The sequence below is a fragment of the Garra rufa genome, chromosome 22 (genome assembly GCF_049309525.1).
Source record: "Garra rufa chromosome 22, GarRuf1.0, whole genome shotgun sequence".
Taxonomy (NCBI): Eukaryota; Metazoa; Chordata; class Actinopteri; order Cypriniformes; family Cyprinidae; genus Garra; species Garra rufa.
This window is the reverse complement of record NC_133382.1, coordinates 907713-1048862: the sequence shown is the minus strand read 5'-3', so window position 1 is coordinate 1048862 and position 141150 is coordinate 907713. Positions and strand designations below refer to the sequence as shown.

At 33.8% G+C, this 141150-nt stretch overlaps 7 protein-coding genes across 9 annotated transcripts in view; 2 read left to right on the top strand and 5 right to left on the bottom strand.

Annotated features, from left to right (window-relative positions):
- Positions 1–53219: 53219 nt before the first annotated feature.
- Positions 53220–66295, bottom strand: LOC141297865 (inactive all-trans-retinol 13,14-reductase-like). Its single transcript, XM_073828329.1, has 11 exons — positions 66043–66295; positions 64799–64981; positions 63078–63319; positions 61832–62027; positions 60902–61099; positions 59507–59626; positions 59279–59417; positions 57574–57683; positions 56524–56690; positions 53724–53883; positions 53220–53634 (listed from the first exon to the last, which is right to left on the bottom strand). The coding sequence occupies exons 1-11, from the start codon at positions 66200–66202 to the stop codon at positions 53459–53461; spliced, it is 1851 nt and encodes a 616-aa protein (XP_073684430.1). The 5' UTR covers positions 66203–66295; the 3' UTR covers positions 53220–53458.
- A 6885-nt stretch (positions 66296–73180) lies between these two features.
- On the bottom strand, positions 73181–75192 carry gngt2b (guanine nucleotide binding protein (G protein), gamma transducing activity polypeptide 2b). The gene is made up of 3 exons (XM_073828808.1): positions 75070–75192; positions 74233–74321; positions 73181–73517 (listed from the first exon to the last, which is right to left on the bottom strand). The coding sequence occupies exons 2-3, from the start codon at positions 74314–74316 to the stop codon at positions 73392–73394; spliced, it is 210 nt and encodes a 69-aa protein (XP_073684909.1). The 5' UTR covers positions 74317–74321; positions 75070–75192; the 3' UTR covers positions 73181–73391.
- An 8036-nt stretch (positions 75193–83228) lies between these two features.
- tmem101 (transmembrane protein 101) lies at positions 83229–90357 on the top strand. Its single transcript, XM_073828666.1, has 4 exons — positions 83229–83381; positions 83611–83791; positions 85702–85848; positions 88172–90357. Exons 1-4 carry the CDS (start codon positions 83251–83253, stop codon positions 88478–88480), a joined length of 768 nt encoding a protein of 255 aa, XP_073684767.1. The 5' UTR covers positions 83229–83250; the 3' UTR covers positions 88481–90357.
- Positions 90358–93090: 2733 nt separating this feature from the next.
- LOC141297266 (uncharacterized) lies at positions 93091–96408 on the bottom strand. Its single transcript, XM_073827656.1, has 2 exons — positions 96075–96408; positions 93091–94015 (listed from the first exon to the last, which is right to left on the bottom strand). The coding sequence occupies exons 1-2, from the start codon at positions 96345–96347 to the stop codon at positions 93230–93232; spliced, it is 1059 nt and encodes a 352-aa protein (XP_073683757.1). The 5' UTR covers positions 96348–96408; the 3' UTR covers positions 93091–93229.
- Positions 96409–98850: 2442 nt separating this feature from the next.
- lsm12b (LSM12 homolog b) lies at positions 98851–109823 on the bottom strand. The gene is made up of 5 exons (XM_073828642.1): positions 109697–109823; positions 106896–107029; positions 104386–104495; positions 103929–104055; positions 98851–99538 (listed from the first exon to the last, which is right to left on the bottom strand). Exons 1-5 carry the CDS (start codon positions 109815–109817, stop codon positions 99446–99448), a joined length of 585 nt encoding a protein of 194 aa, XP_073684743.1. The 5' UTR covers positions 109818–109823; the 3' UTR covers positions 98851–99445.
- A 2231-nt stretch (positions 109824–112054) lies between these two features.
- Positions 112055–118402, top strand: g6pc3 (glucose-6-phosphatase catalytic subunit 3). The gene is made up of 6 exons (XM_073828370.1): positions 112055–112438; positions 113785–113891; positions 113991–114081; positions 114164–114282; positions 115337–115478; positions 116503–118402. The coding sequence occupies exons 1-6, from the start codon at positions 112221–112223 to the stop codon at positions 116843–116845; spliced, it is 1020 nt and encodes a 339-aa protein (XP_073684471.1). The 5' UTR covers positions 112055–112220; the 3' UTR covers positions 116846–118402.
- A 42-nt stretch (positions 118403–118444) lies between these two features.
- The window catches only part of LOC141298236 (protein TANC2-like), a 77713-nt gene continuing 55007 nt past the window's right edge, over positions 118445–141150 (bottom strand). For 2 of the 3 annotated variants that reach the window (XM_073828745.1, XM_073828747.1), the window contains 14 exons: positions 133430–133538; positions 133205–133327; positions 132889–133125; positions 130137–130586; positions 129965–130058; positions 128203–128336; positions 127153–127276; positions 126890–127065; positions 125880–126012; positions 123736–123768; positions 123332–123423; positions 123082–123228; positions 122784–122884; positions 118445–122703 (listed from right to left, as the gene is read on the bottom strand). In XM_073828745.1, the coding sequence (XP_073684846.1) occupies positions 120627–122703; positions 122784–122884; positions 123082–123228; positions 123332–123423; positions 123736–123768; positions 125880–126012; positions 126890–127065; positions 127153–127276; positions 128203–128336; positions 129965–130058; positions 130137–130586; positions 132889–133125; positions 133205–133327; positions 133430–133538 (4030 nt within the window). In that variant the 3' untranslated portion in view covers positions 118445–120626. The remainder of the gene's footprint in view (positions 122704–122783; positions 122885–123081; positions 123229–123331; positions 123424–123735; positions 123769–125879; positions 126013–126889; positions 127066–127152; positions 127277–128202; positions 128337–129964; positions 130059–130136; positions 130587–132888; positions 133126–133204; positions 133328–133429; positions 133539–141150) is intronic. The other variant, XM_073828746.1, reaches the window with a different exon arrangement.

The following is a 141150-nucleotide window of genomic DNA, read 5'->3' as shown; positions in this document are numbered from 1 at the left end:
TTCTGATCCAAATAACTTGGATTTTAGACACTGAATGAGCATTTAAGTTGAACTCCACAAGATTTGAGATTGAAAATGCATGGCCTGTGCTACATTTAAACATAAAATAGAGTTGAAACGTGGACTCTGAAACCAGACGTCTTCGCTGGTGATGCTGTGTCTGACTAATGCTTTCCTGAAACGTGTCCAGCTTTTGTTTGCAAAATGTTCAACCCCACTCTAAAGCATTCCAGAAGCTCTGCGAGTTATTCTAACATACTGCATACTTATGAAAAAAAAAAAAAAACTTGAATGAATTTGAAAATGAATTGAGTGTTTTGTTGGCATTTAGTGTTTTGCTAGAGTAAAATGTTTTTTACAAGCTTGTTAAAAAAGTACAGTTTGGCATACTTATAAAAAGAGTGCTTAGGACAGAAATAATACACTATAAATGAATATACTTAAATTGTTTTCAAACACTAAAATGCATGTTGTTTACAATTACATGTAAATGTATTATAGTTTAAATTTATATTAAATGCAGTTAGTTGACCTTAAATAGTGTTTTTGACCCACTTAAGCAGGAATTACTGAAAAATATGATGACATTGTAAATAAAACAAAGATTATTGGAATGCATTTTAGAAGAAAATACTTCAATATTTAATATTTATTTATATGTGCTACTTGCCAGTTTTTTGTAATTGTTTGTGAAATTTACTAACTTTTAAAAAATATATTAAATACATCTTGTCTGCTGAGTGTACTGACACGCATTTATGGTACACTAAAACACACTTTAATATCATTTATTGAAACTTGTATGTTTCATAATGGTAAAGTGCATTTAAAATATGTGACCCTGGAGCAAAACCAGTCTTTTTATGGCTCAAAATGAAAAAATGTTTTTTCTTTTATGCCAAAAATCATTAGGATATTAAGTAAACATCATGTTCTATGAAGATATTTTGTAAATTTCCTGCTGTAAATATAGCAAAACTTACTTTTTGATTAGTAATATGCATTGCTAAAAACTTCATTTGGACAACTTTAATGGTGATTTTCTCAATATTTGAATGTTTTGCACCCTCAAATTCCAGATTTTTTTTTTTTAAATAGTTGTATCTCGGCCAAATATTGTCCTATCCTAACAAACCATCCATCAATGGAGAAAAAATACCCTTATGACTGGTAAAGAACTTTTAACATCTGAAGAACCTTTCTGTTTCACAAAAGGTTCTTTGTGGCGAAAGAAGGTTCTTCAGATTATAAAAAAGTAAGAAAGAGATGTTTTTTTTAAAAGAACCTTTGACTGAATGGTTCTTTCTGGAACCAAAAATGTTTTTTCTATGGCATCGCTGTGAAGAGCCTTTTAAAGCTCCTTTATTTTTAAGAGTGTACTTCTACAAAGGATGACAATTCATGATTTAAAGTGTTCTTTTAAGAAAAACCTTTATTTTGACATTATAAAGTGCACTTTTTAAAGGTGTGTACTCTCTCTAAGTGACCTTTTATTTCATTGGTATTATGTTACCTGCAAGTAGGCCTACACATTTAAAAAATATACTTCTAAGAATTGAAGTACAGAGAAGTTCACTTTCAGAACAAAAATTGCTAGATAATTTACTCAACCCTATGTCATTCAAAATGTTCAGGTCTTTCTTTCTTCAGTCGTACAGAAATTATGTTTTTTGAGGAAAACATTTCAGGATTGCTCTCCATATAGTGGACTTCTATGGTGCCCCAAGTTTGAACTTCCAAAATGCAGTTTAAATGCAGCTTCAAAGGGTCTTATCTAGCGAAATGATTGGTTGTTTTCTAAAAAAATTACAATTTATATACTTTTTAACCTCAAATGCTTGTCTTGTCTAGCTCTGTGTGAACTCTCTGTATTCCTGTTCAAGACAGTTAGGGTATGTCAACAAACTCCCATCTCATTTTTCCTTCAAGTTCAAAATCACCCTACAGAAGTACCGACCAAGCGTTTACAAACTGAACATGCAAAGAAGATCAAACACCCTTCATAAAATAAAGGAAAAACAGTGATGTAGGACAATTTTGAAGTTGGAGGAGAAAGTGAGATGGGAGTTTGTTGACGTACCCTAACTGTCTTGAACCGGAATACGCATCGCAGAGCTAGACAAGACGAGCATGTGAGGTTAAAAAGTGTATAAATTGAAAATTTGTTTTAGCAAATAACCAATCTTTTGGCTAGATAAGATCCTTCTTCCTCAACTGGGGTCGTTTAGAGTCCTTTGAAGCTGCACTTAAACTGCATTTTGGAAGTTCAAACATGTGGACACCATAGAAGTCCACTATATGGAGAGAAATCCAGAAATATAATTTCTTTACGACTGAAGAAAGAAAGACATGAACAACTTGAGAATGGGAATACAGTTTTGTTTTGGAGGTGAACTAATCCTTAAAACACACTTCTTTTTCACAAGAGCAATTGTAGTGCAAAATATCTCAGTTAAAACCACGAAAGCCTCAAATCATAATCAGTATTTCTGCTTTCACATTCTGTTTTCTTTTCAACTGTTCATTGATGTCAACAAGGCCGTTTACCCTGATCCACCCACTCTCTCTTTTCCCCCTCCTGTTCTCCACCCCTTCACTCCCCAAGAAGCAATCTGTATCCTCAGGCCGTCTAAAGGTTACGCGGCCGGGAATCTGGGAGATCAGATTCCGGTCGTCATTTCTTGCTTCAGGCTTCGAAGCTTCAGCTTAAAACGGCTAAATAGCTTGAACAGTCTTAGTCCTGATAGTCAACGATTTTTCAGGCCAATCTGGAATTGCATTCACACTCTGAAGACGTGGACTGATAAAGAGAAGTTAATCTTAGACAAACACCTGAGGGCAAACTCTACATATCTCCTTCAACAAGTGTCTTCATGCTGCCACCTTCAGTTCAGTATTCCTTGTGATATGCAATAAAATATGCATTGAATCAAAAAGACATTACGGTGATTACAGGGTGGAAGGCCTTCCGATTGCATGGCAATCTTGCACTGTGGAAGGCTGGAATCATTGTGATATGTAGTCATTTTGTAATCACACGGCTTTCACTGGCTCTGTCTTTAGACAGACTGTATAGTAAGCCCAACACAGCCCTTCATTTCAGCTCTCAGGCACGTATTTTACTGTCTCGGAGTTAGCGGTGGATGCCACTAGACAAAAGCATCTCTTGTTATTCTTTCTGCATTTGAGAATCTTCTCCGGTTCCAAAACTGGAAGGAAGCTGACACAGTTAATGAAAGACTGTGTGAAATTAACTCATTACCAGGTCACTGCACGCTTTTCTCAAACCACGTCACCAACAGAGGAACTGTGGAAAAAAAGTGCGGAGGAGGAGAAAACAGACCTCATGGATGGTGTCACATGGCCCTCCTCTGACCCACCCAAACTCAGACCACCAAAGCACAGATCGTAAAGAGCTTTTCTCATTTTGTTCAAACGTTTAGCACTGTACCGTGAATGCATACAAATCTACATTGTGAAGTATGAAGTAAAACAGAGAATCAAATATTACATTTATAATACATTTTGTCACAAGAAAATATTCTTTTTTGTCAGAATTGCAGTTATAAAGTCAGAATTATGCGATATAAAGTTGCAGTTGCATGTTATAAAGACAAACTCGCAATCGTAAGAAAAAAGTCAATTGCAGTTTACATCTCGCAATTTCGTGAAAGCTCCAAATTCTGACTGTTTTTCTTACAATTCTGACTTCTTTTCTCAGGATTGGAAGATAAATTTGCAACTGCAAGTTATATATACCTACCCTAACTGTCTTGAACCGGAATACACAGTTCACGCAGAGCTAGACAAGTTGAGCATTTGAGGTTAAGAAGTATATAAATTGAATTTTTTTTTTTTTTGAAAATAACCAATTGTTTCACTAGATAAGACACTTATTCCTCAGCTGGGATCGTTTAGAGTCCTTTGAAGCTGCATTTAAACTGCATTTCAAGTTCAAATTCGCAGACACTATTGAAGTTCACTATGTGAGAAATCCTGAAAAATAATTTCTTTACTGAAGAAAGAATTCTTTTTTTGTCAGAATTGGAGTTATAAAGTCAGAATTATGTGATATTAAGTTGCAGTTGCATGTTATAAAAACAAACTCACAATTGTAAGAAAAAAGTCAATTGCAAGTTTATCTCGCAATTCCGTGAGAACTCCCAATTCTGACTTTTTTTCTTGCAATTAAGTATTGGAAGATAACCTTGCAACTGCAATTCTTACAATTGCAAAAAAAGTCTGAATTTTTAGATAAAAAGTTACTATTAGAGACTGGGGCTAGATGTCTAAAGGCCTTTGTGTTAATTATCACTGTCATATATTCATGCAAGTGAAGTGTTGTGAAATACATGACTTATTTTTTAAAAAATGTTAGGACAGATACATTTAGGAGACTAAAGATCATTTATGCAAGTGAGGATAGCAAAATAAAGTCATCTGTCAGTGTTGGGGGTAACGCAAGTTATGTAATAATATTACTTTTTCCAAGTAACTAGTAAAGTAATGCACTACTTTTTAATTGACAAGAAAATATCTGAGTTACTTTTCCCCTCATTTATTGATTAAAAGCTCTCCTGTCCCCATGTTGAGAGAAATTGTGAGTAAGATGTTCCTTTAGTTCTAGAATAAATGTGAACATGCATTAATTCATCTCACTCACTAAAAAACAGATACAGTGTTCTTCAAAATGAATAAAAACAGTGAAATTCAAGCAAACCTGCAATAATTAAATATGTCAAATAAAACAAATATCCTTTATGTATTTAATCCAATTTTATTAATCTTCGATGATCCAATTCATCCATACTAATAAGCAAAAATTACTCAAGATAATCTAACATTTGTTTTCCTTCTTTTTTATTGCTAAAGAGTTGAATTTTTCTTCTGCGGTCTACTGTACAGACGTCAATTAATTTTTCTCGAAGCCTGAGGCTTTTGGTGTGAAAAGGCTTTTACATTTGACAAAAATACAACTTTTTATATTAAAAACAAACAAGCAAGCCCTGCCCAGATTTAAAAAGTAACGCGAAAGTAACGAAGCGCATTACTTTCAATAAAAAGTAACTAAGTAACATAAATAGTTACTTTTTTAGGGAGTAACTCAATATTGTAACACATTACATTTAAAAGTAACTTTTTTTGGCAATAAAAAATAAAAAAGATAATTGCAACTTTTTATCTCAAAATTCAGATTTTTTTTTCTTTTCAGATTTTTGATTCAAATGCACAATTCTATTGTTTTCTCTGAATTGTGACATATAAACTTGCAATGGAAAATTGTCCGTCATTTTTTCCCTCAGAATTGTATTTTATAACTTGCAGTTGCAAGTTTATCTTCCAATACAGAGAAGAGTCATCAGAATTGCAAGAAAAAAGGTCGGAATTGGTTGTTTACATCTCCTTTTTCATGGAATTGCGAGATGTAAACTTGCAAAAAAAATTGACATTTTTCTTACGATTGTGAGTTTATCTTATATAACATGCAACTGCAACTTTATATCACACAATTCAGACTTTATAACTCCAATTCTGTCAAAACACAGAATATTTTCTTACAATTGCAAGAGTTAATGGCAAAAAAAGACTTAATTGTGAGATGTAAACACAACTGAGAGAAAAAAGTTAGAGTAACAATTCTCATTATTAACAAGCATGCATATTACTAGTATATCAGCTGTTTATTAGTGCTTATAAAGCACATATTAATGCCTTATTCTGTATAAGCATATTCTAGATCTCTTAATCCTACTCCATACCTAATCTTAACAACCTCCTTTAGTATTAATAAGCAGCAAATTATGAATGTGTTAATGAGAAAGTTGTAGTTAATAGTTAGAGTTGGACCTTAAGTTCAAATTGTGAGACAAAAAGTCACAATTAGTTTTGTTTTCCTTCATTTTTATTCAGCGGCTGAAACAGGTCCAGCACACCTGCCTGGACGTTTCTAGTGAGTCTGAAGACCTGTCTGAGTTTCCTAGTCAGAAATTGGACATGAACAGCCTCTCAAGTACTATTTACAACTGGAAAACTCAGAGATAATTTTGATACCCGAGCTTCCAAGCCATAAACTTTAAACATGGCAGAGGACAGAAGCATAGCTATAGTCCTGATAAGTGCTATAGTCTACATTGCTTTCTCTTGCCATTACAGTCCTGTATTTTCTGTATTTAAATAACCATTTAATGCATATTTTATGTATTGAGATAAACTCCTATAACCTTCTGCCATGCAGATTCTGGAAGATGAATTCATCAAACAGTCCTGTGCTGGTCCCTCAAGAGCCATTCTCGACCTATCTGTCTATAAAGCCTTTGAACAGTCTTCATGTATTTCACAACACTTCAGCCTGAGATTCATATTAAGTGGTGGTCATGTTTTAGGACTCACTATCTGAAACCTTGAACTTTTAGAGACTCCTGGCAGTTTGCAGTGGCACTGGTTACTGATGGTTTTCACAGTTTTTTGCACTTAATATCTTTTCTTCTCAACCTGTTTTTTGTCATTCTGCTGGCCCAGTGAGCACTGACTATGATTATGCACTCATTTTGCAATTTAGTCAGTGTGTTAAACTTCATTTCTGGCCCATTTTACCTGTAAAAGAAAACCTGCTTAATAATAATTATAAACAGTTGAATACAAGGCAGTTTTCACTTGTAGGCCTGGTTCACCCTCTGGTTGTGACTCCAAACAACTGCTTATAAATCTATAAATCACCAAATATTGTAATCAATCTTTTTGTCAACTTGTTTTCTTTCATTTAGGACTGGTTTTGTGTTTCTACTTGCATCTGATTAATGGTAGGCCTCATTTATCTGAAAGTAGGCACCTCGTTTTTGAGTGAAAAAAAAATTATGAATAATTTTCACAATATGAGATAAAACATTATTAAAATGTGCACTGTTTCTCACACTAGTGTGATGTAATGTTTAATCAGGAAGTTTGCTTTTAAAAGCTTTTATTTTGTTTAAAATTGCAAAAAGTCACACTTGTGGTGTTCCTGGGTCAAAAATGACCGGACTCCAAACAATTGCTTATAAATCTGTCATAATGCTTTATTTTCACCAAATATTGGATTCAATCTTTTTGTCAACTTGTTTTCTTTCATTTAGGACTGGTTTTGTGTTTCTATTTGCATCTGATTAACTGTAAGCCTCATTTATCTGCAAGTAGGCACCTCGTTTTTGAGTGAAAAAGCATTTTTTTTATAACAAATGTTCACAATGTGAGATAAAACATTATTAAAATTAAATAGAAAAAAAAAGAAAAAAGAAAAGTAAGTACTTATAACTTGTGTAAACAAAGTCCGAAAGTTTGAGTCCAATGCGATAATGTTAACTATTATTTTCAGGAAAAAGAAATATTTTCTGGTTCAATTTGGCTTGAACACAACCAGAGGGTTAAGTATAAAGTATATAGCACTTTTGTACATCACAAATCTATATTTTGTCTTGTTTTAAGGATAAATCTAGCTAAATCTTGAAAGATTTATATTTAAAACTAAAATGAAGTAAGTGAAATAAGCAATTCAACATCTGAAAACAAACAAACCGTTTTCAAAAGTCAAAATGTTTTTGAAAGAAGCTTCTTCTGCTCATCAAGGCTGCATTTATTTGATCAAAATGCAGTAAAAATGTGAAATATTATTACTATTTAAAATACTTGTTTTCTATGTGAATATCTGTCAAACTGTAATTTATTTCTGTGATCAAAGCTGTATTTTCAGCATCATTACTTCAGTCTTCAGTGTCACATGATCCTTCAGAAATCACATTAATATGCTGATTTGGTTCTCAAAAAACATTTCTGATTATTAGCAATGCTACAAATATTTTTGTGGAAACTGTGATACATTGTTTCAAGATTCTTTGATGAATCAAATTTGAAATAGAAAACGTTTGCAACATTCTAAATGTCTTAACTGTCACTTTTCATCGTTTGAATGCATCAGTGATGAATAGAAGCATTAATTATTACACTGACCCCAAAGTTTTGAGCATTAGTGTATATGACACAGTTTCTCTCTCAGAGTCCATCTTATTCTCATTAACGGCTGAGTTTAGTCTCTGTAGACACACCTACTTAAGTCTTCTCCTCCTCCAAGTTCAATCCCTCCTTCGTCCCTAGTCAGAGAGAGAAAGTGACAAAACAAGAAAGAAACAGAATGGAAAATATGACCGAGTTCTACCCAGACTACAGACAATGTGCAAACGGCAGCTGGAACTCATGACAGACCTACTAAAGAGAAAAGAGTCTTTGGAAATAAAAACACCTCAAACAGACTCAAAGTGAATGCTGAAAAGCATTAAATTTGGTGATTATTAGATGTATTAGTTGTGCTAACACAAGCTTTGAAAACACTTGTACACTACATCAGGCTGAACACAGGACAGATGTGTTTTTTCAGGGCTATTCTTCAGTCTCATCCAGACGCAAGTTCCAGTCGCTTTGGCAAACATTTTCAACATCGGAAACCTCTGCCCAGAGAAACATCTGAAAAAGAGCTTTTCCATTTCTGCTCTAATACATTGTTCAACATTCCCTGGCTTTGCCGTCTTGTTTTGTTCTGTGTCTTGTTTGTCGTTCTGTTAGCATTAATTCATTTCAGTAGCAAACACACGGTTTTCTTTTGTTTTGTGGGTTTTTTGAGCGTGTTCATTGTAACTCAACTAGTAAAGCGGAGCACTTGCAATGCCAAAATCATGGGTTTAATTCTTCAAAAACACAAACTGATCAAACTGTTTAAATGCAATGTAAGTTGCTTTGAATAAAGACATTTAGCAATGGATAAATGAAAGTGCTTTCAGAGGAGAAGCAATCTGAAGGCACTACACTTTCTTTTGTAAACTAGGCCACGTGTCTAAACATCTGCTGTGATTTAGAGGCATAAGATAAATGGATATTTCATGTACTTTAAAGGTTTGAGAAAGCAAGTCCCGGTTATACGGCAAAAAATGCTTTTCTTTCTGATTTTTTGTCTTGTTTGCAACCAAAATATCTAAAAATTCTTAAATCAAGAACGATTTTCTAGATGGGTAAAAATCATCTTGTTTTCAGAAAAAAAACAAGTCAAAATTAAACGTGTTTTTGCTTGAAACAGGCAAAATAATCTGCCAATGGGGTAAGAAAAATATTCTTGTTTTCTGTTTGAAATAATTTTTTATAATAATTATTTTGCTTGTTCTAAGCAAAAACTCACTTAATTGTGACTTGTTTTTTTTACTTGTCTAGAAAATCCTTCTTGATTTAATTTTTTTACAAATATTTTTGGCATACTTTTTGTACATAAAACAAAAAATAAATTAATTAGAAAATAAATGGAAAAAAAAAAGAAAACAAGTGGATTGAATAGAAAAAATATACAAAATGTTAAGAGGGTCTTTTTGTTAATAAATAAAAAACAAAACTTGAAAATGATGGAACAAATGTTTTGTTATTAATCTCAGTAATAAATACAACAATATTATGTATTGTTATTTTATTTAAATTGAATTCAGTCCACAACGCAACAGGAAAAACGTTTAAATATTAAATATTAAAAATTAATTAAATATTGAATATTAACACATAATTAAAGTGTGTTGAAGACATACTGTGTATACAATGTTATTAATACAGAATAACTATTGTCAATTATTTTATTATACTATTAAAGTGCATTGGAGACATGTTGAGCTGTTATAACATTAATATATATAATAATAAAAATTATAGTTTTTTATAAATTATATGAACTACAGATTTTTTTCCACCACTGTAAAAAAAAAGTTTTGTCAACATAAAATGTTAAGTTGTACTACATGAAAACAGATATTTGAGTTGAGTAAACTTATTTTTTTCCTTTTCTTTTTTACAACGTAAAGACTATTTTGTTGGATGTGTTTGATTAAAGTATGTTAATTTCAGTGGCAGTTCAACTCTTTTTCTCATTTTCCATGGAAATATTTAAACTACATTTTATGCATTTATGCATTTTGAGACAATAGAGCAAGATGGGTTCGATTCCCAGAGAATGCATGAACTGATTAAAGTTATGCAGTACTATGAATGTAGGTTGCTTTATATAATTCATCATAAGTCCCACACTTCCAGATAAACGTAAATGTCATCACAATCTGGCAGTGGCATTCCTGAAATCTGCCAGTGGCCAGGCAAGGAGAATCCCTTTTTTTGGTATTTCTGAGTTAGGAGGACTTGAGAGAGCTGAGTGAGTCTGTGGGGAAATGAGCTCAACTCTGAGTCTGGAAAGCTCATCATTCCCTGACGCCACCGCACAAGCACTCATAAATACTCTGCATGCACTTAGAGAAATGGAAGAGGGGAAAAAAGCAGTCACAGAGATGAAGGAGAGACAAGAAAAGGCCAATCAGAAGGTATGACAAAGGATTAAGCCGAGAGAGAAAGAGCGATCGGCGGGAGATTCTGAAAACAATCTGAATCTGAAACAATTCTCATTTAGAAATTGCCACTACATTTTTACCAAGAAAGTATAAAAGTGAGTAAGTTAGTAGAACAGCAAAAAGTACAAGTTGTACACCTTTGGAAAAAAATGTGTTAGAGTGTAGTTAGTATTTGCACAGAATAAAGCGAGTTGCTTGGCACAGATGCGGTCTGCGTCTCATGAAGCATCTGGAAAATCTTGAACAGGAAGAGAAGCAGAATGTGTGTGAGTCAGACAGACTGCAGCCCATCACCCACTAATCTCACACTCAGTAAGAAACTGAGTTACACGCAGCTCTGAACGCTGGAATCCAAACACTTTTCTGACGTGTTCAACAGATCTCACGCACTGATCTCATGTGCTTTAAGTCTAGATTCGCTCTACATTAAAGCATTTCTGTGATGCAGTCGAATTAGTCTCTCTAAAGAGTTGAGACACTGCTACTGTAGCTTTAAGACTTAAATGACCTCTGAAATGATTGGCTAATCGTTGTCATTCAGGGCGGACAGAATTGCTGAATGGGAATTGAGTTGTGATGAGAATATGGTTATGATTTCGAAATGACCCAGTTTTTGCAACTTACTTCTCAGTGTATAAAAAAATGAGCTTTGTGAATTCTGAATATAGGGGTGTGACGAGACACTTATCTCACGAGACGAGACGAGATTTTGGGTTCACGAGAACGAGACGAGACGAGACTTTTTAACTTTTTCAAATAAATCGTCAATGATGAAGTATATAGGGAAAATAGTATTTTATTCAACAAAAAACACAAAATGCAGAAAAAATGTAGGTGCATTTTGATATGAACTTGTACTTTATGAAACTAAACTTATATTTTAATGAATTATATGCAGCAATAAATATGTAAACTAATGCTGCATGATTCCGGGTAAACGGAAAAACAATTTGCGGACAGAATTGCTGAATGGGAATTGAGTTGTGATGAGAATATGGTTATGATTTCGAAATGACCCAGTTTTTGCAACTTACTTCTCATAAACAGTCTCAGTGTATAAAAAAATGAGCTTTGTGAATCTGAAAGGTGGACACATTTGAAATAAAGTGCATTATTCCCACAGGGATTTTTACAACGTCTTAAGAGTTAAAAGCTTTTTAACTTTTTCAAATAAATCGTCAATGATGAAATATATAGGTAAAATAGTATTTTATTCAACAAAAAACACAAAATGCAAAAAAAAATGTAGGTGCATTTTGATATGAACTTGTACTTTATGAAACTAAACTTATATTTTAATGAATTATATGCAGCATTAAATATGTAAACTAATGCTGCATGATTCCGGGTAAACGGAAAAACAATTTGCTTTTATAAACTGGAGATCACAATTCTGAAGAAAAAAAGGATTAGAAATCTAAACAAATACAAATAATGTTCATTGCTCAAGTCTGAATAAAATAAAAAAAATGAAGGAGCCAGTGTCTCAATTAATAAAGACTTGTTTCACTATTGGAAAATCTTGAATGTTTAATTCAATAACAAACACTTTTTTTTTTTTAAACGTGTAGTTGTCGCCAGCTCCTGACGAAGAGAATAAACGTTGCTCTACAGACGTGTTAGAAGACACTTTCCTTTTGATCGCTACTGTAGACAATAAGTGTTTATATCCAAACTATAAGCTTTTATCCCAGTACTTATGTTATTTAAACGTCTGTAACAAAGAAACATTGATGATTATGTGGTTAAAAAGACTGTTGCTTTCTGAAACAGCAGCAGTAAGAATGCAGATTTGAATGTCTTCAATAACTTCCACATCGTAGGCGTCAGTGGAGCGTGAAACAGTTGTAATAGACATCGCTGAATCGTTGTCATTTATGAATAAGATCGCATGGGTGTTTGAATAGAGATCATGATATTTTAACTATTAGTCATGCAGCTCTAATGTAAACATTGCAAAATGTTTTGCCATGATATCTTCACGTTCTCACGAGACCAATTTCGTCACACCCCTAGTTAAAAAGTATATAAATTGTTGATTTTTTAGATAATAACCAATCGTTTCGCTAGATAAGACCATTCTTCCTCAGATGGGATCGTTTAGAGCCCTTTAAATCTGCATTTAAACTGCAAATTCGCGGGCACCATAGAAGTCCACTATATGGAGAGAAATCCTGAAACGTTTTCTTCAAAGAACAATTTCTTCACGACTGAAGAAAAGAAAGACATTAACCTCTTAGATGATATCTTAGATGACATTATATATGTAGATTTTTTGATCTGCAAGTGAATTACTCCATTTCAATGTGTACTTAAGTTAATTTTATTATACAACATAATTTGTTGACTTTAATCGTCTGGAGGAATCGTGACTCCTTCACCTGGGTGACCTGTAACAGGTGTCTCAAGCAGGAGCTGAAGACTCTTAAGGGATGATTTGATTTGGCAGCTGTTTTGTGTAACTTTGTAAGTAATACCTTACAAGAGAGAAATTCCCTGAACACAGCCAAGCGCTGTTTCTGTGTTGATGCGCTGGGAAAGACGAGCCAGCACCTCTCCGTTCCTCAAACACACGACCTGCCAGAGAGCTGCACTAAAAGTAATCTACGCTTCCTCCTCTCTGTCCCCGTTCCCAGTCCCTGTCTGTGTTCATGACTGATCTCTTCTGTTCCCTTCAGCACATCAGGTACATCCATCTGTCCCTCTGGCTGCTGCCGCCGCACCGCACCGAACAACCGGCCAATCAAAACACACGCACGGCCGATGTGTCCCGCCCACTTTGATTCATACAGCCTGACCTGTTCTGACAATATGAAGAAGAACAACATCACTTAATCCATGGGAGTTGATCCAGGAAACTCTACTAGACTTTATGAGAGGAAATTATGTCAGATATATTAAACATTTTTCAAATGCAAAGGTTTTTATTTTTTGTGATACTCCACGTGAAAAAATCTAACAATATTTTAGTAGGTTAAATGATATAATAATTAAATGATTAAATGTTAAATTATTTTTTTGTGTGTCTCTGGATCGATCAGATTCAAAATGCATTAAAATGCAAATTTATTTTATGTATAATTGCATAATTTAAAATGCATTTTTTAAAATTAATAAAATAACAAAAGGGTGGTGGACCTGTGGGATTGTAATACATTTTTAATAATATTATTAAATTTGACATGTATGTAATAAATGTAATATTATCACATTTTACAATTTTATATTTCTCCGCAGCAGTGACAAAAACATTTACCTGCAAAATCAAAGTTAGTGTGCTATTAATAACATGCATTAAGCTATTTTGCCAAGTGATCGTAATTTGTAGCAATACACTCTTAAAAATAAAAGTTTCAAAAGGGTGTTTTTGCAGTGATGCCATAAAAGAACCATTTTTGTGATTTTTTTTGTGATTTTGAAGAACATTTAAAAAAAAAAAATCAAAGGAACCTTTTTCGACTATAAAGAACTTTTTCTGCATTTAAAAGGTTCCATGGATGTTCAAGTTTCTTCATTGATGCCAATAAACAACCTTTATGTTTAAGAGTGTAGCCAAAAATACATTGTATGGGTTAAAATGATACATTTTTCTTTCTTTTGATATTAAGATCATGTTCCATGAAAATATTTGATCAATTTCCTACCGTAAATATATTGAAACTTAATTTTTGATTAGTAATATGCATTGCTATGAACTTCATTTGGACAACTTTAAAGGCGATTTTCTCAATATTGTGATTTTTTGCACCCTCAGATTGCAGATTTTCAAATAGTTGTATCTCAGCTTATTTATTCAGCTTGCAGATGATGTATAAATCTCAATTTCAGAAAATTGACCCTTACTTGTGGTCCAGGGTCACATATATATATATACACTGCTGCTCAAACGTTTTGGGATCAGTAAGCTTTTTACCGATTTTTAAAGACGTTTCTTCTGCTCATCAAGGCTGCATTTATTTGATCAAAAATACAGAAAAAAATGTAATATTGTCAAATATTATTTCAATTAAAAATAACAGTTTCCTATGCGAATATATTTTAAAATGTAATTTATTCCTGTGATACAAAGCTGAACTTTCAGCATCATTACTCCAGTGTTCTTCAGTGTTACATGATCCTTCAAAAATCATTCTAATATACTGATTTATTACCAATGTTGGACAACTTTTAAAGTTGATTTATTTTTTTGTACCCTCAGATTTCAGCTTTTCAAATAGCTGTAGTTTCAAATATTGTCCGATCCAAACAAACCATGCATCAATGGAAAGCTTATTTATTTATACACATGTGTTTTAATATGTTTTTGAAATGTATGTTTCCCGTTTTTATAAAAGTCATCTTTTAAGAGTAATAATAAGCCATGAAGCAAACCATCCAGCTACAAGGAGAATAAAGAGCTTACAAATTTTGATTTGAAGAAATACGTATCTGAATATGAACTGAGAAATGTGTTTGAAAATGAAAGTACTTAAGTGATCGTAACAGCTTTAATAAGGGTAAAATATTTATAGTAAGTTTGAAAGCATATACAGTTGTATTATATTTATCTAAAAATGTATCTATTTTACTAGTACTAGTGTAAAAAAATGATTATCTGGAGTATATTTGACAAGAAAATACTATTTCAGTCTATACTTTAAAATTTGTTCAATTGTTTCTTGTTCAATTAGTATTTACTGACTACCGAATAGCACAAAAAAGTTGCTCTGTTAAAAACAATAAGCTTAATAAATGATCCCTCACTACACTTATAAATTCAGAATTGCGTGATATAAACTCACAAGTCTGACTTTTTTTTCTTCTAATTCGGACTTTTTTTTTCTCAGAACTGTGCGATATAAATGCACAATTGCAATATATAAATTCAGAATCGCATGATATAAACTCACAATTCTGACTTTTTTTCTCAGAACTGTAAGATTCACTCTTAAAAATGCCATAGAAGAACCTTTTTTTGTCTAAATGGTTCCATAAAGAACCTTTAACATCTGAAGAACCTTTCCGTTTCACAAAAGGTTCTTTGTGGCGAAAGAAGGTTCTTCAGATTATAAAAAGGTAAGAAAGAGATGGTTCTTTAACAAACCTATGGCATCGCTGTGAAGAACCTTTTAAAGCACCTTTATTTTTAAGAGTGTAGATTTGTGCAGCATAATAAAAACAAGGTCCATCTCTGTCTTCTAGAGACGGAACTCATGCTGAACAGCTAAAAATGAAAGAAAAGGAGGCCACTGCTGTCAAACTACACAACTGATTTATGATGCTGGGTAGCTCAGTTATTCTTCTTCACTTTTATTCAGAGGTTTATGCACAAACACATTTGTTGCATGTGAGTATCCATCACAGATACTTATCTCTCCTAAATATTTCTTCACAAGTCTGCTTCTCATGCTCAAACTCATTTTTTAGAGCAGTTGCATCCAATTCTGCTGAACACAGATTCAGACGTACTCCTGCATCTGCTCTGGCCTCGCTGAACACTTGAGAATAGAGCAGAAACAGTGACTTCAATGGAAAAGAATGTACAGCGCTCTCTTCACCCTCCCCAAACTCAGGCAGCGTGTTCTCTTTCTCTACTTTCTCAAACCCACAGTTTTGCGGTGAATAGGAAGGACTGTAATATGCAGTGATGACCACAGCCTTGCTTTAACTTTTCCTCTCGCTCACTTTTTTAGTGTTGCCACGTCTGATGCGCTGTAAGTTACGTGTTCACTAACCTTGAGAAATGACAATGACGAGCGTGTGCACGTCTACACTGTCTTCAGATGAAAAAAATCATCTGTGTCTGAATCTGTGGGTGTGGACAACTCAGATGCATTCATTACATATCAATGTCCATGCATAAAAATTTTTCAAATGTTTTCTTTTTAGACACATGCACCATATTAAGTCTTGCTTTATTTCTCATTTTGGGTTTTAATCCAGGTTTTGGAACAGCCGCACACGCACAGAGAGAGAGAGAGTGAGAGAGAGAGACTGGTGCACACCATATGTTCTTATGTGGGCCTTGAAAAAGAATTTATTTCCATCCCCATGGAAACATTTGGTAATCATTTTCAGATGTCCACAGGGTGCAACTAGTGACTCGCCGCGTCATCGTGTCCACCCAGGTAGCCATAATATCCTCATTAAGCACAATGACTAGTTCTCCAGTCCTGTTTTTTTTGTGGAAACTAAAATCTGACTAATGCTGCTGCTATTGAACAACATCACAGTATGACAGAACAGCTCAAAATGTCTTAAGGGTCAGTCTGTGTCAACTCAACTAGAGGTTCCCGGCTCAAATTTTTGATTTTGCTAATATTTATTCTGAGGAAAGATAGACATGTATAGTGATAAAAGCCAAAATATTAAATGTCTTGGATGAATATTTACTGAGTAATCCACTGTTTTGTAGAGCGAGGTCAAAATGACAATTTTCTTTTGGAATACTAATTTTCCAGGCCTTACATCATTCAGTCCCAGAGATATGGGGATCATAATGAGGTTCCATGTCCAGATTATTGAATGTTACCCATTTTCAGTGGTTGAAAACCAAATGATGTTCACCTTTTATACAGCTGATACTTATTTCATTAAAAAGAACAATATCTGAAGAAGAAATAATGTTAAAATTAGAATTGTATCTTGTTTCCCTCTATCAAAACAATTGCATAGAACATACCTGTCTGAGTGCTAAAAGTACACTGAAATGGTCAAGTTGAGTTTTGACCACTGAAAATGTGTACATTTTAACAATTTACTCCTGGAGTCATATTGAAATTCCAATATCTCTGGAACCGAATCTCATAGGGCATTAAAAATAAAGATGTCAAAATTAAAGTCTAATAAGACCTAATATCTAAAAGGGCATTAAAATATCTTTAATACTTCTTGAGTTACAGGCATGCAAACATTGGGGAAAAACTTGAAAAGTGCAGTTTCCCCATTTTTGAATGGTCACCATTGGCACATAATGCAACAAAAATTGCTAAAGTCAACAGAATTTACTAATAGAGCTACTGATCTGTGAAAATAACATTGTAATGTAATTTGACTCAGAATCTCAGCTGAAAATTGCCATTTTGACCCTCTTCTACATAAAAGGTGGATTACTCAGTAAATATTCATCAATGACTTTTAATAATGTCTATCTTTCCTCAGAAAAAATATTAGCAAAATCAAAAATTTGAGCCGGGGAATTTTTAAAATTTGGATGATTTGACACGGAATGACCCTTAAGTGTTTAACACAAAAGTTATTTGAGAAACAATTATCAATTTATTAAAAGTTTTGAAGGGTTCCTTTTTGCTCAAATTTCTAAAACATTGCTTCTTTTTCTAATATATATATATATATATATATATATATATATATATATTTTTTTTTTTTTTTTTTTTTTTTTTTTTTTTTTTTTCATTGTGGACATTTTTGCCAAATTCATTATGGAAGGACCAAGCAAAGCTTTTCACAACTTTATAATAAATAAGGTTTAATATGTCATGAAAATATTCCTCTCCATAAAATTAGGGGGAAAATAGTCCAATCCATTTTAGGTTTTACAATTTTTTGACAGCTCTTTATTATCCATAAATGGCCTTTTGTGAGTCTTGTAAATCTGCTATCAATTATATTTTGAAATGCTTTTTACTCAAAGGATTTCTTTTGCAGAAAGACAGAGATCAGAAAGAAAATGCATTTTTTAAATAATAAAAGAATAGCTGGTAACCTGTCTGAACGTGTATGAAGGAAGAGAAGTCAAAGGAACCTTTCCTAAGGATACAGACTGTTACTCTTCCCATCCTTAACTGATATTGAGACAGTGTTATTATCAAGCTGTGCTATAAATTGAGATCTCAAATGACCATAAATGTGTCTCATTAAAAAACAAGTTGACAACATTATGATGAAAAAGTGACAAATTATAAGAGATTACAAGAGACACAAATGCAAAATGTCGAATCACAATTACAAAAACCAAAGTTGCAACTAAAACAGTTGGAATAAGTTTTGAAAAATTTGAAAAATACAGGTATAATTATGATAACCAAAGTTGAATCTGCAAAATATTGTAAAATACAGGTGCAATATACAATATATATATTTGCAATTACACAAACCAAAGTTGCAAGAACCAGTCACAACTGCAAAATATAGAGTGCAATTTCAATAACCAAATTCACAATTATGAGAACCAAAGTCTCAACTACCAAAAATAAAGTCGCAATAATGAGATGCAAAGTTGTAACTGCAAAATATAGTCGCAATTATGAGAACCAAAGTTAAAACTCCTAAATATAAAATTGCAATTGCAAAATAAAGTTGCAATTATGAGAAACAAAATCTCATCTAAAATATATTTGCAATTATGATAACCAAAGTTGCAATTACGAGATGCAAAGTCACAGCTGCAAAATATAGTCACAGTTAAAATAACCAAAGTTGCAGTTACGAGAACTAAAGTTGAAATTGCTACATATAAAGTTGCAACTGCAAAATACAGTTATGAGATGCAAAGTTGCAACTGCAAAATATAAAGTCACAATTAGGAGAACCAAAGTTGAAACTGCTACATAAAGTTGCAATTGCAAAATATAGTTGCAATTATGAGAAACAAAGTCGCAACTACAATATAGTCGCAAATACAATACCCAAAGTCACAACTGCAAAATATAAAGTCACAATTACGAGAACCAAAGTTGAAATTACGACATGCAATGTTGCAACTGCAAAATATAAAGTCCCAATTATGAGAACCAAATTTGAAACTGCTACATATAAAATTTGCAATTGCAAAATATATTTGCAATTACAAGAAACAAAGTCACAACTACATTATATTCACAATTACGATAACCAAAGTCGAAATTACGAGACGCAAAGATCCAACTGCAAAATATAAAGTCGCAATTTTGAGCACCAAAGTTGAAACTGCTACATATAAAGTTGCAACTTCAAAATAGTCACAATTAAGATAACCAAAGTTGCAATTACGAGATGCAAAGTCGCAACTACAATATAGTCACATTTACGATACCCAAAGTCAAAACTGCAAAATATAAAAAGTCACAATTACGAGAACCAAAGTTGCAATTATGAGATGCAAAGTTGCAACTGCAATATAGTCGCAAATACGATGCCCAAAGTCACAACTGCAAAATATAAAGTCGCAATTATGAGAACCAAAGTTGAAAATGCTACATATAAAGTTGCAACTTCAAAATAGTCACAATTAAGATAACCAAAGTTGCAATTACGAGATGCAAAGTCGCAACTACAATATATTCGCAATTACGATAACCAAAGTTGCAATTATAAGATGCAAAGCTGCAACTGCAAAATATAGTCACAATTACGATAGCCAAAGTTGAAACTGCTACATATAAAGTTGCAATTGTAAAATACAGTTGCAATTATGAGAACCAAAGTTGAAACTGCTACATATAAAGTTGCAATTGTAAAATACAGTTGCAATTATGAGAAACAAAGTCGCAACTACAGTATATTCACAATTACAATAACCAAAGTCGCAATTACGAAATGCAAAGTCGCAACTGCAAAAAATTAGGTAGTAATTATGAAAAATGTAGTTGCAATTATGAGAATCAAAGTCACAACTACAAAATATTAAGTTAAGAAATAAAGACGCAACTGCAAAATATGAGGTTGCATTTGTGAAACAAAGTTGCAATTAACTTTTCAATAGCCTTTTGTTTTTACAAAAGGCAGAAATGGGTTTCCATAAATGACACTTTTAATGCACTCATGTATTTGATCTTAACGTTTTAACAGTCATTGTAACTGAGACTTACAAATCACATGCAGCCACATAAACACATGAGAATTGACTGTCTTTTTCATGGGAGAGTGAAACTGTGAATCACAGGAGAACACATGAACACTATAATACAATGAAGCCGTGAGGGTTTAAATTATAGGTCAGCGGTGGTCAGCAAAGGTCCCAGACACATACACTGCCACAGAGAAAGTGACGGGGCGCAGAAAATATCACGGCGGACTCACTGGGCACTCGGTAAACTGCCTAAAATATACGACCAAAATGAGAGGCTGTTAAACCAAACAGGGAAAAAAGTGGCAAAGCAGCTCTTTAAATGTTTAGAGGGATGTGTCTGTCCCACACACCCACGGAGAGGAGAGACTCGCAGAGGTTTGGTTTCTGGAGGAGATCCAGACGATTGATTCTCCTTTTGTCTGTCACTGGATCTGACTTGTTTTGTTCATCTACAAAATGACGCACCTTTCTAAAATTTCTACACAGCCTGTCAGACTTTACCCTCTTTAATTATTTTAAAACTAAGCACAAATTCAGGGATGAAGAAAAAGAGAAGATACAAGACTAGAAGGGAGGAGTCTCAAGAAGTCTTTGGAGAGACAGTAGAGAAACAGAGAGAGAGAGAGAGAGAGAGAGAGAGAGATCTGGGTGGCATAAATCACACATGAACCTTTGAACCCTCAAAGAACCTTCAGAAAAACACGTTTCATTAACACAATCTTGACTGAGAATTGAATCTCTCAAACAAGTGAGAAAAAGGACCAGACCAGTTTCTGATCTTTAGAGACGTCTGCCATGTTAAATGCTTTTCACAGGCCACCGTCTCGCGAGAGAACTCACTGACTTTAACTCTCAGAGATGTTTTAAAACCCAGAGATGATTCCAGATGGTTTCGGGCTGTTATAACGAGCGTGAACATTGCCAGTGGAAAAACATCCTAGTTTCTTTTGGAAACGCACCAAGAAGTGCAGCCTTACCTGAGTGAACCTCCAGACTTGCTCAAAAAAGTAGAGCACTCAAGTTTTCCTTTGCACTTTGACCTTTTAGTGCAATTCTACCGTGTCATTTTAATTCGTAAGCATTTTGAGATATTTATAAACATTATTACATTGGAAAAAGATGGAGGAGGATTTATTTTAAAACACTTTTCACTCACTGCTAGTGAATTTCACAAATAATCACAAAAAATCAGAGGCGGGTCAATACAGAGTATTTTTACTTTTTTTAAATGTGTGTTTTTTTTTAGAAGTCTTTACTTCACGCTATTCCAAAGCATAATATTGTGCTTTTTTTTTACTGCACTATGTTTCATATTAAATATCATTTAATACTTAATTAGAAATCTCATACTTTTTTACATTACCCCAAGTAAAAGTAATTCTAAGATTTTCTTTTTATGTTCTTAAGTAATAAAGGTAAAATAAACAACTTTTATTCATGAAATGTAGTGCAGTAAAAAGTATGACATTATGCTTTGGAATGACCAATTTAGTGAAGTAAAGTTTTCCAAAGAAAAACATTAAAACTACAGATAAGAAATGTCAAGGACTTTTTTATTTGCAAGATATAAACTCAGAATTGCAAGAACATTTCTGACTTTTTTTCCCTTCTGAATTCTGACCTTACATCTCGCAAATCTATGGAAACCTGTTTGTCACAAAATAAAAAAAAGTGCAAAAGGTTATTGTGACTTTTTTTTCTCTGACATTTCATCTCAAATTCGAAATTCTGACTTTGTCCTTTAGAAATTCTGAGGAGAAAAAACTCCCAATTCTGACTACTTTTTGGCAATTCCAAGTTTACATTTCCCATCTCACTAACCCTGACTTCTTATATATGGTATGGTGGAAACCAAAATTGCAAGATATAAGCTCAGAAACTCAAAGAAGTAAAAAAAAGTAGAATTGTCAGAATTGTGAGTTTTTCTCCTCAGAATTTCTAAAGGAAAAAGTCAGAATTGCGAATTTGAGATGAAATGTCAGAATTGTGAGAGAAAAAGTCACAATAACCTTTTGCATTTTTTTTTTAATTTTGTGACAGAAACAGGCTTCCATAGATTTGTGAGATGTAAGGTCAGAATTCAGAGAAAAAAGTCAGAAACATTCCCTCTGAGTTTATATCTTGCCACTTTTTATCTCACAATTCAGATTTTTTTTTCTAGAAATTGCAAGACTATATCTTACATTTCAGACTTTTCTTCTCAGAATTGTGGGATCTCGCAATTCTGTGTTTATATTTTACAATTACTTGTTCATATCACTGAGAATCATTAGAAGTCCCAACTGTGAGAATAAAAACTCACAAATCACCTTTATTTATTTATTCACTATGTATTTTGTTTAATCTTGTGGTGGAAACAAGCTTCCGTAAGTAACACACTCAATTAAACGTCAATCTTTTAATGTAGAAAAGACTGAAATAGTATTTTCTTCTAAAACATACTCCAATAAGCTTAGAAAAAAATCATGTTTTCACAGTGTAGATATTAGAATCAAACACTAATTCTTGACTTCATGAACTATGAGCAAAGAACAGGCACTCTTATGTATCCCAGTATCAAATTCATGTCAACAGATGCACCTTTTGTCCGTAGCATTAGATGCATGTTAAATCTATCATATTCTCTCAGACAGTTAAACTAAGAATGGTCCAAACACATGATTTTCAATAAACTATGTCTGTAGGTCATATAAAGCCTCTCGCAGCAGGTTTGGTGTAGTTCCCCGTGGGCAGAAGTCTATAAAGATGCCTCTTGAGTGAGTGAGTAATTAGGACCACACATCTCAGCATATATTAACAATATAAGACTTTTACATTATCAAGCATTTTCCTAATTCCCAAAGTAATGGATTATTTTTTAAAGACTTTAATGTTCAAATCATCCCTCTGCTTTCTAAAAAGTTTCCTGTGATGCTTTGATTGACAGGAGCACTTTATACATCTGGGATAATCAGCACAGATGCAGCTCCAGACAGGATCATTTGGGGAAACATTTGGAAACACAAAATAAACGTGAGCCTCGGGTGGTAAAACGAGTCTGGCTTTCTACCAGAGACTTGCCAGGACTGCTCACCACTAGTGAACGATTCCCATCACTGCGAGACGCCTTCTGTTGGTCAGAGCAAGAAGCACAGCTTTGATCGACAGCCTTAGAAGTGGAGAAAGGAGGAGCTTTTGGGAAAAGAGAGACATGACTGAGAAAACAAATGTGTGTGAGAGGGAAGTTTTAACTGCTTTTTGCATCAGATCTTTTTTTAAATAAATGTTCTAATTATCAAGGAATCCTGAAAAAAATCTATCACAGTTTTCACAAAAGTATGAAGCAGCACAACTGTTTTCACCTGTGATAATAATAAACCAAATCTATGGAATGTCACTAAATGAAAAAATAAAAAAGGCTATTGCAATTGTTTGAGATATAAAAATACAATTCTGAGAAATAAAATCAGAATGCATGATATAAACTTGCAATTCTGAGCGATGAAGTCAGAATCCTGAGATATAAACTTACAATTGCGAGAGAAAAAAAGTCAGAATTGTGAGTTTCTATCTCGCAATTCTGTCTATTTCTTGAAATTGTGCTTTTATATCTCAAAATTGCATGATATAAATTCACAATTCTGATAAATTCGCATGCAATTGCATGATATAAACTCACAATTCTGAGAAGTAAAGTCAGAATTTTGAGATACAAACTTACAATTGCGAGAAAAAAAGTCAAAATTTTGAGTTTATTCACTCTTAAAAATAAAGGTGCTTTAAAAGACTCTTCAAGCAATGCCACAGAAGAACCATTGGTTTCACAAAGAACCATTCAATCAAAGGTTCTTTAAAGAACCATCTCTTTCTTACCTTTTTATAATCTGAAGAACCTTCTTTTGCCACAAAGAATCTTTTGTGAAACAGAAAGTTTCTTAAAGTTTCATATGGAACCATTTAGACCAAAGAGGTTCTTCTATGGCATTGAGAAGCACCTTTATACAGTATAAGTCAGAATTTTGAGTTTACATCTTGTAATTCTGTCTTCATTTCTAGCAATTGTGTTTATATCCCACAATTCTGACTTACCATCTCACATTTCTGAGAAAAAATCTCGCAATTGGAAGAAAAAAAGTCTTGTTTCAATTGTTCCATACTAACACAAAAAACTGCTATTTTAAATTGTAATAATATTTCACAATACATCTGTTTTTACTCTATTTTTGGTCAAATGAAAGCAGCCTTGTTTATAAAAACAGCTTGCTTATTAATGATGAAGTAGAAACTGATGTCGTTTCTTCAGCCGATGTTTCTGTGATTTCTAACAGACAGGTCCTGCTAATAGTAAAACTCCAGCATTTTCACTAGCTCATAAACAGGAGACAACAGGTTAGCAGTGCAAAAGCCCTCGAAATTAGCCAGAAGGTCAAAGCGCTTCACAGACACGCCTCCCTCCAGTGATTTACGGCCCTACTCAACCCAGCATGTACAGATGGGAAGCAGAAATCTGTGTCGTCAAATATCTCGCAGGAAATACCAGGAAGGAAACAGAAGGATCTGGATGGAAACTAGAAAAAGCAGAGACGCTTGTATAGGACTGAACAAGACACTGTGAGAAAACATGGTTTCTGTGAGGAGCCTTTATCAAAACAAGACAGAGGCATGATATTTATATGGATGTTTTGCCCCACGTTTCTATTTCTATGCACCAGCCCACAGCTCAACAGTTTCTGCTTCATGTCTGTACTTCATTTTCTACATCGTCACACTTGCCCAGAAAAATAAGACAAAGACAAGGAGGGAAAAAAAGCATTTGCTAATATGGGGTGGGCGGAGCTTATGTGAAAGCCCTCTGATTGGCCGAGTGCAGATGGCCATATTTAGTTGAGTCATTTCTCAGACCACAGCATGGTTGTGTTTTTAGTCTTTTTCTTCTCCTTGTCACATCATGGAAAGTCTGGCCAAGTACTCAGACCCCTCCTCTGAAACTGGCTCTGAGTCTGTAGAGTGCAGTTTTTCACCATTTCACACAAATACAGATATCTAAGAGTTTGTTTCTTCTTCAGATTTGTAGAGATGTGCCATTCCATCATTGTCTCTCCTCTGCAGTGAATGGGTGCTGTCAGAATGAGAGTCCAAACATCTGATAACAGCATCACAATAATCCACAATGAATGTGAATGGGTGCCGTCAGAATGAGAGTCCAAACATCTGAGAACAGCATCACAATAATCCATAATGGATGTGAATGGGTGCCGTCAGAATGAGAGTCCAAACAACTGATAAAAAAACATCACAATAATCCATAATAGATGTGAATAGGTGCCGTCAGAATGAGAGTCCAAACAGCTGATAAAAAAACATCACAATAATCCACAATGGATGTGAATGGGTGCCGTCAGAATGAGAGTCCAAACAGCTGATAAAAACATCACAATAATCCACAATGGATGTGAATAGGTGCCGTCAGAATGAGAGTCTAAACAGCTGATAAAAACATCACAATAATCCACAATGGATGTGAATGGGTGCCGTCAGAATGAGAGTCCAAACAGCTGATAAAAACATCACAATAATCCACAATGGATGTGAATGGGTGCCGTCAGAATGAGAGTCCAAACAGCTGATAAAAACATCACAATAATCCATAATGGATGTGAATGGGTGCCGTCAGAATGAGAGTCCAAACAGCTGATAAAACATCACAATAACCTACAATGGATGTGAATAGGTGCTGTCAGAATGAGAGTCCAAACTGCTGATAAAAAACATCACTATAATCTATAACGAATGTGAATGGGTGCTGTCAGAATGAGAGTCCAAACATCTGATAACAGCATCACAATAATCCACAATGGATGTGAATGGGTGCCGTCAGAATGAGAGTCCAAACAGCTGATAAAACATCACAATAACCTACAATGGATGTGAATAGGTGCTGTCAGAATGAGAGTCCAAACTGCTGATAAAAAACATCACTATAATCTATAACGAATGTGAATGGGTGCCGTCAGAATGAGAGTCCAAACATCTGATAACAGCATCACAATAATCCACAATGGATGTGAATGGGTGCCGTTAGAATGATAGTCCAAACATCTGATAAAAGCATCACGATAATCCATAATGGATGTGAATGGGTGCCGTTAGAATGAGAGTCCAAACAGCTGATAAAAACTAGTGTTGGGCGATATGCTCAATTTTCATATCGTCCTATCGTCAGCCTGTGAGATCGCCGATACACGATACTACTGTGCTAATTTATTTAATAATATGTAAATGTGTCAATATGTAATAAATTCCTTATACGTTTTGTAAGGGTAGTGCATGTGACTTGTGACACAGCTGTGCGTGCAACAGAGCGCTGACGGTAGTTCTGTCGGAGTGGTTCAAGTTTACTTTCGGTTTCATTCTCTGCTATCTTCAGTGAGTGGTAAATGTGTGTGCGTGAATGTAAATGAATGTATCTTTCTATACCCGTCATATTGCGATAATGTTACCGCTGTATGTCTGATCTTTGTCATCAGTTCATGTTGTAGTTCAGGTTATATGTGGAGAAGCGATGTGCGTGTAATTCACGTGTGTATGTTTAGCGCCATTTTATCGCATCGTACTTCTAGTTAATGCATACAGATGTTACTGAGGTGAATGTTTATGTTTACTATATACAGATGGATTCTGGTATATCGTATTTAATTCAGCCTAAACCACATTTCACTACCTCTGTTATCCTAATGACTGTCTACACTTAATCTATGTACATGTGATGAATAAAACTCTTACCCATTTTCACTGTACACATCTGCGGCGCGGCGCAGCCACTCTATGCTCGTGTTTATACCGTGGCAAGTTTCTGAGGCAGCCTAGAGCCGACTCTCCGCACTGCATCGCTAAAGTTAGGTGCCTTTTCGTCGAAACACGATACTATCGTCTATCGGCACAACCATAATAAAAACATCACAATAATCCACAATGGATGTGAATGGGTGCCATCAGAATGAGAGTCCAAACATCTGATAAAAGCATCACAATAATCCACAAGGGATGTGAATGGGTGCCGTCAGAATGAGAGTCCAAACAGCTGATAAAAAACATCACAATAATCCACAATGGATGTGAATGGGTGCTGTCAGAATGAGAGTCCAAACATCTGATAACAGCATCACCATAATCCACAATGGATGTGAATGGGTGCCATCAGAATGAGAGTCCAAACATCTGATAACAGCATCACCATAATCCACAATGGATGTGAATGGGTGCTGTCAGAATGAGAGTCCAAACATCTGATAAAAGCATCACAATAATCCACAATGGATGCCGTCAAAATGAGAGTCCAAACAGCTTTTGAAAACATCACAATAATCCACACCACCAGTTCGCCCTCTCAGACCATCTAAGAGTTTGTTTCTTCAGATTTGTATAAAAGTGTCATTCCATCACTGAATACAAATGAGGTGAATGGGTGCTGTCATATTTAGTTCACCTCAAAATTATTATTTTGTTTTGCTGAAAATGTGCTCATCCTCAGGCTATCCAAGATTAGGATGAGTTTGTTTCTTCATCAGACTTGTAGAAATGCTCATTCCATCACTGCCTCACCAATGGATCCTCTGCAGTGAATGGGTGCCGTCAGAATGAGAGTCCAAACAGCTGATAAAAACATCACAATAATCCACAAGTAATCCACACCACTCCAGTCCATCAGTTAACATCTGGAGAAGACAAAAGCTGAAACAAACTCAGCATTAAGACGTTTCTAACTCAAATACAAGTCCATCTCCTGTTGTTTCTCACATCAAAATCCAGCCACATAATTGTTTAGAGCTGTTTTAGACTGTTTTGGCTTGTAAAAGGTGCTTGATTTCCCTTCCGATTAAATCCAGTTGACTTTTTCAATCGAGAAACACTGCAAAAGATGCTTTTCTTATTTCAAACAAGCAAAATAAGCTGCCAGTGGAGTAAGAAAAATAATCTTGTTTGCTGTTTTAAATAATTTGTTATGCATTGGCAGATTATTATTAACCTCCCTTAATTTTGACTTAATTATATTAATAATAATAATAATAATAATAATAATAATAATAATTTTTACTTTTCCAGAAAGTCCTTCCTGATTTAAGAATTTGTAGATATTTTGGCTGGAAACGAGACAAAAATTCTAAGTAAGAAAAGCATTTCTTGCAGTGTTACCATAATGGTGTTTTGTATTTACGACACTATTCAATTATTTCTGTGGTTATTAGTATCTAATAATGTATAACATAGGCTTTTAACATTATATTGACTAATGAAATACACTTAAGGCATATTCAGTTCTGTAAAGCCTCATTTTTACTGTAAATTTCTGGCAATCACAGCTGCCATTTTTTACTGTAAAGTTGATGGCTTTACTTTTTGCAATTGCATATTATTTCAAATAGACTCTGAGAGCTTGGAAAGAACAGAAGATTGTTTCTGAGTCATGCAACTTAAGCTTTCAGTATCTGCTTCTCATTAGTTTCTCACATTTTCCCATTCTGTCTGAGGCCAGACTCATCTCTACGTGCATGAACACACTCTGAAAGAGAAGTTCAGATCTAGCCTCTGAAGTGGATCTGGATCATGCAGAGTTGATGGTGTAGCGCACTGCATGTCTCTTTATCATGTAGATAGGGGTGGACTGTGATGCCTCTTTCTTCTGACGTTTGCAAACACAAAAACTATGCAGCATCATTAGTCAAGCCTGCCACATCATCATCATCATCATCATCTTCATCATCATCATCATCGCTGGGAGGGAGAATTGGCCAGAAACTCACTATGGCTCTGTTCCCAAACCTACAAGCTGCTCATCCGGCACAGACAGCATCCGAAATGTAAGAGAACCTCATAAATGACCGTTTAGGAACACTTTCTGTAGTCAGCAATCCTTGTGACATGGAGTCATTTTTTACAATATTATGGCTTTTATGTTTTTCTCATTGATGCAGACTTGAGCAAAAAAAAATAAAAAAATGTACAGATGCCACATTTTTGAATGCAGTGTACACTTTGCTTTTTAAAAGAAGTCTCTTATGCTCATCAAGGCTGCATTTATTAGATCAAAAATACAGAAAAAAAACAGTAATATTGCAAAATGTTACTAAAATATGAAGTAATGGTTTTTATTTTAATATACTTTAAAATATAATTTATTTCTCTGATGCAAAGCTGAATTTTGACCAGCTGTTACTCCAGTCTTCAGTGTCACATGATTATTTAGAAATCATTCTATCATGTTGATTTATTATTAAAATTATTAATCTGTGATACTTCTTTCAGGATTCTTTGATGAATAAGATACAAAGAACAGCATTCATTCAAAATATATATATTTTTTCTAATGTGTAAATCTATGCTATCACTTTTTATTAATTTATTAATTTAACACATCTTGGTGAATAAAAAAATATTAAATTCTTTCATAAAAGAAAGAATAAAAATGTACTGACGCCAAACTTTTGAACCTTTCTATTTTTAATAAATGCTGTTCTTTTTAATATTTTATTGATCAAAGAATCCAGAAAAAAGTATCACAGATTACAAAAAAAACGAAATTTATAATAAATCAGCATATTAGAATGATTTCTAAAGGAACATGTGACACTGAAGACTGGAGTAATGATGCTGAAAATCCAACTTTAATTACAAATATAAATTACATTTTAATGTATATTAATATAGAAAACCATTGTTTTCCATCACAATAATATTTCTCAATATTATTATTTTTTTGTATTTTTGATCAAATAAACACAGCTTTGATGAGCAGAAGAAACTTGTTTAAAAAACATAAAAAAATCTTACCGATCCCAAACTTTTGAGAAGTAGTATATATTTTTAAATGTAGATATACATCTAAAATAAAACGAATGGATATGCATGAATATGCATATTCAATCTTTAAAATTTGACTATGCATTAAGGTTCAGGAAATGATTAGTTTTTACTAAAAAATGAGAATCGGCTGGTGGTCTGAACTGCAACACACTGCATGTATAACAGACTGTGGCATGAAGAAGCATTACAGCGTACTAATAAAGGGTTCTAAAATCACAAAAGCCCTTAAATAAGGATGAAACACAGGCTTGCGAGGACAGCATAATAATCATGCCCACCTCTTCAATGTCAACAAAAGTCTCACCGCTTAAGAGCTCTGCATCTATTTTAAGGCCGACATCATGACTGTTTACATCGTGAGCAGTCTTCTTGACCCCATGCGATGGGTAGACATTGAGGTAAGATACCCGACACCGGCGTCCCTCCCCCTGCTCACCAGCGAACATGTCGAGACGAAGAGCAGACAGCATTCCTATATCACAGTATTCATTCATCCTTAGTCATCGGCACCCAGAGAAATCCTGATATGAACAAATGCATTGATTGTAAATAAAAGACAGCATTTGGTTTTGTGCACAAGAAAGACACTCTCTCTACCCCTACAAAAAGAAGTTCTTTCAAGTGTGCTATTAGTGTACTGCTTTTTAAACTAGAAAATAGGAAAGTGTACTTTCATTCTACTTTTTATGGACTTCTCAGAAATTTGCTTAAAATGACATTTAAGTATACTTGACTTATTCTTAGAAAAAGTATATTTGAGCTGTACTTGTGCTCTGAGAATCTGTGTTTTGATTGTTATCCGCTAGGAGCTCTGTTACACATCTTCTGAACAGAATTTACAAAACACAAGTGAAGAAGAAACCGAAACAACAGATGCTTCCACATGTAATCTAACACAATCATCAGACAGAAAACAGCATCAAAACCATAGATATGGAAAACTGTGGAACGTTATGGAATAAAATGTCCACCCATTATCATCAATAGACTTTTTTTTAGCTTTTTGTTCAAAATGTTGTTTATTTATTCATTTTTTCTTATTTGTGAAACCCACATTCAAGTGTTTATAAAAAAGAATGCATGAAGCTAGAATCAAATGATCCGCTGTTCTTTTGATGTTTTGTATGTTCAGATATTCATAAAACAAAATATATACACATTAATACCTAAATAGAAACATAGTAGGTTAGTATACGTCAAGTATGATGCAAAGTTCACTTAATGAGTATACTTGCAGTACAAAACTCCTAAACTAGTAGTTTACTGAGACTATACTTCAAAGTGCACTAAAAATGCATAATAAAGTATTTAATTAGTAAACTATCAGTATATCTATAAGTTCACTTTTAGTATGCAGGAGAAACTGAAAACATAGATGTAAACTAGTTGTGTACTCAAAGTTTACAACTGTTATACTTAAAAGTATACTTTTATATACTAGAAAGTGGGCCCAAGAAGTACTGAAATAGTACCCTGTTATTTGTATACTTTCTACGTGAAGTATCCTTAAAAATATACTTGAAGTATACTTGTGTGTGTGTGTGTGTGTGTGTATATATGCATATATTTATCTCTGTGTTTGGTTGTGATGTTAAAGCCAAGTATGTGGCTCCCCACACTGCCACATCCTCAAAAACTCAACTTGGAAAGGCAAATTGAAAGAAACCAGTCCATCCATCTCTCTCTCTCTCTCTCTCTCTCTCTCTCTCTCCTCACCAACACACTGTTCATGTCTTTTCTGCCTGTCTCCACCTGCCCGACTCCTCTATCTAGGCTGGTTTAAGTCTGCTGCCGTTTGAACCCCTGGATCACTGATCTCAACCCCCTTCCATCACCTCAGACACACCCAGAGCTCCTCCACAGACCTCACATCTAATGCCACTCGCTTTTCTTAAAGGGATAGCAAATAAATATGCATTTACAGGCGCTATCCTGATTTGAAATCACTTGCATGCTCTTAGAGGGACAGTTTATCCAAAAATGTGTTGTTCCAAACTTGAACAGGTTTCTTTTTTTCTGTTGAAAACAAAATATATTTAAAGAAAGTTGGTATCCCTCTTCCCCAAATCTTATCATGTGGTGTTTTTAGTGTTTGTCACCTCACTAAATAGTCCCAAAGAGTAATTTCATGAGCATTTCATCATTTAATTTGACAATTTGAAACTATCACCAGGTCTTCAACACAACCCACCAAAATAAATGTTTGGTTTAACTTGACAGAATGACAGAAATATAGTATTATTATACAGCAGAATTTCCTTTTTAAAAATGAATTATAACAATAACAATACTGAATTTTATTAAAACATATTTAAATATCATAATTTTGTTGTCCACATTTTAATGTAAAAAGTAAGCGTCTTTTGTGCAGCATTTTATCTGCTGAAAAAAAAGAAATTGTGCAAACTTTATTAGATTTCATTATAAAAGAATTAAATTGTTAAAGTTTTACGCATTCATTTGATTACCACTGTTTTTGATAATACATTTGCATTAAACAAAAGAGACATATTTCTGAAAAAAAGTGTAATATTATAAAAAATTTAGCTAATACATTAAATTATTCAATCTTTAAAGTTGCCATGACTTGAATTGATTAGTATAAAAGACTGTTTCTGCCACTGAATAAAATTTGTTTAAAAGGTTATTGCGACTTGTTTACTCACAATTCTGACTTTTTTCTCAGAATTGGCGGACATAAACTCACAATTTGGATAAATAAATTTGCAATTGCAAATTATAAATTCCGACTTTCATGATATAAACTTGCAATATTGATAAATAAATTTGCAATTAGGTGATATTCTCACAATTTTGAGAAATAAAGTCAGTATTGCATGATATAAATTAGAATTTTTGAGAAATAAATTTGTAATTGTATGTAATAAACTTGCAATTCTGAGAAAAAAAATGCGCAATTGCGTGATAAACTTGCAATTTTGAGAAATAAAGCCAGAATTGCATGATATAAACTTGCAATTCTGAGAAATAAAGTAAGGTTATTGCGACATCTCCCAATTCTGTCTTTTTTCGCAAAATTGAGAGATAAAAAGTCAAAATTGGCAGATATAAACTCTCAATTTGGATAAATAAATTTGCAATTGCAAATTATAAATTCCGACTTTCATGATATAAACTTGCAATTTTGAGAAATAAATTTGCAATTAGGTGATATTCTCACAATTTTAAGAAATAAAGTCAGTATTGCATGATATGAATTAGAATTTTTAAGAAATAAATTTGTAATTGCGTGATAAACTTGCAATTTTGAGAAATAAAGCCAGGTTATTGCGACATCTCCCAATTCTGTCTTTTTTCTCAAAATTGTGAGATATAAAGTCAGAATTGGCGGATATAAACTCTCAATCTGGAGAAATAAATTTGCAATTGCAAATTATAAATTCCGAATTTCATGATATAAACTTGCAATTTTGAGAAATAAATTTGCAATTAGGTGATATTCTCACAATTTTGAGAAATAAAGACAGTATTGCATGATATAAATTAGAATTTTTAAGAAATAAATTTGTAATTGTGTGATATAAACTTGCAATTCTGAGAAATAAAGTCAGTTATTGCGACATCAATATCAACATCTTTTTTCTCAAAATTGTGAGATATAAAGTCAGAATTGGCAGATATAAACTCTCAATTTGGAGAAATAAATTTGCAGTTGCAAATTATAAATTCAGAATTTCTTGATAAAAACTCACAATTGCAAGTTATAAAGTTAGAATTGCATGATGTAAACTTGCCATTCTGAGAAATAAAATCAGAATTGCATATAAACTCGCGATTATGAGAAATAAATTTGCAATTGCATGATATAAACTTGCAATTTGGAGAAATACATTTGCAATTGTTTTGTATAAACATCATTAGAAACTCATTAACTAATATATTTTTGTGAGCCCTTTTTCAAAAGAACAGGGACTGACATTTAAAACATCTTGAGCTGTTGTTAGAAATTGAGAAAAACAGCAGGTATAATTAGCAATGATTTAAACACCAGACTCTCAATTCCACCCCAGCCCCATAAAATAAATAATCAATAAATCAATAGCCTGTATATTTTCTCATTGGCCAGCTGTGACAGAGAATATCAAAACGGTCACAATTTCTCTGCGAAAAAAAAGTCTCTTTTAACAAGACCATCCAAAAGTAGGTCTTGATTTTTCCATGCCCTCATGCGAAACCCGATCCCTTGCCTTTCTCCCGCAAAGAGGTCGACTGGTTTGGAAACGCTGGTCTGAGACTTGCTCTACTCTTGAACTCTTTCTTCCCAGACACAAAGACAGTGGCGAAAAGCAATCGATTTTCAATCTTTTATCTTTCTGAACAATAAAACATTCAGTTTATTGCAAACACAGACAATGCAAAGCCCTGGGAACATGGTTTCCTCACACAAGCGTTTAGGGTTTAGAAACATCTTGAAGTGCTTAAGCTGGTCCGCGGTGTGAAACACACTTTTGATAACAAAACATTTACAGCAAGACACTGTGACTAAAAACTGAGGCAAGATGGCTGCTTTACAACACATACACATGTACTTTAAAAGACATTATTTTGGCCCAAAAGCAAAACAAATCAGCCACACAACATGTGCTCCCAGAGGATACAGACCTTAAAACCACTTTGTGGTGAAAGACGCCTCATTGAACATCTCCCTGCTTTACTTGTTTAAATGAAGGAGCACATTATTCATCTATAATGAAGAAGCTATTTCATGCCTGCTGGGGTTTTGCTTTGAGAGAGGTATACAGTAATTGTTTGGTTCACAAAATCTCAGAACCGCAGCTTGTGAGCGTGGACAGGACTCCACGTCTCCGCCCTGCTTTCTTCTCACACACAAAGACATTTAACTCCAGAGAACTGACCACGTGGTCTCTTGTGAAGATACAACAAAAAGATGGTCACTTAGTCTATCATTTCCCACTGGAAAATTTGTATTGCTCCATTCTGAGAAGACTCGGAAGAAAACGAGACTAATGAGAGAACAGCAATGTGAAATTAATGAGGATTGCATAGATCAGATAACTTGGTCATGGAAGAATTTTATTAAAAAAAGATTCAAGTTTGCATGGTTTTTTGACAAATTGGAGCACTTGTTTGATATTAAAATCACTTCTGAAACTCTAAAGGAGATGAATGCACTGCTTTTCTTACTAAGGTTTTTTGTTCTGTTTCCAGCCAATATCACAAATTCTTAAATCAAGAAGGATTTTCTAGACAAGTAAAAATTATTTTCTTGATTTCAGAAAAAACAAGTCAAAATGAAGTGTGTTTTTACTAGAAACAAGCAAAATAATCTGCCAATGGGGTAAAAAAATAATCTTGTTTTCTGTTGAAAATAGTTTTCAAAAACTCACTTCATTTTGACTTGTTTTTTCTGAAACCAAGAAAAAAAATTGTGCTCGTCTAGAAAATGCTTCTTGATTTAAGAATTTTTAGATATTTAGGCTGGAAACAAGACAAAAAAACTAAGTAAGAAAAGGATTTTTTTGCAGTGTATGTTATGAAAAATGCTTGAAGTTTGCAGATTTGGGTATTTTGGCAAATTGGGGCACATTGTTTGATATTAAAATCTCTTCTGAAACTCTAAAGGAGATGAATGCACGTCGAAAATGCTTTTCTCACATCTTGTTTCCAGCCAAAATATCGAAAAATTCTCAAATCAGGAAGGATTTTCTAGACGAGTAAAAATTATTTTCTTGATTTCAGAAAAAAACAAGTCAAAATGAAGTGTGATTTTGCTTGAAACAAGCAAAATAATCTGCCAATGGGGTAAGAAAAATTATCTTGTTTTCTGTTTGAAATAAGATTTTTAATTGTTTGATATTAAAATCTCTTCTGAAACTCTAAAGGAGATAAATATGGGGAAAAACTAGGGTTTTTAATCTTTTAAACTACTTGTCATTCAAAAAAAAACTTCATTAATGTTAAAATATTAAAATGCATTAATCAGCCCAGTAGTGCACACCTCATGGAGCCTGTAAAATCTTAAATATAAAAGTCTTCACTGCAACCCTTACTTAGGGTTTTGTCTTGTTTCCAGCCAAAATATCTAAAAATTCTTAAATCAAGAAGCATTTTCTAGAAAAGTCTTGTTTTTAGTGTTTTTGCTTAAAACAAGCAAAACAATCTGCCAATAGGGTAAGCAAAAAATCTTATTTCAAACTGAAAACTAGATTATTTTTCTTACCCCATTGGTAGATTATTTTGCTTGTTTTAAGGTTGACTTGTTCTTTTCTGAAAACAATAAAATAATTTGTACTTGTCTAGAAAATCCTTCTTGATTTAAGAATTTTTGGATATTTTGACTGGAAACAAGACAAAAACCCTAAGTAAGAAAAGCATTTGCAGTGTTTATTGGCATCGATGGATCTATGAAAAATCTTTAACATTCACAGAATCTTTCCATTGCACAAAATGTTTTTTAATGTTCTTTACATTATGAAAAAAAAAATGTTTCTTTTAAAAACTGTTCATTTTAAGGTTCTTTGGGTATCCAAATGTGTTTGTACTGTTGCATCAATGCAAAAAAAAAAAAAAAAAAAAAAAAAAACTTTTTAAGTTTGGTCAGAGGAAACTTTGAGAACGCTTTTGAGAGCAATGAATGTCATTGAAGTTCTTACAGATCCGTAACGAAGGTTTCTATAAAAAGGGGATGTGATGAGGATGCACAGGTGAACTAAACTAAAGAACACCTGGAAACGAGAATAGGTGGTTTTACACCTGATTTCGATCTCAAATACTGAGCTTTCTGAAGTGTTTCAATGTTTCAAAAACATTCATTGCTAATGGTGGGATTCACTACGCTTCAACATGTTTTCAATATGTGCACACCTAAAATTTTCCATCTGCAGAGAGGAGTTGCAAATGACAGCTCCAGATGGTTTCACTACAGCAGAAGCAGACTCTCTCTCCGCCTCTCCATCGCCCTCTGTTGTCTAGAACCTGCCAGATTGAGGACAAACTCTAAATCTGGTGCAAATACAGCCCTGCCCCAGATTAAACTCAGTTTTAACTCACTTTCTCATGAGGCTGTCAGATTTGTGATTTTGCATATATCACTACAAATTAAAAGCTGTTAACTTTATTTTTACTTTTGCAATTTCATGAATTACTTTGTTTCATGTTGTCTTACTGTCTAGATTTTGCATTAAATATTATATAATGCAACTCAATTTCAAATATGTGACCCTGGACCACAAAACCAGTCATGCACTGCAAAAAATATATATATTTTTTTTTTACCTAGATTTTCTGTCTCGTTTTCAGCCAAAATATCTACAAATTCTTAAATCAAGAAGGATTTGGACAAATAAAAATCATTTTCTTGTTTTTTTATTTTTTATTTTTTTTAGGAAAAAAAAAAAGGTCAAAATTAATTGAGCTTTTGCTTGAAACAAGCAAAAAAAAAAAAAAAAAAAAAAAAAAATTTGCCAATGGGGTAAGATTTTTTTTTTTTTCTGTTTGAATAAAGATTATTTTTCTTCCCCCACTGGCAGATTATCTAGCTTGTTCTAAGCAAAAACTTAATTTTAACTATTTTTTCTGAAAACAAGAAAGTAATTTTTACTTGTCTAGAATATCCTCCTTGATTTAAGATTATTTAGATATTTTGGCTGGAAACAAGACAAAAAATCTAAGTAAGAAAAGCATTTTTTGCAGTGTATTGTTCAGGGGTTTTTTTTAATTTGAGATTTATACATCATCTGAAATAAATAAGCTTTCTGATGTATGTTTGTTAGGATAGGACAATATTTGGCTGAGATACAACTATTTAAAAATCTGATATCTGAGGGTGCAAAAAAGTCAAAATACTGAGAAAATCGCCTCTGAAGTTATTCAAATGAAGTTCTTAGCAATGCATATTACTAATCAAAAATTAAGTTTTGATATATTTATGGTAGGAAATTTACAAAACATCTTCGTGAAACATAATCTTTACTAAATTTCCTAATAATGTTTGGCCAAATAAATAATTTTGACACATGCAACCTATTTTTGGGTATTGCTACAAATATCCAGGGTCCAGGGTCACATATGTTAAATTTTACATAGTATTTGATATAACAAATAAAGGAATTACTATCAAACCAGTGTCAATAAACACTATTTTTTCCATTTTGTCATTTGATGTACACTATACAATTTTTTTTGAGTATGTTTGACAAGAAAATATGATTTGAGTCTTTCTACTTTAAAATGTCACAGTTACTTGCCATGTCTTTGTGATTATTTGTGAGAATTTCCAGCATTTCTAAGCAAAAAATGGTTTCAAAGCCATTTTTTTCTTTACAGTGTAGTGTGACACATGTTCTCAAATACACAACACTATTAAACATTTTTCACCTTGTTATTAGTGTTGTGTAGTCAAGACTTCATGGTGTGTTCACCAGTTTGCGTGTGCATCTTATCCTTGAAAGTACAGACTAGTAAGTGTCTGTAGTCTCAGAAAAGCACAAGCACAGACACGTATCTGAATCATTGACATGTTAAACACACTTTGAATCTGAGAGCTTTGGATTTGTGTGTCTGACATATATCAGCTCAGTAATGAGTAGAGCACATTTAGTTTTGTGCATTGAATGATAATGACACTCTGGAAAGATTTTCAACAAAATATTTAGCATGCACCAACATTAATCACTCTTATAACTTTCAGACAGACCTGTATAAGACTGTTTGACAATGATTTACTGGCTATGTGGAAATTCAACATTGTGTTCAGTTATTTACGAGAGGCTGTTGCGTGATTTAAGGTGGTCTGGCGTTGACCGTGTCTTCAGATGTGAACTACAGATGAAGCCTGTCTAAATCTTTCAATGCCTACTCTCCTAACCTATATAGAATACTAATGCATTTCAGGCTCAATAATACATTAGTATGTAATTGTAATGTAATTTTTCCATAATTATATTAAAACGTAAAAAGCTAAATACATATCTAATTTAACAGACACTACCATTCAAATACTTGAGACTGGTAAAATTTTTAATGCTTTTAAAAGAAGTCTGTTCTGCTCACCAAGGCTGCATTTATTTGATCAAAAATACAGTAAAATTGTAAAATATTTTGCAATGTAAAATAGATGTTTTCTATGTGAATATCTGTTAAACTGTCATTTATTTCTGCGATCAAAGTTTAATTTTCAGCATCATTATCCAGTTTTCAGTGTCACATGATGCTTCAGAAATCATTCTAATATTCTGATCTGCTGTGTTTATTTGATCAAAAATTAAGTAAAAATTGTGAAATATTATTATAATGTAAAATATATGTTTTTTATGTGAATATCTGTTAAACTGTAATTTATTTCTGCGATCAAAGTTGAATTTTCAGCATCATTACTCCAGTTTTCAGTGTCACATGATGCTTCAGAAATCATTCTAATATTCTGATTTGCTGTTTATTAGATCAAAAATTAAGTAAAAATTGTGAAATATTATTATAATGTAAAATAGCTATTTTTTATGTGAATATCTGTTAAAATGTAATTTATTTCTGCGATCAAAGTTGAATTTTCAGCATCATTACTCCAGTTTTCAGTGTCACATGATGCTTCAGAAATCATTCTAATATTCTGATTTGCTGTTTATTTGCTCAAAATTAAGTAAAAATTGTGAAATATTATTATAATGTAAAATAGCTGTTGTTTATGTGAATATCTGTTAAACCGTAATTTATTTCTGCGATCAAAGTTGAATTTTCAGCATCATTACTCCAGTTTTCAGTGTCACATGATCCTTCAGAAATCATTCTAATATTCTGATCTGCTGTGTTTATCTGATCAAAAATTAAGTAAAAATTGTGAAATATTATTATAATGTAAAATAGATGTTTTCTATATGAATATCTGTTAAACTGTAATTTATTTCTGCGATCAAAGTTTAATTTTCAGCATCATTACTCCAGTTTTCAGTGTCACATGATGCTTCAGAAATCATTCTAATATTCTGATTTGCTGTTTATTGCATCAAAAATTCAGTAAAAATTGTGAAATATTATTATAATGTAAAATAGCTATTTTTTATGTGAATATCTGTTAAAATGTAATTTATTTCTGCGATCAAAGTTGAATTTTCAGCATCATTACTCCAGTTTTCAGTTTCACATGATCCTTCAGAAATCATTCTAATATTCTGATCTGCTGTGTTTATTTGCTCAAAAATTAAGTAAAAATTGTGAAATATTATAATAATGTAAAATATATGTTTTTTAGGTGAATATCTGTTAAACTGTAATTTATTTCTGCGATCAAAGTTGAATTTTCAGCATCATTACTCCAGTTTTCAGTGTCACATGATCCTTCAGAAATCATTTTAAATTATAAATATGCTGATTTGCTGCTTAACAAACATTTCCGATTAATAAAATTCAATTTTAATGCATCCTTGCTGAATAAATAATTAATTTCTTTATTCTCAATGTCTGTATAGTATTTAAATAGTCCTGTTTAATATTTGCTACCCTGTGAGAAAAGGCCATCATCTTTGACATTTGACTGTTTTCAAAGGACGCAGGCAACAAATAACAGAGCGACTGAACGTCTGCTGAGGGAAAGAGTGAATCATGACTCAAAAATAATCAGAGGTTAAATGCAGCTCAACCATAATCCTCTCTGCCTTTAAACAGTCTCTTCTGCAAGCCATAAAAACAGTCTTTTTTTCCAGTAAACTCTGGTGTAAGTGTTATTATGCACAGACAGATGTAAAGCTCTGAAATAAAGATAATACGCCGTACTCATTACTAGTCGAACAGCTCTGTTTTGCTAGAAGCTACATTGGGTGTCAAACAGAGCAAAAATGTGGAACAGGATTTTTCTCCCTCACACAAACAGTGTTTTTTGGACATTGCTTCAGTATAAACATTTGTAGGCAAGCCTCCCCTCTGAGTGCAAGCTGTAAGACCTCCTCCATTACGCCTCCAGACACTGAAGTGTGTCCAGAGAAAACACTTCACACACCACACACACACTCTCACATCCCCGTCCTACTGGGACGACACACTCAGCACTACATGGAAGAACGGATACACAGACACGCTCGAACATACAACCCCCACTGACTAAATAAACCTGACTTCACACACCAGCAATAATGGATTTCCCTCTGAAATATAGACATACAGTGCCTTGCAAAAGTATTCATACCCCTTCATTTTTTCCCACATCAATCTACACTCCCTTCTCCATAATGGCAAAGCAAAAAAACAGGTTTGTAACAACTTTGCAAATTTATTAGAAATAAAAAACTGAAAAGATCCTGTTGCATAAGTATTCATACCCTTTTCTGGGACACTGTAAATGTATCTCAGGAGCATTCATATTGCTTCTAGATGTTCCTACACTTGGAGTGGAGTTAAACTGTGGCAAATTCATTTGAATGAATCTGATTTAGAAAGACACACACCTCTCAGAAAAGGTCTAACAGCTGAAAATGCATCTCAGAGCAAAAACCAAGATAACTGCCTGTAGAGCTCAGTGACAGACTTGTGTTAAGGCGATGATCTAGAGAAGAGTTCAGAAACAAATCTGCTGCATTGAAGGTTGACAGAAGCATTCTCCATAATGGAAGACGATTGGAACAACTAGGACTCTAGAAAATCTCTTGAGGCTGTAAAGGTGCTTCAACTATGGACTGAGTTAAGGGGACGAATACTTATGCAATCTACTTATTTCAGTGTTTTGTTTTTAATAAATTTGTAACATTTGCAAATCTGGTTTGTGCTTTGTCATTATTATGGTGTATGGAGTGTAAACTGATGTGGGGAAAAACTCATTTAAAGCAGTTTAACATAATTCTGCAACAAAACAAAATGAAGGGTATGAATACTTTTGCAAGGCACTGTCTCTTAATGCTTAGTGGAATTATTTTGTCGTTATTCTAAAATGAGAGCATAGACACTGACAGATTCCTTCCACATCTTACAAATACACAAACACAGCATTCTCCTTTTTGAAAGAAAAGTTATCCTGTGCTCTAAATACTGTGGAATTGTTTAATAAGGAGCACACGCTTTTAAGTGGCTTTGGTTCTGGAAGTATTTTTCCTATTGATTTTTAAAAAAAAAGCAGTCTTCATTTGCAAGCCATGAACCAAACCAACCAGCTAAATCACAACATTACAAACTATGATTTAGAGTTTGTATTTACGTGCTGGTAAATCGCATTATGAGGTCAGTCACGCTCAAATCAATTTTTGTCAGATAAAGATGCCAACGTACGTTTTTAAACTGCACTTAAATTATTATAAAGCACACATCAGGGGTGTTTTTGACTATGTTTGTATTCACTTTCTGAATGTGCCAAATAAAACTCAGAATTCTGAGGAAAAAAGACAGAACTGTGAGATACAACTTAAGAATTCTGAGAGGGATAAAAAATGGAATTGCAGGATAGTAAGTCAGAATTCAGAGGGAAAGGTCAGATTTGTGAGATATAAACTCAGAATTCTGAGGAAAAATTTGGAATTGTGAGATATTAACTAAAAACTCCAAGGAAAAGGCGGAATTGCAGGATATTAACTCAGAATTCCAAGAAAAAAAGTAGAAACTGCAGGTCTTTGACTTAGAATACAGAGAAGTTGGAATTGCGAGATATGAACTCAGAATTCTGAGGAAAAGATGGAATTGTGAGATATTAACTAAATTCCAAGAAAAATTGAAATTGCAGGACTTGAACTTTGAATCCGGAGAAGTTGGAATTGCGAGATATGAACTCAGAAATCTGTGGATTGTGAGATATGAACTCAGATTTCTAAGGAAAAATTTGGAATTGTGAGACATTAATGAAAAACTCCAAGGAAAAGGTGGAATTGCAGGATGTGAACTTAGAATTCCAAGAAAAAAAGTAGAAATTGCAGGACTTGAACTTTGAATCCGGAGAAGTTGGAATTGTGAGATATGAACTCAGAAATCTGAGGAAAAGACAGAATTGTGAGATATAGCCTTCGAATTCTGTGAATTGTGAGATCTAAACTCAGAATTCTGAGAATAAGACGGAATTGTGAGATATTAACTAAATTCCAAGAAAAAGTAGAAATTGCAAGACTTGAACTTAGAATCCGGAGAAGTTGGAATTGCGAGATATGATTATGAAGTCAGAAATCTGAGGAAAAGACGGAATTCGACCAATCACAACAATCCAGCGGAGCTAACTGATAGATTAAACTCTTGCCGTATCCAGTCGGCAAAACAGCAAAAACGTCCTTCTTGCAAAGGAACGATTCGAGCACGGTTTTCTGTTCCTCTTTTATATGAAAAGCCAAGTCTAACTCGTTCATTGTAGCGGCCAAAGCCCTTTCAAACAACTGGTGTTCATCTGTAGTCTAATTTCAATGTTTATGCAACATAGCGCTGTTGTCATCAGCTTAGTCGCCTCTGGCCCGCACAGCGTTGGCTCAACTTACCCCACAGCATTTGGCTCACTTTGCCCCATAGCTGGGATTTTGGAAAAAACTAGCTAGCCTACCAGTTCAGGCTAATATTTAGCTAAATGATCTGCATGGTTTTATGTCGTTCAATCACCTGTATGCATCATCATTTTATACCTGGATAAATTTGCTTTGATGTAACAGCCATTAAATCTGTTATGCTAAAATTGTACTTTGTAAATGGGTGCCTTCCACTCCTCCCATGACAGTAAAAGAGTACAGTTGCCAAGATACAGGGGGTGGCTCAACTTACCCCATGCTCCCCTAATGTTGTAGTCACTACTAGTAAGATTTGAAAAATGCTGGAAACACTCATAATATAAACAATATACTATATAATCAATCAACATATGGAGTCTGTAGCAACAGTTAGCTACTTGTCTTTTGGTAACATTTGTGGATTTATGATGATTCTTTTGTTTACATATTGCATGTCCTAATCAGGAGCAGACTAGGAGGTAGCTACAATTATCCCAGGAGCAATTGAAAGCAGCAGCAGAAACTCATAAAAACTAGTTTTCTGCCATGCCAAAATGTAAAAAATAAACAATAAGGTTGTCTGCCCCGTCATGCAAGGCATTATGCACGATATGCACGTGATTTCATGTGTGATTTCGTAACTTACAGAGATGGAGCCGTGTGTCAGCTGTAGATTACTGATCCATTACTGTCTTCCACTGGAGTTTTGTGCACTGTAACACCCTGCTGCGACTCAAACGATTCTCATAGTGTTGATAAACACTGGCAGTGTGAACTTCGTTCATTATTCAGTCTGTCTTCCGGTTACATCAGTCCGCCATGAGGTGGCGACAAAGTGCGGTCTGAGTGAGTCATTGAACTGTTCACTCAACCGACTCGTTCGAATCACTGATTCGTTTAGAAATGAACCGCCACTACACGGATTATTTTACGTAGTATTTTTGTCTTGTTTTTAGTCAAAATATTTGAAAATCTCAAATTAACATGCATTTACTAAATAAGCAAAATTGACATAAGATATTTTGTCTTGTTTCCAAGGAAAAACACTAAATTAAGGCATGACACTGCAGGTAAATATGGTAAAAAAAAAAAAAAAAAAAAGTTATGACCTTACCCAGTTGATTGATTACATTGATAATTGTAAACATTTTTGTATTACAAGTTTTCTAAAATGTTAGGTTTAAATATGCAAATGAGCCATTGTTTAATAAAATATGCACTAATTTGCATACATTTCTCCTACAAAAATCTAAACACTGGATGAAGTCAGTTTCAAAATTCTTGTTTATTTTTATTTTTTGACATATTAAAGTCAAATGTTTTTACAGAGGAGATTTTTGATATCGCATTTTGTCACTCCATAATTCAGAACAGAAAACAACATATTTCTTTTACATTTCTGGGGGGAATACAATGTTGTATAAGGTCAAGCACATTCTATATGAACAAATCCTTTTGTAAAAACCTTCAGGATATAGACAGGAATACAAATGTAAAGTGTGGTGTGTGTGTGTAAGTGCTACTGAAGTGGAGATTTATGGCTCAGTGTAGGAGACTCATTTTGAGAAAAAAGCCTTTAAAAATATGGATTGTAATTGAAATCCTTAACTTAATGGTGTTTTTTGGATGTTTTCTTTCCACTTGTCTGAAAAAACACTTTATGAAAAGGCAAAAAGCCCAAAATCTTAAACTTGACAGGTGGATGAAAAAACTGTGCTCGCTTAAAACAAGACTAAATATCTTATGTCATTTTGCTTATCTAGTAAATTACAAAAATACTAAGTAAGATAAGCCTTTGTATAGACTGCAAAAAAATGCTTTTCTTGCTTTTTACTTCTCTTGTTTCCAGCCAAAATATCTACAAATTTTTAAATCAAGAAGGATTTTCTAAACGAGTAAAAATGATTTTCTTGTTTTCAGAAAAAACAAGTGAGAATGAAGTGAGTTTTTCCTTAGAACAAGCGAAATAATCTGCCAATGGGGTAAGAAAAAGAATCTTATTTCAAACAGAAAACTAGATTATTTTTCTTACCCCATTGGCAGATTATTTTGCTTGTTTCAAGCAAAGACTGAAAACGCCAATAATTTTTACTTGTCTAGAAAAATACTTTTTGATTTAAGAATTTTTTGATATTTTGGCTGGAAACAAGACAAAAAATCTAAGTAAGAAAGCATTTTTTGCAGTGTAGGAGTAAAATCACACTCAAAACTGTGCAGTTAGTCTCAACATCATATTTGTGATGTTGTTAAATTTGATCAGAATTACAGCATCATCAAACATAGTCTTTCGTGAATGTTTATATGTTTGATTCAGATGTTTATATGGCATATGGTATTGTTTATCAAATACAATTTTTATGCTTTATTTATAGTGTTTTAATCGCAGTGAATGGAGTGACTGCCGTTCCCACCCAAACCGTTTCAATACAATTATGTGATAATGCAGAGAAGACTTAAGTGAGGCTGGCTGTCAGCGGGTGGTTATTTAGTTAAAGTATAGGGGCTGTGTGTGTTTAGAGAGGGTAGTTAGTGTGATGGGAGTCTGCAGAAGATTAGTGTGTGACAGCAGGGATGTGTGTGTGTGTGTGTGTGTGTGTGTGTGTGTGTGTGTGTGTGTGTGTGTGTGTGTGCCTCAAGGTTTACTGTCTTCACCTTAGAACATTTCAACCATGCAAAGACTAATAAATGCACTGTGGGGTATTTACATTTTTTCAAAGTCAAGATTTTAGGTCTAAATTTCTATGAAGAGTGTACTGTACTGAATGTATTTTACATGTTGTGTATTAATAGCCATTTTAAAGTTCATTTGTAAAAAATTTTTATTTTTTTTTAAAGTACAGTTATTTAATATATGTGACCCTGGATCACAAAACCAGTCATAAGGGTCAATTTGAAAGGGTCACTTCCAGAACAAATATCAACAGATAATGTACTCACTCCCTTGTCATCCAAGATGTTCATGTCTTTCTTTCTTCAGTCGTAAAGAAATTATGTTTTTTTGAGGAAAATATTTCAGGATTTCTCTCCATATAGTGGACTTCTATGGTGCCTGCGAGTTTGAACTTCCGAAATGCAGTTTAAATGCAGCTTCAAAGGACTCTAAACGATCCCAGCCAATGAATAAAGGTCTTATCTAGCGAAACGATTGGTCATTTTCTAAAAAAAAAAAAAAAAAATGTATATAATTTTTAACCTCAAATGCTCGTCTTGTCCAGCTCTGTGAGAACTCTGTGTATTCTGGTTAAAGACAGTTAGGGTATGTCAACAAACTCCCATCTCATTTTCTCCTCCAACTTCAAAATCACCCTACATCGCTGCAGAAGTGCCGACCCAGTGTTTACAAAGTGAACGTGCAAAGAAGATCAAATGCCTTTTACAAATAGAAGGTAAAAAATCGATGTAGGACGATTTTGAAGTTGGAGGAGAAAATGAGATGGGAGTTTTTTGACATACCCTAACTGTCTTGAACCAGATTACGCATCGCAGAGCTAGATAAGATGAGCATTTAAGGTTAAAAAGTATATATATATTTTTTTATTTTTAGAAAATGACAGATCGTTTCGCTAGATAAGACCCTTCTTCCTCGGCTGGGATCATTTAGAGCCATTTGAAGCTGCATTTAAACTGCATTTTGGACCATAAAAGTCCACTATATGGAGAACATTCCTGAAATGTTTCTCTCAAAAAACTTAATTTCTTTGCGACTGAAGAAAGATGAGAATTGGATGACAATGGGGTCTGTACATTTTTGCTCTGGGGGTGAACCACTCCTTTAAGCTTTCCATTGATGTATGGTTTGCTAGGATACAACAATATTTGGATGAAACACATCTATTTGAAAAGCTGCAATCTGAGGGTGCTAAAAAATAAAAATATTAAGAAAATGGCCTTTAAAGTTGTCTAAATGAAGTTCTCAGCAATGCATATTACTAATCAAAAATTAAGTTTTGATATATTTATGGTAGGAAATTTGCTAAATATCTTCATGGAACACGATCTTTACGTAACATCATAATGATTTTTGGCATAAAAGAAAAATCTATAATTTTGACCCATACAGTGTATTTTTGGCTATTGCTACAAATATAGCCGTGATACTTAAGACTGGTTTTGTGGTCCAGGGTCACATTTGTAAATCTGTAAATGGATCAAATGAACACTTTGAATGCAATGTAAGTCATTTGAATAAAAACGTGTCAAATGCATCAGTCCACTGCTTGACATTTTCTTTTATCTTCCTGGCCAATTTCTTTGCTGCTTATTTACACTGAAAGGTTCTTTGGGGAAGCAAAAATTGTTCTTCAATGGCATCACTGCAAAATCACCCTTTTGGAATCAATTTACAGCAGAAAAACAAGGCACACAGATTCCAGTGAAAGAATATGCAGTAGAACTCAAAACAATACAAGAATTGAGGTTTACTTATTTGTTTCCACTTTAGAATTACAAATTAGATTTTCCAGTAAGAACCATGTCTTCATTCCTCAAAATTTTCGTACCAGAGTTGAAAGAATCCTCAATTTGTTTTGGTGGGAAGTTACAAATTATTCTGCACTGCCTCCATCGTTTGCTTGCTCTTTTTTTTTTTCCCCCAGTAAAGAATGTGACTTCACTTCCTTTGTTTGTTTCTGTTGAATGGACATAAACCTGAATCTCAGAGCTTTTCCCTTTACAAGGCCTCCTCCTCTCACTCCTCCTCCTGCTTGGTTCCGCATGTAACAAAATTTACCCGCAGGCAATATATCAAACAGCTGAAAAACGAAGGAGGAGAGAAGCTGCCAAAGAGAATTCCAGCGCTGTGAGTCAGAAGCGAAGCGCAGCACCTTCAACAGAACAAGACTGAGAGAGTCTGACCTACAACCAGCGCCACTGATCAAACTAATGCGTAAAAAGAGCTGCTTTTGCCATTATAGATGTGCACTTTCTTCATCTTATTTGGAAGTTTCTGAATGCATGAACGTTTGATAAAAAAACAGGTCACTCCATGTTTAGTCGAATGTCGAGTGAGATCTGATTTCATTTTCTTAGTCTCAACAGACTGAGTCTGGCCTGTTTTCCACAGACATGGAAAAATCTTTTGGGTTGTAGTGCAATGTTGAATACGCCAATAGAGATCTCTCTAACACAGAATCAGATAGAGAAGAGACATATTAAAGACAGCTGAGAGAGACAACCTCATTTTTTTATTACTTATAAAAATCAGATGTATCCATTTGCAATTTTGTGTGCTTTATAACATATTAAAAGACTAATTAGTTGTAATTCTTTTTTTTTTTTTTAAATGTGCCACTATCCTAGGTTTGGCCCATTTGTCAGTAAGAATTGTTTTACTCATTTAAAACTTTATACGCCTTGTTCTTTTTTAATATATTTTAATATGTACAAGTCAGAAAAAGCATGTTGTTTGCATTTTGACATTTTATTCAAAAACTTATTTGAAACCTTAGAAGTATTTTTATTACTTATAAAAATCAGATATATCCATTTGCAATTTTTCTGTGATAAGTGTGATTATAGTTAACCAAAAATAAAACATTTAAAAAATATATTTTTGTTACTTGCAATGAACTATATACCTGATTTACCATAAGCAAACAGTTCAACTTTACAATCAGTCCACAGTGTTCAAATTGATCATTTTGGTTGCAGTTAACAAACTACATGTAATTAATGTTTACAATTAATGAGATTTTTTAGACTGCTTATTTTCTCTTCAGTTAAAACTCTGTCTTTCTTTCTCTCTCCTCAGAGATCTGTGTTTGTGTTTTTGGCTTGGATTCTCTGAACAGCCCACTCAGATTAGAACCAGCTGGATCTTCTGGCTTCACACAGCAGCTCAGCTCTGGGACAAAAGATACCAGTTAAGCCCCGCCCAGAGGAGGAGCTAAACACTGAAGGGGGCGGAGACTTCAATCACTCTGACTCCATCATCTATAATTTGCTGCGTTTAGTCAATTACTACAGTCAGATAGCTCAAATGATGATGATGATGGGTACAATTGTAAACAGCTGAATCCTCTGAGCTTGTTTTTCTGCTCAGCTACCACGCATTGTTATACATCTTTTATAGAGTAAAAATAGTTAGATTGTGTCTAAGATACTAAACCTCATGCTGCTTGCTTTCCCAACAAAAGAAAAACATTTTTTTTTATATGGGTCAAAGCATAAAAACTATAAGTGTAATTCTGCTTTAAATTGTTGCTTTTTCCAGAAAAATATTTAAAAGTTTCTGTTTAATTTGATTGCATTTATGTTTTTGTTTTTCTGAGCAAAAAATAAATATCATACATTTTCCCCTTATTTACAGAAGACACCCACTAAAATGTCATTGAGTGTGAATCTTGTCATGCATATTTACAACAAAAATCAATTTAGGACATTTGAAAAGACTTTCTAATTACTAATTACTTTCAGCCCAAATACTAATTAGTTGTAATTCTACATTTTTAATTTGCCACTATCCTAGGTTTTGCCCATTTGTCAGTAAGAATTGTTTTACTCATTTAAAACACAATAAAACTTAATATGCTCCCTTGTTCTTTTATATATTACAAGTCAGAATAAGTGTGCTGTTTTACATAAATATTTTACTTAATTTTATTCTCCAAAAACTTATTTGAAACCTTAAAAGTAGACACTTACATTTACATTTAATGTATTTTCTATAGACATAAAATCATTTGTGTAAAATTCTGTAACAATGTATAGGTCATTATTAGTTAATGTTAGTTAATGAATTGAATGTAGCAAATGGAACCTTATTGTAAAGTGCTACTAGATTTACCTTAAAAAAAATCTTTTTTGTTAAATATATTTTTATATTTGCTGCTCTTAAATTAATTTTAGGTAAAGCTTTAGTCACTTTATTGTGTGCTTTTAATAGTTTTTTTTTAAATGTCTATTTATTTTATTTGTTTTAGATTTTTTAATTTTAGTTATAGTACTTCACATTAAACATAACAAAAATGACAAATGTTGCTTTGACAACAAGCAAGTTGCAAGAAAAAAGTCAGAATTGCGAGTTACAAAGTCACAATTGTGAGGAAAAATTCAGAATTTGAAATACAAAGTCGATACTTTGAAACAATATATTTAGCATATTTTTATTTTATTCTAATTTCAGTTAACATTTATTTTATGTAATGGGTTTAGTTAACTATTAAATCAAACCCCTGACCTGAACCTTTCAATTTCATTTTTTTCTTGTCATAGTCCAAAGTTTGATTTGCTCCCATTTAGTTTTGCATTGTGTTGTATATGATTGACTATGCAACTGCATTTCTCTCTCATGCAGTTGTAATCATCCATGAAATGCGGTGCGATTACTGGGTCCATTTCCCCCATCTGACTCCATCCAGCATGTTTTGGTTCTCTCAAGTGCTTTTGGTCGCCGTTCAAACAAAACTCACTTCCCCTGCAACTTAAACAAGTTCATTTCTGTTGATTCTGGCCTGTTTGAAAATGTCTAATCCAAGTCCTGAAACATTTTCATAACTCTTAGTCGTAAGACAGGAGGAGTACTTCATTTAATTAAGAGGCTTTTAATGACATTAGTATTAAAAGATGAATGCAGTTACAGTGTTTTGAACTGCAATACATCTTTGTCTGATTTCCTGTAATATTAATTCTCAGTTTACGAACATGACTTTCCTAGAACATACTTTTTAGGCCTCCTGTCCTTTGATTTATTTAATGGCAGCATGAACCCAGGTTTAGAGCGAAGCAGAGCGGTTATATGGACTCACAATGGAGCACAGTGAGGGCATTCATATCCTCCTCCCGTCCCAAATTCACACGTCCATCAGCGGTTGTGTTATGCCAACCAATCTGTAAGCGAATCCCAAGGGAAATGTCCACTTAAACCAGGAAGTCTGAGGTTTCCCACAATTCCTTTGAGTCCTGCTGGTGCACAAATACTCAAACATGGATCAAACATGGGTTTGAGGAGCACAGGTTCGAGGAGGTACAGGTGGGAGGTCTGCTTGAGAAAGCTTTAGTGGATTAAAGACAGCAGGTAATGTGTTGATGTTAGCGATATGGAGTTTTACAAATCTGGAATGGAAAGTCGCACTCTTTTTAAGCTCCTTTGGTCTTGTTTTTCCATCACAATGACCTTTTAACTTTGATACATTTGTGGAGGCCTAAATCCAGAAATTAGCATTTTAGATTTATGGTTTCATCTTCCTGAAGTCAATAAGTGTTTTAAATGGAATTTTGGTTAAATACTTGAAATAAGATCTGTGTTAAACACAAGCTCAAGATATTTTCACATTTTATTCTATGGCATAAAATAAACATTTTCTGACTTTTTTTCTCTCACAATTATGACTTTGTATCTCACAATTCAGATTTGTTTCTCATGATTTCAAGTTTGTATCTTGTAATTCTGACATTTTTGTCACAATTGTGACTTTGTATCTGACAATTCTGAATACTTTTCTTACAATTGCAATTTTTTTCCTCATAATTACAACTTTGTATCTCACAATTCTGACTTTACCCACAATTGTGAGTTTATATTACACAATTCTGGCATCATTTCTCAGAATTGTGAGTTTACATCTCTGTATTCTGACTTTATAACTGTAAATTTACTGCGACTTATCTCACAATTCTGACTTTTTTCTCACAATTGTGACTTTGTATATCACAATTTTGATTTTTTTCACAAAATTGCCTTTATTTCACAATTCTGACATTTTTCTCACAATTGCAACATTGTATTTGGGTATTCTGAATTTTTTTCCTCAAAATTGCAACTTTGTATCTCACAATTCTGACTTTATTTCTCACAATTGCAACTTTGTATATAGCAATTTAGATTATTTTCTCACAATTTTGAGATATAAAATTGCAATTGCGAGTTATAAAGAAGAAAAATACTGATATGTTCATGGAATCGCAAGTTTATATCACAGATATAAATATCTTTTTCTCAGAATTGTGAGTTTATATCTCTGAATTCTGACTTTATAACTCACAATTGTACGCTTATTGTGACTTAACTCGCAATTCCGACATTTTTCTCACAATTGCAACATTGTTTCTCACAATTCAGAATTTTATCTTGCAATTGTGACTTTGTATCTCATAATTCTGAATTTTTTCCTCAAAATTGCAACTTTTTTTCTCATAATTATAACTTTGTATCTCACAATTCTGACTTTATTTCTCACAATTGCAACTTTGTAATTTCACAATTTTGAATTTTTTTCTCACAATTTTGAGATATAAAATTGCAATTATAAAGAAGTTATAAAGAAAGAAAAACACTGATATGTTCATGAAATTGCAAGTTTATATCACAGATATAAATATATTTTAGAGTTTATATCTCAGAATTATGACTTTATACGTTACAATTGCTAGTTTATATCAATTCTGACTTTATTTCTCGCAATTGTAAGTTTATATCTCACAATTCTGAGAAAAAAAGTCAGAATTGTAAGATTAGTCACAAAACTGTTTTTTTTTTAATTATTATTATTATTCAGTGGCATAAATGGGTTAAAAAAAAAAGAAGAAAAAAGAGATTTTACTCGTTTTGAGAAAAGGTGGCTACTAACAAGTGTCTAAATGGGACAATAGAGGTTTTCAGGACATTAACATAACATCAAACTACTCGTCTATTTGCTTTCACAGCCGTATTGTGTTAATAATCACTATTCAAACTCAATCTATCAGGGAAAATGTTTTAAAACACAGACCAAAAGAGTTGTTAGAAGTTTAATGGTGGTGACATTGAAGTGCATTTAAATTACTGGTTGGCTTACAAAAATGTGTCGTCATATGTCAATATTTTCTTTGATTTTATTAGCATTTCATAGATGATTTAATGTCATGTAAACAGGCACTCAATGTTATATGTTTATATATAATATTAAAATCTTTATCTGATAATAGTTAAATATAACAAATAACCCCAAAGTAACAATTAAGTGCTCATCTTCCATATTTATACATACTTGTTCTGTTTGTATGTATTAGTATGTAATTCATGGCCTGTGCAGATCTCCCTCAGAACAGCTTGATCACTGCTGCTTCTGCTTCTGCTTCGCCAGTTTCGCTGCCTCCTTTGCTTTCTTCCACTTGAGTTTCTTCTTGATGAACAGCAGGTCGATGTAGACGGGGTAGTTGAGGACGGTTGAGGCGCAGAGGAGACCACCATGCAATGCACCAGCGATTCCACAGCTGAAGATATCCTGACCTGAAATACACACAAAATGCTCTAATCTTGAAATGGAATTTAAATATATATTCATTAAAGAATATATGAATATAGTGAGGCAAATGCACCTGACAAATAAAGGTTTTTGACTGGAGTGTCACATCGGTTTCGAGCCATGGCTTCTGCGTAGAAGCGGTGCAGATTGTGATCAGCAGAATAAATGGCCCCTCGGTTACAGCTCAGATAGTGCATGTTTGTCAGAGGAGTGGCGGCCTCCTGAAACACCAGCTGAAACACACACACACACACACACACACACACACACAAGTCTGAATGCAGAATATGCCCCCTTTCTCTCTAATGATAGAACATGTGCTCCAGACTGCACTGTAAAAAGTTTTCACCAGTTTCAACTTAAAAACTTAAGTTTAGCAGCTGCCTTAAGATTTTAAGTTAAATCAACTTAAGTCATTTAAACTCACAAGTTATATCAACTCATTTTTATTGTAATAAGTTAAAATGACTTGTAGTTTTAAGCTGATTTAACTTAAAAACTTAAGGCAGCTGCTGAACTTAGGTTTTTAAGTTGAATTTGGTAAAAACTTTTTACAGTGTGCAGAGATTGCACAAAGACATATTTATGAAACAAAGTTCAATCTACAGTTCTGCTCAAATCTAATCGAAATACATATTCTGATCAAAAAAATTGCTGCTGAAAATTCAACTTTATTTTTTTGTCAATATTTTGAATTAGATTTTTATATTTTTGTTCCAGTTGTAAAGTTTTAGTTATTTTTTTTTGTCATTTTTATTTTTGTTTTGCAACTTTGTATCTCACAATTCAGAATTTTTTCTCACAACTGCAACTTTGTAGGGGAGAGTGCGGACAGTTGCAACATTGCTTATTTCTTCAAGCAGGAATAAGATACTGCCATGATATTCATACTGCACATGCTTTATTGGCCCCTCATACTTCCTGGAAGAAATCAGTCACATGTGATCATTCCTTCTAATCATTTACCCAATAACATTTGAATCTGTGCGTTCTTAGTTTCTAATAGGCATAGCTAGCGTGTGCCAATAATATGTTGTCAAGCTAATATACCAATTTTTATCATGGCTATCACTGTAGGGACACACTGTTGCAACCGTCCCATCAATATTGATTTAAAAGCTTGCCATAACATTACATAATTGTAATTGTATAATGATAATACTAATGAACCCCTTTTAATAGTTATCTCTCCTTTTTTAAGTGAATAGGTAAAAAAAATCTACTTGTTACTTAATGTTTTTAATTGACTATTCTTTGTTTTTTTTTTTACAGCCAATTTACCTTATTGAAGACTGCGACTGTGAACAAATAAAATAAAGAGATTGCAAAATTATATTTAAGAATGAACTTTGTTTAAGTGTAAAGTGTACATATATAATCATATACACATATATATATATATAACACATGTTGCAGCAATATGGGTGAGTAGCTGACATTTGCGGCTTCGTTGTATTAAAATTTTGGCTTTCTAATACAAACAGTCTCTGAGAAACTAAAGGAAATGCAAAAAGTGTTGCAACCGTCCCCACTCTCCCCTAATCTCACAATTCAGAATTTTTCTTGCAATTGCAACTTTGTATCTCACAGTTTAGATTTTTTTTTCTAACAATTTCCTCTCACGATTGTGACTTTGTACATTGCAATTCTGACTTTTTTCTCACAATTTACATACTTTACATTGAACATCTTGCAATTCTACATTTTTTCTCACAATTGCGACTTCGTATCTTGCAATTCTAACTTTTTTTTTGCTCGCAATTGTGACTTTGTATCTCGGAATTCTGACTTTTGCTCTCTCTTTTTAGATTTTTGTTTCAATTTTAGCAATTTTTTTTGTAATTTTTATGATTATTATTATTTTTTAATATCTTTTTTGTACATCGACATGTTATTTTATTTCAGGTAATGTTTATTTTATTTGATAAGAAATAAAACTGTTTTATTGTTTTATTTAGGTAATGATAATAACCCTGGTTCAGATACACAGTCAAACCTAAATTTATTCAGACACTGAGTCATATCTCACATTAGCACAGTTTGCTATATGGTTTAGAAAATGATAATAAAATATGACAAGATCTAGGAGTTAAACTATGTCAAATTACATTAATATCTTATAACTTTAGTAGAAAGGTATGTAATTGATCAAAATCAACCAATAATTCAGACAACAATATTTACACAACTATCAATACTTTGTTGACCAATTACCAAGCAATGCTTCATTTGGTTCAGTCTGGGGTGCAAAATTGCGACTTTGTATCTCAGTTTAAAAATTAAAATTTTGCATTACCAATTAAAGAAAAACACTTGTCAAAACATGGTAAGGTCAAAGTGTCTGAATAATTTGGTCCCAAATTTTTATCTATTTTACTGCTAGTCCACTATATGACTAATTTTTGTGTATAATAGGTCACAGTCATAAATATTTCATTATATTAAAGTGAGGCTCTTTATGACTGTGCACTTCCAGTAGCTCTTAGTTAGTCACATGACATTTATAGTTCAGATGATTGGCTTAAAAACAGTTTTGAGTCTTCGAGTTCATGCCAGCGAAGCAGCTGCCATTGAGATGAATGGAAAAGCTAACAGATGACTTTCTCCACGTATTATAGAGCTGCTTGGTGAGTCAATGAATGGACTGTGTGGGTGGTTCATGAGACTAATGACATGTTTTACAGAGATGTCGTTGATAAACACCAGCTACATTTTAAAGCTCAACCTTGTAATCGTATCTCAGTGTTTAGACTCTTTAGTCAACTTATGAATGACTAACTTGACTTACTTAACTCTGCACATTTACCAGGAATAGGACAAAAGCATTTTAACATTAAAAAATAACACATTTCAAATTTGCAAAAGTTTAGTACCTTGTCTCTGAGTTTAGGGAAGTGTTTGCAGGCCCAGTCAAAGAGATAGTTGGCAAATCTCATCTTATAGTTGAAATAATCGTCGCCTCTTTTTCTCACTCTAGTGTCCTTCCACTCCTCAAACCATTCGTAGTTCACCATGGTCAGAATCGTCATACAGGACTTGCCTGGAAAATTATTATTAATAACACAATATAATCTTTTTTTTTTTTTTTTAACTTGCACCCATGAAGAACAAAAACAGCCTTCAAAAATACAAAGCGACTGACTTTGAAGTTCAATAAAAAAAATCTTGAAAAGAATTTTTTTTTTTTTTTCACTAAACATTCACTGTTTTTTTATTAATGTTTTTCTTGTATATCAGACCCATATAGGCCTTTAAATCTGTATTTTTAAAAAAGAAAATACTTTTATTAACACAGGATGCATTAAACGGACATTTAGAATGTTTCAAAAGATTTCACTTTTAAATAAATTCAAAAATCTTGAAAATTAAAATGATGCTGAAAATTCAGCTTTGATCACAAAATTAAATTATTTTGAACAGATATTCACATAAAACATAGCAATTTCAAATTGCAATAATAATACAGTTTTTACTGTATTTTTGATCAAACAAATGCAGCCTTGTGTGCATTTTCTTCAAAACATTTATCTCTTTCTATATATATATATATTACTCTTTTTTTTATGCACTGAAGACTGGAGTAATGGTCACAGCTTTGATCACAGAAATAAATTACATTTTAATAGATATTCACATAGAAAACAGCTATTTCAAATTCTAATAATACTTCAGAATTGTACTGTTTTAATGATGCTTAAAATTCAGCTTTGATCACAGAAATAAATTACATTTTAATAGATATTCACATAGAAAACAGCTATTTCAAATTCTAATAATATTTCAGAATTTTACTGATTTTATTGTATTTTTGTTCAAATAAATGCAGCTTTGGTGAACGGAAGATACTTTTGAATGGTGGAGTACAGTGTATCTTCCAGTGACAGTGGCCGGCTGATGGACTAAATCTTCTGTTTGGATGTTACCTGGGTGCCGGATTTGTGATGTGGGGTCTTTGGCTGAAGGAAAGGTGATGAGAATCATGGGAACGTTCTCTGGTGCCTCGTCTTTACTCATACTGAAGAACTCATCCATCCTACAGGTGAAAGATCTCTTTTTATTTACTGCCATGATGTGCTCATATTACATGTACTTATAGACATACAGTTCCATCAGAAAACAACATGAGAGTACAGGAAAGTTTGGAAAGGACTGGAAATATGTTTTCCCACAAGCAGGAAGATAAGAATTGCTTCTTGGATTGAGAGCAGAAACCCTGTCCAGACAGAAGTATGGCAGCAGGCCCAGAGACAGAGAGAGATGGGACAAGCCACAAATCTAATGCTTTAGGCAACAGCACCACCTAGTGTTTGATTAGAGCAACTGCACTGCAAAAAATGCTTTGTTTTGTTTCCAGCCAAAATATCTCAAATTCTTAAATCAAGAAGGATTTTCTAAACAAGTAAAAATTATTTTCTTGTTTTCAGAAAAAACAAATCAAAATGAAGTGAGTTTTTGCTAAGAACAAGCAAAATAATCTGCCAGTGGGGTAAGAAAAAAAAATCTTATTTCAAACGTATCTCACAATTCAGAATTTTTTCTCGCAATTGCGACTCTGTATCTCACAATTCAAATATTTTTATTTTTGCAATTGCAACTTTGTATCTCGCAATTCTGACTTTTTTTTCTCGCAATTGCAACATTTTATCTCGCAATTCCCATTTTTTTCTCACATTTTGCAACTTTTTATCTCCCAATTCTGACTTTTTTTCTCGCAGTTGCAACAAGTAAAAAATATTTTCTTGTTTTCAGAAAAAACAATCAAAATGAAGTGAGTTTTTGCTAAGAACAAGCTAAAAAATCTGCCAGTGAAGTAAGAAAAAAAATCTTATTTCAAACAGAAAACAAGATTATTTTTCTTCCCCCATTGGCAGATTACTTTGCTTGTTTCAAGCAAAAACGCACTTAATTTTGACTTGTTTTTTTCTGAAAACAAAAAACTAATTTTTACTTGTCTAGAAAATCCTTCTTGATTTAAGAATTTTTAGATATTTTGGCTGGAAATGAGACAAAAAAATCTAAGTAAGAAAAGCATTTTGCAGTGTGCATTCTATGATTCGGTTAGATTGAAGATTGATTGATCTATATATAAGTATATTCTTTTAAAGTATAATTTAAAATCATGCTACAGTGTACTTCTTTTTCACAAGGGTTTCATTCATTGTTTTACTTATTAAGACCTTTTGTTTTAGAGCAAAGATTATGTTAGTGTTTTGTTAGGAATGATGATTAGTACTTAGTGCATGCTATTAAATCATTTTTTAAAATAGTTAATAATATGTGTCTTTGCACTTTTTGGAAATATTGATTCTACATTGTAAATGCAAAGGTATATTGCATTTGTATTAAAGTAGTATACACTCTTAAAAATAAAGGTGCTTTAAAAGGTTCTTCACAGCGATGCCATAGAAGAATCATTCAGTCAACGGTTCTTTAAACAACCATCTCTTTCTTACCGTTTTATAATCTGAAGAACCTTCTTTCACCACAAAGAATCTTTTGTGAAACGGAAAGGTTCTTCAGATGTTAAAGGTTCTTTATGGAACCATTTAGACAAAAAAGGTTCATCTATGGCATCGTGAAGCACTTTTATTTTTAATAGTGTAGTAAAGTATCTTTTTTAATACTGACATGGCATCCATGTCGTTGGATTTGAAGAGCCAGAGGGTGGTGGGCACGATGTCTAACTCTTCCTGCGTCGCGTCAAACCCTGAGAACAAAAGGAATGAGGCTTTCCCGGGCCTCATCATATCCAGGCGACTCTGAATCTCTGAAAGATCAGAAGACAGCCAATCTATAGTCTCTCAATGGCAGGTGAGTATTAAAGATGGTTTATTGCAGCACATTGATTATGTTCACCTGGTTTGACTTGTATTTCTGGAGGTAGGAGCTTCTGGAAGGTGTTGAAGATCCCACAGTTGGAGATGATGACAGGAGCCCGAATCTCCACATGATCATCGCCTTTCTTCACTGTCACTCCTGTCAATCAAATCATGAGGCCGGTGGATCAATATACATACATATACAACATGCAAAATGATCTTATACCTGACCAGTGTTGGGGAAAGTTACTTTTAAAAGTAATGCATTACAATATTGAGTTACTCCTTAAAAAAAGTAACTAATTACGTTACTTAGTTACTTTTTACGGGAAGAAATGCGTTACTTTACTGTTGCGTTACTTTTTAAATCTGGGCAGGGCTTGCTTGTTTGTTTTTAATATAAAAAGTTCTATTTTTGTCAAATGTAAAAGCCTTTTTACATCAAAAGCCTTAGAGAAAAGTAAATTGACGTCTGTACAATAGACCGCAGAAGAAAATATATAATCTTGAGTAATTTTTGCTTATTAGTATGGATGAATTGATCATCGAAGGTCGGCAGCAAAGACATCAGTTAATAAAATGAGATTAAATACATAAAGCACTGCAAAAAATGCTTTTCTTACTGAGATTTTCTGTCTTGTTTCCAGACAAAATATCTAAAAATTCTTAAATCAAGAAGGATTTTCTAGACGAGTAAAAATTATTGTCTAGTTTTCAGAAAAAACAAGTAAAATTAACTGCGTTTTTGCTTGAAACAAGCTAAATAATCTGCCAACGAAGTAAGTGAAAAAAATCTTATTTCAAACAGAAAACAAGATTATTTATTTCACCCCATTGGCAGATTATTTACCTTGTTTCAAGCAAAAACACACTTAATTTTTACTTGTTTTTTTTCTAAAAACTAATCAATTTTTACTCGTCTAGAAAATCCTTCTTGATTTAAGAATTTTTAGATATTTTGGCCGGAAACAAGACAGAAAATCTAATTAAGAAAAGCATTTTTTGCAGTGAGGATATTTGTATTATTTAACATATTTAATAATTGCAGGTTTTTTTTATTCATTTTGAAGAACACTGTATCTGTTTTTAGTGAGTGAGATGAATTAATGCATGTTCACATTTATTCTAGAACTAAAGTAACATCTTACTCACAATTTCTCTCAACATGGAGACAGGAGAGCTTTTAATCAATAAATGAGGGAAAGTAACTGGCTTTACTTATTTGAAAAAGTAAATCATATTTTCTTGTCAATTAAAAAGTAATGCGTTACTTTACTAGTTACTTGGAAAAAGTAATATTATTACGTAACTTGCGTTACTTGTAATGCATTACCCCCAACACTGACTAACAATAACACTGAATGGGAATAAACTGAATTTCTGCATTCGTTATTGCAGTTTAATTGGTATAAATGTTTTGCTTTTGACTCACCATAAGCAGCTCCCTTTGTGTCCACCAGGATTCGGCTGACAGGAGCTCGGACCAGCACACTGCCCCCATATTTCTGTATGACTTTAGTGATGTGGAAGGGGATCTCACTGGCGCCTCCTTTGGGGTAATATGCACCACGCTTGAAATGATGCAGCATCAGAGCATTGATCATAAAGCTGGAATCTTTCGGAGGCACACCTGGAGAAAAAAGAATCGATTTTTGAGTTGGAAAAACTGGTTAATCTATCCAGAATCTATGTTTTTTTGAATGTGCATGGAAAGTGTTGTCACGGATGTATTTAAATTGTGATTATGATGTTTCAATTGCAATTATGATAATATTTCATGGTTAAAGACAGCCCAAAATGACCCATAAGCAGATCTATAAAGGTGGTGCTGGGGAGGTGGAGGGTTTCTGATAGCGATATGCGCAATATTCAAGTTCACAAGTTCAAAAATTTCAACTCGAATGGAAAATTTGCATGATGTGTTCTCGCGCAAGCCATTCAGCAAAGAGCTTATTGACAGGTCTGGTTGAATCAGAAAGTTATTATAGCCTGAAATTTCTGATATAGGTATCTGGAGCACAGAAAACTATTCAAATTAGTTGTATTGTAGTTGTATTTTATTAGCATGGCTACATAGAAGCTGCTATCAATCAATAATAATAATGTCAGTGTATATACCATAGTAAAATGAGACTCTTGTAGGTTCAAAAATTTAATTGAATTATTTTTTTTAATTCTTTCTTAAACCAGTTTTAGTTTCAGTTATTTAGTATAAAGTTTAAACTAAATAATTTTTTTTTTATTGCAACTAGCTGAAATGAAAGAAGTAATAATGAAATAATTTAAATTAAAAAATTTTTTTTTTTCATTTTATCACTTGGTGCTTTCATGGAATGATTAACGTATATATAATAAGCCTCACCGTAGAAGAAATATGAGAAGATCAAATGCAAGTCCTTGTTGCTTGTCAGTCTGTTGTTCATCTCCGTGGCATTGGATCCTGAGAGACGAAAGATGGATGAGCAGAAGTCAGCGATGCCACTTTTGAGCAGAAACAGAGAAAACCACTGTGGAATCAGCTTTAGAATGGCCAAAAAATTAATCCTCCTGGCTGTGACCTGAGGACGACACAGAAGACTTTTGTATATTCACTGCCGCTCACAAGTTTGGGATCAGAAAGATTTTTAATGGTTTTTAATGTTTCTTATGCTCATCGAGGCTGCATTTATTTGATTAAAAATACAGAAAAAAACTGTAAAGTTGTGAAATATTATTTCAATTTTAAATAACTGTTTTCTATGTGAATATCTTTTTTTTAAATGTACTTTATTTCTGTGATGCAAAGCTGAATATTCAGCATCATTACTGCAGTCTTCAGTGTCTCACAATCCTTCACAAATCATTCTAATATTCTGATTTATTATCAATGTCGCAAACACAAAATATTTTTTTAAACCTGTGAAACTTTTGTTCAGGATTCTTTGATCATTAAAAGGTAAAAGAAACAGCATTTATTTAAAATAGAAAGATTTTCTGAAAATATACACTACTGTTCAAAGGTTGAGTCAGTGCATTTTTATTCTTTTTTTTTTTTGAAAGAAATTAATACATTTATTCACCAAGGATGTGTTAAATTAATAAAAAGTGATAGCATAGATTTACTTTGTTAGAAAAGATTTATATTTGGAATAAATGTTGTTCTCTTAAACTTGTTATTCATCAAAGAATCTTGAAAAAAGTATCACAGGTTCCAAAAATCTGCACTGAAGACTGGAGTAACAGCTGATGAAAATTCAGCTTTGCATCACATAAATAAATTATATTTTAAAGTATATTCAAATACAAACCATTATTTTATGTTGTAATAACATTTTGCAATTTTACTGTTTTTTTTCTCACTATTTTTGATCAATTAATGCAGCCTTGAAGAGCATAAGAGGCTTTTTCTCAGTTTTACTGATCCTAGACTTTTAAGCAGCAGTGCATATTTTTTATATTTAAAAATGATGGAAGTACTCAATACTTCAGACAAGAAACAGAAAAAAATTATCAACATATATTGCATGCATAAATGTATGGAAGGCACATACTGTAAAAAAAATCTGATAACCATGAACTTATTTATTTTCAAAATGAGAAACATGAGATGACAGATGTGGATGCTCTACCTTCATCAACTTGAAGAACTCCTCCACAGCTTTGACATCCTCAGGAAAGAACTTCTTCAGGTTGTGCTCCATCTCAGTCCTGCCGCTCAAGATGGAGTAGTCTCTCCGTTTCCCGCCGTCGTCGATCACAATGCTGTCAAAATGCTGCGGTAGCTCCGCAAACTCCAGCTGACCCTCAGTGATTTGATCCATAGCGACCTTCAGCAGACCGTTTTCATGCAGCTGACCGAAGTAGTGAAGTCCTTTAGACATGCAAGATTAAACAAACTCCATTTAAGAACCTTCAGTAGATATATTCTTGAGACATCATGATATAATTCACAGACACTTCTTTTATCTAACTAACAAGGAAGTAACAACCCCAACTGGAAGTTTAAGTGAGGTTTCACCTGCAAAAAAATGCTTTTCTTACTTAGATTTTTTGTCTCTAAAGATTCTTAAATCAAGTAAAAAAGATTTTCTTGTTTTCAGAAAAAATGAGTGATTTGTTTGCTTAGAACAAGCTAAATAATCTGAATAATTTTCCCTACCCTATTGGCAGATTATTTAGCTTGTTTCAAGCAAAAACACACTTAATTTTGACTTGTTTTTACAACGTCAACGTTACAACGTTCTTTTTCAAATGTCAAAATTAAATGCGTTTTAGCTTGAAACAAGCAAAACAATCTGCTAAAGGGGTAAGAAAAATTATCTTGTTTTCTGTTTGAAATTAGATTTTTTTGCTTACCCCATTGGCAGATTATTTTGCTTGCTCTAAAAAATCTAGAAAATCCTTCTTGATTTAAGAATTTTTAGATATTTTGTCTGGAAACAAGAGAAAACATCTAAGTAAGAAAAGCATTTTTGCAGTGCAGTGATAAATTGTAGGCCTACTGTATTTTCTGAAAATGTTGCACTGGGTTAAAATTGTCTCATTGGTGTATAACTTATTGCTTTCAGAAATAAAGTAACCAATTACCAATTTAACCAATTTAAATAAAATTAACCATTTACAACAGCCTAAGGAATACTTGTCCCCAAAATTAAAAATCAACGTCAGGTCATCCCAGATGTATTTGTGTATTTGTGTTTGTTTCTTCATCAGATTTGTATAAATATGTCATTCCATCACTGGATCCTCTGCAGTGAATGGGTGCCGTCAGAATGAGAGTCCAAACAGCTGATAAAAACATCACAATAATCCACACCACTCCAGTCCATCAATTAACATCTTGAGAAGACAAAAGCTGAAACAAATCCAGCATTAAGACGCTTTTATGAGTCTACAATCCATAATAACGCTTCCTCCAGCGGTGGTCTGGTCTGAATCAGGAGAGAAATCTGCACCGTTTACAAGCCAAAACAGCTCTAAACAAATATGTGGCTGGATTTTAACGTGAGAGACAACAGGAGATGGACTTTTTCACTGGAGGAACTGTTATGGAGTGATATTTTAGTTAAAAACGTCTTAATGCTGGATTTGTTTCAGCTTTTTTCCTCAACATGTTAACTGATGGACTGGAGTGGTGCGGATTATTGAGATGTTTGCATCAGCTGTTTGGACTCTCATTCTGACGGCACCCATTCACCGCAGAGGATCCAGTGATGGAGCGACACATTTCTACGAATCTGATGAACAAACAAACTCATTTCAGGGCGAGCACATTTTCATGTTTGGATGATTTTTTCCTTTAAAATGTTCTCATATGTAAAAATAATGATCTATGAGGGACGGTACATACCCACATCAAACTCAAAGCCCTTCTCAGTGAAAGTGTGACAGCATCCTCCGGCCACATCGTGCTGCTCCAGAACCAGGACTCTCTTCCCTGATTTGGCCATCGTGGCTGCGGCCGTCATTCCTCCGATCCCACTGCCTATTATAATCGCATCAAGATTCTGTGGAATCTTCTCCTTGGTGAATCCTAGAAATACACACAGTAAGTAAATCTACATTACATGCATATAGACTATTGTACTCACTCACAAACACCTCATGCAATCTTATGTAACGTTTTACAGCAGAATGAATGAGCAGTCCATTCCTGATCTGGCTGAACTCCCAGCATTCAGTGCTAAAAGTAAAAAAGCAGATAAGGAGATAGCATGGCCACAAAATACCACCACATTATCATTTTAAGCCCTAAAAAACTCAAATAAGAAGTTTGTGTGAGATCTACAGGCGTTTTCACAATCAGCTCATCGAATCAAGATATTGGTATAGCCATTGACACACATGTTAATTGTTTTACAATAGCATTGACAAGACTTTACATAATTAGATTACGTTAAACACACCATATGTTCTGTTTAGTGCTTATTATCTGATATCACTATTACTTTAAGATAATGAGACATAAAAAAGATGTTTAACCCTTGTGCGTCAATTAAAAAAAAAGACCCTTGGCAGATTTTTGCTGGAAAAAATTGTAATTATAAAAAATGTAAACAAAAAAAGTAATTGAGGTTTAAATTTATGAAGATGATTTATGAGATATTTTTATATAAACTATATATTTTATAAAACTCAAAAATTCTAAAGTTGTGAAACTAATTTTTATTTAGGACATATTTATACCCACACAATTACCGCTGCATAATTCATCCAACTGACTAGAAGAAAAATAGTCTTATTTCAAACAGAAAACAAGATTATTATTCGTACACCATTGGCAGATTATTTTGATGTTTCAAGTAAAAACGCACTTCATTTTGACTTTTTTTTTTCTAAGGAAAAGACAACCATTGTTACTCGTCTTAAAAATCCCTCTGGATTTAAGAATTTTGAGATATTTTGGCTGGAAACATCATTTTTTGCAATGTATAAGCTCCTTGAGTGCTCATATGTTGCCTGTGAAGATTAGCTCACATTAGATTGTCCATTTGCTTTAAAAAGCTTCAGATTAGCAGAACAAGCTTAAAACACTCTGAGGTCATTCTGAGGTCGAAGCAGCATTTAAGCATCTAGAGAAGTCTGGACATTCACCTTGTTTCAGCACTTTGTCCCTCTTCCTCTGGTCCAGCTCTAAAGGTCCCGCAGGCCTCACTGACTTCACTGTGAACGGACTGGGCTTCCAGAACAGATACCAGAACAACACTCCACCAGCCCAAATCAGGACGGACACCAAAAATACCACCAGCCACATCCTGAAGAATTAAGTCTGTAAAACTATCTTCTTGAAAAACAAAGACTATTGCACATATGCATCACAGCGCATTCTCTTCTGCATAAACGCTTGTTGAAAGTCTTCTTTTATATGCAAGCAAGGAGCAAAGGTCTCAGCAAATGAGTTGCACAATGAAGTGTCATACGGAACCGCTCGAGATAAGAGTGGTAATATTTAATGATGTTTTATTAACAAAGTTCGGGAGGAGCACGTCAGATACTTAGCCTAATTAACACAGCTGGAACTCACTCAAGTCAATCTACGTCATGCATAAATACAGCTGACTTTCTACCCATTTGACGGATTATCAGCATTCGGTTTGCACCTTTTGGCATGACATCGCAGATCTTTCCCAGGATTGACAGGCTTCATCGCGGTCTCTGCTTGACCAGCCACACACGCTCTCACCAAAGCCCTTAAAACGTAATCTCGCCCCTCACCGGCGTCACTTCCAAAACTTCTACTTGCCACTAGGCTAGCTTTTTAACACTTATTACTTTGCATGGTTAAGAGGAAAATGTATGTCTTTTTAGCATCTTATTTTCAAAGCATGCCTGAAGTTGCAAAATTTTTTTATATTTATAGGATATTTCACTAAATATGTTGCTATGTGCTTTGGAAAACACGTCGCTAAGGTAATCTGAGAAGTTGCAAAATCTGGCAACAATTTGTCCAATTGGTAACACTACCATACTGCAACATACAATCTACCCGCCCCACCTTCCCACAGCACCGCGGTTTTAAATGTGTTTTTATTCTAAGTTCACAAAGCTTGAACTTAAGAATGCAGCAATTTCTCGCGCAAGATCGTGCTTCCAGTCTTATCCATTCACATATGAATGTAAGTCCATGGAACGAAGTGGCCTCCAGCTCCTGTAGCAAACACTACTGTGATATTGCCTCTGCTAGCAGTGCAGGCTACACGGGTTCTTCAGGTCTCCCATCCCGTGGCCCACAGATCAAGCCAGCGTGAGGCTGCCTCTGCTCGCAACACAGGCCCACAAATCTCAGCCTTTTTCCTGCCACTACTAACAACCCCTTTTTTCTTTTCAGTGGCCTCCAACTCCTGTAGCAGACTGTAGAGCACCAATGAGCTGACGATTGTTTTTACATGTCACCGTGCGATTTTATTTTCGTTTGACTAAATCACATTCAATTGAAATTACCACTTAATCTTTAATATTAGGCCATTTCTTTACAACAGACATGTTGAAATTGCAAATCCTTGGATGCGGACATCAAAGCGGCCATTCTTCCGAATTTATCATTACATTCAGTCATTTCACAAAATAACCTTCCAGCATTTCCCCCCGTAGGTGGCATGAATTAAATGAGGGTTTCACATTAGCCAATCGAAGTGGCTACTAGCATAATTCTTGGGTACGAAATGCCCTCTAGTGTATCTGTCAAAAAAAAAAAAAAAAAAAATCCTCTTGACGAATTCTCTCACATTGATCATGCAACCAATTTGTTAAATCATGGGTCTTCACACTGGCAAAAGTCGACATCACCTCAGCTTTTAAAGCTATGCCATCATCCAGAACCATGGCACTTATTTAGGGTACGTTAACACAAGAAGCCTTTGTTATACACCTAACTTTCAGATGTAAGCAGCACCAAGATTTTCTGACGTTATCAGAAGCGGCTTTTTGGATATGTCAAACATTTTACGTAAAGTAATCCTCAAAGCATCTACCCCTTTTTAGACAACTCAAATTGAGTATCGAACTCCCTGTCAGATGCTGCTAGAGCGCCCCGGTGGTGCAAATATGTTTCTCTTTCCACTCTCAACTACCGGCGAAACTTACCTGTCTGAAGCCGCGAGTATTAAACTCACGTCAGACACTGCGAGAGCCTTTCCCCTCGTAAATGTTTTCCTTCAACTAAAAAAAAAAAAAGAAAAAAAATCGTCAAGGCCTACCCGTCCGATCAAGAGCCTCGGTCTCCCATCGGATGTCGCGAGAGCCTAACCGAACTTGCAATTTTTTCCGTTCCGTCTACGCCGTGATTATTAAACTCCTGTCAAACGCTACAACAGCCTTCCTGTCAAGCAAATCTTGGCCCCTCAGTTCCGTCTACCCATCTGATGCCTTGAGTATTGAACTCTCGTCGATTGCCGCAAAAAAAAAAAAAAAAAACCTTTCCATCCCTGACCTTTTCCTTACTACAGTCGGCGAGGTATTCCCGTCTGATGCCGTGAGCCTTGGCCTCCCATCAGACACCCCAGGAGCCTCCTGACCACAACTTACCCTTCCGTCCCACGTCCGGCGGGGCCCACCCGTCCGATGCCGTGAGCCTTGGTCTCCCATCGGATGTCGTGAGAGTCGCCCGCACCAGGCGTCCCAAAATCTTTTTACCTGCCAAAGCGAGAAGACCCACTCGTCTGACGTTCTGAGTCTTGATCTCCCGTTGGAGGCTTCATGGGTCCTCTCGGTCAGCACCAATAGGGGCTGATCGACCAGTAGAGCCCTCATGCCAACATCGTAAGCTGCTCCGGCCAAGGCAACCCGGGTTCTCCTGATCGGGCCCCAACCACGCTGCTCCTCCATCGGCCGGTAGGGCTCACCCGTTCCAACGCCGTGTGCTCCCGTTGAGTATCAGTTTGAGCTCTCCCGACTGGACGCCCTAAATCCCGTAATCCATACCAGCAGCCGGTAGAGCCTTTTGACCTGATACCAAAAAACCTCTCCCATCAGAGTACGAAGGCTCTCCCAGCCGGCTAACCAAACATCTCTCAAACAACAGCCCCCGCTAGATCTCAGCGCTTGGGGGGGTCCTTTGTCCGGCGGCTGTCCTACACTCCATTGCTTATTGGGGGGTACTCTAGGTTCGGGCCATTCCCGAGCTCGGAGCCCTTCCCTGGACAGCACGCCAAACACGCTTTACATGCTCCAGCTAATTATATGCAAGTGTGAACTCGTGAAATAAAGGCTTTAGACCACATACAGAATCAAAGTAGTCCTCTTTGTGTAAACATTTATGTTCGGGAGGTAAATAATGAATGATTAGTTTACTTTGTTTCAGCCACAATCAACCCAAGGAAGCTTTAAGCACACTTAAAATATTTTTGAATTGCATAACAAATTGTCCAACCACTAATCATTTATGTTAAAGAAAAAATGTTTTAGAAAACTTAAAAATCTGTTTTAAGAGAAGAAAGAAATGGACAGGTTTGGAACAACTTGAGAAAGAGCAAATGATGATATGATTTTTCTTTTTTCAGATTTGGCTTTATTGTATGTCCTGGAAAAATTACTTATCAAATTTTTTTTTTTTAATATAGAGGAATTTATGTATACAATATCTCAACTGTCAGGAATAAGATAATGTTTAACCCTCTGGGCCTCTTTGTTTAGTCACACTTGGCTCCTTTGCGGTCAAAAGTGATTGAAGACTTAAAAAGTAACTTTTTTTTTTTTTTTGTTCAGGGAAATCAATGAAATACATTTTTGTTGATTAATATTTTCTGATTATTAGTTAGAATTTTTAGAATTTTAGTTGCAATATTTGTACAATTTTAATGAACAGTTTGTCCACTAGAATTAAATATTTTTTTGTATGTAATTTATTTTTATTTTTTTTCAATAAATGCAACATTTCACATTGCCTGATTGCTGAACACTTTTTTTTCAGCACAGTGGCTGATTTTGTAGCTTGTACCACCAAAAGATTCAGTGAATTATTGCAGTTTTTCGTATTTCCTATTTATTTCCTAGGTCGGTCATTTTTGACCGTGAAGGAGCCAAGTGTGACTTTTGACCCATTAACATCCAAAAAAACAAAAAAAAAAAAACATTTAACATCCAATTTTTTTTTTCTTTAGGGAAATCAATGAAATACATTTTTGTTAAATAATAATTTCTGGTTATTATTTAGAATTTTAAGGACTTTTTATGATACTATGCAATATTTATACAATTTTAATGAACATTTTTTTTTCCACTAGAATTTTTTTGTATTTAATTATTTATTTATTATTTTTCAATAAATGCAACATTTCACATTAAAATTGGTTGATTGCTGAAGACTTTTTTTTTTTTTTTTTATATATTCCGTGAATTATTGGAGTTTTTCGTATTTCCTATTTATTTCCTATGTCGGTCATTTTTGACCGTGAAGGAGCCAAGTGTGACTATTTTTTTATTATTATTTTGAATATTAAGGAGTTTTATGATACTATGCAATATTTAAAGTTTTAATGAACATTTTTTTTTCCACTAGAATAAATAAACTTTTTGTATCTAATGATATATTTATTATTTTTCAATAAATGCAACATTTCACATTAAAACACTTTTTTTTTCAGCACAGTGGCTGATTAGTAGCTTGTACCACCAAAAGATTCTGTGAATTATTGCAAAATTATTAAGAATTATTAACAAAAATTTAAAATGAAATTTTAAAAATGACATTTCTTATGAAATCATTCCTCTCTCTTCATAAATATTAAGAACATATATTGATTTGATGAAACAGCAAGTGTCTATGTTGATCCCTTTTAAATATACTAACAAAAACATTATTCGCTGATGAATCTCAATGCAATCATGAAACATTTCAGATCAGCAAAGGAGGATCATACTTCACAAATGCAGAAAATATCATTTTTATGAATCCTGATACTGTGTTCTTGCGGCACGATCAGCAAAAGGCTTTATCTTCACGTCTCAGCTGCTTTGAGTTTTCATCTTGCCAAATTAAGCAACAGCGTTAAAATTGATTATTCAGGTTATCATAAGCAGATAAGGTAATTAAGATAAGACTAAATTGTGAAAAAAAAACATATTGTGCTTTGTACGTGTGCTGTGTTTATCTTTATGACAGACTTCTATCGATAAGGGTTTCCAGGCCCAATTAAAGTAACTGCAAGTCAGCTTCAGTTTTACATTATGCAACACGCACACACAAAAATAATATTAGCATTCACTGTAAAAAAAAAAAAGACTGAATTTAACAATGAATTTTTTTTTTAAATGTATGCATTCTTTGAAAGCTCAATAACTGAGCTTTCCATTGATTTATACACTCTCAAATATAAAGGTGCTCCACCTTTTTTTGTCTAAATGGTTCCATAAAGAACCTTTCACATCTGAAGAACCTTTCTGTTTCACAAAAGGTTCTTTGTGACGAAAGAAGGTTCTTCAGATTATAAAAAGGTAAGAAAGAGATGGTTCTTTTGACTGAATAGCTCTTTGTGGAACAAAAAATGGCTCTTCTATAGCATTGCTTTATTTTTAAGAGTGTAGGGTAATATTTGGCCAAGACACTATTTGAAAATCTGGAATCTAAGGGTGCAAAAAATCTAAATATTGAGGAAATCGCCTTTAGAGTTGTCCAAATGAAGTTCTTAGCAATGCATATTACTAATCAAAAATTAAGCTATGATATATTTACTGCAGGAAATGTACAAAATATCTTCATGGAACATGATCTTTACTTAATATCCTAATGATTTTTGACATAAAAGAATTATTGATAATTTTGACCCATACAATGTATTTTTGGCCATTGCTACAAATATACCTGTGCTAATTAAAACTGTTTTTTTGCTCCGGGGTCACAAATAGTTTTCCTGAAACTTTTAGTTGGACGACTGTGTAACAATTTTCAAATGTTACTTCTTGCTTCATAGAACATTCAAAAGTAACATTCTCACAATGTTTAAAACATTATAAAATGGAATGTTTCCTTAATGTTTGCATAACAAAGGAAAAATATTTAAAAAACTAGATGCTTGGAATGTTATAGAACATTCATAAATAATGCTTTCACAACTTAATATGAACATTAAAAAAATGTTCAAAGAACATATTTTCTCCGCTTTGAAATTCTGGAAACCCAAAGAATATCATTCAGAAATAAAGTTGGTGTTGGGTTTTGCTCACAGAGCTGCGGTCGACTGACTCAGATTTGAACTGTAGCTGGAGAGAGAGATGCAGGGCAGCGATACAAAGTTGCAAAAGGAGCTTACAGGATGAAAAGCTCAATCCTGAGATGAGGATCAGAGAATGAGCTTAAGTTCTCCAAACACAGGAAGCAGCTGCTCTTCAGCGGGACAGAGACGTCTGACGCCCAAATCCCGTTATCACAGCAGCCAATGAGCAATCCACCTGCACAGCTTTACGCATACAGAGCTCTAATGCAAGATAAAACCAGAGTTTTCATGGCCTCCCGGGATCTAACAGCATCAGATGCAATTGGAAAGGGTTGGAGATCTTCAGTACTATATTGATATTGACACTTACAAACTTAAAGGGACAGTTCACCCCTTTTATTGTCCATCTCCATCAGTTTCATTTCTCTCTGTATGCAAGAAACTCATACAGCTTTGAAATAACATGACGATTAGCAAATGATAACAGAATTTGCATTTTTTGGTTAAACTGTCCATTTAAAGTCAGATTACAGTTTGCTTTCCCTTATGGAAAAGTCGTTTATTTAAGTGTGCTTTTAGTATGCTTTTTCTAAACTAAAAAATAGGAAAGTATACTTTTACTCAACTTTTTATGTGCTTCTCAGAAATATACTTACAATATTACTCACAATATAACTCACAAAATATATACACCTAAATAGGGACACAGTAGTATACTTAAAGTATGATGTAAAGTTCACTTAATGAGTATACTTGCAGTATAAAACTACTAAACTAGTAGTTTACTGAGACTATACTTCAAAGTGCACTAAACATGCATAAAAAGTATTTAATTAGTAAACTATCAGTATACCTAAGTTCACTTTTAGTATACTTGCAGTACAAACTGAAAACATTAGATGTAAACTAGTTGTGTGCTCAAAGTTTACTACTGTTAAAGTTAAAAGTGTACTTTTATTTACTAGAAAGTGGGCCAATTTAGTCACAATAGTATACTACTATTAAGGTATACTTAAAAATAAACTTGAAGTATGCTTCTTTTTTGGTAAGGATTAACACTGTGACATTCAACCAGCAAGACATTTGGTTAAACTGCTATTGAGTTTATTTTAAAAAGAGACAGGTAACATCATATCACAAAAGGTATTGGATAACACAAGGGTGTCCTTTTATACTTCTGGAACTGTATTTTTTTTTTTAACTAAAGTGGTTGCTTAAAAATGTAGTACAGAGTTTCTAGAACAAATATTGATGTTTTATACAAAAGTAGCCCTGGTGCATCCAGGGCCGCTGCTACGTAATAATGCATCCTCCCTTCTCCTTGAACGGGTTCTTGTCTTCTGGGACGCCCTTCACCAGCGGGTCTTCGCCAGACCTCCCCTCAACAAACGCAATGATCTCTGGGGCTGTTGTTGACACCTGAGAAGAAGAAACAGGAAATATGGTTTCATTGCCTGTTGCCATCTCATAATGGTGTCCAGTAAACAAATAAGTAACATTCTCAATCAGAGGATGTACACTCTTAAAAATAAAGGCGCTTCATGATGCCTTAAAAGAACCTTTTTTGTCTAAATGGTTCCATAAAGAACCTTTAACGTCTGAAGAACCTTTCTGTTTCGCAAAAGGTTCTTTGTGCTAAAAGAAGGTTCTTCAGATTATAAAAAGGTAAGAGATGGTTGTTTGTGGAACCAAAATTGGTTCTATGGCATCGCTGTGAAGAACCTTTTAAAGCACCTTTTTATTTTAAGAGTAGTCGCAGGTGTTGGAAATGTTCTGGAGATCTTAAAGGGGCTGTTCATCCAAAAAACAACAACTTTGTAATCTTTTAATCACCCTCATGTCATTCCAAAAAATAAAGGAAGATATTTTAAAGAATGTTGGTAAGCAAACAGTTTTGATTCCCAATGGTTTTCATTATATGGATAAAAAAATTAGAGTGGAAGTCTCTGGGTAATGAAACTGTTTGGTTACCAGCATTCTTTAAAATATCTTCTTTTATGTTTTGGAATGACTGGAGGGTGATTAAAACATCACAGAATCGTCACAAAAGTTTGGAACAACACAAGGGTGAGTAAATGATGATTGAATGTATATTTTTGGGTGGATTTGTCCCTTTAATGACTGGAGTTCTCACCGCAGTTCTTGGAGTGTTCACTTCCAACTTCAGCTGTTCCAGCTCCATCTTCAGGATGTCTTTATCTGACATGTCCCGAGCCATCCTGCCTGTTCAGAGGAAATAAATGAAAACATATTTAATTTGAAAAGTCTCTTGAACAATGCTTGTAAACTGTAAAAAGTCTCAATCTGCCAAAATATATTGAACTAATTTTAACATATTAAATAATTAAATCCATGAAAATAAAATAAAATAGATTACATAAAGATAAGATTTGATAAATAAAAATTCAATGATGAATTAATGCATGTCAACTGATTCAGTGATGCTAAATTATTTTTCCGACTTGAATAAAACCATTTTATTTAGAGGTTTTTTTTTAGCTTACCATTTTTCAATGACCTGTTTAAAGAAAATATACAAAATGAAAAAAAAAAAACCACAAGAAAATGCTTATAAATGTTCATAAAAACAATATGCATTGTTCCAAATCAACTAAACGATGTTTAGAAACTCACTGTATAATCAAAAAAAATGTGCATTTATAGAGATGTTAAAATACTGAAAACTACACTTTCAAAGTTGGAAATAAAGTTATTGCAACAGGTTTTAAAAATGTAAAAACTTAAAAATATCATGTTTAATCCAAAGTGTTAGTCTCCATTATTTTTGTAACCATTTGTAAAATTTACTAGCAATTTCTGAGCAAATATTACTACAGCAAATGTTTTTCCACTGCAGCACGAAAAAACTCAGTCCTGTTTTTTGCTGTGTGTAACCGTTCTGTAAATGTAACAAATATTTAATATATTCTGACCAAAAACAACTAAAGTACAAAAAAAGTCTTCCATTTACCTGTTGAATGGGACTGGCAGCAGTCAGAGAAAGGTCCTGAAGATCATCAGTGTGGAGGTGGTTCCTCCTCTCCTGTCCGATCTGTCTGTGAACAGACTACGCTCTGATCTCTGTCTCTTCTCCTCTATTTCTGTTGTCCGAACCCCTCCTTCTCAGGTGTGGAGATTGATTCTGGCGGGGGATTGCGCTCTGATGTCATCAATCTCCTCTGATCTCATTAGGCCAATCAGAGCAAGCAGGAGTCACCTCTAAACAACATTAAAAAACTGCAGGACGGACCCAATGTGGAAAATGAAGAGTGCTGCCATTGTCCCTGAAATTATCTGCTGATGCACTCGATTAATTATCAATGTATTTCTGCATGAAAACCTCAGCCTAGAAAGAGCTCAGTGTGGTTTGTAGATCACAGGCAGGAAGCAGAGCTTTGGTTGAACATAATCAGACAGTAGCAGTAAATATATTTATTTTGTAAGTGATATGCTGTGTTTGACAGCTCTCAGACCGTCTGGAGTCTTAGATGTCATACTGTGCTGCCTTCAATTCAATTCAACTCAGTTTAATATCTACAGGTTTGTTTACAGGGCATTGATTTTGCAATCTTCAAGTTTTTCATCAATACAAACTCTGTTAATAGCCAGACATGATGAATATTGAAACACACTCTGGTGTTCAAAAGTCTGGGGTTGAATTTCTAAAAAGAAATTAATACTTTTATTTAGCAAGTTCTCATTGAAATAATCAAAAGTGACAGTAGGGATATTTATAATGTCAAAAAAGATTTTGAATAAGTGCTGTTATTTTGAACTTTCCACAAAATATAATGTTTGTTGAGCAGCAAATCAGAATATTAGAATGATTTCTGATGGATCATGTTACACTGAAGACTGCAGTAATGATGCTGAAAATTATAGCTTTGATCACAGGAATAAATTACAGTTTAACAGATATTCACTTAGAGGAATACTGTTTTAAGTTGTAATAATATTTAATTGTTTTATTGTATTTTTGATCAAATAATTGCCGCCTCTGTGAGCAGAAGAGACTTCTTTAAGTAAAGACATTTATAACATCAAAAAAGCTGTTCTTTTGAACTTCTCAAAAAATGCAACTTGAATTGTTTTCAACATTAATAATAATCAGAAATGTTTGTTGAGCAGCAAATCAGAATATTAGAATGATTTCTGAAGGATCATGTGACACTGAAGACTGCAGTAATGATGCTGAAAATTATAGCTTTGATCACAGAAATAAATTACAGGTTAACAGGTATTAATATAGTCATCTTAAATTGTAATAATATTTCACATTTTTAGAGTTTTTACTGTATCTTTGATCAAATAAATGCAGCCTTGATGAGCAGAAGAGACTTCTTTCAAAAGCCGACAAACTTTTTAACAATAGTGTTTACTGGAGTATTAATGGACTGAAGATGGAAAAAAACCCTTCTTTAATTTAATTTAATTGTATTTAATACAACCTATAAAACAAATCCTGATAATTATTAAACAACAACAAAAAAGCTTTTAAAAATAAGCTAAATAATGCACTTTGTTCAAAATGGCTTTGTCACATGGTTTATCAAAAACAATTACTTTTTGGCAGATCAAAATACATAAAATAAAAATAATAAGCCCTCTGAACATACAATAAAAAAACTTGCTCATTTAAAAGCTATTTGCACATTATACCATAGATATGAACTACACTGGAAAAAAAAAATTTACTTGGAAAGAATTTTTCAATTTCACAATTTTGCTTGGGTTGGGTCAAAATTATAGATTTTTCTTTTATGCCAAAAATCATTAGGATATTAAGTGATCATGTTGCATGAAGATATTTTGTACATTTCCTACCACAAATATATCAAAACTTAATTTTTGCTTAGTAATATGCATTGCTGAGAAGTTAATTTGGACAACTTTAAAGGCGATTTTCTCAATATTTGGATTTTTCTGCACCCTCAGATTGCAGATTTTCAAATAGCTGTTTCAATTTCTAACCATACATCATTGTAATTATTTATTCAGCTTTCAGATGATATTTAAATCTCAATTTCACAAAATGGTCCCTTATAACTAGTTTGTGGTCCGGACTCACATGTGTGTTAAACTGAACATCAAGTGTTGCTCCTCTTCAGCTGTAGATGCGTTTGGCCGTCATCCACGGGCATCATGGCCCAATAAACTGCTCAGAGCAGGATTATCTTCCCACAATCTGCTTAATAACCACAATGCTTTCTTTCATTCCCCATGTTGGAAAAACAAGACTATTATCTGATGATTAAGAGTGTTTCGAGTCCAACAAATCACGTCTGAACTCTATTCTGGATGGTTCTGGATAATTCACTCCAAAGACACGTATATCTGCCATGTGTCTCTGCTCATACGTGTGTGTTGAACTCTGGGTAAGCTGGCCTCACCTGTAAGCCTGTTTCTGTGGATTTGGGTTAGCAGCAGACCTTGATTCATGATGACTGACTCTGTGGCATCATTATGAACTTCTAAACATGGCTCAGAGACTTAATAAAAGGAGGTTTACTTTTGTACTCTTGTAATGTACATGTAACGGTGAAATGCTACCATTTATTAAGTCTAATAAATAAAATAAGAGCTGTTGATTCAGATGAGACATTTCTGTCATTTAACATCCATTAATATGATCACAAACCTAATTAAAACCAGATGCACTGCAAAAAATGCTTTTCTTACTTAGGTTTTTTTTGTCTTGTTTCCAGCCAAAATATCTACAAATTTGTAAATCAAGGATTTTCTAGACGAGTAAATTTTCTTGTTTTCAGCAAAACAAGTCAAAATTAAGTGCGTTTTTGCTTGTTTCTCATTGTTCACTCAAAAAAATGTAACAATTTTCACTTAGAAATTTCTAATACATGTCATCAAAATGACAAATATCACCAAATTAAATATGCACTTTGAAGTGGAAATACTGAAATAGCATTTTCTTGTAAAAAGTACCCTAATAATCTTTGTTTTATTTAGAAACCTTTGTAAAAAAAAAAAAAAAAAAAAAAATTATATATATAATTTTTTTTTTTTTTTTTTTACAAAGGTTTCTAAATAAAACAAAGCATTTTTTGCAGTGTTTGTACATATATACATGTACGTATATATATTGTTTACACTGTACAAACACTGCAAAAAATGCTTTTCTTACTTAGATTTTCGGTCTTGTTTCCAGCCAAAATATAAAAAACATTTAAATCAAGAAGGATTTTCTAGAGGAGTAAAAATTCAGAAAAAAAAACAAGTCAAAATTAAGTCAGTTTTTGCCCGAAAGAAGCAAAATAATCTGCCAATGGGGTAAGAAAAATATTGTTTTCGGTTTGAAATAAGATTTTTTTTGCTGACCCCATTGGCAGATTATTTTGCTTGCTTCAGGCAAAAACGGAATAAATTTTGCTTGCCTAGAAATTCTTCCTTGATTTAAGAATTTTTAGATATTTTGGCTGAAAGCTAGACAAAAAATGTTTTGCAGTGAAGAAACAAGGCAATAATTGTTTATAAGCTGATTGCAACATCATAATAATCGTAGTAAGGGAGATGCATTGTAAATAAAGCATGTTTGCACGGTCATATAAGGTCTCTATATCCAGCCAGATAAGTGCTGACTGACTGATTCGTGATTTCAGAGACTGACACACACTAAAGCTTCAGTAATTGAGCTAAGACTAATCAAGAAGGAGGAGGATTACAGGTCATAGATATCACAAGCTGTCTGTCATTCTTCCAGAACCAGGACACTTCACTACTCACTAAAACCTTCTTTCACCAGATTCATAATATGCATCCCTTCCGACTCAGTCTTACACATCTTTAGACACAGAATTATTTTAGTTCAGACTTTATCATTGCTGAAAGAAATGAATTGGTATTTTGTAATACATCTTTGTGTTAGTTCAGTAGGAGTTAATCTAATATTAACATATTTACATATAATCTGGATGGTTAGCATCATAAGGAAAATTTGAAGTTTGAATTTTAAAGCCATTAATTTATGACACTTCAGTGTTGTTGCATTTTTATCTTTTAAACACTAGATGGAACCAACAGCTTGGTGAGCCATTGAGTGGAAAAAAATACATTAAATGAAATAAATAATCAATAATAAAATAAAATGTAATAATACATTATATTATTTTCACATTGGTACAATGTGAACGTATTAATATGAAGGAATTTATTTGTACAGTCATATAATGATATTGTTTTTACTGTTATTATTGTTAATCCTAGGTTAACTTTTCAATGCATTTTTCAATGCAATAAAAATTATTTGTTTCTTAGTGTCAGTATTATTTGTTTATTTATTTATGTATTAATATACATATTTATTTATTTATTTATTTATTTATTCAATGCATCAAGAACAAGAGGTATATTATTGAACATTAGCTACCAGAGAGAGGAAAAAAAGAAAAAAAAGAGAAAGGAAGGAAAAAAAGAAAATTACATACATTTCAATGCTTTTAGAGATATTTATTTATAGGTATATTTGTACAGTGTCATAACAATATTGCTTTTATTATTATTATTATTATTATTATTATTATTATTATTATTATTAATAATCCTATAGGTTAACCTTTCAGTGCATTTTTACCTTTTAAACACTAGATGAAACCAAAAGTGTTTCCAGGGAGTGGGAAAATACATTAAAACTAAAAAATAAACTAAAAAATAAAATAATTTATAATAAAATAAAATGTAATAATGCATTATAATACTTTCACATTGGGACAATGTGAATGTATAAATATAAAGGCATTTACATTTGTTTGTACAGTGTCATAATAATGTTGCTTTTATTGTTATTATTATTATTAATCGTAGGTTAACGTTTCAGTGCATTTTTCAATGCAATGAAAAATCATTTGTCTCCAAGCGTCAATATTATTTGTCTATTTATTTATTTATATATATTTATTTATTTATAATTCTTTATTAAATCAATGCAACAAGAACAGGAGATATTACATATTCATGTCACATTAACATTAGCAGCCAGAGAAAAAAGAAAGGAAGATAATTACATATTTTCCAATGCTTTCAAAGATGCCTAATTTATGTATAGGTATATTTGTACAGCATCATAACAATATTGTTTTTATTATATGCTTATTATTATTATTAATCTTAGGTTAATTTTTCAGTGCATTTTTCAACGCAGTGAAAAATGATTTGTCCCTTAGTGTCAATATTATTTGTTTATTTATTAATATAATGTTTATTTATTTATTAAAAATGCTTTATTAATGTAATGCAACAAGGACAAGAGGTATTACATATTCATGTCAAGTTAACATTAGCTACCAGAGAAAAAAAAAAAGAAGAAAATATTTGTACAGCATCATAACAATATTGTTGTTTATTATTCCTAGATTATTTTTAGTGCATTTTCAATACAATTTAAAATTTATTTATATTTTTATTTATTAATATACATATTTATTTATTTATTTATTTAGGCTATATTTATATTCTTTATTAATTCCAATTAACACTAGCTGCCAGAGAGAGAGGGAAAAAAAAGAAAATAGAAAAAATAAATGAAGAAAATCACATAAATAATATGTAGCAGCTAATTTTTAAAAGCATCTGTGCGGACCAATCACAGTAGTATAACTACAGAATTTTACTATTCATTGTAATATTATTTAGTAAATCGTAAAATAAATAAACTTTTCTATATTTAAATTCGGCTTAATGAGACATTCGAGCCTGAATGCGCCCCTGGAGGAAAACTAGAAAGGGTTCAAAGTTTGCCAACAAGGTTCCTGAAAGACATAGCGATGGACAGCAGAATCATTTCCGCGATTCGACTCTTTTGAACAGTTCGTTTGAATGAATCACTATAAATAACTGATTCTTACGTCATGACGTAATTACGTCCCTGTTGCAGACGTTATTCAGCTCACGTTTAAAAGAGAATTTGTTACTTTGCCAAATGTTACAAATGGATTACTGGAACTATAGCTATTATGTTGACATTGTACTTGTGAAATACATACATTTAGATTAACAAATAATAATAATAATACAACATTCAGTACTCAATAATTCTCTCGTTTTACAGGAAAATGTATTTTTTGGCTTTACTAAATAATCGAAAGAAAATAAGAAGAGGTTTTATTTAATTTATTTCTATTTCAGACCAAATGTCACATTATAAATGCAAGTTTACTAATAAAAATGGTTGACTGCTCAGTATTAGAGACTAAAGCTATGAAATTATTTATATATTTGATATTTTATATCCTTAGTTATCCTAGTTATAGCTGTTACAATGCAACTGTTTTTCAATGCAATGAAAAAATTATTTGTTTCTTAGTATCAATATTATTTGTTTGTTTATTTATTAATACACATATTTATTTATATAAAATGCCAAAAGCACTCATAAAGTGGAAACAATTCTTCTTCATACCTTCTACTGAGAAAATATAGTCAGCATCTGATACATTTTTACTGCCAAATAAGGTGAAGGTAATACATTTCAAGATATTGTAACACTTTTATATTAACAAGTTTAGAAAAAGATGTCTCACCTAAATGTTCATTTTGTAATTTAGAAAATATAACACTTTTACACACTTATTTTGCAACTATAAATATTCTAAAGACTTTTGGAAGCAGGTATCTACGTTGGTTTGATATATTTTATAAAATAATTAAAATAGATGATTCTATGATCCTTTTTTGAAAAGTAATGCTGGGTCAGAGGTAGTTGATAACACTTTAAATGTGTTCATTCTTCTTGGGGAGTTTCATGTAACTTACATAAAACAAAAATAATGTCTATTACTCCCTCTTTATATTTTTTTTGGAAAGATTTTAATATATTTTATGACACTTTTTGGTGTTTCAAAGGTTTTTCTTCAGACTAGTGGGAAGAAAACACCCAAAAGACACTGTTAAGTCTTTGTTTTATAGCACTTTATCTATTTGTATCAATAGATTTCAATCACAATACAGATTTTTAAAGGCCAAGAGTTTTTTCTCCTACACTGAGCCACAAATCTCCACTTCAGCAGCACTTACACCAAACTTTACCTTTGTATTCCTATCTATATCTTGAAGGTTTTTACCACAGGATTTTTTCTTATACAATTTGCTTTATTTTATACAACATTTTATCCCCCCCTAAAATTGTCAAAAATATATCTGTTCTAAGTTTTTTTCTGAATTATGGAGTGACAAAATGAGATACCCAAAATCCCCTCTGTAAAAACATTTGACTCTAAAATATCAAAAACTTTGAAATACTTAATCTAACATTATTTCCACCAAATTCTGAAATTTTATTCTCCTATTTGAAATCTTAAAAGTTGGCTTTACTTACATTTAATGTGCTTTATATGGACATAAAATCACTTCTGTATACACTTCTTTTGATGTGGACGTCTTAACATTTTTGTCCTGTTTATGATTCTTCAAGGTTTTGTTCATCATAAGCTTCACAAATTAATTTTGAAACCAAAATTCATCACACCATTCCAAACTTGAACAAAAGCTATAACTGAACTACACCAAACTTTAGTGCCTCCATTAAAAGTCTATATGTGACCCTGGACCACAAAAAACAGTCATAAGGGTCAGTTTTGTGAAATGGAGATGTATACATCATCTAAAAGCTGAATAAAGAAGTTTTCCATTGATGTGTGGTTTGTTAGGATAGGACAATATTTGGTCGAGACACAACCTTTTGAAATTCTGGAATCTGAGGATGCAAAACAAATTTAAAAAATTCTAAATTCCCCCCAAAATAGTCAATTTTCTGAATTATGGAGTGACAAAATGAGATACCTCTGTTAGAACATTTGACTCTAATATGTCAAAAAAATTAAACAAGAGTTTTAAAACTGACTTCAGTGATTTTTGTAATAGAAATTTATGCAAATAAGTGCATATTTCATTAAATAATGGTTAATTTGTATATATTTAAAATATTAATTTTTTGAATTTTTTTTTGCAATTATCAATGTAATCAACCAGCTGGGTAATTAAGGTCATAACTATTCATTTTTTAAAAAGATAACAAAATGAAAAGTTGTTTAGAACAGTTCGAAGACGAATCGCTCTGCTGATTCATTCAAAAGAATCGACTCTCAAGAACGATTCGTTCACGATCCCTAGGAAGCAGATGATACTTCCGCCATCCGGAGCCATGGCTGCTGCAACCCGAAAAAAAGCACTGAGGTTTTTCTCTCAGTTTGGAGCTTTTATCCTGACTAGATTTAGTTTCTGGAACTGTTTCAGCATGTTGATGCTGTTCGCGGAGCGCGCGGATGTCAAACGGTGCGTGAAACACACAGAAGAAACACATGTGACATGCAGCTGTTCAACAAAAGAACTTTAGAATTTATTTTCTTGTGTTTAAACTGGATTCGTAAGTCATTATATTTAAAGAGGCCATTTCAACTGTTATTAAGTTTCATTCAAAGACAAAGAGCTCCATATAGAGTTGGCTAAATCTTAAACTTGACTAAGATGCATGGTCTTGAACAACTGCTTTATGTCTTTTTAGGAAGCCAGATATCCAGGTGCCTTACCTGTACATTGATTTAGGAGCTGCAGTGTTGTGTGCCAGTTTCATGTCCTTCGGGGTGAAGAGGAGATGGTTTTCTTTGGCTTCTGCCATTCATCTGGCCCTCAGCACATATGTGTCCTATGCAGGAGGACAGGTCCATTATGGAGACTGGCTCAAGGTAAAAACACACAGAAAAAAATGAATCATTTTGCATTGTTAAAATATAATATTAGTGTTATTGTGGCACCAAACACAAGTATTTACTGTGCTTTGCATCAATAGTTTTTTGTAGGTCAAACTGTAAGGATAACTATAACCTAATAGTATTTTCCCTTTGCTTTTAGATTGCAAAAAAAAAAAAAAGGTTTAAGCATAAAAACATTACATGTGATATTGCTTTAAAGAGTTGTTTTGTTTTTTTTTAAAAAGGAAAAAAGTACAAGTTTTCTGTTTAATTTAATTGCATTTTTGTTTTTCTGAGCATAAAGTAAATCTTATACATTTTTCTCTAATTTACAGAAGACACCCACTAAACTGTCCTTCGGTCTAACAATCTTGTCAGGCATATTTACAACAAAAATCAATTTATCACATATTAAAAGATGAATTAATATCACCCCAAATACTAATTAGCTATAAATCTACATTTTTACAATGTGCCACTATCCTAGGTTTTGCCCATTTGTCTTTTACTCATTTAAAACATAATCAAATGTAATATGCTCCCTTATTCTTTTATATATTTTAATATGTACAAGTCAGAATAAGCTTGTTTGAATTTTACATAAATGTTGTGTTACACTAAATGACAATTTCAACCAAATTTTGACATTTTATTCTCCAAAAACGTAATTTCTTTTGATGCAGACATTTAATGTCAGAGGGTTTTACTGGTGTATTTTATGTCAGAGAATAAAACTAAAAGAGTAAAATTAAAATCATTAACCAAAACCTCATTTTAAAAACCAGTTACATTATTACAAAAATGTACAGATAATGTACTCAGGCCCTTGTCATCCAAGATGTTCATGCCTGTCTTTCTTCAGTCATAAAGAAATAGTTTGAGGAAAACATTTCAGGATTTCTCTCCATATAGTGGACTTCTATGGTGCCCTGAGTTTGAACTTCCTAAATGCAGTTTAAATGCAGCTTTAAAGGACTCTAAACGATCCCAGCCGAGGAAGAAGAGTCTTAATCTACTGAAACGATCGGCCATTTTCTAAGAAAAAAATAAAGATTTATATACTTTTTAACCTCAAATGCTCATCTTGTCTATCTCTGCGATGCATGTGTGTAATGTGTAATCCGGTTCAATACAGTTAGGGAATGTCAAAAAACTCCAATCTCATTTTCTTTGAGGTTAAAAAGTATATAGATTTGTATTTGTCTATTTATTTTATTCACTAGATAAGACCCTTCTTCCTCGGCTGGGATCGTTTAGAGTCCTTTAAAGCTGCATTTAAACTGCATTTAGGAAGTTCAGACTCGAGGGCACCATAGAAGTCCACTATATGGAGAGAAATCCTGAAATGTTTTCCTCAAAAAAAAGCAATTTCTTTACAACTGAAGAAAGAAAGGCTTGAACATCTTGGATGACAAGGGCCTGAGTACATTCTCTGTACATTTTTGCTTTGGAAGTGAAGCACTCTTTTAAGCATCATGCAACCAGAAGTGCTAAAATACTTGTTTCCAGACTTTGGCAAAAACTGACAAAAAAAAAAACACTCTGTTGATCAGACTTGCACTATTGTTTGACGGTTTGCTACTTAGAAATTAACCAATGAATTTTAACAAATGACACATTTTACATGTACTTGTTTTGTTTTTGTTGATCTTTCTATTTACTGTGCGTCTGAGATCTGACTGCTCATGCAAATCCTCGTTTCATATCACGTCCAGCCGAGGGCTTAGCCATCTGGAATATAGCATTATATAACTGCAGTAATATCTCTGTATGATTATAGTACAGCAGTCAAAGAAGGTTAGTTGGAATGTCAGTCATCCAGATTATCCATTGCTTGTAATTCGATTATGTTTTGAGGAAACATGGAGCATGTGTGTTTCATATTTCATTGATATCCGCCACAGGTGAGGATGTACTCCAGAGCCATGGCCATCATTGGAGGGTTTCTAGTGCTGGCCAGCGGAGCAGGAGAGGTTTACAGACAGAAACCTCGCACACGCTCGCTGCAGTCCACCGGACAGGTCTTCCTCGGGATTTATTTGATATGTGTGGTGAGTTTAGTAATCATGTATCAAATATGATATAGTAGACTTATTAGGGTTAACATTAGAGATCGACCAATATATCAATTTACTGATATTTAAGTATTTTACCGTTATCGGTTTTGTAATATCGGATTATATGCTTAATTACATTAAACTGTTTCATTTGTATCATTTTTTGTTTATTTTATTGCTATCTTTAAATTAATCAATCATATAAAGTTTCGGACCCACTCATGATCGTGTTAAATAATTGTGATTACAATATTGGCCAAAATAATCGTGATTATGATTTTTGCCATAATCGAGCAGCCCTATAAATAAATATCGGTTCTTCATATCGGTTATTGGGCACATAAACATGCAAATATGAACATATGAAATATGTTGACTACTTCGATCTTTTTTTGCATTATGTGCCAATGGTGACTATTCAAAAAAAAAAAGTTTTTCTCCAAAGTTTGCATGCCTGTAACTCAAGACATATTGAAGATATTTTAATGCCCTTTTAGATTTTGGGTCTTAACACACTTTCCTTTTGGTATCTTTATTTTTAATGCCCTATGAGATTTGGAACTTATATGGCTCAGTTTAAAAAATACAACACTTTTTTTTATTTTAAAGAGGAATGTCTGAACAACAAATAATGTTAAAACTGAAGATGTATCTCATTTCTTTCTGTCAAGACACATGCATTGAACACACCAGTCAATCCTTTTTCCAAAGTTTGCGTAAATATAACTTAAGAATTATTAAAGATGTTGTAATACAATTTTAGATTCTAGTTGTTAATAAATTTTCTTTCAAGGCCATACATTATTCAGTCCTAGAAATATGTGGATCTCAATTAGGCTTAATCCGGTTTTCCGATATTTTGGATCATGGATTGGATCAAATCTTGGAAATGGGTTTTTCAAAATTAAAAGAGGGATTTTGAATTAAGATCAGACCATGTAATCTAATCTTACACTTGATTTGGATCAAACCTTCCCTTTGGGTTATTTAAAATTTTGAACTCAGATTGGGATCTATTTGATCCAAAAAAACAGGATTATCCTGATCCCATCAGAAAGGTGGATTGAGTTGTGATTTTTTTTGAAACAAATAAAATAAAAATAAGTTTTATTTTTTAAGTGAATGATCACAAACTTAATGGTTACTGGTGATATATAAATTCCTTCATATTTGAAGCCTATATGAAGCATGTCACATCTAATGAAATGTGTGACCCTGGACCACAAAACCAGTCTTAAGTCGCTGGGGTACATTTGTAGCAATAGCCAAAAATACATTGATTTTTCTTTTATGCCAAAAATCATTAGGAAATTAAGTAAACATCATGTTCCATGAAGATTTTTTTGTAAAATTCCTACTATAAATATTAAAATGTAATATGCATTAAGAACTTAATTGGGAGAATTTAAAGGTGATTTTCTCAGAATTTAGATTTTTTTTGCACCCTCAGATTCCAGATTTCAAATAGACGTATCTCCGCCAAATATTGTCCTATCCTAACAAACCATACATCAAAAGAAAGCTTATTTATTGAGCTTTTATATGATGTATACATCTCAGTTTTGTAAAATTTAACCTTATGACTGGTTTTGTGGTCCAGGGTCACATATAGTAAAAATAATAATAATATCAAAACGATCAGATGTCATATAAATGGATGGAAAGTCAAAGATGCAAAGTGCTGGTATCTATAATTTGACTTTTTGATTGTTTTTGTTTTGTTATTTATCATTAGAACAAACTACTATATGTAAAATTGTTTATTGCGGCGTTTCGGTTTCTTACAATAAAAACAAACAATGGCTATTTGTGGCCACTGGTATTTAGCCTACCTGTTGTTCTTTGCTAAGCCAGTAGGTTACACTGTTGGTTCCATTTAAGGCTCTGGTAAACAGGATTTGGTCATCCTGAAATTTGGTATTTGGATCACAGCGATCCAACCCAATGTGCCTTTAAAAAACTGTCATAAAAGTAAGATAGATCAGTTAATCCTGGATAGCAAAACATGGGATTTCCAAATCCGGACCAATTTGATCCACATTACATTTTTGGAAAAACTGGGCCCAGATTGTTGAATGTTATCCATTTTCAGTGGTCGAAAACCAAATGTTGGTCACTGTGTATACAGCTGGTACTTGAAAAAAAGTTCCAGACCCACTCATGATCGTGTTAAATAATCATGATTTTTGCCATAATCGGTTCTGCATATCGGTTATCGGTTATAAACATACAAATATCGGTACCAGTATCGGTTCTAAAAAAATAATGAGTATGGGTTGATTGCTAGTTAACATCAGTGATATTGTTTCTCCTCCAGGTTTACTCATTGCAGCACAGTAAGGAAGACCGTCTGGCTTACCTGGACCACATTCCCGGTGGCGAGATCACGATCCAGCTGCTGGTGATTGTTTTCGGAGTGCTAGCGCTCGCCTATCTCTCGGGCTGCTACGTGCGAGTGGCTTCTCAGATCCTGGCCGTTCTGTTACCTCTGGTCGTGCTGTTCATCGACGGCAACATCGGATACTGGCACCGCAGCTGCCGCGTGGAGTTCTGGAACCAGATGAAGCTCATCGGGCAGAGCGTGGGCATCTTCGGAGCGGTGCTTATTCTGGCCACAGACAGCTAAAGATACACTACAGGGATATGACCACAGCTCTGTACAGCAGCGCTTAGGACAAACAGAGATCAGGCATGCGTCTCAGGGGATCGCTTGCTGAAGATAAAGAGAAGAATGCTCTGAAACCAACAGAGGTGGACTCGGATTTCACAGAGGATACACTTCCCAGCTTGCTCTGAAGCAAAGAGTCTTCAAAAGACTGTTTACATTTCGTTTGTTTCCTTTTTTTAATGCATTATTTAAAAATTAAGAAGGGTTAAATTAAAGCTGAAAGATGAATTAAGGGGAGTTTAGAAACACATATAGTCAGTTTTAATGTATAGTAGTGTGGGATTTGTTTCCCCGTGTTACCCACGTTTTTGCTGCTTGGATTTAGTTTGCATTCCTTACACGACTATAAAAGCATCACAATGTCAATTAAAACATTTTTGTATGGAACCTACAAAATCTTTTAAATGCATGGTATTTTTTTAGACAGGTAGCAACTCAAGAATTCAGTGTTATTAAACTTTCATAAACTATTGTATACAGTAAACATTCTGATAAAATATCATCACTCAAAGTAAAAGACTTACACATTGCTGTTCAAAAGGAGACTTTTCTGTTTATCAAAACTAATATTGTGAAATATTTTCTGTTTTAATATACTTTATATTTCTGTGATGCAAAGCTGAATTTTCAGTCTTTATAGTGTCACATGATCCTTCAGAAATCATTCTAATATACTGATTATCAATGTTAAAAACACAGTTGTGCTGCTGAATATTGTTTTTAACCTGTGATACTTTTTCAGAATTTTTTCATCAATAAAATGATATAAAAACAGCATTTATTTAAAACAGAAAACTTTAACAAATCAAGTTTGGGGTCTGTACATTTTCTCTTTCTTTCTCTCTTTAAAAGAAATGAATACTTTTATTCGGCCAGTCTGTGTTAAATTGATTAAAAAGTGATAGTAAAGACCTATGTTAGAAAAGATTTGTCTTTTAAATAAATGCTGTTCTTTTCAACTTTCTATTCATCAAAGAATCCTGAAAAAAGTATCACAGGTTCCTAAAAAATATTTAGCAGAACAACCGTTTCCAACACTAATAATAAAAGTAATAAATCAGTGTATTAGAATGATTTCTGAAGGATCGTGTGACGCTGAAGACTGCAGTAATGATGCTGAAAATTCAGCTTTGCATCACAGAAAAAAAATATATTTTAAAGTATATTAATATTAAAAACTCTTATTTTGAATTGCAATAATATTATTGTATTTGTGACAAACCTTACTGATCCCAAACTCAGATTTATACTACTACTAAAAACAATAGTTTCAAACATAAGTTCTCTAAATGACTCGGTACATCAAAGGACACAATGTTACATTATCTACTAGAATATGTTTACAGTAACTCTGAATACATTTACAGGTCAGGCTGTCTGCTCCAGGTATTGAGTAACAAAGTAAACAAACCTTCTCTGTGGCTTTTCATGCGTCACACAGCTTGAGATTCACTACACAACACTCCTGAGTACTGAAACCCAAACTCAAGCCTCATTTCCTTGAGCAGGGTTTCTACACTCAAGGATTACCAGAGTTCACAAACAAATAATGCAACATTTTCAGAACAAGGAAAAATATCTGTCTTGATTATAAGTTACAGAGCACTGCAGTGAAGGCATATTTTGTAGGCTTTGAATCGTGTTCCCTCATCAAAAACCTAAAAGGGCTTTTTCCATTCGCTTGGATTATTGCAAAGAATAAAGTTGATGGTTGTTGCATGTTTTGTCCAGCATGATGGTCTTCACAATTGAACACTACTTTTATGAACTTTGAAGCCTAAATAATGTTTAACGTTCCAGGCAACCTCTGTAAACCCATTTAAACACTTGCAGCCACCTTTTTCAAGACAAGTTAAACCTTGAGAAAAATCACTACGCAGTATTAGTCATTCCTGGAATCCTGTGCCTTTTGTGTCCCCAGTAAAGATCATCATATTATTGCCTTAAACATCAAACATCAATTTTAAAGTTGTCTTTGACATAAATAACACCTTTTGACCTTTAAGCATATTTATGTTTTTTTTAAAATTTGTATACAATTATAAACATTTCACAGCATTTTAAACCACCAAAAATCACAATTTTTCTTGTCTGCAATTTTGATGATAAATACAACACTGAATATGAACAATTCTTTTCTTTTTTGTTTTAGAATTTTTCACGTCGTTTAGTACATCAGTAATAGTTTTATCTAATGTATATGGGTCAAAGACAAAAAAGGGTTTAAGCATAAAAACAATTGTAATACAAAACAAGTGTAATACTGCTTTAAATAGTTGCATTTAATTGCATTTTTGTTTTTTTTTTGAGAAAAAAATAAATATACATTTTTTCCCTAATTTACAGAAGACATTTTCTTGCCATTAAAATGTCATTCAGTGTAACAATCTTGTCAGGTATATTTACAACAAAAATCAATTTATAACATATTAAACGAATTAATATCACCCCAAATACTAATTAGTTGTAGTTCTACATTTTTTAAATTTGCCACTATCCTAGGTTTTGCCCATTTGTCAGTAAGAATAGTTTTACTAATTTAAAACATTAAATGTAATATGCTCCCTTATTGTTTTATATATTTTAATATGTACAATTCAGAATAAGCATGTGATTCGGATTTTTACATAAATATTGTTACACTCAATGACAATCTAACATTATTTGAACCAAATTTTGACATTTTATTCTCCAAAAACTTATTTGAAACCTTAAAAGTAGACACTTCACTTACATTTAATCTGCTTTCTATGGACATAAAATCACTTTTGTCAATATTTGGCCCATATATATTTTTCAAGTATTAAAAAAAAATGTTTTTAGCTTGTCCCTCAAAATATTGCCCACCCTTTTATATTCGACTACTGGCCCTTTAAATGAAAGTTGGAAAAAGCTAATTAAATCATATCAAATGACTGACATCCTATCATTAGAGAGAAAACAACTGGGAAAGGTGAGAAAGAGACTTTGTTTTGTTCATTGTCTGCTTCAACATTTCCACCATGTTTAGAGGAATAAGAAAAAAAAAATATATATTTTTTTAAGTAGGATTTTAAAACAACATTTAATTCTGCATTTATAGACCGGTATACTCAGACTTCATGTAATGGCTGATTTTGTGTCAAAATATCCTTTGTTTAGTGTCCACCCTGTTAAATCAGAAAAACATAACAGGGTGGACACTTTTCGTAATGGATCCTTAAATTTATATACCTAAGATTGACCAAAATTGTGTTTTACATGCCCTTTCATAATTTAACACTAAATCCTAGAAATGACCCATTCCCCTTAACATGGTGGACATGGAAAAACTGTGACATTTGGTGGTTTAAAATGCTGTAAAATGTTTAGAATTGTGTAAAAAAAAAAAAAAAAAAAAAAAAAAAACTTAATGCTTAAAGTTCAAAAATTGTTATTCATGTCAAAGACTTCAAAATTGATGTTGTTGAAAATTCTAAGGCAGTAACATTCACTGGGGACACAAAAGGCTCCCAATACTAATTTTGTTGTATAATAAAACATGAAAATATCTTGAGCTTGTGTTCAACCACAGACCTTATTTCAAGCATTTAACTAAAAACCCATTCAGAAAACCCAGGACAATGGGATCCTAAGTGCTGAAATGCGTGTTTCCTGGTTTTGGTCTACAAAACCACCGGAAAAAATGCTTTTCTTACTTAAATTTTGTCTTGTTTCCAGCCAAAATATCTACTAATTCTTAAATCAAGAAGGATTTTCTAGACAAGTAAAAATTATTGTCTTGTTTTCAGAAAAAAACAAGTCAAAATGAAGTGAGTTTTTGCTTAGAACAAGCTAAGGTTACCCCATTGGCAGATTATTGCGCCTGTTTCAAGCAAAAACTTAATTTTAAACACTTCATTTTGACTATTTTCACTATTTTGGCTGGAAACAAGACAAAAAAATATAAGAAAAGCATTTTTTTTTTTGCAGTGAATATATAATCTCTGGAGTTATGTCTTGATAAAGAAATACTTATTTTCTTTTGGAAAAATGGCCAGTGAATCATTCAAAATAAGATGTTTTGTGAAAGTAAAGAAGTTTAGTTTTTGGATATACACAGTGTTGAGGAAAGTTACTTTTAAAAGTAATATTGAGTTCCTCCCTAAAAAGTAACTAATTACTTAGTTTAGCTTTTTATGGAAAGTAATGCGTTTCGTTACTTTTGTGTTACTTTTTAAATCTGGGCAGGGCTTGCTTGCTTGTTTTTAATATAAAAAGTTGTATTTTTGTCAAATGTAAAAGCCTTTTAACACCAAAAGCCTCAGGCTTAGAGAAAAGTAAATCGACGTCTGTACAGTAGACCACAGAAGAAAAAATGTTAGATAATCTTGAGTAATTTTCGCTTATTAGTATGGATGAATTGGATCATTGAAGGTCGGCAGCAAAGACATCGGTTAATAAAATGGGATTAAATACATAAAGGATATTTGTATTATTTAATCATTGCAGATTTGCGTTGGACTTCACTGTTTTTATTCATTTTGAAGAACACTGTATCTGTTTTTTAGTGAGTGAGATGAATTAATGCATGTTCACATTTATTCTAGAACTAAAGTAACATCTTACAATTTCTCTCAACATGGAGACAGGAGAGCTTTTAATCAATAAATGAGGGGAAAAGTAACTCATATTTTCTCGTCAATTAAAAAGTAATGCGTTACTTGGATAAAGTCATTATTACGTAACTCATTTGTGAGACTCCCAAGGCATAGGATCATTTCCTTGTTTTTCCAAGCTCATCTTTTGCTTCTTTCTCTTGCGTTCTGCCATAACCAAAGCTGCCACCACAGTCACCATCACAGTTCCTGTTATAACCAGGACGGTGGCCGTTTCTGCGACACACAGCTGGCTGTGCATTAAACCCAGAGACGCTCCAGCCAGCAAAAGCGGCAAATGGCACGTGACGTTCATGTAATCGTCCACATGGAGACGCCTGACGCGGAGGATCTTACTGAAGACGCGATGCAGCTCGCAGTCGCACGTCCAGGGGTTCTCCGACATCTGCAGATGCGTGCTGGGCGTCTGAAGGTTTAAGAACGTCTTGAACTTCAGGCTCCTCAGTTGATTAGCTTCTAAGTTGAGAATGGTGAGGGTTTGTAAGGGCGCCAGAGCTTCTGCTTCTATCTTGGAGATGTTGTTGTGGTTCAAGAGAAGAACTCCAAGACCCTGTTGCATGGTGAGCAGACCTCCTTGAAGGACTGTCAGTTGATTCCACGCAAGGTTAAGGTGTCTGAGCATGGTAAGTCCACGAAATGCCCCAACTTCAATGACTTGAATGTGGTTGTGACTGAGATCTAACCTCTCCAGACTTTCTAGGTCCTTCAAGGCGTGGGATTCGAGGCGCTCCAGAGCGTTGTGGGAAAGCTTGAGATCTTTAAGGGTGGTCAAACCTTGGGAGAAGTCTGGAGGAAGGACACGGAGCTCGTTGTTTGACAGATCCAACTTTTCCAGGAAGGTCAGAGAGGAAAGAGCCTGGAACACAAACCAAATTTAAGACCAAAGAAGTAAAAGGAATACATTTGAAAGGATAGTTCACTTAATTCTGAAAGCATTCACACTACATTTCATACTTTTAAAGATTCAAAAAGTAACGCAAAAATAACGCAATGCATTACTTTCCATAAAAAGTAACGTAATTAGTTACTTTTTTAGGGAGTAACTCAATATTGTAATGCGTTACTTTTAAAAGTAACTTTCCCCAACACTGCATGTATCCACTCACGTCAACTTGAATTCAAAACTAAACTTATTTACTTTCACAAAACATCTTATTTTGATTCGCTGGCCATTTTTCCAAAAGAAAAGAAGTTATTCTTTATCAAGACATGATATAACTGCAGAGATTATGTATTCACTGCAAAAAAAAACAAACAAACAAAAAAAAAAAAAAAACACTCTTCAAACTTCCAGCCAAAATATCGAAAAATTTTAAAATCAAGAAGGATTTTTTAATACGAGTAAAAATTGTCGTTTTTAGAAAAAACAAGTCAAAATTAAGTGAGTTTTTGCTTGAAACAAGCTAAATAATCTGCCAATAGGGTCTAAAAAATAATCTTGTTTTCTTTTTGAAATTAGATTTACTCCATTGGCAGATTAGTTTGCTTGTTTGAAGCAAAAACTCACTTAATTTTGACCAAGAACATAATTTTACTTGTCTAGAAAATCCTTCTTGATATGAGAATTTGTAGATATTTTGGCTGGAAACAAGACGAAAACATTTAAGAAAGAAAAGCACTTTTTGCAGTGCACACAATCTCTTGTTGTTCCAACACTGAATGACTGACTTTCTTCTGTGGAACACAAACAAAGATATTCTGAATCGTTTCAAATGTTTTTGTCTGAACAATTAAAGTCATCAGGATGCAAACCAACATTAGACACTTTCATTGAGTGGACAAAAACACAACAGGCATTTTTCAAAATATCTTCTTCTGTGGTCTGTAGAAGAACAAAAGAAGAACCAATCTAGATTGCATTTTGTCTTAGAGAGAAGAACCTTTTTTGCACAATGGAAAAATTCCACTCTGACAAATAAGTTAATTTGAGATTAGTGGTTCTGTGCAGAACCTTTAACATCCATTGGACAAAAGGTTCTTTACACCCTTAAAAATAACGGTTAGAAATACATAGAAAAATCAAGAATCTTTACCATCGAAGGAACCTTTCCATTCCAAACGGTTTACTCTAAGTAATTAATGGTTCTTTTTAGAACTGATCACTGAAAGGTCCTTTGGGCAACACAAAATGGTTCTTCTATGGCATCACTAAGAAAACAATTTTTTTTACCTTTATTTTAGAGTGTACAGTGGGAAAAGGCTAGTTAGATTATTAAAAAGTTCTTCAAACTGAGAAAAAAAATGGTTCTTTAAAAAACTGATCACTGAAAGGTTCTTTGGGGAACCCAGAATGGTTCTTCAATGGCACTGCTCTTTAAAAAAAAAAAAAAAAAAGCCCTTTATTTTAAAGAGAGTAGAAAAACTATTTTGGGTTACTCCAAAACCTTTCAGTAACCAGTAATCTAACTATAAAGTGTGACCCTAGAGCACAAAATTTAGCAATAGCCAAAATATAAATAAGCATTGCTAAGAACTTCATTTGGACAACTTTAAAGGTGAGTTTCTCAATAGTTAGATGTTTTTGCATCCTCAGATTCCAAATATTGTCCTATTCTAACAACAGGTGATGTATACATTTCAATTTAAAATAAAAAGAAATTAACCCTTATGACTGATTTTGTCCTCAAGACTCACAGATTTATTTAGAAAGGAAAAATTCCATGAATGACAGTGGTTGATATATTTGATTTAAAAGTTGTTCACACTGAGAAAAAAATGGTTCTTTTAAGAAATGACCACTAAAAGGTTCTTTGTGGAACACAAAATGTCTCTGGTCGACTGGTTTTGTCCTCCAGGCTCACAAACTTATTTATAATAGAAAGATTCCATGAATGACGATGTTCCTGGAGCAGTTGGTGCCATTAAAGAAGCTTTGTTTTTAAGAGTGTAGGTGAAAAACCGAAAACTGGACGCACCTTAGAATGCAGCACCTGCATGTTGCTCTGAGAAAGCAGAAGGACCCGGAGAGCCCATATCCCAGTAAAAGAGGTGCTCCTCAACTCCGAAAGCTTATTCCCACTGAGATCCAGGAGCCACGTCCCATGTGGAATACTGTGAGGGATATGAGTGAACCCTCGGGATCGACAGTCCACCAGCTCAGACGCCTCGTAACAAGAACACTGATGAGGGCAGAGCTTCGAGCTCCCCACCATGAGAAAAGCAACAAGTAAAAATATAAAACAAATCATCTTCAACAACTCAGAGAGTCCCCATTACATCAAAACAAGCTCCTCAATGCAGAACCGTCAAGATGAGCTGAAAAAGTAAGAGTTAACTGGTATATTTGGTGCATTTGTGTTTTTCCAAACAGCTTGCGGTCTGAGATCTACAAGGATTTATAGCTTGGCATGAGACGTCAAATCACATAAAGAGCTCTCAATCCTTTAATCCGTTTATCATTTCACACAGAATAAGAGTTAATCGCTTTTATGTTGGTCAACTTTCTTCCTGGACAGATGTGCATAGATCAAATCTATGTCATATAGAAATTACAGCTCTAATTGTACTTACCTAAACATGGAGTCGACGGTTGAGCAGAAACACGCTGATTTATTTTTCCTCTACATACAAACTCCATCAGATTCCTACTCTAACTTGAAAACTAAACAATGCTACTCCAAGTTCTTGCTTCAACACAAAGCCAACCATCTCACTTGCAACCCTGCTTTTAAGTCTCTATTACAGACTTGATTTATCCTCAAAGCACACTGCATCACTCAAGAAACAAGAGTACTTGGTACATCCTGAATATTTCATTAGGCGTGTAGTCTTACAGTTAAGCATACGCTCTTCTCTATAGATCTCAATAGAAACCTCAAGAAGACTCTTACACTGTTTTAAATCTTTGACTTGTACTACACTGAGCCATGCTTAGAGATGGAAACGGGTGCCAGCGGTCTGAATGGAACAATGTGTATTAGTTACAGTAATAATCCAACCTTTATCTTTAATTATTCAACAACAATCAAGACCTTTTGACACTGAACTATGAAGGGTTTTGACTTCCCTTGAACTTATTATGGCAGAGCACTGATAAATAATCCATTGAAAACCTATTTGTGTAATTAAACCAAAGGCTGATGGGAGTCTCTAGCTAAAGATGAATTAGATGTGACGGTAAACCCAATTATAACTAGACACACTCTTAAAAATAAAGAGTGCTTCACAATGGCATTGAACAACCTTTTTTTTTTTGTCTAAATGGTTCCATAAAGAACCTTCAACATCTGAACAACCTTCAGGATCTTTGTGGCGAAAGAAGGTTCTTCAGATTATAAAATGGTAAGAAAGAGATGGTTCTTTAAAGAACCTTTGACTGAATGGTTTTTCTATGGCATCGCTGTGGAGAACCTTTAGCTTTATTTTTAAGAGTGCAGGCAGCTAGAATCACATTTCTTTTCTGATTTCTAAAAACACTCCAGGAAAAACTACGCCACTACAGAATAAACGCTTGCTTTTGGCATAGAACACTACAATCTTCAAAATAAAGGTGCTTCACGACGCCATAGAAGAACCGTTTTGTCTAAATGGTTCCATCTGAAGAACCTTTCTGTTTCACAAAAGTTCTCAGTGGCAAAGGAAGGTTCTTCAGATTATAAAAAGGTAAGAAAGCGATGGTTCTTTAAAGAGCCTTTGAATGAATGGTTCTTTGTGGAACCAAAAATGGTTCTTCCATGACATCGCTTATTCACGTTATTTTCCAATTTTTCTAAAAAAGCTTCAGGAAGAAACACGCCACTAGAGAAAAAACACTTGCTTTTGGCATAGACTACACTCTTAAAAATAAAGGTGCTTCACGATGCCATAGAAGCTATAGTAGATTGTCTAAATTGTTTCATAGAAAACCTTTAACATCTGAAGAACCTTTCTGGTTTCACAAAAGGTTCTTTAGTTTATATAAAGACAGGAAAGAGAGGAAATTTGACTAAATGGTCCTTTTTGGAACCAAAAATGATAATTCTTTGGCATCGCTGTGAAAAACCTTTCAACGCTCCTTTATTTTTAAAAGTGTAGATCAGAATATAATTTACACGTTTCAATTTAAAACATTATTGGAAAATGAAACTTGAGTTTTTACAGGTTTTAAAAAAGTAAATTTTGGACTTAAGGCCAAGTAAATAAAACATAAGGAACACAATATGTCAGTATTGTGAAGGTAAATGTCTAAGGAGCACACAATTCATATGAGCAATGCTTTAAAGATCTTTCAAAAAAATTCTCAAAAAAAAAAGCAGAAATAGAGAAGCAAATTCAAGATATGATCTCAACAGCAAATATATCTTGATTTATCTTGTTTACCGAGGAAGCAATTTATTTTATGCAAAGAATGCAACAAAATGCCATGACTAAGAACTGTTTTAAGGCCTTAATTTGTGAAAAGGCAATGAACTCTAATTATATTGGAGTGTCCAATTACTTTGGAAATTAAATGGCAGTTAATTTTACTTCTGGTTCATATACAAATCACACTAAAAGTGCAATGTAGATGCAGCACTGTTATAGTGGTTTGAAGAACGTATGTGGTTATCCAGCTATTCCTGTATGGTACACAAAAAAGATTAATTGAATTTACTAAATTTAAGGCAAGTGGTCGCAAACCATTTATTTTAGCTACATTTAAACCCACTATTCTGTACCCTTTTGAATCGCAGTGTGTTCAAAGTGTTTGAAAAAGCAGCTGAAAGTAGAGTATTACAGTCAGAATTTTTGTTACTTTTATTTTAGAAAACGTCCTTTGTAACGTGTGGCATCTGAAGTCACATTTCAATTAAAATACAGAACAGACAGACAATTGTAGAACATAAACAGCCAAAAGAAAGAAAAAAAAAAAAAGCATAAAAAGTAAAAGCTAACAAGCCTTTCTGACTGGTTTGTTTTTTTCTTTTTCTGACAAAATGGAATAGAAGGCGAAGGAGGGATGTAAGAGAGAAGAAAATATGAAAAGCTATTTCAGATGAAACACAGGAAGGGGCAGAGAGGGGATAAGTCACTGTAAGTTAGTCAAAGAAACTATGGTTTGTTTGATGGTTGGTGTTTTAAATTATCTTTATAAAGTCTAATTTAGAATGAACTCTTCACTCTCATGTTTTTTTCTTAAAACATTTTGCTTTTTTTTTTAATGTTTTTTTTGTTTTGTTTGTTTCTTTTGTTGATCTTCCAGACCCTAGGCCCTTGGTGCATCCACCCTCGGACTACGCCGCAGAGGGGGAGAAGAGCGCTGGTTTGCACCAGCTGTTAGGCCCTTGATGCCCGCGGTGCCCTCCCCAGATGAGCCATACCCCCCCACTCAGGAGGATAAAGACGAGTCCTTCTGTGTTTGCTGTGCTTGTGTACGCTGCATCGACTTCTGGCTTTCCACATCTCTAAAATGTTTCTCGACCTGAAAACAGAGACAGGTCACAGTAAGTGATCAGTATGACAACTGTGTACGAAGACGCAACTATTCTGAAACATTTGCGGCAGCCATGTGAGTGCATACTGACAAATGTTAATTTCTTGAGGCGCAATGTTTTTTTGAACATCAATAAGCCGATTCACTAGCTTTTGATTTGATTTTGTATATTAATTCAACAGATAAAAAAAAAAAAAAAAAAAAAAAAAAAAAAAAAAAATTACACCACTTCCAGAACAAAAATTTCCTGATAATGTACTCACCCCCATGTCATGCAAGATATTCATGTTTTTCTTTCTTCGGTCGCAAAGAAATTAGTTTTTTGAGGAAAACATTCCAGGATTTTTCTGCTTATAGTGGACTTCAATGGTGCTCAACAGACTGAAGTAGGACCACTCGATTATGCAAAAATCATAATCATGGTTATTTTGCACGGTTATGAGCGGTCCGGAACTTTATATGATTGATTCACTTAAAGATACAATCAAAAAAAAAAAAAAAAAAAAAAAGGATACAAATGTAACTGTTTCAGGGGGGCTTAAATGTAATTAAATGAATGTAAAATAAAACTGCATAGTCTTCACTGTAAGAATTAAACATGCTTTGTTTCTTATTAAAACTACAAAAGTCGCACCGTCAAGAGCAGTGAATGATTTTGTCTTTTGATGTTTGATTAACTTTAAAGGATAACTATTGCCGAAATGCAACCTGGGCTGTTTTTTTTACTGTAAACGAGACAAACTTATATATAAAAGCATAATTACGACAAACGAGCCGTTTTTGAGATTGACCGTGACTTCGTTTTGTGGTCAATGGCCGGTGAATGGGAGAACTAGGGGCATAACTTTGAGCACATCAAAATCGATATTTTTACAACACTAAGAAGACTCGACACACCATGAAACTTTGCTGGAAGTATCGCCTGGGTCTCTACACATGAACTCCAGCATTGAGAACATTGTTTGTGTACACAGAGTTTACTAAAAAGAAAGGTTTTGAACAACTCACTTTCACTGTTTGAGTTTCCGCTCGCAGCCGTCTTGCCAGTCAAGAAGTGTCCATCTCAGAATGCGAATGAATGGACTCCATAGGATGAAATATTAGGCTTATATGAGGCTCTTTTTACAACTAGAAGGTTAATATTGTTTTTCACTTGCGACAAAACGACGAATTAGCCGTGCATTTATATGGAAATATGCTTTAGGAGCTATCCATCCTCGCATTCTGAGATGGACACTTCTTGACTGGCAAGACGGCCGCGAGCGGAAACTCAAACAGTGAAAGTGAGTTGTTCAAAACCTTTCTTTTTAGTAAACTGTGTACACAAACAATGTTCTCAATGCTGGAGTTCATGTGTAGAGACCCAGGCGATACTTCCAGCAAAGTTTCATGGTGTGTCGAGCCTTCTTAGTGTTGTAAAAATATCGATTTTGATGGCTCAAATTTATGCCCCTAGTTCTCCCATTCACCGGCCATTGACCACAAAACGAAATCACGGTCAATCTCAAAAACGGCTCGCTTGTCGTAATTATGCTTTTAGATATAAGTTTGTCTTGTTTACAGTAAAAAAAAAAAAAAAAAAACAGCCCAGGTTCCTTTAAGCACCGAGACGGCAGAAGGAATATTACTTGTGGCCGCTTTAAGAGCTACATGGATCCAATATACGGTTACACATGGATTTTCATTCTCAACTGTTTACGTTCATTTGAGACATAACAAAGGGTTACACAAATAATCACAAAACGCTGCATTTTGACATTTGTCCGTGTAGGTACGCATATTAAGGTAAACGTTCACTTTACTTGTCCGTGTTCTGTTTAGTCTCTGAACACATACACAGAACAGTGCAAATTCTCTTTCATGCTTTTAAAAACACGTCAAATAAACAATAATAAATCAAGCACGTCCCATTTTATGAAGTCACGTTACATGATTTTACTGATTTGCATATGAAATTTGGCTTTTACAGAGGAGCAAAAGTGCACAAAGGGGGTGGAATCGGGAGCAATAATCATTTTATCTCGATTGATTGATCATAATCATTTGAAGCCAAAATCGAAATTGAATTTAGACTCAATTTCAAATGAAGTAGGGCAGATTGATTGCACAGCCCTAGATTACAGGTTAAAAGTGCATTTTCAGCGCAGCTTCAAAGGGCTCTAAACGATCCCAGCTGAAGAACTGTCTTATCTAGCAATACGATCAGTCACTTCACTTTTTACCCACAAGTGCTGTCTTGTCTAGCTCTGTGATGCACATGCGTACTCTGTGTACTCCGGTTCAGGACAGTTAGGATATCTAGAAAAACTCCCATCTCATTTTCTCCTCCAAAAATCATCCTACATCGCCGTTTTACCTTTTTTTTTTGCAAAAGCATTTGATCTTCTTTGCACGTCCACTTTGTAAACACTTGGTCAGTACTTCTGCAGCGATGGAGGGCGATTTTGAAGTTGAAGAAAATGAGACGGGAGTTTTTTGACATACCCTAACTGCCTTGAACTAGAACACAGAGTGCGCATCGCAGAGATAGACAAGACGAGCATTTATAAAAGTATATATTGTATTTTTTTTTTTTTTTATAAAACCACCAATTTTTTCACTAGATAAGACCCTTATTTCTTGGCTGTAGTCCTTTGAAGCTGCACTGAACTGTATTTTTATCCTTAAATCTGTTTGAAATCCACTATATGGAGAAAAATCCTGGAATGTTTTCCTCAAAAAACAATTCATTTGCGACTAAAGAAAGAAAGACATGAACATCTTGTATGACGTGGGGGTGAGTAACTTATCAGGTAATGTTTATTTTGAAAGTGGAGTAATCTTAATTAGGATATATCAGTACATCAGTTTTTCTAAAGGAACTACTACTACTCTGTCCAAGTTTAATTCCTCTATTTTCAAATAAAAATCAACACTATATTAAAGCTGGGTTGTGTACAAACACTCCAACTGCACGTAAGGCAGCTTTATATCACATTTTTAATGACATTTCAGTTTCTGCTTCTATTTGTTGAAATATAAACATTTAAACAGTTGCTGTCATAACATGACAAATGTATTCAAACATACAATAAATATCACTTCACCAGAAGGTTAAGCAAAATAAAAATGTGCAATATAGTGCATAGTTTAATAATCAAAATGCTCTTTTTCTACATCACTCCTGCGGTTCAAAAGCTGTTTTATTGACATCTTTTGGCAGAATTTGTAAGCAGAGATGGATAGAAAGTGCACAACAAAATGTTTAGTGAAGTTTTCTTCATGCATCAACTGAAAACAGCTTAGATTAAAACCCCTTAACGCCTATTGTCATAAATATGCGACAAACCGTTTGACTCAATCAACCAGCCGACATAGCGTCTGCATTCCCCCAATGCCGGTTAGTGCATATTCGCTACGGACCTAGGAACCTTCGACAAGCACTTGTTTCTAGTGGGACCGCAAAGTGACGGACTTATTTCTTGTTTACGCACGAGGATTACTCCGGTCGCGAAGTTATGGAAATGAGTCGGGAAAGTTTGATCCTTATGGCCTACTGTCGCTAATATGCTACAAACCTAATTATTACAATAACTTCAAAAATACTTGTCACACATATTTCACCTCATTATGTCGAGTGTATAAGCACACAATAAGCAGGTAAATATTTGTATCTTAGCACAACTTACCTTATATAAATAAAAAAGTTAAAAAAGGGTGAATAAATAAAACATTGTTTTTTGTCATTATGCCTGTTGTCGCAAATTTGCAACATACCAAAATTTCTATCTATTTGTTGTGCAAAAGTGAAATTGATAATCTCAACATTTTTTACCATCTACTTAAAGGCAAAAACACACATAAAACATTTATTTATATACAGCTATATAAATTCAGGCGTTAAGGGGTTAAAAGACTGATCTTGGGATTTAAAAATCAATATTGGTTTATCAAAATGAACTAAATGCAGAAATTGACATTGTTAAACCAGCCCTACTGCTGCATTAGACTAAACTTCTAAACTTGTCAAAACACAATTTGCAATATGAAATGCATTTTATTCCACTTTTCCAACTAGAAAATACTGGCATGGTAATGCCAATTTCACAGAGATGAGTATAACTTCACAAAAACACCTCTGCGGATCAAATGGTGGCACTGCATCATATTTATTGTAGATTTAATTTAGATATCAGACTTGGTTGACCATTATGTCTTAAAGCATTGGCCAGTTGAGTCTTGGAGTATTCCACATCGAAACAGAAGTTAAAAATGACTGCTGTCTTTTGTTTTAATATTATCCATCTCCTAAGACCCATGTTTACCACTGGAAAAGTCATTAAAAGCACTGCTGAAATAAACTATATTACCGAATTGAAAGATTTTAAATGATACTCACAATTTTGCGTATATGACTTAGAGCACTTCCCTCTTTGCCTTTGCAGTTCTCCACCTGGTATGGTGGTGAGATGACCACGTCATCCATAACAATGATGTTCTTCTCCTGCCATTTACAGTCTTTGATGCTGGACAACAAAGAGATCAAACAACAAACTCAAGACGGGCACACCAGCGGCGAGAAACAACGCTTAAATGATCAAAAGAATAAGACACAAACACATTTTATGCTTGAATGTTTAGGCTTGATTTCTCAGTAAACAACTGTGTTTATTAAAATCACAAGTTGACCTTGTACTTTAATTCAATCATCATGACAGACCACACATGCTGAATGTAGAAGGAAACCACTTCCAGACTACACATCTGACTGCAGTCTTCATCTCACATGCTTTTAAACATCAGCCAAAAGTATTCAGTGCATTGGGTTTTAAAATGTATGTAAAGGCAAGTCTTACGTTTTGTGTATAGTCTGGAATAATTGCTGGCCCTCAACTGACACCCCAGCACTGATTGCATAGGCTTGGGACAGCTTGTCTTCCTTTTCCGTCCTTGCCCGACTGGCAAGCTGTGGACAAAAAGATAGATCAGTCAAAACTCTCAGACTTTCTCCATGTATTCCTTACCATCACATCTTCATTTGGTGCACAAGATATAATGTGAAGTGTTTTTACAAGCCACTATGACTATGTGAGAAGAGGATTAATACGATGACATAAAAAGGCTTATATTTAATACAGCAGTATTAGCTGTCTACCAATGAATAAACTGTAAAGCAAAGCTGATGGCTGGATGGCATGAGTGTGTAAGCCGAACAATGGTAAAAATGTTTTAACTAATGCAAAATTTGCAATAACATGCGTTCCGTGGTAAATAAACATGCATGGCTTGGCTATTAGTGATTAGTAATGCAACAAGCATACTTTGCAGCAAACTAAACAAAAAAGATTCCTTGTGTGGCAAAAAAAATTTAATTGATATACAGTCACTGAAGTGCATACACTACCGTTCAGAAGTTTGGGGTCAGTACATAATTTCGTAAAAAACAAAAAAAAAAAAAAAAAACACTTTTATTCACCAAGGATATATTAAGTTAATAAAAGTTTATTAAAAGTTAATAATTTACATTGTTATAAAATATTTATATTTTGAATAAACACTGTACTTTTTAAACTTATTATTCATGAAAAAAAAGTCCCAAAAAATATATAAATCAGCATATTAGAATGATTTCTGAAGGATCGTGTGACACTTAAAACTGGAGTAACAGCTGATAAAAATTCAGATTTTCATCACAGGAATAAATTCTATTTTAAAGTATGTTAAAATAAAAAACCTTATTTTGTAAAAACATTGAAATGTTACAGTTTCTGTATTTTTAATCAAATAAATGCAGCCTTGATGAGCAGAAGAGATTTCTTTAAAGACTATTACAAGTCTTACTGACCCCAAACTTTTGAACGGTAGCGTATATTTCAAAGAATGTCTAATTTATCCAGAATAAAAAATAAAAAAAAAAATAAAAAAAAAATCATATAAATTTCAGTTTCTGTGCATGCAAAGTGTCACTAATGTGTACTGTACCAAAAATAATTATGTTTTAAATGTTTACCAAGTGGACAAGGAGTTTGGACTCAACGTTCAATTAACTTTAACAATTACTTATTTTAATAAAAACCTATTATTAACATTAATATCCCAAAAAAATTCATTACCATTTGGAACAATACATTTTATAATTTCAGTTTCTCTTATCTGAGTCTTTGTTTTGAAAATGTGAAGCCGCTTTTGTACTAATGCCAGAGTTATTGTCAAGAACAGTTTCTCTTTTGGTTTGTACCCAAGTGAAAGAAAAAGTCACAGGGTTCATAAAAACACTGTAAATTGAAATTTAAGAACTCAAGGACTTCAAGCACTATTTTTTTGGATTTTCAAGGACTTTAATCAGACATCTCATTTTACAATTTCTTCCTTCAAATTCTAAAAAAAAAAAAAAAATAAATAAAAATGTACTAATAAAACAAAATGTCAAAAAGAAAGAAGCACATGCCAAGTATTAGTACTGAAGTATTACAAAGCATAGGCCTACTACACTTTTACTATAGTAAAACCAGTTAATTTTCTTAAGAGATTTGCATGTGTGCAAACTTTGTTTCTTTTTGTTTTTACAACTGTACTGCCTTAATTGTTTGTTTTTACACTTTAAACCACTCCGAAAGTCTGATATGAAACAAATGATTCGCAATACGCATTCCAAAGTCCTGAACTGAATCAAATGATTTGCAATACATGATTTACATGTAAAGGGAATCATTTTGTGACAGCGAAGCTCCATTTCACCCATCACTGTGCTTCTTAAAATCATTACAAGTGATGTTGAATTCCGAATTCCAACGGCTCTTTTAATTTAATCTGCCATTTGCTAGTGAATCGTTTAAAATGAATGAACTAAGTCACAAGTTTGAATCAATCGGGACGGACCCAGCGTAAATGACTGTAATAATTTGGCTCATTTGTTCCTCTTTTTGCGCATTTAGCCATGTTTACACAACATTGTCAGTCAGTACGACTACTGGCTTAGCTCACTAGTTTTATTAAACTAACTGAAAACCAAAAAAGTATTTTCTTTAAACATGCATACATTTTGGGTGAAAAGATACATGCTTCACACATAGATACATTGTCTTTCAATAATTCAAGCAGTTTTCCAAGTACCTCTTCATTAATATTTCTATTCTTAAGTGTTTTCCAGGCCTTAAATTTCAAAAAGTCAAATTCAAGTACTTCAAGCACCTTGTATGAACCCTGAAGTCAAGTAAAGGCCCATTCATAATGCCAACGGATGATGTTATGTATTAGTTGCCATTTTAAAAGCTCTAGTGCTTAAAGTCAGATGGGTTCTGATTGCTTAAAAAAAAAAGAAAAAGAAAAACACCCCATTTGATTTAAGTGTAAAATGTGACCTTACCTTGCTAATATTCAAGGATGCTAGAGGAGGAGGAGTCTCAGAGCGGTCATTAATAACATCCACATCTGAAACGTAGGCTAAGTTAACCAAGATGACGTCACTGAGGTTGGGCTTACCGCTGGAGGAAGGACATTCTGAGAGGACAAGGGTTAAGGAGAAACCAAACCAAGACATCCAGATATGATTATGCTGATGTTATTTCACATATATGACTCTGGAGCACAAAACCAGGCGTAAGTAGCACAGGTATTTTTGTAGAAATAGCCAACAATATGTGTCAAATTTATCAATTTTTCTTTTATGCCAAAAAACCAAGTTCCATGATTCCAAGTTCAAAGATCATGTTCCATGAAGATATTTTTGTAAGTTTCCTACCGTAAACATATCAAAACTCAATTTCGGATTAGTAATATGCATTGCTAAGAACTTCATTTGGACAACTTTAAAGGTCATTTTCTCTATAGTCCTATCCTAACAAACCATACATCAATGGAAATCCTATTTATTTACTTTTTAGTTAACAAAAATGACCCCTACGACTGGTTTTGTGTTTCAGGGTCACATATTATGGAAAAATAAGATGTTGAAACCTCGTTTGGGAAATAAGTTAGTTTACTAAACACGGAAAGAACTTCCTTCTGCCGCTCTGGTCTTTTTTCTTTTTTTAAGACCCAGACATATAAAATGAGAAAAGAGTCAATGATGAAAATGAAACTGACATGAGTAATTTGTTGAGTAAGCACACAAAAGATAAGAGGGGGGGGGGGAAAAAGACAGGCTGAATACGTCAAAGCTTCAAACCATCAAAAGGTCGCACTCAAATATGTGGGATTTATAGAAATGAAACCTCATGAAGGTCAACTGCACGTGTGACAAGCAGACCAAGTCATTTAGAACTAAAAACAAGTCAACATCAGACTACATCTTTGAAGACACCTGAAAAACTCACTCACTCACCTTTGCCATTCAATCTGTCTTTAACTTAAAGCATCAAGTTTTATCCATGGATCTCTAAGGTCTCTAAATGATCACATGACCAAACTTTGCAGTTAAACCTGACACACAAAATCTACTCCATGCCTTCTGTCGTCTGAATGATAGTTTATGCTTTTATTAAAAGTAAAAGGCCTTTTCAGGTTGCGGTTAACATGTTTTACGTCAAATCTTTTTTTTTATTATTATTATTATTATTAAAAAGTAAACCTAAGAATAACTTTTAAATTGTCATTGATATAGCAAAATGAACATGTACTGGATCAGAAATTGTTAAAATGCATCAAATATGTGAGCCTGGACCACAAAAACAATCGTAAGTAGGACTTAATTTCAAATATTTTAAATTTTAAAATGTTCTTTTGTGCCAAAAATCATTAGGACATTAGGTAAAGATCATGCTCCATGAAGATATTTTGTACATTTCCTACCATAAATATATCAAAACTTCATTTTTGATTAGGGATATGCATTTCTAAGAACTTCATTTGGACAATTTTGAAAGGCGATTTTCTCAATTTTTTTTTTTTTTTTTTTTTGCACACTCAGATTCCAGTTGCATCTCGGACAAATATTGTACTATCCTAATAAACCATACATCAATGGAAAGCTTAATTTACTCAGTTTCAAGATGATGTATAATTCTCAATTTCAAAAAATTGACACTTATGAGTGTTTTTTTGAAATCACTCAATCAGCATAGTATTGCATTGTATTATATAGTTTGAAACTACAGAGCTTAGATCACATTAGCATTTAGATATAATCTTACAAGACATTATAATAGAATGCCGACTGATCTTAATATTATGTAAGCAGTTTGTTATACTGTTATAAAAATCTCATTGATTTACATTACAAGCTTCTCAATTGCATTAGACATCAACACCAAACTGAAGATTTTTGCTCAGTTTGAGCAAAAAGTGTTTTCCTCTTTTAAAATGAGTTTTATATTCTAATAGTATCACACTACTTGAACCGTAAAATCTTGATGTATTAAATATAATATAGAAGATAAAAACTTTTTAAATATATTGCACAGTTTAAACCTTAAAGACATATTATATAAACAGTGCTTTCTAAAAAAAAAAAATGAATAAACCTGAATCTTGCATGCATGCCAGGTCGCAGGGTGTGTCAACACTCAACTGGTCTCCCTTTAAAACAGCAATATATCAGCAACTTCATTTTCATGCAAGGAACCGGCTTCCTGATACACTTAATGCACGAGATATATAGTGAATATAATCTGAACTGTCATCTTTCCAATCCCAGAATCCACAAACTCGATCATTTCTACAACAAGCGTTAAAAACTACATGAATATGAGCATTCAGTCTGATAGTATTGATCTGAGAACAGTACAGCCACATACCTCAAGTATTATGATAAACCCCAGCGGCTGCTACTCAACCTGCCGTATTTGTACACATTACCAAATAATAAAACAAGAATGGCTTATATTGTGAATAATGTACTGTGAGAGCTGCCATTATTGCACTGGAAAGACATTAGCTTAGCACGCAAGCTAATGCTGTCGGTCGCGAGGACATGCTAATCAACACGCTAACCACAAACAACACTTCTCCGACACGTTCTCAACTATGAACCCACATCAAATCAACTGAACTCTGAAAACCCAAGGCGACAAACACAGCAGATCGTGTCCAAACACAGCATATAGAGTAAATGAAGCAAGAATAGGCGTTGAATGAGGCCACTAGCGCTCACATAAACACGCTAGCGCCGAGCGACAGTTTGACACACTACAGCCGTTCAAACACTCGTCTCTGAGGAATAAAGGATACTCAAAGTCAACATCTTGGACGGGTAATCGAAAGCCACCACCTCTCCCTGCAAACGTTGGCCTAAGCAGGTGAGGCAAGAGACATGGCTCCCGACACTGAAATACTCCCCCGGAGCCGCCATCTTCTCCGCCAGGGAAACCGGAGCGCGAGCTTTACGTAAACGCACGCTACGCTACGACGCAGAGGCACGTCAGGTGACAGGAAAGAACCTCATTTATTGCTTTCCTTATATTTACGTTAGTTAAGAAATAACAGTCAAATACAAAACAAAACGTATCGAATGTGAGGTAAATAATACATTTAAAAAATATAAATATTTTATACGTTTCTTATTTTGTATTTTCATGTTTGAAAGGGTTTCAAAGTACATCTTAATAATTAAACCAAATAACAAAAGGTAAAACTTTGCCAAAAATAAATCCACATATGTTTTTGTTTTGTTTTTTCACAGAGAAGTTTGGGTTTGGAAAGTAAAAGTAAAATATCGTACGTTTGTAAATTTTTTTTTTTTTTTTGGTCACGTTTATTTAAAAGTCAATCCAAAAAGAGAGATAAACGTGCAATAAAAACATAAACGTATTTGTTTACATCACATACGGTGTGTGGATATATCTTTTTATTATTTATATTATTTTTTATTTACTATTTTTATTAGTATTTATTATTATTCTTCTTATTTTATTAATTCAATGCCACAGGGAAAAAGAAAAAAGAAGAGAAAAGAAAGAAAGAAAGAAAAGAAAGAAAGAAAGATAATTACATACATTACATGTTTTCAGTACTTTTTTTGCTTTTTTTTTTTTTTACATATAATCTAAAGTCATTTATAAAATGGGAAAACTTTGGTCTACATTGAGCCCACTTTTCTTATGTATATGGTATTTTCCTAATAAAATAAACAAATGTATAATTTGTTGTTATTTTTTTTATTTTTTTTTATTTTTTACAAATTTTCGTTTTCTGTAGGCTATAGAGAACCTTAGCAAATATACAAACCATTTTTTGGTTACTATACAATTCCAAAATAATCTTGAGTAAATACAATGAAAAACGAGATACAGTTTCTTTTTCTTGACCACAAAATTCACAGGTACTATATAAATATTAAGCCTAAATCTTTCCAAAACATGCTAAGCAGGATACATTCTATGAAATATTTTGTAAGACACTTGCATTATTTTGTTATTGGTAGGTACAAAACATATTTGCCCATTTCCATGCCATAATCCAAGAGATATTACCAAATAAAGAAGATGCTCAAACGTTCAAACACTCACTGATGGCATTATAAATTAAATTGAGCTTATTTTGTCTTCTGGGAAACATGAAAGTACCTTCTGTAGCTTCTGAAAGTCAATACTAAATAAACCAATATGAAATTTAAGCAAAATAAGAAAATATGTACACATCTTCATTCTGGTCAAAAGTTTTCACCCCCGGCTCTTAATGTATGGTTTTTCCTTCTGGAGCATCAATGAGTGTTTGAACCTTCTGTAATAGTTGTATATGAGTCCCTCAGTTGTCCTCAGTGTGAAAAGATGGATCTCAAAATCATACAGTCATTATTGGAAACCATAAAGTCAACTTATATGAACAAATCCCTCTGTAAAAACCTTCAGGATAGCATGTGTAACTGCTACAGAAATAGAGATTTGTGGCGCAGTGTAGGAGATTGAGACAAATCTGTATTGTAATTGAAATCTATTGACACAAATAGATAAAGTGCTATAAAAGAAACACTTAACTTAGTAATAATAATAATAATAATCTCACTCACTAAAAAAACAGATACGGTATTCCTCAAAATGAATAAAAACAGTGCAAACCTGCAATAATTAAGTATGTTAAATAATACAAATATCCTTTATGTATTTAATCCCATTTTATTAACCAATGTTTATTAACCAATGTCTCCAATTCATCCATACTAATAAGCAAAAATGACTCAAGATAATCTAACATTTGTTTTCGTTTTTATTTTTATTGTTGAAGAGTTGACATTTGTTCTTCTGCGGTCTACTGTACAGACGTCAATTTACTTTTCTCTAAGCCTGAGGCTTTTGCTGTAAAAGGCTTTTACATTTGAAAAAAATACAACTTTTTTATATTAAAAACAAACAAGCCCTGCCCAGATTTAAAAAGTAACGCAAAAGTAACGTAACGCATTACTTTCCATAAAAAGCTAAAATAAGTAACGTAATTTGTTATTTTTTTTTTTTTATGGAGTAACTCAATATTGTAATTCCTTTACACTGGATGCATATAAAAACGGCGTTTTTGCCTGCAGTGTTTTTCTTAAAATATGCGTTTTAGTCAAATTTGTCCCACTGCGGTCTCCGTCACAGCGGTCACGTGGAGGTTTGCAAAACACAACAGACTCATGACAGATGACTAGCCGCAGGAGCATCTTTGACAGGCGCTTTAGTTTCATTTAACTCTGATAAACAGAGTCTGTGAGCTGTTAGATCATAGTATGGTGAACTAGAGAGCTGAGTTTCATCTGTGGACGTTTCTTGATCTTCTAATGGAGAGCATCTATCGTCAGGGCGTGTTTATGGCGGAGGAGCTGCAGCTGAGATCCGGCAGCTATGAGGATTTCTGGCTAGTTTGTTCTCATCTGGGAGACCCGAAGGCTGCGGTTCTCCTGGTGTTTCCAGTGGTGTTTTATATTCATCGACAGACTGGCATCGCTGTGCTCTGGGTAGCAGCTTTATCAGAGTGGCTTAATTTGGTTTTCAAATGGTACGAGTTGCTTTGCATCTTGGGAAAGCGAAACTGAAGGAATGTTAGAGCAAATAATAGATGCATGTTTATAGATTAAATAAATGATGTTTAATTAAACATGCATGTATGAAAATGAATAAAAAAGATTATTTGACCAGAATAAGAGGGATCATACAAAATGCATGTCATTTTTTTACATATAGAATACGTTTACAAATAGTCCACAAAATAAAATAATAATTCTTAATAGTGTTGTTACCTGAAAGATCCACAGCTGTGTTTTTTTGTTTAGTGATAGTTGTTCATGAGTCTCTTGTTTGTCCTCAACAGTTCAACTGCCTGCTGTTCTTCAGAAACATCCTTCAGGTTCCACAAATTCTTTGGTTTTTCAGCATTTTTATGTATTTGAACCCTTGAGATCCATCTTTTCACACTGAGGACAACTGAGGGACTCATATGCAACTATTACAGAAGGTTCAAACACTCACTGATGCTCCAGAAGGAAAAAACATGCATTAAGAGCTGGGGGTGAAAACTTTTGAAATTTGAAAATCAGGGTCAGTTTAACTTATTTTGACTTCTGGAAAACATGTAAATATTTTCTGTAGCTTCTGAAGGGTACAAAATGAAAAAAATGTAAATGTCCCCATTCGGCTCAAAAGTTTTCACCCCCGGCTCTTAATGCATGTTTTTTCCTTCTGGAGCATCAGTGAGTGTTTGAACCTTCTGTAATAGTTGCATATGAGTCCCTCAGTTGTCCTCAGTGTGAAAAGATGCATCTCAAAATCATACAGTCATTGTTAGAAAGTGTCCAAATACACAAAAATGCTGGAAAACCAACAAATTTGAAGGATTTTTCTGAAGAACAGCAGGCAGTTGAACCGTTCAGGACAAACAAGGGACTCATGAACAACTATCACTAAACAAAAAAACACAGCTGTGGATCATTCAGGAAACAACACAGTATTAAGAATCAAGGGGATGTAAACTTTTGAACAGAGTCACAAATTTAACTATTATATGTAAACATCTCTTATTTGAAATCTCTTATTCAGGTCAGTACTAAATAAACAATAACATGCATTTTGTATGATCCCTCTTATTTTGCTAAAATAATGAACATCTTGCAGATTCTGAAAGGGGGATGTAAACTTTTGACTTTAACTATATGTAAGCATTTAATAATCAAAGTAGAAAACAAATTGCTAAACTGATATTTTATAGAATTGATACTAATACAAGATCAATTTAGATAAGTATTATAATAATTTGAATATAATGAGTTATTTGTTGAGGGAATAAAGTAATTATAATAAGAGTAAAGCATTGTATGATAACTCTAATTGATGTGATATGACTTTTAGGATCCTATTTGGTGAGAGGCCTTATTGGTGGATCGGACAATCTGGATTGTTTTCTAAAAACCCTCCAAAAGTCCAGCAGTTCCTGTCCACCTGTGAGACTGGCCCAGGTAAAGCAGCACAATAAACCTCCTTGTAGTGTTTCCAGATGTCAAGACATTTTAAAACAAGGCTCGACTGTGATATAATTCCTTGTTGGACTTTGTCAGGCAGTCCGTCGGGTCACGCTATGATCACTGGTGCTGTCTGGTGGGTGATCGTCTCTTCATTGGCCTCCTTCATTCACACTCGCACAGGCAGGTCTGTCTTCTTTACGGTTCTAATGAGACAGTAATGTTAGCTATTCCTATGTAAAACTAACTAAATGGTCTTTCTCTTACAGTAAGGTATTAGCTGCAGTGCCGTATCTGCTGTATGCAGTATTTTTGGGATGTGTAGGTCTTTCTCGAATCTTCATCTTGGCTCACTTCCCACATCAAGTCATTGCAGGTTTTCTGACAGGTCAGAAATTATTGTATTATATTGCATTATATTTTATTGCATTATACTATATTATATTATATTTTATTGCATTATATTACATTATATTTTATTGCATTATACTATATTATATTATATTGTATTGTATTATTATTATATTATATTATAGTGCTTTATATTGCATTGTTTTATATTATATTATATTGCATTATATTATATTATTTTATATTATATTATATTGCATTATATTATATTATATTACATTATTTTTATATTATAATATATTGCATTATTTTATATGATATTATATTTCATTATATTATATTGTATTATATTATGTTGGATTATTTTACATTATATTATATTGCATTATAGTATATTATGTTGCATTATATTATATTATATTGCATTATATTGTATTATATTATATCGCATTATATTATGTTATATTGCATTATATTATATTGCATTATATTATATTATGTTGCATTATATTATTTTGTATTATATTATATTATGTTGCATTATTGCATTGCATTATATTATATTATATTGCATTATACTATATTATATTGTATTGTATTATATTGCATTATATTGCATTATATTATATTGCATTATATTGCATTATATTATATTGCACTATATTATATTATATTGCATTATATCGCATTATATTATATTATATTGCATTATTTTATATTGCATTATATTGCATTATATTATATTGCACTATATTATATTGCATTATATTGTATTATATTATATCGCATTATATTATGTTATATTGCATTATTTTATATTATGTTGCATTATATTATTTTGTATTATATTATATTATGTTGCATTATTGCATTGCATTATATTATATTATATTGCATTATATTATGTTGCATTATATTGCATTATTTTATATTATATTATATTGCATTATATTATATTATATTGCATTATATTATTTTGCATTATATTATATTATATTGCTTTTTATTACATTATTATACGATATTGTATTGTATTATATATTTTTTCATTTATTTATTAATTTTTAAATCTTTCTGCACTTTCTGCGCAGGGATGTTGCTGGGGATTTTTCTGAAGCGGACTGTGCCTGAATGTCGCCCTCTGCTGTTCTTCTCTTGCTTCAGCTTGGCTTTGCTGTTTGGAGCTCTTCTGATGCATGGAGCCCTGCAGAAGATTGGGTTTGATCTTTCCTGGTGGGTACAATGTTATATTGAGTTCATTTCACAGCTGAACTGGTCTCAAAATAATATACACATACATTGCATATTTGCATTTAATGTATTTTATAGATGTTTTTTTGTCTCTTCTGCTCACCAAGTCAGCATTTATTTGATCCAAAGTACAGCAAAACAGTAACATTTAGAATATTTTTTACTATTTAAGATAACTGTTTTCTATTCGAATACATTTGAAAGTTTTCATTCTAATATTCTGATTTGCTGCTCAAAAACACGTATCACTATTATGTTTGAAAACTGCTGAGTAGAATTTTTTTACATCATTTATCTGAAACAAAAATCTTTTGTACCATTATAAATGTCTTTATCATCACTTTTAATCAATTTAAACCATCCTTCCTTGCTAAATAAAATTATTAATTTGTATAATTTGTTTCCCTACAAAAGATAGAATAAATAATAATTATACTGACTTCAAGCTTTTGAATGGTATAGTGTATGTCACAAAAGCTTATTCTTTCTGATAAATGCTGATCTTTCTGTTTATGAAAGAATCCTGAAAAAGTAAATATTGATAATAATAGTAAATGTTTCTTGAACATCAAATCAGTATATGAGAATGATTTCTGAAGGATCATGTGACACTGAAGACTGCAGTAATGATGCTGAAAATTCAGCTGCGCATCACAGAAATAAATTACATTTTAAAATATAGTCAAATAGAAAGCAGTTGTTTTAAATGGTAAAAATATTTCAAAATTTTACAGTTTTTGCTCTACTTTGGATCAAATAAATGCAGGCTTGTTGAGCAGAAAAGTCTTCTTTAAAAACATTAAAAATCTTACTGTTTAAAACTTTTGGACTGGTAGTGTATATATAGCTTTTAGATTTTTTTAAAAAATATATATAAAGACAATATAAATCTGTCAAACCTGTGATAGACAGGTTTGGTCAAAAGTAATCAAAAAGTAATATGAATGAGCCTAAACTGTAATTAACAAGTCTGAATTCACTGCATATACTTACAATGTTCTCTCAGGTCCATCTCGCTGGCTAAAAGGTGGTGCTCTCACTCTGAGTGGATCCGTATGGACACAACACCCTTCTCCTCTCTGAACCGGGATGCTGGGGTCCTGCTGGGACTAGGACTGGCAGAGTACTGGAAGCCGGGTGGATGGGTTCTCCCATGGGTTCCCAGGACTCTCTGTCTGGCCCTCTCTTCCATCGCCCTCCACTACATCAGCAGTTTCCCCGTACCCACCGCTCCTGCTTTTCTCTTCTACTCGCTGTTCTTTCTCAAATACAGCATCGTGCCGCAGGTGGTCATGGTATTGGTGCCAGGATTTGTGCATCTCCTCACAGCCAAACCCAAGAGGGAGTAAAAGTCAATGTTGCAGCTTTTCTGTTTTGAACCAGCCATCAAAACAAGAAGTTCTTGACACAGAAGAACCATCAGCTTGAAGAACAATCATAAATGGAGTTCTGTTTGAGCTTTAGTAAATGTTACTGGTGCAAAAGTGATTGTGCCAAAAAAAGTTCACTGCAAATAATAGATTAATATTCATAATAAATTCACTACAAAACATGCTTTTCTTACTTAGATTTTTTGTCTTGTTTCCAGCCAAAATATCTAAAAAGATTTTCTAGACGAGTAAAAATGGTCTTGTTTTCAGAAAAAACAAGTTATAGTTAAGTGTTTTTGCTTGAAACAAGCACAATAATCTGTCAATGGGGTCAGAAAAATAATCTTGTTTTCTGTTTGAAATAAGATTTTGTTCGTTTTTTCTTCAAACAAAAAAAAAATTTTTTACCCGTCTAGAAAATCCTTCTTGATTTAAGAATTTTTAGATATTTTGGCTGGAAACAAGACAACAAATCCAAGTAAGAAAAGCATTTTTGCAATGTTTTAAGTAAAAATGTTCCTTGTTATTGTACTTCGTAGAAGGCTGTTCTTATGTTGTTGATTCGATTTATTTTCCCCTGTTCTTTTCTTTAAATTTGACTTTAAAAGTCACTTGAATTGTCTCTTCCTGTGTAGAAACCAAAGTAGTTTTTGGCTATAATAAACTTACCCATACGCAAAAACAGAGACAAAAAAAATACTTAACATCCAGTATGATTTGAGGCAACATACGTGACTGTTTAAAGAAATAGTTCAAACTAAAAAGCACTCACCCTTAGACCAGACCACAGATGTAGATGATTTGGTTTCTTCATCAGATTTGGAGAAATTTAGCATTCTAGTAATTGCTCACCAGTGGATGCTCTGCAGTGAATGGGTGCCGTCAGAATCACATCACAACAAATTTACAAGTTTCTCACAAACACACAGCTTTTGTCTCATCAAGATGTTAACTGATGGACTGGAGTGCTGTGGATCATTGTGATGTTTTTATCAGCTGTTTGGACTCTCATTCTGACGGCACCCATTCACTGCAGAGGACCCATTTGTGAGCAACTGCAAGGAACTCTGATGAAAAATGTAAAGTACAGTAAACTGCAAAAAAACGACATTTTCTTTTAAGAAATGTAATTTTCTCTTCTTAACAGCCAGTATGAGTTGAGGTAACATACATGACTGTTTAAAGGAATAGTTCAACCAAAAATGAAACTTTCACTCTTAGATCAAACAACAGATGCTCGCCAGTGGATGCTCTGCAGTAAATGGGTGCCGTCAGAATCACATCACAAACACACAGCTTTTGTCTCATCAAGATGTTAACTGATGGACTGGAGTGCTGTGGATTACTTGTGGATTATTGTGATGTTTTCATCATCGATTTGGACTCGCATTCTGACGGCACCCATTCACTTCAGAGGATGCATTGGTGAGCAGCTGCAAGGAACTCTGATGAAACAAACTACATCTGGAAAGCTAAAATGTTGAAATGTCAGTTCTGTAAGATCTGTATGCAATAAAAGAAACTGGACCTGTGTTATACATCTCTTATACTGAGACCATAGAAAAATGACAAGTGACATGATAAAAACACATTCTGGTTTATTGAAGTCATTAAATGTTGTCACAGCGCTCTGAAAGCTCACATTTACAGACGAGAAACTCTGCTTAGCAAGCAAGTACATTAAAATCAACTCAAATCCAACTGAAAGATAAAAAGAATGGCCAAACCCTTCAGAGGTAAATGTCACGTCTCTACTGTCGAGTTTGGTGGAGATGAGTGCGAGATTTCTCTTTTTCGTCAGGTGTGAACTTTACTTCTGTTTAGTTCCTCTATCGGCAGATTCACGGATGTCAGTCTGTGTGTGTCAATTTGAGAGGGGAATGGAAGATAAATCATGCGTCAGGTCATGTACAGCAAAAATAACTTGCACTGAAAAACCGCACCGCCCCAAAGAGGCCTTGTTCTCAAGTGCTATTTATTTAGCTTTTCCCCCACGAGGCATCGCTCGATTCAAGCAAGTTTACAACGACAGCAATAGAAAGGTGAATATGGTTGCCTTTAAGACAAGCTGTCTAGATATCTGTCCATATACTGTATTTGTGAGAAGATCTGACCAAAGCCACATTTAAGCTCCGCATGTTAATAATATTGCATTCTGAAGCAGAGAACTTCCAAAGGAACTAGCTGAATATTGTAATTTTACACGACAAATACACTATTTCAAAACGGCTGGTTTGCTTTTCGGTAGTGTGTGACGCCACTGAACTGCGTTGGACACGCGAGGCTCGTCGAGGGAGAGCGGGATTTCGTATGCATGAACACATTTGGCCACTATATACAGCAAGTACACTGCGCTCTATAAAGGCTGTTATATACACTTTTTTATATCTTTTTAAAAACATAATTTTGCTCTTTTATATTATTGTTCATTCATTTGCTTGAAAAATTAGAATTGCACCAAGGACAATGACTGCTATTTGTTTTCTAGTAGTACAACTAATCACAGGTTATTTTCCAGTGTCCACTGAACGTTCGTTAGTAAGGATGTCCCATCCTAGATCCAAAAAAAACTAAACAAAACTAAACAAAAACATCTCCAGCCCCCCGATATTCACATTCCATACAATCCTTACAAATGAATAAAGTGCTCTCTTTCTTCATAATGTCACAGACAGTCAGTGCAGACCAAAGTATACGAATAAAAGTTTAAAACATAGTTCACTTGATATACTTTATGCTTCTCTGTGACAATGCAATATTCCATTTCTCAGAACGTTGGAAGAAACCAAAAAAGTAGAAGAAATTCTATTACTACCTTGCAAACGCCCCTGAAACTTTGTGTTGCGTAGTATACTGTAGAGTTCATAAGACGTCTATGGTGTGATACATTCTTCCACTTGAAATGCGGCAGGATTGCCACTCCAGTACTTGGTAATTAACTCAACTGGTTTTGTAAATAAAGACTAAGCGATATCCACTAGGGTTCCTTGAAAAGCATATTACGCTTCTTCCCAAGAAATTGATTAAACTAATCTTATTGCCACTCTACATCTGTGAATTTTGACACAAACAATATTTCTGCTTGGGAGCCAGAACTGTAAAGATAATCATCTCCAGTCATAAACATCTGATACCATTTCCAAAAGTCCAAATCAACAGATGCAAAATTAAAGACAAAATAAACCTGACACAAAAACGGCTTTAATATTTCTATACATCGTATAACTTAATTATAAATATTCCTCTTTTCCTTCTATAACTACAACTTAGTTTTCCTGAAACAGATTTTCACTTTTTACAGTATTGAACAATTCAACAATATGATGTCCTGAAAGCCTAGCAAATTTGTTTTTCGTTTCACTGGGAAGAGAGAGAGAGGGTTTAAGTGAGATAGGGAATGAGTTCAACCCATAGATTTCCAGTTTCATATCCGCTTTAGTGCTGGGAATGATGGCGAGACACACTATTCCTCTGTGTGTGGGCCTCGACAATAAATGTGCTTTCTTTTCATGTGCAGAGCTTTTTTTAACTTTAGCTTTATTCTAATACCCCAAGTTCTAAAAACTAAGTATTTACCAACAGATTGAGTTGACCTGAAGTAGGCACAGGTATTTGTACACTTTTGTAACACTGTTTTTTAGTTTATTAAAAGCATTTCTACTATGCGGCTTCCTCTACTCCAAATACTGGCTTTAGTACCCTGCACCTACGCAGACCTGACACAAACATTCTCCTTCATGCCCAACCTTTTGGGTGCCTATTAAACATTTGACTCCACAAAGGGTCTCTTTGGTTTGATGGGCGAGGTGGGACCTTGTCTGGCATCACGGGAAAGTTGGCGGTACATGTTCTCCTGGTAGGCCTGTGCCACGGGCATTGTCCGTGCCACCTTAACATCCTGGTACGTTGGTGCCTGGCTCACTCGCTCCAGGAGGTCTCGATCCCGGGCCCCTCCATTGGCGAGCTTGCTCAGGGAGGCGGGCTGGGGCTGAACATAGTACTCCTCCTCTAGCATGTGTCCATTTTGGGCATTATTGGTCTTATTGTAGTAGGCAATATTGCCTAGAGATGTAGGCGGGCTGTAGGAGGAGGCGGTGGAGGCTTGGTGGATCAAATTACCAGGCGAGGTGGGGCTAGTGATAACCGATTCCATAGATGATACGGGCCAGGCCCGGGAAGGCTGGTGAAGGTACTGCTGCTGAGTCCTTGCGGTCTTGTCAATGACGCCCATGAATGGAGTGGTTCGGGATCGGGCGGGTTCTCCCACGTACAATCCGCTCTGAGAGGGCGAGAGAGCAGATGGCTCATCGAAGCTTCGCTCATACGCAGCCTGGAGTGGGATTTCCATTTGAGCCATGGAGGAGGAGGGCCTAAAGCCAGGGGCTAGATTGCAACTGGAGCCTGAGGAGATATTACTGCTAGATGGGGAGAATCGAAGATTCACGCTCTGGGAGTGGATAAGTGGTCTAGGGGTCGGTACGTGCTGTTTTAGGTCACTTGTGTTGGCACTGATAGGTCGGCGCACTAGGTGAGGGATCTCCGGAGAGCCCAGTTGGCACGGTGGCAGAGCAGAGGCAGCCACTGCTCTCTCAAGTTCATGTTTGGAGACTGGATAGTATGCGGCAGACTGGCTGCGGCTTATCTGAGGGGTTTGGCTGAAGCGCATGCCTCCGGGTCCCCCCGTAGCCGAACGGTAGGCTGAAGCGGGACGCTGAGGCATCTCATCTTTCCCTAGGTTTGACTCCAGAACCCCGGCAGGCCCACCTCGGCTCCCATGCTGACAGAGAGCTCCTACACTAAGGCTGGATTGCACTTGAGACATTGACCGGCCATCTAACGAGGGCTGGTAGACCAGCCTCGGCTCTCGATCTCTGTCCCTATCCACGTCCATAGAACTACCCTGGTATCTACTGCTGAGCGGATGCGCCAACTGGCTGTACACGCTGTTACTGGGCTGGTTAGTGCGGACGATCTGTGCCATAGAGGGCTGCAGACGAAGACCCTGAACTTGGTGGTGCTGGCTGCTTTGAGAGCTCTGGGAAGGTTGCGACTGGAGTTGGAAGGATCGCTGGCTGCTCATCTTCAACAGTGGCGATTTGGGACGGCTAGGTAAGGGATCCTGCTGATAGCGGACTGGCGAGCCAGACTGGGAACGATACAGACACACGCTCTCAATCGGAGGACTACCTCTGTATGGAACCCCACGCCTAAGAGGAGATGGCGGAGGACTCTGGTAGTCCATCCCCTGGTTCCCTCCACCTGCCATTGGTGGAGGGCTAAACCGGTAGGAGGACTGATGGGCTGGCGAGGTGTGAGGCGGACTCTGGCGGTAGTGGGAGTTCTGATGCGTCGGAGAGATACAAGGGGAGGTGGACTGGTAACTGTGATGGGTAGGAGATGACATGGAGGAGGAGCTTGGGTGGAACTCAAAGGCCTGCCCTCCAGATAGGTAGCCAGTGTCATGATGGGGCGGAGAAAGAGGTGGACTGCGTATAATGGCAAGGCTTGAAGCATTCGAGCGAATATCAGAAGCAAGACCAATAGAGACAGCTTCCAGTTCTTGTTCCAAGAAGTCGTCATCCTCAAACAAGTCTTGGACGGGTTCCATGTCATCCAGTCTTGGCTCAGGGGGAGGAGTATGATGAGGGGGCTCCTCATCTTCCTCCACCGGTAAGGGAGATGGTGGTGGGGATGGAGGAGGCTCAAGCTCTGGCTCATCTGGTTGGGTAACTTGTCTGTACTCCTCCTCCACGCGCTGAAGGAGACGTTGGATTTCACGATTGTTGGGACACAGCTTTATGGCTTCCCTCAGGTCTTCTAGTGCCTCAGCGAATTGCCTATAAAGGGTTAATGGAACTGTTAAGCCACCAACAAATAATTTGATGTGTATGGACAGAAAATAATAGAAGAACCCTACCTGCTGCTACGCTTGGCACGGGCTCTAGCATAGTATGCCTCGTAAGACTTAGGCTTCAGTTCCAGAGCCTTGGTAGCAAACTCTTCCGCCATGCCAAAGTCCTGTAACCAAGAAAAATCTATTTTAGTTTGTAATCTGGGGGTCGACATTTCATTATTTTGCACAGCTGTACTAGACGTATAATCAGCAAGGTTCTCACTGCAGTTACGATATTACAGCATCACACAAGAGAATCTTACTGTGCGCTAAAATGAGACCTTGCAAAGAGTATTTTTAGAAACATTTGTGCCGTTCTCACATTCATTTTCCTCCGACAGCGAGACAAGTTGAGGAACAAAGACACTTTGAGCTCCTTAAAGGTCTTCAGGTCCTCACTTAATCCTTCTCGGGGAAATTTCTTCAAAGCATACTGGTAGCGCTGAGCTGCCTCCTTCACTTTACCCTTCTGCGGGTGAAAAGATGATTGATTGTGTAAATACACAGAGCCAAGGACTTTGTACTAGATAGATCTGTGCAAACACCAGAGGTAAATTTTGAGTAAATCTGACCTTATAGAAGCCATCTCCTTCCTCTAAAAGTTTACTCAGTAGGATAATCATGATGTCAGGTTTAGATGTCGCCATTGCCCAAGTAGCAGGACCTAAGGGTAACAGGATGTTTGATGGGTCAAAATGAACAACTGGTTTGAGGGGAAAACATGGGGAGAGACGGAGGAGCACAGAGTGCTCAGGAGTCATAACAAACAGATGAAGGCATGGACAACAGGATGAGGATGCCTTCAGGGTGAACTTGAGTTCTCATTCCCTGTAACCTTTTATTTTTAACATTTCATAACAGTTTACAAGTGGCAGTTAAACCTGCAGCACCCAAACACGCCACTGCACACACAACAGAGAGCTGTCAGGATTCCTAAAGGAAAGCAAGCCGCGAGCAGGCCGAGCACAAGCAATACCTCCTTTATGCCGACTCGGCAGTGTCTGACATCCTGTGGCCGGAGGTCAGGGATTGAGGGAGAGTGGGATGGGGTGAGTGGCACAATCATAGGTGGCGATGAGAGTGGTGTGTGCGGAGGTGAGTGGAAGTGAGAGTGGGAGAAAGAGGAAGTGAAGAGCAATGCAGTGGGCGTGGAAGAAAGGTGAGGGGGAACACAAAAAAGCAGCCGTGAGTGGTGGGGAATAAGAGCTTCAGCTAAAGAATAAGAAATCAAATGTAAAACAGCAAAACAACACTGGCACTAACAATGTTAAACTATCTCTTATCAACCACTGAACTGACAAACAGAAAGAAAGAGAGAGCAACAGAGCAAGAGAAACATGTAGCAAGTGAAAACAAACGCAAACACCACAAACAAAAAGAGTCACGGATCCAGAGACGCATTAACCAGTCAGCGAAGTAAAGCACAGAGCAGCCGAGCACAAGCTGAGCTACATAAAAACACACACACATATATGTGGGCACTTTACAGTGATTTCTATTCTTGTACACTAAGCTTATGTTAATTTCTCTCCCCTAAGCTGTTTTATTTTTAGGGATCGTTGGCTGGATGGTTTTACTGATTTATGGTTTTACTATGCTGAGAGACATTTGGTTTCTACAATATGAGCAAAGCCTGATCCACACTAACACTGGGTGAGTTTACATGCACTAATTGTCAGTTGGAATGAATCTAGTCTGATTTCACATATTTTTGAATATTTCACATATTTTGACAGTCCACTTTTGACATTCTACTAACAAGGGTCAACTAGATTGTCTGCTTAAAGAGGTCATATGATGCAGTTTCGTGTTTTCCTTTGTCTTTGGAGTGTTACAAGCTGTTTGTGCATAGATAAGATCTGTAAAGTTGCAAAGCTTAAAGTCTTAAAGTCATTGGGCGAGTAGATTAGCGTAACACCGCCCATATGTATATGGAAAGAAAGAATGCGTAACTTTTACTGGCTGTAGTAATGTAGTAGTGCAGCCACCATGTTGTGGAGACGCAGTGTATTTCATTGCCAAAGCAAAAGTACTTGCCTTCCAAATGAGGACACGAGTAGAAATTGTTAAGTTATATTTACAACACTGTTCCGGAACAGTGCAATGCAAATATTGCAGTGTGTACTGCGCATTTCATGGAGGACTGTTTCCTGAACCTGGGAGAGCAGCTTACAATGCCAGCTGTAAAGGGTTAAGGCTATAAAGTGGGGCAATTCCAATGTTTTAGGGACAGTTTGATGCATCTGACTCGCAGCCTGTAAGTACATTTTCATATTGAAAGAATTCAGTACTGACTATTCAAACGCCAGTTTTGAGCAGTGTAGAGTAGTGCTTGTTGTTTTTTGTCCTACTATCGCAAATGCAGACATGGTGTTATGTTTACGTTGTGTAAAAAGACAGTATAATTATGCATATGAGTCATTATAATCAGTAGTTATGTCCCCACTGGACGCAACAAATGCCTCGTTTATAATTGATTTTATTGTTTCTGTCTTGTTGCGCCAAGAAACGGCATCACAACCTGATAAGTGCTGTAACATTTCCGTCACACGCTTGAGGTATTCGGCCAATCACAACGCACCGGATAGCTGGCCAATTAGAGAACACCTCGATTTCCATCAACGTTGAGTTTTGTAAAAATCAAAGCGTTTCAGAAAAGCGGGGCAGAGAGGAGCAACAATAATGTACAGTATGTGAAAAAATGTTTTTAAAACCTCAAACTGCATAAACACATTGCATTACAACAAATACAAAAAAAATTATCTTTTTAGAAACATCATATGACCCCTTTAATATCTGTAAATACTTTAATTGAAAAGCTGACGTATATGTCAGAAAATCTTTTTTAGCATAAATTTATTCTCCTCCATTGATCTGTTTATGAGATGAAAGACAAGAATAAACTGGCACTTTGCAAGATGTATGTAAATATATGCATCAGCACTGCATGTGCTGTATGTTTAAATCCAAATTTGGATTCATATTCAAGTGTTTGCATGAATTTTTCCCTACTTATCAGAATATTTCAGGACTTTTTTAAGTGCAACAAAATCAAATGAGGTGTTTACAAGGCTTTTCAATCCGATTAAGCCATCAATCTGGTGATATGGTTGCATGTACCGATTTTGGCTCCTTTCTTCAGCAGAGCGACCACCACTGATGTGTTTCTGCAGCCGACCGCCCGGTCCAAAGGACGCATTCCACTGTAGTCCACATGCTCGATCAAAGCCCCATGATCCACCAGGAACTGCACCTGAGACAGAGAAAAAGCAGAGAAAAGAAACTAAATCAGTAATGGATGAAAATATGATTTTTTTTTAGTTTCCTGTCATGCATTACAAACATTAAATAAATTGAAATGTAATACAAATTGCTGTGGATTAGCACAGAATATAATCCAGATGCAGATCACAAAAACAAACGCTGTGGACAATCCTACACTTACTATAGAAGTGAACTTTAATTTTACAAACACTTGCATGATAAGAGAAAAAAATTTTTTTTTGGAAAAATTAGAAAAAATTGCCCATTCTTATATTCATAAAGTGGAATGAAAGAATGGCTATATTTAAACAATTTAAACTGTGTTTGGAAAAAAATATCGAAAAGTAAAAACTTCAGAACAAAATGAGCAATGCAGCTTTTTAAAATGTAATTTTTTTTGTTTTGTTTTGTTAAATGTACTATTGTTTGTACAATTTGCTTGATTCTCAATATAAAAAATTAATGACAAAATAGTAAAAAAAAAATATTTTTTAACAATTCTGCATATTTTTAAAACAGTTTAATAAGCTTTTAAGTTTGAAGGTTAAATTGATCTTATATCATTTGATTACGTTTCGATTCATACACTGTTACACAAACGGATGGATTTCGGATATTTGACTGTTCCTCTGGGAGGAAATACTCTCAGAACTTTTCAAAGTAAGTTGTAATTTTTTTTTAAAGGGAAACTGAAAAGTCCAGTTATTTATAGTGTAGTAAACAGATTTGGTCAAAATAGGCTGAAGGTTTAGAGTTTAGAGTTTGGTGGATCTAGTTTGAAAGCTTTAAGAGAAATATTTAAAAAATATCTGGTCTCAAAATAAAGTGTTTTGAAAAACCTTAACCCTAAGCCAAAAATATCTCACCACATCTGAGTCTCCATAGAAGGCGGCCAGATCAAGAGGCGTTCGTCCGTTTTTATCAGTGTGGTCGGTCGCTGCACCCCTTTCCACCAAACAGCGAACCACAGACAGATGTCCTTTCAAACACGCCCAGCTGAGCGCCGTCAGACCCTCCTTATCCATCAGATCCATAGATGCACCTACAAATGAACACAAGACGTGAGGAATACTTCATGCAAGACTTATTTAACAGTGCTTTTATGCCATAAAGGTGTATTATTACAAACCCTGAGCCATTAGGAACTCCACTGTGTCCAGATGCCCTTCAGAGGCGGCCATCATGAGCGGAGTACGGCCTTGTTTATCAGACAGGTTTACATCTGCCCCATGAGACACCAACAGATCCACAATCTGAAAGACAGCATACTTCTTTTAAACTAAAATCGGAAAGTATACTTTCAGTCTACTTTTTACGCACTTTTCAGAAATGTGCTTAAAATGACATTTAAGTATACTTGACTTATACTTAGAAAAAGTCTAAATATATTTGAGCTCTGCTTGTGCTCTGAGAATCTGTGTTTTGATTGTTATCCGCTAGGGGCGCTGTTACACATCTTCTGAACAGAATTTACAAAACACAAGTGAAGAAGAAACCGAAACATCAGATGCTTCCACATGTAATCTAACACAATCATCAGACAGAAAACAGCATCAAAACCATAGATATGGAAAACTGTGGAACGTTATGGAATAAAATGTCCACCCATGAAGAGGAAATAATGACTGTCAAGCTTTGGGCTGTTGATCAACTCCATCTACGTTTGGATTATCATCAATAGACTTTTTTTAAGCTTTTTGTTCAAAATGTTGTTTATTTATGAAACATACCCACATTCAAGTGTTTGTAAAAAAGAATGCATGAAGCTAGAATCAAATGTTTTTGTTTACAAGCAGATCTTTTGATGTTTTGTATGTTCAGATATTCAACAAAATATATACAAATTAACACCAAAATAGGGACATAGTAGTATACTTAAAGTATGATCTAATGAGTATACTTGCAGTATAAAACTACTAAACTAGTAGTTTACTGAGACTATACTTCAAAGTGCACTAAAAAAGCATAAAAAGTATTTAATTAGTAAACTATCAGTATATCTATAAGTTCACTTTTAGTATACTTGGAGTATTGAAATAGTACACTTAAAAGTATACTAGTAGTACACTGATATTTAAAAATATACTTGAACCTTACTTAAGTATACTTAATAAAATAAACTTGAAGTATACTTCTTTTTTGGAAAGGGATGTTGGAAAACAAGTCTTTTATCAGTCACCTGCCAGTGGCCTTGACGCACAGAGCTGAAGAGCGGCACGACTCCTCTCCTGTTGGGCTGCGCCACGGCAGAACCCTGCTCCAACAGCAGACGACAGACATCCAGCTTCCCTCGACCTGCTGCTGCTGACAGCGCTGAGGAGAAGAGCAGGACAAACCTGTCAGTCAGCACACAGCTAACAGAAATTCTTACAGAAACATTAATAGAAAGTTATCTGGGCTTTAATAATGTTCTCAAAACTTTGACTACATGGTTTATGAAAAGTAGTTTTTCTGAAATGTTATAATTGGACTTTTTTTTAATGTTACTACTATTTCAGAATGTTCAGAGAACATTTTAAAGTAACATTCCCACATATATATATATATATATATATATAAAAAGAATGAAATAAAAAAGAGTGTTCTGAAAACATTGAGAAATAATGTTTTCATGAAGTAATGTGAAAGTAACTTAGAACAGTTTACACTGCAAAAAATATTTTCTTGCTTAGATTTTTTTTGTCTTGTTTCCAGCCAAAATATTAAAATATTCGTAAATATTCTTAAATCAAGGAGGATTTTCTAGACAAAGATTTTTTTTTGCTTGTTTCGAACAAAAATACACTTAATCTCGTCTTTTTCTGAAAACAATCATTTTAACTTGACTAGAAAGTAAGATTTTTTGCAGTGCAGATATTCTTCCAGCAACATTAACAGAAAGTTATCTGGTCTTTAATAATATTCACATGGTTTATGAAAAGTACTTTTTCTGAAATGTTTTAGTTGGACCTTTTTAATGTTACTACTGTTTCAGAATGTTCAGAGAACATTTTAAAGTCACATTCACATATTTTATTGAAAAATAATTTTAATATTTAAAAAAAAAAAAATAATAATACAATGCTTTTTGAACATTCTCATAACCAAGAAAAAAAAAAAGTTTTTTTAGACATTTCCAAAAACTGGATTTTTTTTAATGGTCTGGGAACATTTAGAAATAATGTGAATGCACTTAGAATAGTTTTATTACATTGCAAAAAATGATTTTTTTAACTGCCAAAACATCTAAAAATTCTTAAATCAAGAAGGATTTTCTAGACAAGTACAAATTCTTTTCTTGTTTTCAGAAAAAAAATAGTCAAAATGAAATGAGTTTTTGCTTAGAACAAGAAAAATTATCTGCCAATGGGGTAAGCAAAAAAATACAATTTCAAAAAGAAAACAAGATTATTTTTCTTACCCCATTCCCATTGGCAGATTATTTAGCTTGTTTCAAGTCTAGAAAATCCTTCTCGATTTAAGAATCTTCAAATATTTTGTCTGGAAACAAGGCATGTACACTGCAAAAATGCTTGTCTTAGATTTTTTTGTCTTGTTTCCAGCCAAAATATTTCAAAATTCTTAAATCAATAAGGATTTTCTAGACGAGTAAAAATGATTGTCTTGTTCTCAGAAAAAAGTCAAAATAAAGTGCATTTTTGCTTGAAACAAGCTGAAAAATCTGCCAATGGGGTAAGAAAAATAATCTTGTTTTCTGTTTGAAATTAGATATTTTTTTCTTACCCCGTTGGCAGATTATTTTGCTTGTTCTGAGCAAAAACTCACTTCATTTTGACTTGTTTTTTTCTGAAAACAAAACAAACATTTTTACTTGTGTATAATTTTTTAAAAATATTCTGGCTGGAAACAAGACAAAAAACTATAAGTAAGGAAAGCATTTTTTGCAGTGTAGGCAGCTCACTAGATTTCGATTGAAAAATCCTGTAAAAGATGATCTTTACCTGTCTCGCCCCACAGGGTATCATAGCTGTTAATCTGGGCGCGTTGAATGTCCTCTTCATCCCTCTCAGGCAAGTCCAAGAGATACGACACAATCTTAAAGACACAGAGACAGTAAGTACCTACATGAGCTAGGAGCATACAAGGAATTGAATGAAGCCAGGAGGCCGTTACCTCTGTGTAACCCATGCTGGCCGCTGCTATAAGGGCCTGCTGCACTGCTGTGCTCTTGTTGAAGGTCACAGGTTGTGGTGACGTCTGCTGCTGAGTCTCTGCATCCGCCTGTGTCTGCTGTTCCGACTCTTCCGGAGTCTCTTCCTGCTCCTCCACCTTCGGCTCAGACTCCTGCGGCTCCTCCTCCTCGTGCTCCTGGCGCTCAGGGCTGGAGGGCTGCGACTCCTGGGGCGTGGCTTGTGTGGGGGAGGGCGTGGCATCTGGCGGCGTGGGGGAGGGCGTGGTCTGCGGTTGTGTTGGAGAGGGCGTGTCCTGTGACTGTGTAGGGGAGGGGCTCTGGAGGTGCATCTGACCCCAGTCTGTCTGAATCAGGAACTTCACCACCTCCAGATGACCTCTGAGAGCAGCATGCACTACAGCACACTGACCGTGCTTATCCAAGTGGTCCAGCTATGGAGAGGACACACATGCAGATAAATATCATTCATCTATGTTTAAAAGTGAACCCTGCTGAAAAAACGAGGATCGCTTTAATTTTAAAACGCTGTTTTAAAACGAAAACGCAGTAGTATAAACAGGGCCTTAGTCTCAAGGGATTCTGTGAGTTTAAATTTTAATTTTGACAGCTGGAGTTTGAAAAGTGTTGGCTCATTTGAACATTTCATCAATGTAGGTCTAAGGAATTTTTTTACGATTCTTCATCTTAAATATTATGAAAACTATAAGTCGGATCAGTCTGAAAAGCTAAAGCACATTAAGTGAGATCAGTCTGAAGAGCTGGGCTGAGCGTTCAGGAATTTACTCCAAAGCCTGGAATACACTACGATTTACTGCAAAAAATGCTTTTCTTATTTAGATTTTTTGTCTTGTTTCCAGCCAAAATATCTGAAAATTCTTGAATCAGGAAGGATTTTCTAGACAAGTAAAAATAATTGTCTTGTTTTTTGCTTAAAACATGGGGTAAGAAAAAAAACCTTATTTCAAGCAGACAACTAGATTATTTTTCTTACCCCATTGGCTGATTATTTTGCTTGTTTTTACTAAAAATAAGACAACAATTTTTACTTGTCTAGAAAATCCTTCCTGATTCAAGAATTTTTAGATATTTTGGCTGAAAACTAAACAAAAAAAGCATTTTTTGCAGTGTTTTTGCCCTGATTTTCCACCGATTTCCAGTCTGGAGAAGTTGAGGCTGTTTGCTAAAAGTCAGAGCGAGTCAGCAGATTTGAGCTGACAGATTCCATAGAAAATCGCATAGTTTATGATGGTGACAGACTCTGATTTTTTAGCTTCAGACTTTGATGCCACCCAGTCGGAGGATATCAAACATGTTTGATATTTTCAGCCGATTATAGAATGCATATTGTTTCATTTGTTATGCGTCTCCTAGCAACAAGACGCACGTTTCTGCATGAGTTTGCTGTGATTGGACTTCAAAGTCTGCTAGTGTATTATGTTTCTCAAGCCAACCTAATTATATAGATTTTTATTTTATGTTTTTTTTTTTTAAAGGGGTCATCGGATGCCAAACAAACATGAACAAAGCCACCCTACAATGATAAAAATACACCCAGTGGTGCATTCACTTTTTAAAATCAGGTCATTCTCAGCTTCTTGTCGTTGTGACAACACACAGACAGAGGCTCCTCCCACGATAGTTGATTGACAGGAGCGACTACCTTAGCCCCGCCCTCACCGAGCTGAAACAGTCCGACTCTGATCGCCATTGTGTGACTCAGGAGCAGAGGAAGACTCTAATTGAGCGATTGAGGTGTTCTGTTGCTGGATGTAATAATGAACATAGCAGTAGTCTCCTGGTAGCATTTACTCTCAACATCTGAACCGCTTAAGAGGCAGAGGACAACGTTACTTTCAGTTTTAAACCGATCTACATAGGCATATGTGACTCTGGATATTTGTAGCAATAGCCAAAATACATAGTATGGGTCAAAATGATTGATTTTTCTTTTATGCCAAAAATCATTAGGAAATTAAGTAAAGATCATGTTCCATGAAGATTTTTTGTAAAATTCCTACTGTAAACATATCAAAATGTAATTTTTGATTAGTAATATGCATTGTTAAGAACTTAATTTGGACAACTTTAAAGGTGATTTTCTCAGTATTTTGATTTTTGTGCACCCTCAGATTCCAGATTTTCAAATAAATGTATCTCGGCCAAATATTGTCCTATCCTAACAAACCATACATCAATAGAAAGCTTATTTATTGAGCTTTCATATGATGTATACATCTCAGTTTTGTCAAATTTAACCTTATGACTGGTTTTGTGGTCCAGGGTCACATATATGTTCGTGTGAATCATTCCTGATGCAGCTTCACGCACAACAAACGTGAATATAAGCGTTTTTTAATGCATCTTTGCAAATGGCCTTTCTTAATAATGTGCTTGTTGGCAAGTTTTGCCGATAAACGCAGCTAAATGCAGTTAAACGTAGCTAAATGCGGCTAAAGTAAACATTACGTCTCGTAATCCCTCAGTAGAGAGGGGCGGGGCAAGCAGAGCTCATTTGCATTTAAAGGGCCCATGCCTAAAATAAGCTGAAATTTTGCAGAGCTGATTTTGACGGGGTAAAAGGATGTTTTTTTAAAGTACTATTGAGAATTTTTAACCAAAGTATATTATAGACTTTTCATTAAAACCCTAAAGAATCATATGACCTTGTGGAAAATGGCCATCCGATGACCCCTTTAAAATAATATTTAATTATATTGATTTTTGCTCTGGTACCTTTGCTTTCCTCTTGCAGAGAGCGGTGACTATCCCCAGGTGTCCGGCGGCGGCGGCGTATCCCAGCGGAGTGAGGCCGCTCTCAGATGTGGAGTCTACACTGGCTCCGTTCTCCAGCAGCAGGTGCACCATGTCTGAGTAGCCCAGGTGAGCGTGCACACACAGCACCGGAGCGTTGTTCAACACCTCCGTACGGTAGTTCACATTAGCGCCGCCCAATATCAGCAGCCGGGACACCTACAGACAATTCATGGAAGAAATAAATCTACAGCTGTGGAGCAAATGCAAATGTCAGATTCATAAAGTGGAGCAGTACCTTTATGTTGGGCGTGTAAAGGTTTCTGAGCGATGACAGAGCTGTAGATAAACTCTCTGTACTGTAGGACACCCACAGCCCTTGCAAGATGGATGAAGAAACTCCGACCTTCTTACTCAGGCCCTACAGGATCACACCCAATGAGACAAATAGCCTTAATGCATGAGAGCTCAGTGTTATTCAATGATGGTGATCTGACAACACTCTCTTGCAAAACGCTCTTACCTTGAATATGTGTGCTTTCAGTATATGATGACCCAACTCAATTGTCTGCTGTCTATTGAGTTTGTTTTCTTGTCTGGAGAACCAGAAAGCCAGAAGCGTATGGCCATTCCTTCAAGAAACAAACAAAACCAACAAGTAAGAAGCATAAAATACTTCAAGCTACAGTTTTCTGTGATTTAAAATGCATTTATTTTATACTAAGCAATGTTGGGGTAACGCATTACAAGTAACGCAAGTTACGTAATAATATGACTTTTTCCAAGTAACTACTAAAAAATGCATTACATTTTAATTGACAAGAAAATATCTGAGTTACTTTTTCCCCTCATTTATTGATTAAAAGCTCTCCTGTCCCCATGTTGAGAGAAATTGTGAGTAAGATGTTACTTTAGTTCTAGAATAAATGTGAACATGCATTAATTCATCTCACTCACTAAAAAAACAGATACAGTGGTCTTCAAAATAAATAAAAACTGTGGAATTCAAAGCAAACCTGCAATAATTAAATAATAATAATACAAATATCCTTTATGTATTTAATCCTATTTTATTAACCTTCGATGATCCAATTCATCCATACTAATAAGCAAAAATGACTCAAGATAATCTAACATTGGTTTTCTTTTTTTATTGCTGAAGAGTTTACTTTCTTCTTCTGTGGTCTACTGTACAGACGGCAATTTACTTTTCTCTAAGTCTGAGGCTTTTGCTGTGAAAAGGCTTTTACATTTGACAAAAACGTAACGTAACGCATTACTTTGCATAAAAAGTAACTAAGTTTTTTTTTAAATTAGTTACTTTTTTAGGGAGTAACTCAATATTGTAATGCATTGCTTTTAAAAGTAACTTTCCCTAACAATGATACTATAGTACGTAAGTATAGTTTAAGTCTATTCTCTTATCTAATGACATATCGCTTGAGATTTACTAATATAAAAATTATTTTTGGAGTACTACTTGTGCACAATGCACAGTTCTTAACATTAAGCCTAAAATATGTTTAATGTCACTATTGATGAGGGTTGTATGATCTTTAAATAATATCGGTCTTTAAATGCAAAAAAGTGCACCTAAAGTATACTTTCAATAGTTCTACTTTAGCACAATCAAATAAACTTAAATATATCTTTAGTTGAACTTCAGCACAATTAAAGTGCATTAAGTACAAAATTAGTTGTTCCAATTTAGCAGACTTTAAGTATGCCAGTTTAGTATACTAAAATGGCAAATGCAGGGTATTTTTATTACATAATATGTAAATGTATTCGTAGTATACTTAGCATGAAATAAATGTATGTTAAATACATTTTTGTATATTTATTTTTCACTAAGGTGGACATTATTTGTTTCTCAGACTTCTTAGAAAACCTTAAATATCTTAAATGGTATAGCATTTATACAAATTGCTTGTGTTCCTTTATTGTAAAGCCACTTTTGGGATAAAGGTGTGTGCTAAATGCATAAAGGCAAAAAAAATCTTAATTATCATTTTTAAGAGGTTCAGTGTTCTTTTTTTTGTAATTTTGATATACTATCATAAGTTTTTTCATATATATTTCCTGTTTTACATTCAATTTTGTTAAAGTAGTTTTTTTGTTTTTTTTTTACTATTTTTTACATTTTAAATTTTAACTTTAATTTAGTCTTAGTTAGAAAAGCAGTAAAAATTGTGCTGAAATGTGCTAAAACTAGTGAATTATGTATATTGAATAAAAAACCCTAAAAACTGAATTAAGTGCATTTTGCTTATCTAGTTTACTTTTTATATATATATATATATATATATATATATATATATATATATATTTTGACTAGAAACAAGACAAAAATACTAAGATAAGTAGTATAAGATAAGCCATTTTTTCCCAGTGAAATATTTTATTTTCTGGTTGAAACAAGATTTTTTTGCTTACCCTATTGGCAGATTATTTTGCTTGTTCTGAGCAAAAACTATACATTTTTGACTTGTTTTTTTTTCTGAAAACAAGAAAGTAATTTTTACTCGTCTAGAAAATACTTCTTGATTTAAATTTTTTAGATATTTTGGCTGGAAACAAGACAAAAAATCTAAGCAAAAAAAGCATTTTTTGCAGTGTTTAGACTGTTGGACACTGCAAAAAAAAAATGCTTTTCTCAGATTTTTTTTTAATCTAAAAAGAATATCTAAAAATTATTAAATCAATCAGGATTTTCAAGAGGAATAAAAATTATTGTCTTGTTTTCAGAAAAAACAAGTCAAAAGTAAGTGAGTTTTTGCTTAGAACAAGCAAAATAATCTGTCAGTGGGGTAAGAAAAATAATCTTACTTCAAGCGGAAAACAAGATTATTTTTCTTACCCCATTGGCAGATTATTGAGCTTGTTTCAAGCAAAAATGCACTTAATTTTGACTTTGAAAATAATTTTTAAAACCCTCTTGATTTAAGAATTTTTAGATATTTTGGCTGGAAACAAGACAAAAAATCTAAAAAGAATATCTAAAAATTCTTAAATCAAGAAGGATTTTCTAGACAAGTCAAAAATATTTTCAAAGTCAAAATTAAGTGCATTTTTTCTTGAAACAAGCTCAATAATCTGCCAATGGGGTAAGCAAAAAAATCACATTTCAAACAGAAAACAAGATTATTTTTCATATCCCATGGGCAGATTATTTTGTTTGTTTCAAGCAAAAAAGCACTTAATTTTGACTTGTTTTTTTTCTGAAATCAAGACATTTTTTACTTGTCTAGAAAATCCCTCTTGATTTAAGAATTTTTAGATATTTTGGCTGGAAACCAGACTAAAACAAATCTAAGCAAGAAAATAATTTTTGCAGTGAAACCAGCCAAACAGACCAACACCAGCCAACAATTTTACAGCAAAAAATGCTTTTCCTACTTCTACTTATGTCAAAATTAAGCGTTTTTTTTCTTGAAACAAAAAAAAAAAATCCTTCTTGATTTAAGAATTTTGGCTGGAAACAAGACAAAAAATCTAAGCAAGAAAAGCATTTTTTGCAGTGTTTAGACTGTTGTACACTGCAAAAAAAAAAAATGCTTTTCTCAGATTTTTTTTTATCTAAAAAGAATATCTAAAAATTCTTAAATCAGGAAGGATTTTCTAGACAAGTAAAAATTATTTTCAAAGTCAAAATTAAGTGCATTTTTTCTTGAAACAAGCTCAATAATCTGCCAACAGGGTAAACTAAAAAATCATATTTCAAACAGAAAACAAGATTATTTTTCATATCCCATTGGCAGATAATTTTGTTTGCTTCAAGCAAAAAAGCACCTAATTTTGACTTGTTTTTTTCTGAAATCAAGACATTTTTTACTTGTCTAGAAAATCCCTCTTGATTTAAGAATTTTTAGATATTTTGGCTGGAAACCAGACTAAAACAAATCTAAGCAAGAAAATAATTTTTGCAGTGAAACCAGCCAAACAGACCAACACCAGCCAACAATTTTACAGCAAAAAATGCTTTTCCTACTTCTACTTATGTCAAAATTAAGCGTTTTTTTTCTTGAAACAAAAAAAAAAAATCCTTCTTGATTTAAGAATTTTGGCTGGAAACAAGACAAAAAATCTAAGCAAGAAAAGCATTTTTTGCAGTGTTTAGACTGTTGTACACTGCAAAAAAAAAAAATGCTTTTCTCAGATTTTTTTTTATCTAAAAAGAATATCTAAAAATTCTTAAATCAGGAAGGATTTTCTAGACAAGTAAAAATTATTTTCAAAGTCAAAATTAAGTGCATTTTTTCTTGAAACAAGCTCAATAATCTGCCAACGGGGTAAACTAAAAAATCATATTTCAAACAGAAAACAAGATTATTTTTCATATCCCATTGGCAGATAATTTTGTTTGCTTCAAGCAAAAAAGCACCTAATTTTGACTTGTTTTTTTCTGAAATCAAGACATTTTTTACTTGTCTAGAAAATCCCTCTTGATTTAAGAATTTTTAGATATTTTGGCTGGAAACCAGACTAAAACAAATCTAAGCAAGAAAATAATTTTTGCAGTGAAACCAGCCAAACAGACCAACACCAGCCAACAATTTTACAGCAAAAAATGCTTTTCCTACTTCTACTTATGTCAAAATTAAGCGTTTTTTTTCTTGAAACAAAAAAAAAAAATCCTTCTTGATTTAAGAATTTTGGCTGGAAACAAGACAAAAAATCTAAGCAAGAAAAGCATTTTTTGCAGTGTTTAGACTGTTGTACACTGCAAAAAAAAAAAATGCTTTTCTCAGATTTTTTTTTATCTAAAAAGAATATCTAAAAATTCTTAAATCAGGAAGGATTTTCTAGACAAGTAAAAATTATTTTCAAAGTCAAAATTAAGTGCATTTTTTCTTGAAACAAGCTCAATAATCTGCCAACAGGGTAAACTAAAAAATCATATTTCAAACAGAAAACAAGATTATTTTTCATATCCCATTGGCAGATAATTTTGTTTGCTTCAAGCAAAAAAGCACCTAATTTTGACTTGTTTTTTTCTGAAATCAAGACATTTTTTACTTGTCTAGAAAATCCCTCTTGATTTAAGAATTTTTAGATATTTTGGCTGGAAACCAGACTAAAACAAATCTAAGCAAGAAAATAATTTTTGCAGTGAAACCAGCCAAACAGACCAACACCAGCCAACAATTTTACAGCAAAAAATGCTTTTCCTACTTCTACTTATGTCAAAATTAAGCGTTTTTTTTCTTGAAACAAAAAAAAAAAATCCTTCTTGATTTAAGAATTTTGGCTGGAAACAAGACAAAAAATCTAAGCAAGAAAAGCATTTTTTGCAGTGTTTAGACTGTTGTACACTGCAAAAAAAAAAAATGCTTTTCTCAGATTTTTTTTTATCTAAAAAGAATATCTAAAAATTCTTAAATCAGGAAGGATTTTCTAGACAAGTAAAAATTATTTTCAAAGTCAAAATTAAGTGCATTTTTTCTTGAAACAAGCTCAATAATCTGCCAACGGGGTAAACTAAAAAATCATATTTCAAACAGAAAACAAGATTATTTTTCATATCCCATTGGCAGATAATTTTGTTTGCTTCAAGCAAAAAAGCACCTAATTTTGACTTGTTTTTTTCTGAAATCAAGACATTTTTTACTTGTCTAGAAAATCCCTCTTGATTTAAGAATTTTTAGATATTTTGGCTGGAAACCAGACTAAAACAAATCTAAGCAAGAAAATAATTTTTGCAGTGAAACCAGCCAAACAGACCAACACCAGCCAACAATTTTACAGCAAAAAATGCTTTTCCTACTTCTACTTATGTCAAAATTAAGCGTTTTTTTTCTTGAAACAAAAAAAAAAAATCCTTCTTGATTTAAGAATTTTGGCTGGAAACAAGACAAAAAATCTAAGCAAGAAAAGCATTTTTTGCAGTGTTTAGACTGTTGTACACTGCAAAAAAAAAAAATGCTTTTCTCAGATTTTTTTTTATCTAAAAAGAATATCTAAAAATTCTTAAATCAGGAAGGATTTTCTAGACAAGTAAAAATTATTTTCAAAGTCAAAATTAAGTGCATTTTTTCTTGAAACAAGCTCAATAATCTGCCAACGGGGTAAACTAAAAAATCATATTTCAAACAGAAAACAAGATTATTTTTCATATCCCATTGGCAGATAATTTTGTTTGCTTCAAGCAAAAAAGCACCTAATTTTGACTTGTTTTTTTCTGAAATCAAGACATTTTTTACTTGTCTAGAAAATCCCTCTTGATTTAAGAATTTTTAGATATTTTGGCTGGAAACCAGACTAAAACAAATCTAAGCAAGAAAATAATTTTTGCAGTGAAACCAGCCAAACAGACCAACACCAGCCAACAATTTTACAGCAAAAAATGCTTTTCCTACTTCTACTTATGTCAAAATTAAGCGTTTTTTTTCTTGAAACAAAAAAAAAAAATCCTTCTTGATTTAAGAATTTTGGCTGGAAACAAGACAAAAAATCTAAGCAAGAAAAGCATTTTTTGCAGTGTTTAGACTGTTGTACACTGCAAAAAAAAAAAAATGCTTTTCTCAGATTTTTTTTTATCTAAAAAGAATATCTAAAAATTCTTAAATCAGGAAGGATTTTCTAGACAAGTAAAAATTATTTTCAAAGTCAAAATTAAGTGCATTTTTTCTTGAAACAAGCTCAATAATCTGCCAACAGGGTAAACTAAAAAATCATATTTCAAACAGAAAACAAGATTATTTTTCATATCCCATTGGCAGATAATTTTGTTTGCTTCAAGCAAAAAAGCACCTAATTTTGACTTGTTTTTTTCTGAAATCAAGACATTTTTTACTTGTCTAGAAAATCCCTCTTGATTTAAGAATTTTTAGATATTTTGGCTGGAAACCAGACTAAAACAAATCTAAGCAAGAAAATAATTTTTGCAGTGAAACCAGCCAAACAGACCAACACCAGCCAACAATTTTACAGCAAAAAATGCTTTTCCTACTTCTACTTATGTCAAAATTAAGCGTTTTTTTTCTTGAAACAAAAAAAAAAAATCCTTCTTGATTTAAGAATTTTGGCTGGAAACAAGACAAAAAATCTAAGCAAGAAAAGCATTTTTTGCAGTGTTTAGACTGTTGTACACTGCAAAAAAAAAAAATGCTTTTCTCAGATTTTTTTTTATCTAAAAAGAATATCTAAAAATTCTTAAATCAGGAAGGATTTTCTAGACAAGTAAAAATTATTTTCAAAGTCAAAATTAAGTGCATTTTTTCTTGAAACAAGCTCAATAATCTGCCAACGGGGTAAACTAAAAAATCATATTTCAAACAGAAAACAAGATTATTTTTCATATCCCATTGGCAGATAATTTTGTTTGCTTCAAGCAAAAAAGCACCTAATTTTGACTTGTTTTTTTCTGAAATCAAGACATTTTTTACTTGTCTAGAAAATCCCTCTTGATTTAAGAATTTTTAGATATTTTGGCTGGAAACCAGACTAAAACAAATCTAAGCAAGAAAATAATTTTTGCAGTGAAACCAGCCAAACAGACCAACACCAGCCAACAATTTTACAGCAAAAAATGCTTTTCCTACTTCTACTTATGTCAAAATTAAGCGTTTTTTTTCTTGAAACAAAAAAAAAAAATCCTTCTTGATTTAAGAATTTTGGCTGGAAACAAGACAAAAAATCTAAGCAAGAAAAGCATTTTTTGCAGTGTTTAGACTGTTGTACACTGCAAAAAAAAAAAATGCTTTTCTCAGATTTTTTTTTATCTAAAAAGAATATCTAAAAATTCTTAAATCAGGAAGGATTTTCTAGACAAGTAAAAATTATTTTCAAAGTCAAAATTAAGTGCATTTTTTCTTGAAACAAGCTCAATAATCTGCCAACGGGGTAAACTAAAAAATCATATTTCAAACAGAAAACAAGATTATTTTTCATATCCCATTGGCAGATAATTTTGTTTGCTTCAAGCAAAAAAGCACCTAATTTTGACTTGTTTTTTTCTGAAATCAAGACATTTTTTACTTGTCTAGAAAATCCCTCTTGATTTAAGAATTTTTAGATATTTTGGCTGGAAACCAGACTAAAACAAATCTAAGCAAGAAAATAATTTTTGCAGTGAAACCAGCCAAACAGACCAACACCAGCCAACAATTTTACAGCAAAAAATGCTTTTCCTACTTCTACTTATGTCAAAATTAAGCGTTTTTTTTCTTGAAAAAAAAAAAAAAATCCTTCTTGATTTAAGAATTTTGGCTGGAAACAAGACAAAAAATCTAAGCAAGAAAA

What these genes read in the sequence shown, in the direction of transcription:
- LOC141297865 (XM_073828329.1), bottom strand. Translation starts at nt 66,202, where the DNA reads ATGTGGCTGGTGGTATTTTTGGTGTCCGTCCTGATTTGGGCTGGTGGA. An exon ending in CTTCTCATATTTCTTCTACG is followed by an intron (nt 61,100 to 61,831) that starts GTGAGGCTTATT and finishes TTTTTTCTCCAG; the next exon opens with GTGTGCCTCCGAAAGATTCC. An exon ending in TCCCTAAACTCAGAGACAAG is followed by an intron (nt 53,884 to 56,523) that starts GTACTAAACTTT and finishes TGTGTGTTTCAG; the next exon opens with CTGGTGTTTCAGGAGGCCGC.
- gngt2b (XM_073828808.1), bottom strand. Translation starts at nt 74,316, where the DNA reads ATGGCTCGGGACATGTCAGATAAAGACATCCTGAAGATGGAGCTGGAA. An exon ending in TGAACACTCCAAGAACTGCG is followed by an intron (nt 73,518 to 74,232) that starts GTGAGAACTCCA and finishes TCTTCTTCTCAG; the next exon opens with GTGTCAACAACAGCCCCAGA.
- tmem101 (XM_073828666.1), top strand. Translation starts at nt 83,251, where the DNA reads ATGGCTGCTGCAACCCGAAAAAAAGCACTGAGGTTTTTCTCTCAGTTT. An exon ending in GAGCGCGCGGATGTCAAACG is followed by an intron (nt 83,382 to 83,610) that starts GTGCGTGAAACA and finishes ATGTCTTTTTAG; the next exon opens with GAAGCCAGATATCCAGGTGC. An exon ending in GGATTTATTTGATATGTGTG is followed by an intron (nt 85,849 to 88,171) that starts GTGAGTTTAGTA and finishes TTTCTCCTCCAG; the next exon opens with GTTTACTCATTGCAGCACAG.
- LOC141297266 (XM_073827656.1), bottom strand. Translation starts at nt 96,347, where the DNA reads ATGATTTGTTTTATATTTTTACTTGTTGCTTTTCTCATGGTGGGGAGC. An exon ending in TGCAGGTGCTGCATTCTAAG is followed by an intron (nt 94,016 to 96,074) that starts GTGCGTCCAGTT and finishes TTTGTGTTCCAG; the next exon opens with GCTCTTTCCTCTCTGACCTT.
- lsm12b (XM_073828642.1), bottom strand. Translation starts at nt 109,817, where the DNA reads ATGGCGGCTCCGGGGGAGTATTTCAGTGTCGGGAGCCATGTCTCTTGC. An exon ending in GTCCAAGATGTTGACTTTGA is followed by an intron (nt 107,030 to 109,696) that starts GTATCCTTTATT and finishes TTGTCCTCTCAG; the next exon opens with AATGTCCTTCCTCCAGCGGT. An exon ending in CATCCTTGAATATTAGCAAG is followed by an intron (nt 104,496 to 106,895) that starts GTAAGGTCACAT and finishes TTTTGTCCACAG; the next exon opens with CTTGCCAGTCGGGCAAGGAC.
- g6pc3 (XM_073828370.1), top strand. Translation starts at nt 112,221, where the DNA reads ATGGAGAGCATCTATCGTCAGGGCGTGTTTATGGCGGAGGAGCTGCAG. An exon ending in CATTGCAGGTTTTCTGACAG is followed by an intron (nt 114,283 to 115,336) that starts GTCAGAAATTAT and finishes CTTTCTGCGCAG; the next exon opens with GGATGTTGCTGGGGATTTTT. An exon ending in ATTGGGTTTGATCTTTCCTG is followed by an intron (nt 115,479 to 116,502) that starts GTGGGTACAATG and finishes ATGTTCTCTCAG; the next exon opens with GTCCATCTCGCTGGCTAAAA.